Source organism: Rhodamnia argentea, chromosome 1, assembly GCF_020921035.1.
Source record: "Rhodamnia argentea isolate NSW1041297 chromosome 1, ASM2092103v1, whole genome shotgun sequence".
NCBI lineage: Eukaryota > Viridiplantae > Streptophyta > Magnoliopsida > Myrtales > Myrtaceae > Rhodamnia > Rhodamnia argentea.
This window is the reverse complement of record NC_063150.1, coordinates 7,452,746-7,577,143: the sequence shown is the minus strand read 5'-3', so window position 1 is coordinate 7,577,143 and position 124,398 is coordinate 7,452,746. Positions and strand designations below refer to the sequence as shown.

The 124,398-nt window shown below is 40.3% G+C and overlaps 11 protein-coding genes across 18 annotated transcripts; 7 read left to right on the top strand and 4 right to left on the bottom strand.

Moving 5' to 3' along the window:
• Positions 1 to 8,431: 8,431 nt before the first annotated feature.
• Positions 8,432 to 35,841, bottom strand: LOC115756727 (probable LRR receptor-like serine/threonine-protein kinase RKF3). The gene is made up of 3 exons (XM_030696608.2): positions 35,739 to 35,841; positions 14,909 to 14,929; positions 8,432 to 11,051 (listed from the first exon to the last, which is right to left on the bottom strand). Exon 3 carries the CDS (start codon positions 10,959 to 10,961, stop codon positions 9,054 to 9,056), a length of 1,908 nt encoding a protein of 635 aa, XP_030552468.1. The 5' UTR covers positions 10,962 to 11,051; positions 14,909 to 14,929; positions 35,739 to 35,841; the 3' UTR covers positions 8,432 to 9,053.
• LOC115756739 (receptor-like cytosolic serine/threonine-protein kinase RBK2) lies at positions 26,206 to 29,263 on the top strand. Its single transcript, XM_030696634.2, has 9 exons — positions 26,206 to 26,422; positions 26,593 to 26,667; positions 26,772 to 27,213; positions 27,313 to 27,564; positions 27,652 to 27,806; positions 27,991 to 28,070; positions 28,165 to 28,300; positions 28,434 to 28,583; positions 28,737 to 29,263. Exons 3-9 carry the CDS (start codon positions 26,859 to 26,861, stop codon positions 28,875 to 28,877), a joined length of 1,269 nt encoding a protein of 422 aa, XP_030552494.1. The 5' UTR covers positions 26,206 to 26,422; positions 26,593 to 26,667; positions 26,772 to 26,858; the 3' UTR covers positions 28,878 to 29,263.
• LOC115756713 (autophagy-related protein 18g-like) lies at positions 35,692 to 43,327 on the top strand. Its single transcript, XM_030696585.2, has 9 exons — positions 35,692 to 36,319; positions 38,031 to 38,471; positions 38,866 to 39,300; positions 39,774 to 40,019; positions 40,115 to 40,954; positions 41,040 to 41,197; positions 41,840 to 41,973; positions 42,161 to 42,733; positions 42,824 to 43,327. Exons 1-9 carry the CDS (start codon positions 36,146 to 36,148, stop codon positions 42,826 to 42,828), a joined length of 3,006 nt encoding a protein of 1,001 aa, XP_030552445.2. The 5' UTR covers positions 35,692 to 36,145; the 3' UTR covers positions 42,829 to 43,327.
• A 13,896-nt stretch (positions 43,328 to 57,223) lies between these two features.
• Positions 57,224 to 61,409, top strand: LOC115756725 (histidine-containing phosphotransfer protein 1-like). Its single transcript, XM_030696604.2, has 7 exons — positions 57,224 to 57,247; positions 57,285 to 57,464; positions 57,752 to 57,882; positions 57,993 to 58,061; positions 58,641 to 58,712; positions 60,659 to 60,731; positions 61,076 to 61,409. Exons 2-7 carry the CDS (start codon positions 57,366 to 57,368, stop codon positions 61,124 to 61,126), a joined length of 495 nt encoding a protein of 164 aa, XP_030552464.1. The 5' UTR covers positions 57,224 to 57,247; positions 57,285 to 57,365; the 3' UTR covers positions 61,127 to 61,409.
• Positions 61,410 to 63,851: 2,442 nt separating this feature from the next.
• LOC115756729 (leucine-rich repeat receptor-like serine/threonine-protein kinase SKM1) lies at positions 63,852 to 65,231 on the top strand. Its single transcript, XM_030696610.2, has one exon. It carries the CDS (start codon positions 63,852 to 63,854, stop codon positions 65,046 to 65,048), a length of 1,197 nt encoding a protein of 398 aa, XP_030552470.1. The 3' UTR covers positions 65,049 to 65,231.
• A 2,200-nt stretch (positions 65,232 to 67,431) lies between these two features.
• LOC115756721 (pentatricopeptide repeat-containing protein At2g30780-like) lies at positions 67,432 to 71,814 on the top strand. 3 transcript variants are annotated; one of them, XM_030696601.2, is made up of 4 exons: positions 67,438 to 67,532; positions 67,667 to 68,116; positions 68,348 to 69,582; positions 71,072 to 71,814. In XM_030696601.2, exons 2-3 carry the CDS (start codon positions 67,703 to 67,705, stop codon positions 69,470 to 69,472), a joined length of 1,539 nt encoding a protein of 512 aa, XP_030552461.1. In that variant the 5' UTR covers positions 67,438 to 67,532; positions 67,667 to 67,702; the 3' UTR covers positions 69,473 to 69,582; positions 71,072 to 71,814. The 3 variants fall into 3 exon arrangements, with proteins under 3 accessions (XP_030552460.1, XP_048139831.1, XP_030552461.1); XM_030696600.2 differs by having other exon boundaries at positions 67,432 to 68,116; XM_048283874.1 differs by having other exon boundaries at positions 67,432 to 68,116; positions 68,348 to 69,602.
• Positions 71,815 to 74,607: 2,793 nt separating this feature from the next.
• On the bottom strand, positions 74,608 to 77,316 carry LOC115756723 (gibberellin receptor GID1B-like). The gene is made up of 2 exons (XM_030696602.2): positions 76,812 to 77,316; positions 74,608 to 76,160 (listed from the first exon to the last, which is right to left on the bottom strand). Exons 1-2 carry the CDS (start codon positions 76,848 to 76,850, stop codon positions 75,165 to 75,167), a joined length of 1,035 nt encoding a protein of 344 aa, XP_030552462.1. The 5' UTR covers positions 76,851 to 77,316; the 3' UTR covers positions 74,608 to 75,164.
• A 17,183-nt stretch (positions 77,317 to 94,499) lies between these two features.
• Positions 94,500 to 95,930, top strand: LOC115756728 (protein VAPYRIN-LIKE-like). Its single transcript, XM_030696609.1, has one exon. The coding sequence runs from the start codon at positions 94,500 to 94,502 to the stop codon at positions 95,928 to 95,930; it is 1,431 nt and encodes a 476-aa protein (XP_030552469.1).
• A 2,509-nt stretch (positions 95,931 to 98,439) lies between these two features.
• LOC115756714 (serine/threonine-protein phosphatase BSL1) lies at positions 98,440 to 108,359 on the top strand. The gene is made up of 21 exons (XM_030696586.2): positions 98,440 to 98,967; positions 99,126 to 99,186; positions 99,298 to 99,376; positions 99,458 to 99,537; positions 99,625 to 99,719; positions 100,930 to 101,029; positions 101,241 to 101,310; positions 102,778 to 102,879; positions 103,013 to 103,094; positions 103,221 to 103,391; positions 104,264 to 104,441; positions 104,677 to 104,884; positions 104,953 to 105,120; positions 105,198 to 105,436; positions 106,005 to 106,089; positions 106,187 to 106,285; positions 106,354 to 106,553; positions 106,632 to 106,707; positions 107,420 to 107,555; positions 107,633 to 107,772; positions 107,874 to 108,359. The coding sequence occupies exons 1-21, from the start codon at positions 98,763 to 98,765 to the stop codon at positions 107,955 to 107,957; spliced, it is 2,658 nt and encodes an 885-aa protein (XP_030552446.1). The 5' UTR covers positions 98,440 to 98,762; the 3' UTR covers positions 107,958 to 108,359.
• Positions 108,360 to 109,235: 876 nt separating this feature from the next.
• On the bottom strand, positions 109,236 to 112,370 carry LOC115756731 (SOSS complex subunit B homolog). 5 transcript variants are annotated; one of them, XM_030696618.2, is made up of 2 exons: positions 110,031 to 110,449; positions 109,236 to 109,755 (listed from the first exon to the last, which is right to left on the bottom strand). In XM_030696618.2, exons 1-2 carry the CDS (start codon positions 110,432 to 110,434, stop codon positions 109,710 to 109,712), a joined length of 450 nt encoding a protein of 149 aa, XP_030552478.1. In that variant the 5' UTR covers positions 110,435 to 110,449; the 3' UTR covers positions 109,236 to 109,709. The 5 variants fall into 5 exon arrangements, with proteins under 5 accessions (XP_030552478.1, XP_048126912.1, XP_048126916.1 ...); XM_048270955.1 differs by adding an exon at positions 111,746 to 112,370 and having other exon boundaries at positions 109,726 to 110,397; XM_048270959.1 differs by adding an exon at positions 111,418 to 111,739 and having other exon boundaries at positions 109,726 to 110,397.
• Positions 112,371 to 119,899: 7,529 nt separating this feature from the next.
• LOC115756720 (stearoyl-[acyl-carrier-protein] 9-desaturase, chloroplastic-like) lies at positions 119,900 to 122,514 on the bottom strand. 2 transcript variants are annotated; one of them, XM_030696599.2, is made up of 3 exons: positions 122,379 to 122,514; positions 121,464 to 121,968; positions 119,900 to 120,460 (listed from the first exon to the last, which is right to left on the bottom strand). In XM_030696599.2, exons 1-3 carry the CDS (start codon positions 122,504 to 122,506, stop codon positions 119,900 to 119,902), a joined length of 1,194 nt encoding a protein of 397 aa, XP_030552459.1. In that variant the 5' UTR covers positions 122,507 to 122,514. The 2 variants fall into 2 exon arrangements, with proteins under 2 accessions (XP_030552459.1, XP_048136798.1); XM_048280841.1 differs by having other exon boundaries at positions 121,464 to 122,007; positions 122,403 to 122,514.
• Positions 122,515 to 124,398: the final 1,884 nt, after the last annotated feature.

Sequence of the window (124,398 nt, the reverse complement as noted above, 5' to 3'; positions counted from 1 at the left end):
TTATCTTAGTCACAAAAAATTTCAAATTGATACACATTCAACAAATTTTCTCCAAACTCGTATATCCATCAATTGTCACGCGTCATCCAACTTAGCAATTTGACCGTAAAATATAACAAAAGTGGTTGGACAATGAGTTCAAGAGAATTTTGGCCGAATCTACTTCAGGGAAGACATTATCTTCCTTTGTCATTTAAAACAAAAAACAACTACATATGCAAACAAAAAGCTTGATTAGGTAGCCTCCCTCGTGGGCAGTGATGCTTTTGATGTCTTGCTCAGATGATAAGACTAGACAGCAGGGATTTGGCTTCTTTTTGTTTTTTTTTACATCTTTCAATTTGCTGAAAAAATGGCATTTATTGGTAAGAGGTGGACATATTATACTTTGTACGAAGAACATATATATGTACTGCCGAGGCCCCAAGAATCTAAAAGCGCTTTCAGCCACCAAGAAGCAGTCGAACAGGGCCAAAAATAATAATAATAATATCACCAGGAAGAACAGGATGGATCATAAAGTGACAGCCCACATTTGCCAAAAAAAAAAGAATCTCCATCTACCATTCTCCAACTATTTGATTTGTCCACATTTGGGGCATCTCTCTTTCTCCCTTCACTCCGCACTTCAGAGTATCCAAACAAACAAAAAAAACCCCACACATAATTCTATGAAAAACTTTGAAAAGACCAATTTACCCTTCGTGCAAACTCATTTAAGGGGGTTTTTTTCAATTTATTTTTTTAAAATAAATATTTACGAAATTATTTTTTTTTAAAAAAGCATTTACAATTTTGGGCCTCACTCGGCAGTTGGGCTGCCGAGCGGGGCTGGGCCTCTCCTTTTTTTTGTTAATTTCATTTTTTTAAGTGTTTTAATTATTTATACTTAAAATATTTAGTTTATTACGTATTTTTTTAACATGTTTATATTTGTTTTATTTATAATTTTTTTCTTGCGAAGCTTATCTTTATAACATAATTAGTAATAATTAATATAAAAAATTATTAAGATCTATAATTCATAAATAATGTTGTAATTATGTAATTAATTGAAAATATTCATAAAATAAAATTGGTAAGATATATGAAATTAAGGAGGACAAGGATCTAGATGTCATTTCGTAAATATTTTTTTAAATTAAATTGGAAAAAAAATTCTTCTTTTGCCATTTTCCCTACATTTCATAAATGACAAATTTTATCGGCTTTTGTAGTTTTGCCAGAGTGATGCAGAATGTATTAGTAGTGCGTTTCTAGATCGATTAGACAGACAGAAATCCAATCGGAAGGCGAAACAGTGATGTGTTAAGAACCAGCAGATCGGGTTGACAACATCGGATCGAGGCTCAAATTTGGTTGGTCAAGCAAAACGGCGTCCTAATCAATATTCACCGCCGTTGGCGGTGCGTTGGCGGTGATGAACAATGGATTTTTGCGATTCGGGATCATTTAGATGGGTTTTCCTATTTTTGTTACTATTTTCGGGATTTATTAATGGCAATTTTTGAGATTTGGGATCGTCTAGATGGGTTTTCGATTGATTATGTTATAAAGATATTGAATTAATAAGGGGGTTCCTTAATTTCATATATCTTACCAATTTTAGTTTATGAATATTTTTAATTAATTACATAATTACAATATTATTTATTAATTATAGATCTTAATAATTTTTATATTAATTATTACTAATTACGTTATAAAGATAAGCTTCACAAGAAAAAAAGTATAAACAAAATAAATATAAACAAGTTAAAAAAATACAAAATAAACTAAATATTAAGTATAAATAATTAAAACACTTAAAAAAATGAAATAAAAAAAAAAAGTCCAACCCCGCTCGGCAACTGGCCTGCCGAGTAGCCGTGGCCGGGCCCCGAATAGCTGCCGAGCGAGGCCCAAAATTGTAAATACTTTTTTTTAAAAAAATAATTTCGTAAATATTTATTTTAAAAAAAATAAATTGGAAAAAAGCCCCATTTTAGCATCTTGCTTAGGGTTCGAATGGTTTGAAGGTATATATATATATATGGTATTTTCAAAAGAAGAGGTATGTAAGTTGTTGTTGAATGGAATATGAGAAACGTAATTGTGGATTTTCCCGGAAAAAAAAAATGAAACTCAAACACATCGGCCTTGTTGGATTTAGTATTTGGTAAGGGACTTTGAGAAAATGCAAATACCTTTAGGCTAAAGGCTTTTTTCAAAATGCAAGTAATGTTTGGTAAAGTGTATTTTAAAAACACATTTGGAAAGCAACTTTGACGTAAATGTTGTTTGGTAAAAAATGAACTTTGTAAAGTATTTTTAATTTTTGAAAGAAAAAAAAAAACGGCGACGGTCCAATGAGCAGGTGGTGGCAAGTGAAAGTGACAAAGTTAAAATAAAAAAAAAAATAGTTGCATTTCGCAAAAGTCCTTTAGCCCATAGAGATACTTTGGGCCCAATGCTCATTTCCAATGTTGAACCAAACAGGGCCATCTACTTATAAGCACATAGCGAGAATTCATTTCAAATATCTTAACATTCTGCCAAGATACTAAAACTCATGCACTAGATAAATATAAAGCTGCTAGCCCGATAGTCTAACAAGATTATCGGTTATTTCTGACCGCACGATCTCCCAATCAATGAGTGCTTTATACAAAACAAGCGGTGATGGTGTGTTGAATTTACGGTTGAGATTGTACCATTTCTGACGGTTTTTTCGTGGAAGCATTTCCCATATGCTGAGTAATAAGGGTCAGCACAGGCAAGTCCACCCAGCCTCAAGGAATTTTTTTGGCCTAGCTTGAGTAGACCAAGCCTAGATCCAAGCTCGATCTGACTATTGCTCAGTCCACGTCGTGCCAGGTAGCTTGGATTTTTTTCCAAAAGTAGAAATGGATTAGGTATCATGTTATCACCCTCAAATATATGTTATTTTACTAATATGTAACTTCATTAAAAAAAAAATCGAGCATAAATATTAGATTTTCTTTTATTTATTTTTTTCACATATTTCACATCCATAAAAAAAAATTCAATTTTAAGGTTCTTTTGGACTAATCCGACCCATCAGCCCGAAGGCCCTAATCAGACTCAACAAAAGGGGGAGCTCAAAATTCCGACAAGGGCCTTTCGAGCCCGAAAAATCGGGCTGGTATGGGATTTTTAGGCTCCTGGTCTTTTTTTTTTTTTATGTGCCTCTACTAAATAATGCGACAAATAATAAGGGTCCTATTGTTTGAAGGAAAATTAATTTTGAGAAATTATTTTTCAACTTTTCAGCATCAAAGTAACCGATTTACGGAAAACTTTTATCATGGACTGGAAATAACATACTTTAAATTAAAGGAAAAATAACTTCTCCTTCTTACAAGAAGGAATTTGCTTTCCCCGAACCACCAAACAGATCATTTTCCTTGCGACTGATTTTTATGAAAAAAAAATAATGTATCACATTGTTTCGGTTAAATAATCGCACCTTTTAAGTCATAGCATAAGTTAGTGGGTTCACATAAACATCCAATAAAATTTTGCGAGATTATTTAGCGAGCCCATTTTATATTGAAGTCTTAGTGTCGGTTTTAAGAATAATATTAGTTGGGCGGTTGTTATTAAGACAGTAAGCATAAAGACAAAGCAGCCTTCACTAATTAGTCATTTGCGGGTCCCTCGTCTGATTAGTCTTGTCATCCTTAGCCTAAGAAATGGAAAGATACGGTCAAGCAACATGTTAGAACGGAAAGAATTTGGTTGATAGAGTTTTTTTTTCTCCCCGGAATTTCTAGTTAGAGAGAGGGGGCTTCAAGTTCTTAGGAAGAGCCGTACGAGACTTGGATTTGGATTGCCATCTACATAATTTTTTTTTATCATATCATCCATTTGAGAATAGAATTAAATATGAATAAATCAAACGCACATCTATCTAGGAAAAATCAAATTGTGAGGTAATATGAGTTTAAATCCTCCAATTTTCTTTTGCTATATGTCCTTTTATATAAGTCCATTCGATTTGCTTGTGGCACATGGAATATTCTCCGAGCAATGTATTCTTGTGATTGATCTCTTACCGTCTAGAAGACTTTTGTCATTTTTTTTTTGTCAAAATAATATTTCATTTCATTCACTTTTTCGAGATATTAGAGCAACATTGCAGTTCAACTGCATATCAAAACAAATCAAAGCCAAACAAGCTCCCGATGACAAGAAAGATCATCAAAACAGGTTTTGGATCCCATGTTCAAAGAGCACCTCTATGACTTCTTCACACCATAATCGGCGACACCGAAAACTCCAACTGTTGCTACAGCTTTGCCTTTCGACTGTGTGCACCTAAATTTGGCATTCCCAACACAATCACCTAGCAGAGTAAAAAGATTGAACAATCATAGATTTGACACTTGTAAGAGCGAAATCTTCATAAAAATCCTCCGATCTCCTTCAAAACCGAACTCGTTCACCAACGAAACCCGACGAGAGCGAAACCACGAAAACATACACGCATAAAATCTCAAATTTAAACTAGATCAGGTAGAAATCTTTACAAAAATGAGAGAGAAACTTTCAGATCTAGACTAAATTGAAAGAGAAAAGTTTCCAAACTGGAGGAAAGCAAGAAAATGAAATAGAAAATCAAAATAGCTTAAGAAAAAGGGGAGGGGACGGAGAGATTTGGCTCAAACCCTCGCCTCCATAGAGATTGAAAGAGAAAGTGCATGAAGAAGAGAGATAAAGGAGAGAAGGAGAGGGGAAAAAAAACTAGGACTTTTGTCGTTGAAGAATACTTTTTTCTACTGTACTTATGTTCTGCTTGGAAGAAGCTTATGTTGCATTCGATAAAAAGGAATAACATGGGATTGGGACGTGAATTGGAATTAAATGGTTGAAGCATTTCAATCCCTTTCGTTCAAGGGCTTTTCTTCAAGAAGCTTCACTTTCAATTTAGTAATATACTTGCTTTAACAACCACCCCACGACACTGAGATAAAGTTTACAAGAGTAGCGACAACATTAGTTGATCTTCAGGACATTTTATCGGCCGATCGCGAATAGCGACTCATCTTAAGAAGGCATTTGTGCATTTAAGGCAATTTGCCTCAATCATATCATAAAGGCCCGATGTTTTACTCCAACTAAGAAACTTCTGTGTAATGAATCGTGGAACTGGTTCACGGGATTTGCTTAGACTGTGAGAGTGTGCTCTTCGCTCAAGCGGAACTATGGGATTTCTTCTTGGGTCTTAAGATGGCAATTTCTTTGGGCATCCATAAACTTATTATGGAGGTGGACTCGCAAGCCGCTATTTCACTGTTCCAAAAATCCATCCCCTCCCTCAATTTTGATGACATGCGCATTTCTCAAATGCAAAAACTTTTATTGTATTTCTAGCATATCAAATTTTTGCATAATTTTAGGAAAGAAAACTCATGTGCTAATTGATTAGCAAATTAGGTCATTTACTCATGTGATGTGAATGACACCTTAGTTTTAAATAGGCCACCGAAAGGTTTGATTCCTTTGTTATTAGGAGATCGGGTTAGATTAAATTTCATTAGGTGAGTTCTGGTGTAATGTTTGGGCTTTGCCCCTTTCATTATATATATAAGGCCTGATGTTTTATACACAAGATAAAGTGGGATAATTACAACAATAAAAAAATCTCGAACCTATTACACTAGTACCAATTGAGTCCTAAACTTTTCGATTTGGCCAATTTAGTCTTAAACATATTGATAATATGCCAATGCAGTCCATCTAATCAATTTTGTTCGGAAATAGCTGACATATATGTTGTGCGTCCTACGTAGCAAAGTCAACGGTGACGTGAACAATTTTCACAAATTTTAAATATTATTTCTGATTTTTTTCCATATTTTTATTTCTTTTATTTTTCAAATGAGGCCGACGAGGGCCGACAACCCTCATCGGCACTGGGTGAGGATGTGCAGCCCACGACTGCCACCGGGCAAGGGTCACGACGCCCTCGCCAGATGTGGACCAAGCAAGAGCATTGATCCAAGCGAGGGTTACGACAACTTTACTAGATCTAAGCGTGGCCATCCTGCCTAAACCTAGCGAAGGTGTGGCAGTCCTTACCCAGATGAGGGCTACGGACTAGTGGAGAGAAATAAGAGAAAAAGAAAAAATAAATAAAAGAGAAAAAAATTCAAATTATCAAATAATTGCAATAGTTGTACACGTAAGTGCCGGCTTCACATTGACCATTTTTGGTCAAAATTGATCGAAATGAGTGAACATTAGTAAATCGTCAAAAGTTTTAAACCTTAACTAGCCAAATTAAAAATTTAAGACTTTTCTTGGTAATTTTCCATACATTTCAAGTGTCTTAAGCAAAGACCAAAATACGAGAAGTTTTTTATTTAGCTACCATTAAAAAGAGGAAAAAGGATAGAATAACATCTTTGACTCGTTTAGATCAAGTAAAAGTTTTACCATCTTAGCTCCAGGTCGAGGACAAGGACAGGGAGTTAAATTAACACATCCGAATAATAATAAAGATAGAATAGAACAAAATTTACTGCAAATCCTCCTTTCATTTACTGCATCTTGGTACTGATTTCACAAGTTTCTCCAAATCAACTATTGCAATTTGGCCCCTCAAATGAGAAAAAGCATGAGTAACATATTGTTGGCATCGAAATAGGCGATCTTTGGGTTCCACGTTTAGTTGTACGTTGTTAATGTGTTGCCATTTAAGATAAGATCCACATCGCTGTCCAACAGCTCGAAACGTCTCTAGGTTAATCGACCGTGCACGCTTTTTATAACGAGTAGGAGTTTCAGGGCGCTAGAGTCACGAAAAAACATTACGAGTAAATTCGACCGAGCTATCTTGCCTAGTGTTTCGGAAAAATGACATGCTATTATAGCAAAGCAACAAGATAATCACAGCCCATCAAATACAGAGAAACTAGAAATTGTGAGTGTTTTAGTTGATTTTCTAGAATCATGCAGAGAATGCAGGGGAAAAAAGAACTCCCCAGTCTCTACGACTCCAGAGCATCTGGAACCATATCATATGCCTATGGTACATGAACGCATTCTTTCCTGGCCAAACATCATACACGCAAGGTTCAGAGTACAAGAAGCCCCTACGCACTAGTAAGACAATGCACTAGAAAAAAAAAGCAAACTTTCTTACTTAGCCCGCAGAGGAAGTGAATGAGACGACAAAAGTGGATGTCACTTCTCTATCTGGAGATATATAATGGGCTTTCGACATACAGAAGTTCATTGGGCAACATCCCTGTACCTCTGTTAAGTATAAACAATCAACACCTACATCCACCATCTACCAAGTTCAGTTTTTGAAAGACAAGTTACCCGAGTTAGCAAATGAAAAAGAACTCCAGATGGGTTCGCATAAGACCCCCGTTAGATCTTGGTTTAAGCATTCTAGACCACAATGGAAACTATGCACCAGGTGCAGAACACCAGCTTTCAGAGCAATTGACAGTACAGGCGGCCCTCAGCTTTGCTATCAAACTATGTCATTGTCACTGTCGAACTGATTCCTGAATACCTCATACAATACTCTGCTTTGTCCATAGGCCAGATATCAAACTTGATGCATTGGTACGAAGTAGCCATCAGTGTCCCACAGATTGCAAAAGAAAATTTCGACCCAGACACAATGACACTCCTGCCATCTGAAAGTTCTGATTCACTGGCAGCATCAGGGAAACTACTTTTACTTGGTTTCACAGGACCTAAGCATACACACTCAAAAAGAAACTTCACAGATCCTCAAAAGCACAAGGAGGATTAGTAGCAACACTTCAGAAGCGCATGAGAGCAGCAAAGTCCTGGGAGTTCTTAAGCGGTCAATCCACCTGCAAGGGCAAACAGACAGATCCAAAATGTGTAGCTATGCAGGAGTGAAAAGGGCACGAACATAGAATGCCATTGTCCATATACTGTAACCGGCGCAACCAAGCCTCCCGATAGCTATGACCGCAACATTGCGCTCAAAGATCTTTAAATGAAGTGTTCTGGATCAAAGCTTCTATCAGGGAAGGGCATACCTCTATTTGAAACAGCAGGATCAGCACGTAGCAAACAGGTAATTGTTTTGACTATCAATTTTAAATAAAAGTTTGATACTTGAGATAGCTGAAGCCACAGTTAACCCACGAGAGTATTGATCAAGAGCTAATTATATGTAGACATACTGAAAGAAAAAATTATGCTCCATCTCAAGGCAGCTTAGCACCTCGATAGAAACTTGAGCATAGTCAATTCTTGTATTGGATGGTCATACTAATAACATCGAATTTCACGGGATCATACTGTCGCATCCAGTAAAGAATCCCGAAGTAACAGCATCCTACAAGCCATAGGTTATATGGGCCGTAAATTGCACAAGCAAACACTTGCAATAACATGTGCCTTATCCAATGCCTGATGGCGTGAGTTAGGACCATTTGGCATATAAATCATGCATCAGAACTTGTCATTTAAACAAGGAAAAAGTAGTACAGGACAATTGTGTCAACAGCTGGTTCTCTAGATACTAAATCAAACGTCAGTACTTGCCATTGGAAAACGACTTCATAGAACCATGAATCCTAGTCACCTTGAATCTCAAATTTGGATTTCACTCTTAACCAAAAAAAACAATGAACATGAATGGGATGTACAAGATAGTAAAATTTCAAATGGACTGTGGAACAAAAAAAAAGAAAGAAGAAAGAATAACAATCAAATCTCTTTTTTCTTCACGAAAAAGAGAGAGTGGAACTACCTAGGACATTCATCTACTAATCTCTACAACTGGGAACCAATCCAATCCACAAAAAGGTCAGTAAGAGCTCATGAATTTAGTGGTACATCATCTCTATGCAAGGCTCAAACATCCTCCAGTATGTAAAGATATAGACTTTGGTACTCATTGACCGGACCTTTTCCTTCCTCCTTATGGTTAGATGACAATCAATTCTGAATGGAGATTTAGACCGTGTCACTCGTTGACTGGTGCTTGAATTTTTCCCTCTTCCTTGTGGTCCGGAGTGCAAGCAGTTTCAAACGCAGATATAGACTGGCACTTATTTACTGGTACTTGAACTTGTTCCTATATTGTCAGAAGCGCACTCACTTCCCATTGTATACGGCTGGAAGCCCCGGGGAGTAGATAACTGACCCGAGCCCATACTGCTGAATGATCTCTCAATGTCATCCATATCTGCCACTAAAGGAATTGGTCGTTCCGGAATAGAAGGAACTGATAACTCTGTTTCCAACATCTTCACAACCTGATCCATCGTTGGCCTAGCATATAGTTGAGGATGAGAACATAGCACTGCAACCAATACATACTGTTCCATAACCTCCGGTGATCCTAACTCCGGCATATTATCTTCGATAACATCTAAAGCTCTCCCTTCCCTCACTAAGGACCAAGCCCAATCGGTGATGAGAGAAGGCTGACCATCATTATTACCAGAGAGTGCTTTTTTCCCACTCAACAGCTCAAGAAGCACGACGCCGAAGCTATAAACATCACTTCTCTCCGTCAACTGCCCATACAATGCATACTCGGGTGCTACATAACCCATTGTGCCGGCAACCCGAGTGCTCATATGTGTCATACCCTCTGCTGTAAACTTTGCAAGACCAAAATCAGCCACCTTGGCCTCAAACCTCTCGTCCAAAAGTATATTACTTGCCTTAATATCCCTGTGTATGATTCCAGGTTGTGCCCCGTAATGCAAATAAGCTAACCCCCTGGCCGTTCCAAGTGCAACCCTTTGACGAAGAGGCCAACTGAGCTTCCTCTCAGTTGACCCAAACAAATGGTCATGCAAACTTCCATTTCTCATCAGATCACACACAATGATCCTCTGGTGACCCTCGAACTGCGTCGTGGCAATACAATACCCTCGAAGAGCGACCAGATTCACGTGCCTTACGCTGGCGATGACCTCGACTTCATGAGCGAAATTGGCGTCCCCTGCAGCAGAGCAATTCTTGAACCTCTTCAATGCGACCTCGGTGCCATCGTGCAACAACCCCTTGTAAACATTCCCATATCCACCTCTTCCTATGATATAATCTCTAGAGAAGTTCCTAGTAGCCTTCTTGATGTCCTCAAATGAGAACCTGACCACTGTGGTACTCTCCTCGAAATTGTGCAACCCGAGCCCTCTCTCCGCCTCATCGGTCCCTCTCCTCCTCCTCCTCTTCAACCTCCCATGCTTCCTCCTAAAAAACCAAAACCCAATGAAAACCACAACTACCCCCAACCCACAACCAATTAAAACCACCAGTATCACCACCACCTTCTTCCTATTATTGCTCCCCGAATCCGTAAAATCGAGCGAGAACAAGCACTTTGCAGTACCTAAATCCGTGGGCCCGAGGTAATTGGCGAACGCTGCCGCATAGATCGATGGGTAGGCGGTGCAATCCGAGACATTCCCGACCGAGGAGCCGTTCAAGTAGGAAGCAATGCTTGACAAGCTGGTCGTGCAGACGGCGCAGGGGGAGCTGTTCTCAAGCGACTGGTTGCAGCTGGCGGCGACGCTACTCAATGTGGAATTGGGGATGACGGCCTCGAATTGGGACCGGGTGGTGATGTTCATGCATCCCTGCGAAATCCAGGAAGTCTCGAAGCCGCAGGAGCGGCGGATGTCGAAGTTGGGGATGAACGAGCTGATGAGGGTCTGGTACGAGCCCCAGCACGACTCGGAGGAGTTGAGCGGGGGGAGGAAGGAGCCGGTGAGCTGGAGGTAGCGGGACTGGACGAGGCGGAGTCCCTGGAGGATGTAGCGGCACTCGGTGGAGACGTCGAGGGAGGAGCGGGAGGGCGGGGTGGTGAGGTCGCTGAGGACGGTGAAGTTGAGAGGGCAAGTGGCGCCGGTGGTGGCGTTCTGGGACCGCGACGGAGGGAGGCAGAGGGCGAGGACGGCGAGGGAGAGGGCGAGGGCGGCGGGGGCACGGCGGAGGAGCGACATCGGAGGTCTGGTTTCAGGGGTTGAGGTCGAGGCGACCCTGGAGGAGGAGTTGGAGTTCCATTTTTGCGCTGGATTCTGTCGAGAGGGACACTGAAGGTGAAGAGGTTTTGACTGTGGAAGGGGGCGATGAAGTCGATCGAAGAAGAGGGAAGACGATGACGATGACCATGACGATGACGGGGCAACTTCGGAGAAGGTGGTGCGGTGTTAGTTGTGGAAGTGCGGGTTGTTCGGCTATTAACAGTCGTCCGCCGGCGGCGGCTGCTTTTTTCTTTCTTTCCTCCTCGTCCGTTGTCCGTTCTATTTTCATTTTTTTTTCTTTCCTCGCGCTCCGTAATCCATTCAGGAAAAAAATGCTTTGTGCTGACGTGTGATTGGAAAAAACTAGGATTTAGAATTTTCTTTTTGTCTTTTTCTGGGTTTTGATCCAGTGAGGTTTAGACCTTTAGTAACTGTCTAGATGCTGCCAATGATGTTTTTCATTTTTCTTTTTCTTTTTCTGCACGAGAGTTCATTTTCAATATCAGGGTCACCTAATATATCTACGGTCAATGAGTTGGAAGATTTAAATACCTTCTTTTTTTTTTAATATAAATTTAGACATTTATGAAATTAGCTACCGGATTTGTTCGGCGCATAATAAACGCGAGCCAACCCATCAATAATTTAATCCTGTGGCGAAAGCAATCACGTCAAAAAGATAGTACATAGCTTAGTTGGCACGGTAATAATAATCCGGAGTAAGCACCGTTTAGTCCGATCCGATCCGATCCGAATGAGTAATAAACCCGGCTGAAATAACTCCATTTGGAAAAACACGAAATTAAATTGAACCACATAAAGCCAACGATTACATTATCTCTTTACCTACACAAAAAAAGTCAACTAACACATGGTCACATATAGATATTTGATGATGGCAAATCCGTGAGACGCCATTTGATTTTCGAGAAATAAGTGATCCGGAAAATAATTTTCCGAAAGTAATTGCTTGTACCGCTTGAAATAATTAATCAATGAAAAAAAATTTCATTATCGATAACAATTTGTGAATAAATACTTTGTGAATAATGACAATATTTTGTCTCATTCATTTTTATAATCTATGGAAGCAATAACTTTCAAGAAGATATTTTTTGAATCATTTCTTTTCTGCTAAACAAACGGAGTTTTAGGATGCGTTTTTCAATGAAAATTTCAAGATCCGAAAACTATTTTTCGAAAAATGATTCGTTGTATCGTATCGCTCGGAAAAAACCAATAAATGAGAAATATTTTTACTATCCACGAAAATATTTAGCCATAAAATATTATCGATAGTAAAGTCGTTTTCTTTTAGCTAATTTTTCTAAGTGATACGATTAATTATTTTTAGTTCAAATGGGACTTCGAATCGCTATATCCTCACTCAATTAAATTGATTTTTAAGAGTCTAATCTATTTATCTTGTAAAGAGAGTCTTACTAGATATACGATGGATGTTTTACATACATTTATGAAGATTAGCCAGTTGAAGTATTAAAATCCACGAGTTATAAAATAAAATACGGCATGGAATGGTCAACCAATCAAGGATGCTTTTGCCAGAAAGATCGCACGCATAACTAGAATTAATCGCACCTTGTCTCACATGGAAGAAGCCAATATTGACACGTACGATCCTCGACCACGACAATAGGAAACGGATCGTATGGAATCTCAATTGCCGAAAAATTATTAAAAAAAAATTAAATTTACTGTACAACGGTCAATTCAGCTATAAATTTTTTAATTGTATTAGTTTAATCCTAAACTCTTTGACGATTTACCAATTATGTCATAAACTTTTCAATCGTGTCAAATTAGTCATAAACTTTAGGTTTATAACTAAATTGTCAAAAATTCAAAGGATTTACGAAAAAGTTAGGCACTCTGGAAAGTCGTGTCCTTAGCATGTGTTTTAAAGCATTTTATTGTTCATCTTATTACACAGAATTACCAACTCAATTTTGAATTTATTGTACGGATATCGATTCAATCATAAGCTATGCGATTTTGCTAATGTTGTCCTCACCCTTTACGCAAAGTTCCTATGCAGTCCTTCCAGCAAATTGCTACTAAAAATCGTCAATGTGGGGTTCAATTATTGCCGACCCTTTTACGTGGCACACGGATATAGACAACTTTATTCGAAATGAAGTTCACATGAACCACCACGTTGATGATTTCCGCGGCAATTGGCCCGAATGACTACATTGGAATTTTCACGGAATGATTGAAGATTACTTTGGCAAAATTGCTAATTTTAGAAACGAATTACCATCCGTGCAATAAATTTCGAGATTAATTGCTAATTATATCTATTTTAGTATCAATGGGGTGCGTTGAGCTCTTTGAGCACCCCCACTAGCAATTCCCCTATTTCCCCCCACACTTGATAATTGGCGATGACACACGGGTCTATAATCTCGCGTGTAGCACAAAGAGAAAACGCAAGCGCGGTGATTTGAACCTACATCTTAATAAGCATAAATCGGCGATAAGCTCGAATTGGGACAAGTCATAATCTAAATTAAAGAAAGGGTGAGATTCATAATGATAGCTTAATCATACGCAGTTTTTTTTTTTTTTTCATGATTATGCTTTTCTCAATCAGTCCTAGACATTTTATTGATGGGGTACGGATATAGACATCCCCACGTTTATTTGTATTTATAGTAGTAGGTAGTGGACGTTACCTACATAACAAATCAATCGAAAATCTCTTCTTCCAATCACGCAGCAAGTAAAGCATCACCCGATACCCCGGGTAAAAAAAAAATACCAAAAAGGTGAATCATACCTTATCATGTACATTAGTAAGGTTTAGAGCGACAAAGTTGTAGCGTCGAATCTCTACCATTGAATCAAAAGAAATCAATATCCAATGTCAGACGACGAAGTATCGCCTGTCATCGAATTCAAATGCAAAATGTAACTATCAGCCTCGTCGGAGTTTGGCACTTCAGAGCCCTGACGCGGACATGTTGCAGACAAATAACCTTGACGGGGGCTCGAGTTGGGTCAATCTTATCATGCCCCCTAATGCGTCCTTCTCAATGTAATTTAGACACGTTTTTATTCACGTTAATACGATTTGTTTTAATTTGTTCGGAGACATCTGCATATATTTGTGTATGGGTCGCAGTCCTCAAACGGTTTGGCGAGATGTAAATCGTTGATATATTTATGTGGACACGATTTTGAAGGTTTATTAAATAAACCTTGGAAATTGTGCCCCAGGTGCACCTACGACGTAGAGATACGAGCCGGGCTTCGAGAAGAGTTCTCGAAATGCTTATTAATTAATAATAAAATAAGAATTTTCTATTCTTTGGCAAATTAATCATATACAACACGAGAGTTCATTCTAAAATAGATATGACCACGGGCCGATTTGGGTCCGGAACTGGCCCGTGGAAGAATCGGAACCGGCTCGTTGACCGGGACCGATGGTTCCGATTTTAAAAAATTAGGAATCGGTGATTCCGGGCCTGTTCCAAACCGGTCAACAAAAAAAAAAAAGGGAAAGAGTCGTTTGCTCTTTCCCTCCCTCCCCTCGGACCCCACCCCAAAGCTGGAGGTTCACGACCCGTGGCCATGCCTATCCCAAAGTTGTAGTTTTAACCCCCTAGAGTTGGTGTTGCCTATTGGAACTTATAGTAGGAATCTAATCTTTTGTATTTATGATGATAAACCATATGTTAGCTGGTAAATTACGCCCATAAAGTACTTTTATTGTTTCGTGCGTTAGTTGAGTATTTTAAGGGCGCAGATGATAATCATTCTATTCCCGGAAGTTATTTCTGATCAGAAACATAATCTATTCCATGAACAAGTTTCTGAGCGGTGAAACGCATTTGATAACGGCACAAAATTTGTTTGATTATAACATGAAATTTCTACGGTTGTTCATACCGGACCACGACGATCGGTGAGAGAGAGGGAGACTACATGCAAGAGAGAGGGAGTGAGTGATAAGAAGAATTTTTATTTCTGTTGCTATTCCAAAAATTAAAAAAAAGTAGAAAATTTTTGCTTCTCATTTCTGTTCCAAACTTATTTGTGGGCTAAATTTTTTTCCCAAAAATGGAAAAATGAAATTGTCTTACCAAACTAATTTACGTTCCAAACATGCTCTGAGAAATATAAAAAATGGATAAGTACATTAGAAGTCCTAAAACTTGTCATGTAAGTGCAAATAAATCCTAAAACTTTCAAAAAGTTCAATTAAATTCTAAAACTCGTCACGAAAGTGCATTCGAGTCTTAAACTTTCAAAAAGTGCAATGAAGTCCTAAAATAAGTCACGAAAGTGCGGTTAAGTCCTAAAATTTTCAAAAAGTGTAATCAATTAAAAGATTTGATTGAATTAATATGACAAGTTTTAGAAATTGATTGCACTTTTTGAATGTTTTAAGACTCGAATACACTTTCGTGACACGTTGTGGGACTTAATTGCACTTTTTGAAACTTTTAGGACCCGAATGCATTTTCGTGACAAGTTTTAGGACTTTCAATACATTTTTTCTTAGAAAAAAAAATAGAGAAACAAAATATTTATCATTCGCACCCTAAAGGTCTAGAGAGGATCAAACAATAATGTCATGACTTGTAAGCACAAATTAAAGGTGGTGGGGGGAGGGGAAGTGGACTCGACCCTCGTTAATTAGTGTAACTAGTTGGGGGGTCAAACGATTTATAGCTCAGACAATGGAGGTTGTCGGTCCAAATACCATCACCTGCGTTCGGCCCGTTTCAGAATAGGGTCACTTACATAGGTTAAATGTTTAAACTCAACCGGATCACGAAACTTGAAGTGTGTTCAATCCCCCTTTGGATCGATCTGCGAAGAAATCTAATGATCACGTAAATGCCGAACCATCCCAAAGCATGAGAAGACAATTTGACCTTGTCACTTGTGTGCCCGATAATTATGCTTTTCCCTAACCTATATCAAAACAAACGAGTCATATATAATATATCCACCTACAATTAATTATAATATATGTTGGTGTCATGGAAATATGGCAAGTATGTGATGGCTCTATTTAAGAACATTGCAATATGGTTCCCCTACACCTTAATTATATGCAAATCAATCACCAAAAGAAGCAAAACCATACCATTAAGCTAGAGATTATCTTTTATGATGAGCCATTACTATGCCAGGCTCTTAGTCCCACCGCATGACGGTAGTGTTTTCGTCCTACCACAATTAGTAAGAGTAGGGAGAATTATAAAAAAAAAAAATCCTAATGTTATTGCAATTGTGCTAATTTATTGTTTTTTTTATTCGTCCTAAACATTTCTCATCTGTGCCAATTCGGTCTATCCAATCAATTTTAGCCGAAAATCACCGACGTGGACGCAAGCTATTTTACATGGCACGATCGACGCTAATGTGGTCAAATTTAAATATTTTTATATTTTAAAAAAAATTTCTTTGTTTTTTCCCTGGACTAGGGCCGGGATGCCCTTGCTTGGTACCGGTGAGGGCGTGCAGCCCCTCGCCCAATCCAAGCGTGGGCGGCAATGACCCTAATCAAGGAAAAAATAGTAAAGAAAAGAAAAAAAATATTAAAAAATATTAAAATATGATTAAAAATATCAACGTCGGTGTCGATTGTGCCATGTAGTTTAGCTAGTGATCACGTCGGTGATTTCCGGTCAAAACTAGTCGAATGGACTGAATTAGCTCTAATGCAAAAGGTTTATAAATATGAACATCTCAAGTTCTATGCACAACACAACATATACATAGAAACTATCGATCCCATTGAATTTAGCACAACAAAGCACGATGCCGTATACTATCAGAGTATATAAATATTAAATAATACATTTATCTGTCAATCTAAGCTCTTAAAACGGCTAACAACAATTTCATAGAATTTTGCATAAAATCGAAATAAAAGATGCTTAATTCGAATATTTCCGGACCTTTCATTTGCGTCCTCGTTCCGTGCCGCAGTCTTAGGACAACAAAACCTAGCCCCCCTCCATCTACTCGCTGTTGGGTCAATCTTGTCATGCCCAAACTTTGCGGCCTTCTGGATGCAATTTAGACACGTGCTGTTCATGTTAATACGACCTCGTATTCGCTTGTTTAGACACTTGTGCATACAATTCGGGGTTGACTTTATTCACCAGAAATCATTTTTAAAGCACGAGAAGACGACGTGACCGTCTTTTACTTGCTGGCTCATGTGATTTGTTGTCCTTGTCTCTTTGCTCTTTTCCTGTGTATCCGCACCTCAACTATCATTAAGATATGGCTAAGTATGTGATTGGCTCTATTTAATTACACTTTGCAATGGGGTTCCCATCCAACGTCAATCGTATCAAAATCAATCATCAAAAGAAGCCGAATCACATAACATTAAACTAGAGACCTTTTTTTTGTTAGATTATTAATTTTGCGGAAAATTACCAAAAAATCTCAAACTTATTCAAATTATGCCAATTTGGCACTAATTTTTTTGGCCAATTGACTTTTGAACTTTTTGTGTCCGTGCTAATTCAGTCCGTTCGGCCAAAATTGACCTAAGATTCTCGACATGGACTCCAGTTGTTCTATGCGGCTCGGCCGGAACCGACGTGGATAATTTTAATAATATTTTGTTCAACTTTTTTTTTTCTTTTTTCTCTTTCTTTTTTTTTTTTATTCCCTTCCTTCTTTCTCCAACCTGTCGTGGGAAGAGAAAGAGAGAGATGAAAAAATAAATATATAAACTTGAAAAATATAAAAATATGAATAAACATTGTCCATATCGGGGCCGATCACGTCACGCCATGTAGGACGACCGGCGTACATATCGGTGATTCTCGGCCAATTTTGCTCGGATATACTGAATTGGGACGAGGTTTGGAATTCAATTGGCGAAAAGCATATTCAGGGCTGAATTGATATCATTACAATAAATTTATAACTTTTTTTTTATAATTATCCTATTAAGTTTTTGACGTGCAATTTTAGACTAGTCTCTTAATCGCACCATGTGACGGTCTGTCTTTCCATTCTACCAAAATTGGGTAAGAGTACGCATCACTTAAAGCTAGCGCATCTTAAAAAATTTGATGTGTGCACCTTCTCAAGAGGGGTAGTGGGTTCCCTACATCGTTGGTGCTGCCGTGACTATGGATAATTGGTCGGACACTTTCCGAAAGCTAAAGCAACTTGTGCTATGAGCGTAACTGCATCCTGTGTGATTACTGGGGCGTGACTTCCTTTTCAAGGAAAGGTTGCGTTCTGCGGGACTCAAATTATAGCTACGCTTCTCGAGGCACGATCTGTCGTTAACAAATAGCCAATCCCTCCTGTCTAATCCTAATTGCTCATCGACCTTAGATCTAGATTACTTCATGGATGACACTCGGGCCGGGCCATGGCGAGCCTCCGGCTTCGTACGTGGTTGAGCTGCCGGGGATACGTTGACAAGTTCGTCCATTCGGCGGTGGCCATTGACTCAAATCGAGAGCGCGTGAAACTTCTACAATAACGTCCGATGGTGGTTGCCGACGCTTATCCTTCTACTAATGGGAACCAACCTAGGGAAGAAGTGGGATTAGGTCCGGTGCCGTGGCTTGCACTGTGACCAATGGAGGCCCAAATTTTGGTGACGACCAATGACGAGGTAAGGAAGAAGAAGCTTCTTTCAAGCCCACCAAGTTGGACAAGAACGGGGAGATTCAACTCCTAGTCCAGCCGGTCCAAACATGTTCTTGGACTTGACTTCCAGTGCCTCGGAATCATGAATTTTTTTTTTTTTCAGACATGTCAAAACGGGTTATAATCATAACTTAGAATAGCACTTTACACGAAATTATAGAAAAGACACGGTGATTTATCGGGAAATTGGTCCAAAAAGTCATAAACCCGTTGTACGACGGCAAATTCAATCATAAGCTTTTTTAATTTGGCCAAATTTAATCCCGAATCTTTCAACGATTTTCCAATATAGTCTTTCCGGCCAAGTCAGCGCTTTACATAGCACGTCCGACATTGACATGAATGATATCGAGCCCTCGACAACAATGGTGCCGACAGGTTGTTGAAGTTGATCACAAGAAATGCCATTCCACGTTCATAAATTCGGATTGCTTGGAGAATACCTATTTCATCGCTAAAGCAACTTTTTTTTTAGGCGGTCTTTTTTAGTGTTACGCTTAACCGGTCAGCTGGACATTCGGGAATCAAAAACTCGTTAATTGAAAAAGGAATTTGAATTATTTGATTTTCTTTATTCGATCTTGAATTTTAATGAAGTCACTATGATGAGTCAAGCTATTAGAGCACGTCTCAATATTTGAGGTTATAATAGTTACTTTGTCCGTAGAAGAGACACAGTGATTATTGAATTACTAAGATTTATTTAGACTTCAATATTTCCCTAATCGATCTGTAGTTCGATTTTAAATATTCATATAACACGATTGAGTTCAAACGTAAAAATTACCAAAACAGTCACAAACCTCTTGCTTCTCTTGTGGCAAGTGAGGCTGCGTATGGTAACGTTTACATTCCCGGAACAACTTTTAGAACAGAAATATTTTTTTCTATTTCTGTTCCCAAAGAACAATTTGTAGGAACAAAAATGCGTTTAGTAATTGTAAAAAAATCTGTTCCCGAAATAAAAAAAGAACGGGAATACGTTTGGTAACTGCATAAAATTTCTGTTCTGGAACAAAAAAGAAGAAGAAAAGAAATGCGTTTAGTAACCGCAAAAAAAATGTTCCTAATTTTTTTCATTTAATTAAGGGGACTATATATATTAAAATTAAAATGTCTTTATCTTTTTAACTTACTAAATCAAATTAAATCGCATTTGTTCAATTTACTAAATCAAATTGGACCAATATATGTATAAGTAATTTATGCACGATTTATCAAATGGTGATATGGACGAGATCAACTATAAAAAAAAACTGAAAGAGAAAACGAATTGGAATTAGACAACGAGAACATCAAATATGTTTTCTATAGATATGAAAAATTACAATTATGAGTTACACGTAAATGTTTCCAAGTAGTTAAAAATATGATTACCTTTAACGGGGACCCTAGAAAAATATTAATTACACTTTGAGTGAAATTGGGGACTAAAATGAAAAATATTTGTGCATTTAGGTCATTTTAGTCCAATTGTGCAATTTTTCCAAACATGAGGACTAAAATGAGATGCAAGGTATCAAAATCTCATGCAATGACTCGAAAAGTAAAAATTTTGGCTAAAATGATTTAAAATGAATTTTTTTGGTCAATTTAGGATTATGTTCAATGAAGAGGCATGTGGTCCCAAACTGAATTTTTTTAAATTTAAGAGACCAAAATGAAAAGGGAATGAAAATAAGAATATGGACTATTTTTGCACATTTTTCTGACCACAAATACTATTTTTCCTTATTTTCATCTATTTTTATAATTAAAATAAATATGCAAAATGTCAAATATTACAAAAAATATTTTTTGTTCAAAATTGGTTGCTAAGGCTAGGCCAAAGCTTCCAAGGTTGATTTTGTAATTTTATGAATTTTTTCATATTTTTAAATAATTTTTTAAAATAAAATGATCAAAAATCAAGTGTCAACATCATGCAAGAACAAAAGAGAAAAAAGTGTGTTAAAAAATAAAATTATTCCCAATTGTTTCTAAAAAATGTTCCAAATGTGTTTGTAAAAAGTGTTCCAGGAACACAAAAACAAGTTTTTCTTGTTTCTTATTTCTACTCCAAAAATATTTATGTTTCTCAAAAATGTTCTCGGAACACTTTGGAAACACTTTTTTACCATACGCATTTCTGTTTTCAAAGTGTTCCCGAAACATTTTGAGAACATGAACATTTTTTCTAGAACGTTATCATACAGACTCTAAGTTTGCAAAGCCCAAATTTTGTTGAGAACCATTACAAGGTAAGAAAAAGAAAGGTTTCTTCAAGCCCACCAACTCGGACAAGAACTGGGAGATTCAACTCCTGGTACAGCCAGTCCAAAAGACATTCCTCGATTGACTTCCAGTGTCTTAAGTATTTGTTAATCATTTTTTTTAAGTGCTTTGAAAACAGGCATATGCAGTGTAAAAATCAACGAATAATCACGCTGGTAAGTTAGGATTTTCTATATGGTCCTTATAATTATCTGCTTAAATTAAATGAAGCTCTCACAAAAGTCATTTGGTTCTATAATGCCAACAAGCTTACCATATAATATTTGAGGTTATAATAGTCACTTTCTCTGTAGAGGAGACACGGTGATTATTGAATTATAAAGCTTTATTTCGACTTCAAAATTTCCCTAATCGATCTACAGTTCGATTTTGAATATTTATATGACACAACTGAGTTTGAATGAGAATTTTATTAAAACATTCATAAATCTATTGCAATTATGCCAATTCAGTCCTAACTTTTTTTTTTAAACCAATTCATCCTAAGCCTTTTGTAATTGAATTCAACCCATTGGTTGGCTAGCATTGACGTGAAAAATTTTTAATAATATTTTACACTCTTAAAATTTTTATTTATTTTTTAATAATTTTTTTCTTTCTTTTTTTTGTGGGGGGGGGGGGCTTTGGGCCGGTAGTCCGGCTCTCGATGAGGGTTGCAAGCACTAGCTAGTGGCCAGCGAAGGCTCGCAAGCCCTCGCCCAGGGGCCCGTGGTCGGCAAGAGGTTGCTGGACCGGAACCAAAAAATAAAAAATAATAAAAAAGGAAAAAATTTATTTTAAAAAAAAATTATTAAAAATTTGCCAACGTCGGGGCCAATCGCCAAATGGACTGAATTGACATCATTGCAAAAGGTTTAGGACTGAATTGGCAAAAAAAAAAATTATGATTGAATTGGCATAATTCCAATAGGGTTAAGATTTTTTTTTGGTAATTCTCTTGAGTTTGAACAATAATCTCAAGACCCAAATAAGGCTGAATGATAAAAGTTTGAGTCCCCGAAAATCTCTACTATATAAAAAATAATCCTAGAGATGAATTTCAGCCTCGAACGTTTGCTGAGAATATTTTGTACATGCCTTTGCAAGTTTCTAAAAGTGCATCTTCCTTGTTCATTTCTACTACTAGCTACGACCAGTACCATGATGTCAATAAGTACGAGGCGATTCCTCGAATCTCTCATATTTTCTAAAGTTTTGTTTATACTTTCCCGATTTCACAGCAATTTAAATTTATCTTTCCAAGCTACAGGAGATCTTGGAAAAAAAGAAAGAAGTAATTCCTTCTATATATTTTTAATTTATTTGTTTATTTTTGGCAATTCGCGTGCTTCTTTACAAGTATATAAATACATCACAACTTGAGAATCGAAAGCATATCACCATGAGCCCTTTAGTGGAATGGATATTGCCCTTTAAAAAGGAGTAAGAGAAGCTCTCTCAGCTAACTTGTGTGAGATTATGCAAGATAGTACCACATATAAGGACACCGCTTGTTCGAACCTCGTATATACGTCAACCAGGCAATCTCCGAGGATTGATCGAATAGAGCGATGTTTAGATCATATGCTACAAGAAGCGTGAAATTTCAGGTTCGATTTCCATTCGAGCCAGTCGCTTAGGTCGGACTACGAGGAAGTAATCCTAGCGACATGGATTACTTTGTTTCAATCACTGGGCATGCTTAGGTCGATGCGAGAGCCGGCCCCAGATAAACCCCGATCTTACTAGTACAAAAGTGTATATGGGCTTCTCTTTAGGCCTTCGTCTCATTCATTTGCCCTGAAATCCTGCTCTGCCTGATCTTCCTCCCCTTCATGAATATGCACTCTCTTTCATTTAATTTTATTTTTTTTTGTCGTTTTCACAATCGATTAATCTTCATTGGTGCAGATCTTGATGACTTTTGGAATAATACATACTTCACAATACCTGTATGCTCAGAAGCTATGCAAGTCTTTAAACCATTACTTCTGAACTTCGGGGACGTAAAATTCGAGAGTATTTCTTGGGATTGAAAGGAAAAAAAATATTTTCTCTCAACTTAAGGGGTGACGGTGAGGAAAGTAGATTTCACGTCAATCTCAATTGACTATCGCCGGGTAGACAGATATAGTAGACTCCCGCGACCTGGGGCAAGTCAACGGAGTTTCGGTTGGCCTGTGCTTCGCATAATGCTTATTAACCAGCTTGCTGGCTACGTATCTCCGGGGTTAGCAAGCACTGTGCGGATCTTGATGACTTTTGGAATAATACATACTTCGCCATACCTGTACGCCCAACCAATCCAGCCCTGGCGTCAGATTGAAACAAAGCCACCACCAACCAACAAATAGATCCAAAAGACAACGTTGACAACTTCCCATGTACTATCTGAACAACAAACGACATCCCGGAATGACCATCTCAGCAATAATTGCGCCATTATCTATTGTTCCAAAAGTCGGAAAATGACAATAGGTAGCCGTAACAAGCAAGCCATGTTTATGTGAGTATATATTATAAAGAGAGGATGTTTGATTGGTGCATATAATAAAGTATGATGATGGATGACGCTACGAGTTTGGTTGAGCATCGAGACCGTCCCTTGATTTGCAGTTGAAGAATGTCTCCAGCGCAATCATTTCAGACGAGTAAAAGCTGGGGGAGTTTCCTTGCAGATGGGTTTTGGATTTAGGGTCAATTACAGTCGAAATGATTGCCAGGATTTGTTATTAAATTTTTTTTTTAATTTTATAGCTCTCGTAATCAACATTCTTTACATTCTCAAGGCACAAGCAAGCAATTAATCCACATTTTTTATTTATCATAATTATTCTTGTAGGTGATCTCTTTTTTTTTTGTGTGTGTGTGTGTGTCTCCCATGAAAATTTAGATGAAACCGACACGAGAAGGGATAAGTACTAGGTTCTTTCATTAGTGGGTTTTCCTAAATCAGTGGTCTAGTTCTAGTTTTAATCCTTTTCACTTTATGGCATTCTTTGCCATTTGATCCTCTATCTCAATCAAGTCGCCCCAACGTAGGTCCAAATATGGAGCTCTATCGAGGAACTGTCACACAATCCGGGTTTAAATATGAAATCGTATGACTGGGGACCAAACTCAAACCAAAACATAGGTGCGTTTGTACTGAGTTTGAGTGAAAGGGTTTTTTGGAAACTGATTTTCCGAACTTTCAAATTGTTGGTTTAGCCGAAAATGACTCGGTCAATTGAAAACACATTTCGGTCAACGAAAAACTCATGCATAAAATCGGAAAAGTGAATCCTTAAATCTAAAGAGGCGGAAACACTTTTCGAAATTGCTCATCTTTCATAACTTTTATTTTTCTACTTTTAACTTTTCTTTTTTCTCCACCAGTCACTGGGCCATGAGAGGTCGAGCCTCGCCATAATTGGCGAGCTCGCTAGATCTCGGTGAGCTCGAGCCTCGCCGTGTCCGGCAAGCTAGAGCTCGCCAAATCCCGGTGAGGATTGATCCGGTGTGGCTTGTTGCCGGCCGTCACCAAGCGAGGTGACCGATGGAGAAGAGGAAAAATAAAAATAAGTAAATATGATAATAAAAATAAAAATTATTTGAAAACTCAATTTTTTTCTCAAATAAAGTCATGGGATTGAAATCATTTTTCGAAAGAGATCCAAACACCAGAAAATATTTTCTGTCATATATCACCAAATAAAAAAATTATTTCCCTAAAAAATGATTTATCGAAAATGATTTTCCATTTTCATGAAGTTTCCCCAAACAAACGCACCCTCATAAAAGAATTATGCCTAGTGAAGAAGAAAAAAAAAACTAGAAAAGTCGATGCAATGTTAGTTACTCCGGTACTAATTAAATCATTATAATTTTGTGACGAAAAAAATCATTATAATTTTGGTTAAAATAAAGATTTTTTTTATAGGAAGCATATCGAAAGCTATAGATTTCTGTTAAATTGTGTCTCGAATTTATATTCATGAATGGAATTCCCAAGTAGACTTTTAGTTGACTAAACATGTGAAGCAACAAAAAATCTTTGTTGGAGTTGAATTCTTAGTTTGAGTCAGCTAAAACGCTTTTTTGTTTTGCATACAAATGTTATTATGAGCGGTGGATTCTGAGTAAATAAGAGGAATGTTGGGATTTTGATTCTGTGATTTGTTTGAGTGAGTTCTTGTGAAAAATTGTGAGGTAACACTAATGAATTTGCTTTAGATGTAATTAAGACCTGGAAACACTTGATCATTATTTGATACATGCGTATCATTAAAATAATGCAGAAGCTAATGAAATTGTCATTTAAGTCTAACGTGAGATAGAGAAATTATCAAAAAAATAAACGGGAAATGATAAGGAATACCAAATACATGGTTGGATATGAAGTTAATAATAGGCGTGTCGCATCAACATGATTTTCTCAATTTACCTTTCAATTGTATTCGAGCGACGATCAAACTCTATTTGTTCGTGAAAAATAAATATTTTGAAAGATATTTTTCTAAAAATGATCGCTTGTATTATTTATAAAGATTAAAAAAAAATATTTTCATCGTCCACAAAAATATTTAAACACTAATTATTGTCGATAATAAAAATTATATTTTATTGATTAACTACTTCAAGAGATGCAATTGATTATTTAAAAAAAATATTTATTTTTCGCGATATAAACGAAATCTAAATGCTGATCTCAACGGATGTCGGCACGGCGATCATCACGAGGCGGGCAACCGACCCCGCAGCTCTTCAATGCGCCCTGAAACCTTCATTTACTCGAACCGAGAGGGACACCTCCTCTCTTACATGTTGAGACCCGCCTTGTCCGATCGCGATGTGTCGGCCCCGCACGTGCCATCATCCCCGCACGCAATCAAACCAAAGACCGAGTGCGAGTGTAACTGAAGTTAGAAGCCGTCTCTGACTGGTGAAGCTTCCACGGCATTGATGGTTGGACAACGAAATCCTCTGCTCCACCTCTTGCTCTTAATCATTGTCGAAGCACGAACTCGGAAACTTGTTGCTTCTCTCTTTCTTGATCAATTAAGAACATTAGATAATACCCACTTCGATCACCAAGAAAATCTTAGTCGGCAAGCCTATATCAACGTCTCACCTCACTCCTCCACAACCGTTCTCTCTCTCTCTCTCTCCTCCTCCTCCTCCTCTGTTTTCTGGTGGGAAAGGAGAAATAGAGAGGACAAAAGTCTGCATTTTTATCCTCCTCTGTTTCAGTTATCCACTGTTCATGGACCTCGCTTAGTCTTCCGCCGTACGTTCTCTCCCTTCTCTTCTTCTGGGGGTTCTTCATTTGGACTTTTCTTGGCCAGAAAGCATTCGTTTCGATTTGGAATGATTAGGATTCGTGTAAAAATTGCTGCCTTTGGGGCAACTCTGTGCTCGGCGGTCAGATGTTTGTTACCAGTATCTTTGTGGCTTGCCCATGACCTTTCTTGCCTCTTCTTTTTGGGGCGATGTACTGGTGGAGTTCAGCTTCGTAGGTTTAAGTTTCTGTTGAACGTGTAATGCAAATTTTACACTCTTGTTTTCTTTCGGGTGTTTAATTTACAGGCTGAATAATTGAAAGTCGTTTCATTTAGATTGGAACTGAGGTTGAAGTGGTCAATTAAGCTCGAATCGACTATATTAATGTGCTTTTCATATTAATTCTCATCTGATCATTAATTTGCAGGCATTCGTTTGGTTTTCATATCTGCCCACATCTGGCAATAATTTGCAGTGAGAAAAGGAAAACAGAAAACGTCAGGTAAACAAACATTCTCCTCTAGACTATGAAGTGAATATGGTACGTCTGTTCTGTGTTTGCTATGGCAATTAGCGACTCTCAAAGCTTTATGTTTTTCCCAATAGAAATTCGGCCAACTTGTCCAATACGGGATGTATATCGAGCTTTTTCCGGGTTACCCTTTGGGGTAATGTTCTACGTCAATCTGTGTAATGGAGAAAAATAAGATGGACAATTGCTCCCCTGTTGGAGTTCTGGAGGACTTTCTAAGGAGCAGCGAGTCGGACACTAATTCGACCACCTCGGACTCCGAGGCCCGGAAAGATGGGAAACCCGCTTCCGGATGGCGTGGGCTCATCCACTTGTTGAGGGCAAAGTCGAAGAAACAATCGCCCCCGATGCATCCGTTTGATGGTCTCAAGCCCCTATTTAGAAGAAGCAGCAGTATGAGGGAAATGATTGCCTTCCCACCGTGTTTCCTGGCGAGAGCCGATGAATTTAGCAGAACCCCTTGGAAATATTTCACCCTATCCGAGCTCCAAGCCGCAACTAACACTTTCAGCCCCGGTTAGTGAAAGCCGAGTACAACACTTCGACCTTCCGATTCTGTTCTATTCAAACTTGCTGTGGTATGACTTGGACATCTCTTAATCATTGTTTCTTCAGAGCGCCTAATTGGGAAGGGTGGTTATGCTGAGGTTTACAAGGGGCAGCTGAGGAACGGGCAACTCGTGGCGGTTAAACGACTCACGCGAGGGACGCCAGACGAGATAATAGGCGATTTCCTTGCTGAGCTTGGAATTATGGCCCATGTCAATCACCGGAACACTGCCAAGTTGGTCGGTTATGGGGTCGAAGGTGGAATGCATCTGGTCCTCGAGTTATCGCCTCATGGAAGCCTAGCCTCTGTGCTATATGGTTAGTTCACATATCTGAGCAAACAAATGTTTGATCAATTATTATTTCATTACAAGCCTATCGAGGTCTCGCCCTGAACATCTGCAGGTACAAAAGAAACACTGGAGTGGCAGATGCGATATAAGATAGCGTTAGGAACTGCCGACGGCTTATTGTACCTTCACGAAGGTTGTCAGAGGCGAATCATCCATAGAGACATAAAAGCTGCCAATATTTTGCTTACTGAAGACTTTGAGCCTCAGGTCAACCTAGTGCTATGTTGTTTCATGTTAGAAATAGAGATTGATAAATCCATTTCGATGCAGTACATCAAATGTTTTTTGGGCACAAAACCTGATGAAATCTTGCCAAGTTTGTACCCCAAAATCACACCAGAAGAGGAGGTTTGGTTGTTCGGCGTCCTTACACCAGTTGATTTTGGTGCAGATCTGCGACTTTGGACTTGCCAAATGGCTTCCGGAGAAATGGACCCACCACACCATTTCGAAATTCGAAGGCACTTTCGGGTTCGTTCTTCCTGCTTTGAACTCTGTTTGTTTTAAAGGCCATGGTTGAAATATTCTGTGCAACTTCAAGTTTCTCAAATGCTACTGTTCGCAGCTATCTTGCTCCGGAGTACTTGATGCACGGCATAGTGGACGAGAAGACCGATGTGTTTGCTTTCGGTGTGCTTCTGTTGGAACTAGTCACTGGCCGCCGAGCACTAGACTATGCACAGCAAAGCCTTGTCCTTTGGGTACGAATCTGATCTTTTTGTTCTTTACTTCACTTTAATGCGGGATATATGCACTCGCACATTTACGAAACTAAAGGACTTATACTGTGAATAGCTGAGGAATAAGAATTGAGAATTTGTGCAACTTTTTCAGGCAAAACCTTTGCTCAAGAAGAATAACATCAGAGAGCTCTTGGATCCTGCTCTGGGCAGCAACTACAACGCCAGGCAGATCAATCAGGTGCTCTTGGCTGCATCACTTTGCATAAAACAGTCTTCAATTCGACGGCCCAGCATACGCCAGGCAAGTTCTTGAAAAACGACGGCATACCAAATCACCGGAAGACACTGTGATATGTCAGAAAATGCTACTGATATCTGCGCTAGGACAACTACTGCTAGTCAATCTCTCGAATACATACCACATTTAGTCTACATTTGTGTAACATTCTTGCAGGTAGCGCAAATTCTGAATGGCGACCTTAGCTGTCTGAATTGCATGACAAAGATCCGGACCCCGTTCTTCCGCAAAGCTTTTGGGGAAGAATGCCACAACTTGATCAAAGATCGCGACAGCCCGAGGCATGCCTTGGCTTGAAGACGAGCTTCACGAATCATGTCTCGTCTTTCTGCGAACAAGCAAGGCGAATAAAGTTAATTTTACAGATGGGTTTTGTAAAGCTGCTGTCTCGCCTTATCTAGTAAGCAAAAGTTGTTTTTTTTATGTGAACAGCACATGAAGAAACAAAGTTTTTAGCAGTGAGGAGGGAAGAAGATGATGTCCCTCTAAAGCTAATGTACATAGAATCGTAGAGCATAGGAAAAAGAAGAATCCTAGAAAACAGGAATAGGCTTTGTTGTAGTTGGGGATCTATTCTACGCAAGGAGAGAATAGGAGGGGCAACGTAAAGTAGCTTTGCCTCGTCAAAGCACCATCTTTTGCAGTATTTTGGCCGCCTTTGTTCGTTCTTTTTGTTCTTTTCATCATTTGTCACATGTCTTTATACGAGCGAAGCTGTTGTTTTCCAAATTTAAGTTTTATATCGGTGAAAACGACGCCTTGGTCCCTAAACTTTTATTGATTGTTCATCCTCGAATCCTGGCAAAGTAGATTTGATGCGGTGAAAATCGGATTTCTTGCACGAGATTTCTTGCCATCCTCTTGTCTTATGGGCCCGACGTTGAGCTCGTATAACCGTCCATATAATGCACGAGAATTGCGCATCCTGCCTGAATTTCCGATTCGCCGAAGCCGAGCGGAAATCGTCGTAGCATGGTTTGATGTATCTTTACGGAATTCGCAAGGTGACCGATTGCAACTAGGATGTTCTCTAGCTTTTCTTCCCACATATCAAGTCCTTGAAGCGACTGTGTACGAGAGAAACAGTCGTTGTAACTTGCAAGTGATTTTTCTTTCGAAGTGTTTGCTTGATGTACTTGCAATTCACAATACCATTTTCCATTCTACATTAAGCTGCTTTTGGACTTAATAGACATTAGTCTTTCTTTCGAAACACTAATCAACCTTGTGGTCTAATGACCAAGTCGCTTCTCCAGGATCCGATCCTGGGTGGCGCCCGATGAACGGAGTATATGGCACCGCTAAGGCCCGCATAATCTTCGGGGTGATGCCTCACTTATTTAAAAACTTCTAAATGGCAAGCTCTTCGTCAGGACTCAGTAATGACTTTAATTATCGTTTTCGGCTCGAGTCCTTTGAAATATTACGTTAATCTTTTGAAATCGAAGTAAAGTCAAATTCTCTAAATCCGTCCTTTTTAAGTCTGGGAAATTGGAAAAGATAGAATATTGAGGGGGGATCGATTATGTTAACTTTCAAGAGAGAATAGATAAGAGTTCCATCTCATTTGGAAATCAGATTAAAAAAAAAAATGAGTTCAATCTCGATTTGATTAAAACGTGGGCGACCGAGCCAATTTTCCACGCAACTTATTTGACCCGGAACGAAATTCTTTTCCCGACAAGGCAACAACTACAAAGCCGAGTGCTTTTGACCTAAATATGCATCCACGTTTTGCAAGCCAACATGAAAAATTCCATATATAATATGTCAAGGGAGGCCCAAAGAAAAAGAAAAGAAATAATAAGAATGTCTACTCTAGACATGGCTATTTTGAACCGTGGGCCCGGAACCGGCCCGTTGACCGGGCCCATGGTTCCATAATTGTGGGAACCGGCCCGGAGCCGGTTCCGACCCATTATTTTATAATAAAAAAATGGGCCTTTGGGGCAGAGAGCCGTTGGGCTCTCCGCCCCACGGGCCCCCTCCCCCCCCAAAACGGTCAATTGGCTGTTGATTAAAAAAAAAATGAATCGTTTTTAATTTTTACCTATAAATACCTATCTTTTCCCTTTCATTTTTCTCACAAATCCTCTCAACAATTCTCTCAAATCCTCTCAATTCGCTTAAATTCTCTCAATTCTCTCAATCCCGCCTCAATTCTCTCGGTCGGATTTCCGATCAATTCTTTCAAAAATGGCAAGTGGAAGCAGAAATGCCGAAAATGGCAAGATGACTATGGGAGATTCCGAGTATCCCATTTCCGAATATGATCCTCATGAGTATGCATGTTGGGAAAACAACGACGATAATATCAACTATGTCCCGATTCCGAACGTCGAGCACATCCCAACACAAGAAAGTCTTCATCCTCCTACTAGTGTCGAAGAAACTTCAACGGCAAATGAGCAGAAACGAAAGGGCCGAGATAGTACATCCGACTTATGGCTACACTTCGACAAGGTACGTGATGAATGCGAATGTAAGTATAATGTAAAATGTAAATATTATTATTATTATTTTTTTTTTGTGATCCAGGGAACCCTCGCATGGCCGGCGGCCGGGGGGTAAACCCTGGGGGTAACACGTGCTAGCCACCACACACGTGTCACCGGTTAAGTCACCTCCGCAACGCCCCAGGATTCAAACACTCGACCTTTTGCGAGAGGAAGAGTGCGCGAACCAGCGGCGCCACCCAGGTGGGTGGTTAAAATGTAAATATTGTTCGCAAACATATAAATTTACAAAAAGAGACAGCTACCGAACATTCCGTCGGCATCTGACGAAAAAACATCCAACCCAAGCGGGGACGGACAATACGTAACAACAAATTTCGGGGTACGCCACTCCTAATCCTCATCCTTTTATTCCGTTGCACCGATGCACTTTATAAAAAAACATTAGCTGAATATGTTGCCCTTGATCATGCTCCGTTTAATATTGATGAAAATTTTAATTTGAAATATTTGATAAATACTGCGTTGGTTTCGCAAGCACTAACTATTCCAAAAAGTACTCTTAAACGCAAAGTTTTTCATCTTTATAAAAAAAGAAAAAAATCTTTAGCAAAATTTTGTGCAGAATTCAATGGACGTGTGCATATAGGTAGCGATATTTGGAGTGATCCTTGGTAAATTCATTCTTATATGAGTGTCACGTGTCATTGGATAGGTGACGATTGGACCATTCAAAAAAGACTTATTGCATTTCGAGTTTTTGATGAAAGACATTCGGCTCATAATATTTATAGAATAATTAGGCAAGTTTTAGAAGAATATAATTTGATAAATAAAGTATTTTCAATTGGTTTTGATAATGCCGCCGCAAATACCGCTTCTATTTCCGAATTAGAAAATATTTACAAACCCACTTTTGGCGGACAATTTTTTCACATTAGATGTGCTTGCCATATTTTAAATTTATGTGTAAAAGATGGTTTACAAACTCTTGACACTTCTTTCGCCCCAATAAAAGGTGCAATTAAATTTTTATGGAGTCGTCCCCATTTTATGAAAAAATTTTGTAAACAACATGGGCGAAGGGCAAGAAGATTTCCAAAAGATATTCCGACTCGTTGGAATTCTATCTACGAGTTGCTTCGGCAAACTTTTGATTACAAAGATTTATTATGTATGTTTATTTCACAAAATATTCCCGAAATTACTTTACTTCCGCAACATTGGGACGTTTGCAAAAAAAATTTAGATTTTTTGAAAATTTTTATTGATGCTACTAAGACTTTATCCGGTATTTATTATCCTACTACGTATTTATTTTTAATAGAGTGTGTTAATATTGATAGTGTTTTTAGTGAATATGAAAATGATACTGAATTTGCTCGAACTATTTTAGTAATGCGAGAAAAATGGTTGCATTATTATTTGCAAATTCCTCTTGTCTATTTAGTTGGTATTGTTTTTTATCCACGTATTAAATTAGACGGTTTACTAGATTATTTGAATGTGTATTATCATGATTGTTTACATTTGGAAGATTCAATAGATATTTCAAATATACAATGAGATGTTAAAGAATATATAGTAGTATTATATGAAGAATTTTGTAGTAGATATGGTTTAAGTGATTCCGGATATTTACAATCTACTGCATCACGTAGCGAAGATGGTAGTTCACTTAGTAGAGGGTATAATATGCTCAAGAGTAGGCCAAAATAAAAATAAAAATGGGCAACAGGTAGTATTTCTGAATTAGAAAAATATTTAACCACTCAATTTGAGTTTCGTGATACGGAATATAGTACAGATTTCGAAATCCTAAAGTGGTGGAAGAGTTACCAAATCGATTACCCAATTCTCGTCCTCATCGCTCGCGAGATATTAGCAACCCCTTCTTCAACGATTCTGATTGAACAAACATTTAACGCTTGAAGATTAGTTTTGGACTCTCGCCGTTCAAGATTAAGCCCGGAGTTTGTGGAAGCTCAAGCTTGTGTCGACGATTGGACGATGACGAAATTTCGACACCAAGAGCTGGATCGAGAACACGAATTTTTTAGCGAGGATTGTGGAGATACCACCGCCATGGGTACCACAACGGGTAGCGACGATTGACGATGAGGTAAGTTGGAGTTATCAAAGGTAAAAAGAACTACATGGCCTTTGATTCTTCTATCCCCAAGAAGATATATAGGCGTTTAATGATAATTCATTAAGTTCGAGCCCATTCGTCCTCTCTCTCTTTTTTCCCCACATTTTATTACAATGTACAATTTGATTATATTTTATAATTTATAATTTATTATGTTTATTTTATTATTTATTATTTTAAAAATTAAAATTAAAAAAGGAACCGGAAGGAATCGGCACGGAACTACCGGTTCTAGTTCCAATTCCACGGAACCGGCCACCTTTAGTCTACTCCAATACAAGAAGTTTTGACCTACTTCAGCTTAAATAAAATAATACAACGTCAATGTCGGTCGCGCAAAAATTGGAAAAAATTAAGGTAGCCACTACAAGGATTGTTTACCTAAATTTTCATATTTTTTTCGAAATTTTTCCTTTAAAAACGAGAAAAAGAAATTGGAATTTTTTTTTAAGAACTTTGCAAAGATAATCACATCAACGTCGGTCATGCCGGGTAAGGCAATCGGCGTACACGTCGGTGATTTCTGACCAAAAATGATCGTTATTTCCTCACTGCGGTGCAAATGGTCTCGAGGGGGAAATATTGATTCCAGGGTATAATGCCTCTGTGTAAAAACATGATCTCGATGCGCTTCAAAGCATTCTTCGACCGTGAATTGAAATCCATAAATTTCAAAAGAAATATAATATGATGAAGAAGGAGGAGGAAGTATGCTAAAATTACTAATGACTTTGGCATAACATATTTGATAAATGTGCTCATCAAGATTATTTTATTGGGAACACGTTTGCAATGACTTATCTATGGTCCTAGGGTATTTTATACACATGCAATGGTCTTTATGGAATTTTCCTGTAAAAAAGATGGAGGTTGGAATAGCTATTAATTCTGCTCAATTAACAACATACGTTATGCTTAACTAATTTGTTTAGTCAACTTTCACCGTTGAACTGAGTACACCTTCTTGATCCAATTAGAGACCCGTCATTCATGTTGAGACTAGAAAATTGATAACACATTTGTGGACGGTAGTCATTCGACCTTGATAGATCACATCGAACGATAATCGAAGTGAAGATCTCACTTAATAAAGATAGGAAACTTTAGTCATGTTTATGTGAGATGTATATATGTGCGTGACAAGATTAAACCATCCGAGGGAGAAATTGAAGTGAGCTTTTGATGAACGCGCCCTACTTTTTTCTTTTTTTGGGTCGAAATATTGCTCAATATTCATAGAAATTCAAGAGTTCTTAAACAAAATGTTCGATGAAGGGGTATCCAAACATAAAAAGGTCCCAAAGAGGTTGGAAAGGACTAGTCACACGAAAAAAGGAAAGGCAATTCGAAACGATGGGTTTTTGCGACTCAATCCACCACATTGTTTGCTAATCTATAATAGTGGGCTAGAGAGATGGCCTTAAAAGGGCCCATGCGGATACAGACCTTGTCAATTAGCGACTCCAACTCTCATTGCACATGTGTCTTCCCGAGCAGTTCATTCACGATTTCAACACAATCAATTAATTTCTAACTCCACCACACTCTCTCCTCGACTCGAACGGCTTCAGGACTTCGATTATCACTAAGAGATCCGTTTAAATCGGCGGCGACAACGGTGCTTTCATAGCAAATTCATCCGGTAGAACACCTCTCTTATTTCAGAGGACTCCCAAGATCACACCTTCTGTTGCGCCGTTCAAAAAAAAAAAAAAAAAAAAGCTCCGTCAGTGTTAATTTTCAAGGTAAGAGACTTTGATAAGATCCGATTTCTAGTCAATTGTGTTGTTTCTGTGTAAAGTTTCAAACTTTGGCCGTCTAATTTCCTGAAATTTCTGAGCGACATTCTTGCTGAATCGATTAGGGTTTTCGAATCTGGGTGTAGCCTCTTGAAAAACGAAATCGTTCCTCGCTATACAGATAAAACCCAAGTGGGTCGCTTAATTCATCACAGATAGGTGTGCCACTTTACTGCAAAGCTTGATCTTGTAGAGCCACACCTCAAATCGCGTTAACTTTTGACGTGAAATTTGGATTTTTACTCCTACTATATTTTTTTTTGGGGTCAATTTTTTTTACTCCTACTATAAATATATATTTGCACATTTTTCACTCCGACTCTAAGCCCATTTCGAAGAAAATAAAAAATGCAATGGATGGCCCAAAAATTTAAATTCAAAGGGGTCCAGATGTAAATTGTCACGTCCCTAAGGGCAGAATTGGAATTTGACCAAAAAAACATTTCTAAATTTATTGTTTTGCGAGTTGTGTTTATAAGGTGTAGTAATCCAGTAGCCTCGGGTCCACAGCTGATCCGCTGCTCCCTCACCAAAGATAAAACACACACTCCCACCATTATTATTATTATTATTATTACTTTTTTTTTTAAAGAAAATCGTTTATTGGATTAAATATATTTTTTAAAAATGGAGACCGAGACGAGGAGCCGAACATAAAAAAAAGATAAAATTTAGAAATAATTGCAAAGCAAAGCAGCAACATTTGCTGAGCAGAGGGAGAGGGAGGCCTTGAAAGAGAGGGGAGAGCGACGGATAGCGAGATAGAGAGAATGGAGTTGGGAGAGTAGGGAGGGAGAGAGGTAGCTTTGGGCCTTGCTTCGAGGCTTGTGGGAGTCAAACTCGAGCACGGGCTTCTGCTGAAACCTTTCTGTTTGGGAGGAGAAGAGGAAGAGGAAGAGAGAGTGTGTTTTTTAGCTGGTGAGAGCGAGAGAACCCGGAAAAAAGCTTTTTGTGGGGGCGATCGTGCAATCGGATGATATTCCCGATTGGCGGTGATCGGAGATGTTCCTCGAAGGCGGAGGCGGTCGCGGTGCCGGCGGCGCCGGCGAGGGGAGGCGGTGGGGGGAGGAATCGCTTCGGTGAGGTCGGTGGGGGCGGGGGCGGTGGTGGTTGAGAGACGCTTTCGGTGGGAGGGTGGGAGAGGGAGGAGGAGGATAAATGAAGAAAAGCAAGGGGCGGAACAATGGGCTGCTGCCGAATTCTCTCAGGATTATCTCTTCCTGTCTCAAGACCGTGTCCTCCAACGCTAGCACCGTCGCAACCTCCGTTCGCTCCGCCGGAGCGTCGGTCGCTGCTTCGATCTCTGCTTCGTCCGAGGATCACAAAGATCAGGTTTTTCTTCCTTTCGCGCGCCCACTGTTTCTGACTTTGTAAAGTTCGCGTTTGCGGATTATTTTTTGTCTAGTCGGTGATCTTTCGTTTTGGGAAGTTCTCTAAGATGTGAAATTTTGGATTTTTTTTTTTTTTTTTTTGGGGTTATGGCGCGCTATAAGTTTTCCTATCTTGTTGGAGGTGTGTTTCTGTAGTTCATGACTGGAGGTTGTTTTGATGATAATTCCCGTGGCCGTGTCTGCTTTGCTGTTGTCTAGATAGCCAAGTTGCTCTAGGGATTTCTGACGCGATCCCGTAGTTCATGGACGTTGCTCTAATGAAGTAGCTTCTAGTTTCGCTGTGTGGGGGCAAATAGCGAACTTGATTCGACTTCCATCAGCATCATCGTGGTAACTGTGCTTCGAGTTGTGCTAATTGTTTTCAGAGTTCTGCAGATTTTGTTTCATGACCATGTTTCTCGTTTGCATAGCAGGATTAGTGCCGTAAAAAAGAGGTTGAATGGGGTGCAAAGTTCTTTTGTTCTTTTTTAAGAATCCTAATTTGCAGTTCTGGGTATTTGGAACATTGGAAGTCTCGCTTAATTTTCCAAATTGGTCATTGTGATGCGAGTTTTAATTCTTTCTTAAAACATGAATTTCTTTGAATTCATAATTTATATAGACATGTTTTTTACAAACCAAAGCAGGTCATTGATGCTAAGTACCTTTTCAAGTTTGACATCTTTTTTCGTTTGATTTGGAGAATTTTATGGAAATAGATATTGTTATTTCAATAATCACTAGACTTTTCTGTGAGGGCTTCAGTGTTCGTAGGACTGTTGTGCGTCATTGCCATTTATCAACTCATAATATATGATACTTAGAACATCATGTTAAAGATCAAAACTTGGGTAAAGGATCTTAATTGGCTTCTAGGCTTGATCCAATGAGTAGTCAAAACATCTTATTTGAAAAGGAGAATATGATTTATCTGTAGTATTTCGTAACATGGAGGATACACAGTGGACGGTTGAGAATTTTTTCAACTATTTTTTGCGAGATTGGATTAATTTGGTCAGGGCAAATCTCAATAGTACCATTTCGAAAGCCTTTGCATCATGCTTTGTCAAGTGTTGTTTACCTCTTCGGGTTGAAAAAAAGAAAAAACCCTACTTCTTGCCTGTCTTATTGCTTTTGTTGCTCTTTCATCAAAGGTACTTGCTATCAGTTGCTTTTTTGTTAATCATCATCGATGAAGTTATCGGAGTTGTCGGCTGAAGTTTTTGAAGTATATGCTGCTCCCTTTGTTTGGTCGCGTTATTGTTTGTCTTTTTATCTCTCATCACCTGCATCCGCCAATAAATACATTGCATTAGCACCCTGATTTTTGCTACTTCTCAATGAACCCTTCTTTCTATCCATTCATTTTGCTTTTGTTGCTCTTTTATTTGTCAATCATGACCAATGAAGTTATCCAAGTTGCCAACTGAACTTTGAAGTATGTGCTTCCTATTGCTGTTTACATTTTGTTGGGTTGTAGTGAATATTGTCTTTATATGTCCCATCAACTGCATCCACCATTATACATATGTTGCCTTTGTACCCTAATGTGCTTCATTACAGTGGCTCTTCCCTTCTTTAGCTTTGAAGCCTACCATGGAACTTCTTGTCGGTTTTTGGAAATTGTAATTGTTGCTTGCATAGGCATATATCTAAGTTCCTGTTGTCTGTAGGTTACCTGGGCTGGATTTGACAGACTTGATCTTGGTCCATCCATCTTCAAGCATGTTCTCTTACTTGGCTATCAGAATGGTTTTCAAGTTCTCGACGTGGAAGATGCTTCTAACTTCAGTGAGCTAGTCTCAAAGCGTGACGGTCCAGTTACATTCCTCCAAATGCAGCCGTTTCCAATAGACTGTAATGGTCCTCAAGGATTCAGAGCATCACACCCTCTGCTACTGGTTGTATCTGGGGAAAATGCCAAAAGCTCAAACCCTGTACTCAGTCAAGATGGTTACATGGAATCTGATTCTGGACAATTTGTTCACTCTTCGACAGCTGTTCAGTTTTATTCGCTGAAGACTCACTGTTATGTACATGTTTTGCGGTTTAGATCGGCAGTCTGTATGGTTAGATGCAGTTCTCAGGTTGTAGCTGTGGGTCTTGCTGCTCAAGTAAGCACTAACTTATTCTTTAGCAGATGCATGACTTTATGAGCAGGCAGTTAAATGGTACTAAGATGGAGTTTCTTAACATGGAAAACGTGCATGTGGAACATGGAAAGTCACCATTTCAGCTTGAGATTGATTTCATACTGAGTAGCTGATTGATTATGCTTTCTCTTACATTTTTCGTTTTACCTGGCTAGAAAATTTTCAGTTTATCTAATTTAAATAGTAGGAACTCTTATATATTTTATTCCCTCTAGTGTTTTGACTGAAAGTTTTTTTTTTTTTTTTGGTAAAGAGTGTTTTGACTGAAAGTTCATTTTTGGCTTGGTGCATGATTTGGTTTATTGAGGCAACACATTACTGAGGGACTAGACTGACACCAACAATGTAATGGCAGATATACTGCTTTGATGCGGTCACGCTTGAGATCAAGTTCAGCGTTCTCACATATCCTGTTCCTCAGCTGGCAGGACAAGGGCCGATTGGGGTTAACTTTGGTTATGGCCCAATGGCTGTTGGGCCAAGGTGGTTAGCATACGCTTCCAATAGTCCGCTAATGTCAAACGCTGGCCGTTTAAGCCCTCAAAATCTCACTTCTCCTGGTGTTAGTCCATCTACTTCTCCAGGCAGCACCAGCTTGATGGCGCGCTATGCAATGGAATCTAGTAGACATTTGGCTGCTGGTATCATGAATTTGGGTGACATGGGATACAAAACTTTGTCAAAATACTGTCAAGAGCTGCTTCCAGATGGATCCAACTCTCCTGTATCTTCAAATTCAGGTTGGAAGGTTGGTAGGGCTACGGCATCAGAATCAGATAATGCTGGGATGGTTAGTATTGTATTAAACCTGAAAAATGCTTGTCAAAAACATTGCTGGAGAAATCCTGTGATTGCATTGGCATTTGGTGAAAGTTGCGGGATTTTTCAATCATTTAGTTCTATTTCTGTGGTTCAGTGAGTATGTGGTTTATTTGTTACCTAATTTAGATCTTTCTAAGTGATTGACCTCGTATCGGCAATATTGTCGCCAGCAACAGACTTCTTTTCTTTACATGTTCATGATGGATCAGTGAAAGTCTTATCTTTAATGTATATTACTTGTAGGTGTTGAATGTTATGAATTCAAGATGATGTCCTAGTGAAATGGGTAGAAGTCTGAAGGAATTGTATGTTTTGAGGTGATTAATAGCTAGTTCGTCCTATAACTAAACAGTTACAAATCACTTGTTTCTAGATATTTGGTGATCATTACACTTGTAGAATGTGAAATTTCTTGATGTCAAAAACTATTGGTGATTTCAGGTTGTTATCAAGGATTTTGTTTCTCGAGTTGTCATATCGCAATTCAAAGCCCACACAAGTCCAATCTCTGCATTATGTTTTGATCCTAGCGGAACTCTTCTGGTCACTGCCTCAGTCTATGGCAACACAATTAATGTATTTCGTATCATGCCATCTTCCACACGAGGTGGATCAGATAGTCAAACTTATAGTTGGAGTTCTGCCCATGTGCATCTTTACAGGCTGCATCGTGGAATAACCTCAGCAGTGAGTATTATTTTTTTCCTCAGGTGTCACTTTTGTGTATTAACTTGATGTTCATCCATTTCTCTTATGGCTGCTCCTGTGTGCACTTTTGGCAGATTATCCAAGACATATGCTTTAGTCCTTATAGTCAATGGGTCGGTATTGTTTCATCGAAGGGAACTTGCCATGTTTTTGTTCTATCCCCTTTTGGTGGGGACCCAGGATTCCATAATCACAGCTCTCAGAGTGAAGAAGCTTCTGTTTTTTCAGTTCATTCTATACCTTGGTGGAGTAATCCATCATCTTTGAGTAACCAACAATGTTTCCCACCGCCTCCACCTGTTACTCTTTCGGTGGTAAGCAGGATAAAATATAATGATTCTGGATGGCTTACTACTGTTAGCAATGCTGCTGCTTCTGCTACGGGGAAGGTCTTTGTGCCATCTGGAGCTGTTGCTGCTGTTTTTCACAATTCAATGTCTCACAGTCTTCAGCATGCCAATTCCAGGATCAATCCACTTGAACATTTGTTAGTCTACACTCCATCAGGACATGTAATCCAGCACAAACTTCTCCCTTCACTTGGGGTGGAAACTGGGGACGCTGGTTCTAAAGCTCGGCCCGGTTCCTTTTTGCAAATACAGGAGGATGAGCTTAGGGTAAAAGTTGAACCTGTTCAATGGTGGGATGTATGTAGGAGGTTAGATTGGCCAGAAAGAGATGAATGCAGCATCTCTATTACTCCTGAAAAACAAGATGCTATAAGGTTGAGTGTTACTGTAGTAGATAAGGAAAGTAATTGTGGAGTGGATTTTCCGGACATGAATAGAATCGTTGTTGGTAAGAAGCCTTTGAAGGGTGGCATAGCAAAGTCCCATGAGAGGTCTCATTGGTACCTATCTAATGCAGAAGTGCAAGTAAGCTCTAGAAGGTTGCCAGTCTGGCACAGATCAGAGGTAAATTAATTCAAAATGCAGATCTGTTGGTTATCTATGAATTTTCAGCTTGCTATTTATTTGTTCTTTTTCTTCTCTTGGTTAGATATGTCTCCATACAATGGGTTCCCCATCAATGAGTAGTCGGGTGGCTGGAGAGCTTGAAATTGAGAAGTTGCCAATTCATGAAATCGAAATAAAGAGAAAGGAGTTATTGCCTGTTTTTGATCACTTTCATTGCATCAAATCCAGCTGGAATGATAGGTGATAACACTTCTTTTAATCCTATGATTTTTTATTCTTCAAGTTCCCGTTAGGTTAAGATTTTTCTCAAATTGTACTACTTCAGATGTAAATACAAGTCTTCTCATATATATTTAAAGCTTGTATATAATCAATCTCTAATCTGTTCTGATGTGGTGAGTAGCTTACTCAGTTGCTACCACTATCTATGTCACTTAAAATGGTGTTCTTCTGCTTTCTGTTTTTCCATGTTCCCATACAATTTGGTTAGTTTCAACGAAATGTGTTCATGGCTTCATGCAAATGACTCTATATTTGGTCTCTGAACTATGGGATAAACTTTACTCTGTCGACTTGAGCCTTGCCAATGTTTCTAGTTGAGTTTGATTGATCTCTTTTTGAAAGTCATTTTGATTACCTCTCCATATGCTTTCTTGTACAATCCACCGGTTCTATGATTTGGCTAGAAATACAGCCACTGATTTTAAATGCCCTGTGGTGGATCATTTCATTGTCTATAGATGCAACATAGTGGTTTTTTTATTTATTAAGATTCTCTCTCTCTCTGTCTCTCTCTCTCATGTGCGTGTCCGCACATCTGCAAAGGAACTTTCATTTATTGGAGGTGTTATTTCTGCTCATTTGTGGTACTGTTTTCTGCAGAGCTTCAACTATGGGAAGATATTCTAGTTTTGCATCTTCCGATCTGCACCAAGTGAAACTCAAGCCTGCTGAAGAGACCGTTATATGCCACTCAAAACCAGCATCTCTTAGTTCTACTGAAAGCTCAGACGGCGGTAAGAGTTTGAAAGTGTTGTAGATCTTGATTCTTTTCGCAGTTTAAAAATGATGTCATGGTACTGCTCTTGTCTATATGCGTATCTTGTGGATCCAGCAGTCTCTGATGTGCTTTTCAGTCCATTACAACCTCTGGAGGACTTCTGTACTGATTGAGCTTACCTGGTATCTTTCAATAATTCTCAGGTTCATCAAGGAGGATTGAAAATATACTTGATTTAGATCAAGTGAATACTGAGAAGCATTATTTATCGACTTGCCAGTATATGGATGAGTTTTACCAAGAAAGAAGGGAAAACTGCTTTGTTGAGCCTTCCATGCTTAAAGAGTCCTCTGCTGTCCTTCTTGCAGCTGAAAACATAAAGGGATCAAGGGAACACACGAATGAGTATGGTGCACACCATGAATCCTTTTTAGAGAATAATCTTCCTTCCATGGAGAAAACATCAGATGGTCCTCCATCTTCGAGTTCAAACCCTGTAATTGTAAGCGAGGTTTCTGCACCAAGCACTGCTAGTTTGGGTTCAGCTAATGACGTCCTTAAGGGGGCAGTTATACCTGCAACCACCAATGATCACGTAGAGTTTGGGCAGTTATTTAAAGAGGGATATTGTGAGGCTTTAGAGCTTGATGGATGCCACGGGTTAACTGAAGTTGTATCTGATGGTGTTGACAGCAGCAGCCACCATGAAAATGACAAACTAGCAGATGGAGAAGAGGATGAGATGCTTGGTGGTGTATTTGCCTTTTCTGAAGATGGTAAGTTCATTGCTTTGTGGAAGTCTCCATGTGACTCAACTCTTTCAATGTGCTTTAGCTCAATCAGCAATCGATTCTTTGTTTCTGCAGGTTGACTTCGCTTTCCTATGATTTCACACGATTTCATTGAGTCAGGGAGTAGGTGGATTATCTTGTTAATGACTTGCTTTAGATCAAGCAGCATCTATTCTGCTCCTACCGCTCATGGTAAGAGTCCACCTTGGTGGCTTAAGCATTCTGCCGCAATGTGTCTCTTCCTCTCCGACCCCACAGATAAAAAGTGAAGGAAAAATGGACCAGATAATTGGTTCGAAATGATAGTGAAAATCTTTGTTTTGTACATTTTGTGCAGATGAAATTCTTAAATTTATGAAGGGTGGTTGCTTTGGGGCAGGGGATTAGTTAAAAAGCTCTTGCTAGGAGTAGTTAGGTCTGCTTTCCCTGCCTGTAGCTTTGTGTACAAAGGGTCGTTGTACAGATAATTTGGTTTGAACAAGTGTTCTTTTGCAAGCTGTATAATTATGTATTGTCTTCTTGCAACGATGGAAAGGAATGACATCTAAGTGGAAAAAGCAAATTAGATATTGCGATCAATTATGGTTTTCTCATTTCTTTTGATTTGATGCTGAGAATAGCAATTGGTAACACCTGAATTTTCCGATACCCTTTGTTAAAAGTGAAATGTATCTAGTGGTGGCACAAACTTAGCACAGACTGTTTCGTCCAGCCTTCAAATTTTTGGCATGCTTGTTAAGCTCTATACTAAGTACAGGTTCTGATACCTTTGCCATTTGAAATCTGATAACTGAGTGTTTATCCCGCCACATGACACAGTCCTGCTCCTCTATTCTCCTCTTCCTCCCCTGGATTTCCATAAAACAGTCCTAGGAGAAGTCCATGAGTCTTGTGGTAAGCCATGGATTGATTTATATCTAATGTAAGTATGGCCATACTAATTCCAAGCGGCATTACTCCTGTCCGGCAGATCCTTGCCGTCCCGGTGGTCCACGCATTCTCAATAGAGAGATAGAGGAACTTTTTTCCCTAAGATCAGCGAGTGTTTGGCCAGAGAGAAGCATAAAGCAATTGTTGAGAGCTGAGACACAGTGATTCAAAAGTAAAGGGCTTCAAAAATGTTTAGTTTCAAAAGAGGATTGTGATTTCATTAACAGCCATTACAAGGATATATAAACCTAGGATATATAAAGACTATTCTACCCTTATTCTTAACACTCCCCCTCAAGTTGGGATGTAAATATCAAATAATCCCAACTTGTTACATAAAAAGCTCACTCTACTCCCCCTCGGAGATTTAGTAAAAACGTCAGCAAGCTGATTCTCTCTCCTTGCATGCTGAAGAATAATCTCCCCTTTCCGAACTTTCTCTCGTACGAAGTGACAATCAACCTCAATGTGTTTAGTTCGCTCATGGAAGACAGGATTATTTGCAATGTGAATAGCTGATTGATTATCGCAATATAATACCGATGGATCCGATGTTGGCAAACCAATTTCTGATAATAACATCCTCAACCAGAGCAATTCACACGTCACATGTGCCATAGCCCTATATTCCGCTTCAGCACTTGATCGAGAAACCACATGTTGCTTCTTACTTTTCCAGGCGACTAAATTACCTCCAAGGAACACACAATAACCCGATGTAGATCTCCCGTCGGTAGGACATCCACCCCGGTCTGCGTCGGAGAAACCTATAGTGTTCGGATGTCCGTAATTCTTGAAAAGTAGCCCTTTACCCGGCGCTCCCTTCAAGTACTTAATAATTCTAAGTACAGCATCCCAGTGAGTAGTACGGGGAGAATTCATGAACCGACTGACTACACTAACAGCAAAAGATATGTCAGGCCTTGTGACTAGAGGGGGCCATTTGGGCCCGGAACCGGCCCGTTGACCGTGCCCACGGTTCCAACCCGGAACCGGCGGTTCCGGGCCGGTTCGAACCGTGAAAAAAAAAAAAAAGGGGGCCGGGGGCGAGAGCCGTTGGGCTCTCTACCCCGGGCCCGCCACTACCCCCTCTCCCCCCCCTTCCTTCTTCTTTGGGCCGTTGCACAAAATGCAACGGCCAATTCGGCCGTTGCTTTATAATAATAATAAATAAAAAGAATTAAAAATAATTCTTGCCTATAAATACATATGCTTCCCCTTTCATTTTTGTCACAAATTCTCTGAACAATCTCTCGAATTCTCTCTGAAATCCTCTCAAATCGCTCAAATTCTCCCAATTCTCTCAATCCCGACTCAATTCTCTCAATCGGATTTCCGATCAATTCTCTCAAAAATGGCAAGTGGAAGCAAAAATGCTGATAAGGGCAAGATGACTATGGGAGATTCCGAGTATCCTATTCCCGAATATGATCCTCGTGAGTATGCAAGTTGGGAAGACGACGACGATAATATCAACTATGTCCCGATTCCGAACGTCGAGCACATCCCAACACAAGAAAGTCTTCATCCTCCCACCGGTGTCGAAGAAACGTCAACGGCAAATGAGCCGGAATGGAAGGGCCGAGATAATACATCGGACTTATGGCTACACTTCGACAAGGTACGTGATGAAGTCGAAGGTAAGTATAATGTAAAATGTAAATATTGTTCGCAAACATATAAATTTACGAAAGGAGACGGCTACGAAACATTCCGTCCGGATTTGACGAAAAAACATCCAACGCAAGCGGGGATCGACAATACGCAACAACAAATTTCCGGGTACGCCACTTCTAATCCTCATCCTTTATTTCGTTTCACCGAAGCACTTTATAAACAAACATTAGGTGAATATGTTGCCCTTGATCATGCTCCGTTTAATACTTGGTGAAAATTTTAATATGAAATATTTGATAAATACTTGCGTTGGTTCCGAAGCGCCAACTATTCCAAAAAATACTCTTAAACGCGAAGTTTTTCATCTTTATAAAAAAAGAAAAAAATCTTTAGCAAAATTTTTTGCGGAATTCAATGGACGTGTGCATATAGGTAGCGATATTTGGAGTGATCCTTGGCAAATTCATTCTTATATGGGTGTCACGTGTCATTGGATAGATGACAATTGGATGATTCAAAAAAGACTTATTGCATTCCGAGTTTTTGATGAAAGCCATTCGGCTCATAATATTTATAGAATAATTAGGCAAGTTTTAGAAGAATATAATTTAATAAATAAAGTATTTTCAATTGGTTTTGATAATGCCGCCACAAATACCGCTTCTATTCCCGAATTAGAAAATATTTACAAACCCACTTTTGGCGGACAATTTTTTCGCATTAGATGTGCTTGTCATGTTTTAAATTTATGTGTACAAGATGGTTTACGAACTCTCGACACTTCTCTCGCCCCAATAAAAAGTGCAATTAAATTTTTATGGAGTCGTCCCCAATGTATGAAATCATGGGGAAAATTTTGTAAACAAAATGGGAGAAAGGCAAGAAGATTTCCAAAAGATATTCCGACTCGTTGGAATTCTACGTACGAGTTGCTTCGGCAAACTTTTGAATATAAATATTTATTATGTATGTTTATTTCACAAAATATTCCCAAAATTACTTTACTTCCTCAACATTGGGACGTTTGCAAGAAAATTTTAGATATTTTGAAAATTTTTAATGATGCTACTAAGACTTTATCTGGTATTTATTATCCTACAACGCATTTATTTTTAATAGAGTGTGTTAATATTGGTAGTGTTTTTAGTGAATATGAAAATGATACCGAATTAGGTCGAACTATTTTAGTAATGCGAGAAAAATGGTTGCATTATTATTTGCAAATTCCTCTTGTCTATTTAGTTGGTATTATTTTTTATCCACGTATTAAATTAGAAGGTTTACAAGATTATTTGAATGTGTATTATCATGATTGTTTACATTTGGAAGATTCAATAGATATTTCAAATATATTAGGACATGTTAAAAATCTATAGTAGCATTATATGGAGAATTTTGTAGTAGATATGGTTTAAGTGATTCTGGATCTTTACAATCTACTGCCTCACGTAGCGAAGGTGGTAGTTCACTTAGTAGAGGGTATAATATGCTTAAGAGTAGGAAAAAAAAAAAAAAAAGGGGCAACAGGTAGTATTTCTGAATTAGAAAAATATTTAACCACTCAATTTGAGTTTCGTTATGCAGAACATAATACAGATTTCGAAATCTTGAAGTGGTGGAAGAGTCACCAAATCGAGTATCCAGTTCTCGCCCTCATCGCTCGTCAAATATTAGCAACCCCTTCTTCAACGGTTGCGGTTGAACAAGCATTTAGTGCTTGAGGATTAATTTTGGACGCTCGTCGTTCAAGATTAAGCCCGAACTCTGTGGAAGCTCAAGCTTGTGTCGGTGATTGGACGAGAGCGAAATATCGACACCAAGAGTTAGATCGTGAACACGAATTTTTTAGCGATGATGTTGGAGATACCACCGCCACGGGTACCACAACGGGTAGCGACGATTGACGATGAGGTAAGTTGGGGTTCTCAAAGGTAAAAGAACTACATGGGCTTTGATTCTTCTATCCCCAAGAAGATATGTAGGCGCTTAATGACAATTCATTAAGTTCAAGCCCATTCCTTCTTCTTCTTTTTTTTGCCCATATTTTATTACAATGTACAATTTAATTGTATTTTATAATTTATAATTTATTATATTTATTTTATTATTAATTATTTTAAAAATTATTATTAAAAAGGAATCGGAATGAACCGGCAGTTCCGAACCGGAATCGGCCCGGGAACCGCCCCAGAACCGCCGATTCCGGTTCGGAATCGGAACCGGAATTATACACGGCCGGTTCCGGTTCCACCTTTTCGTGGAACCGGAACCGGCGGTTCCACCGAACCCGCCGTGTCTACTTTTGATAGTAAGATAGTTCAACTTTCCCACTAGTCTTCTATATTTCCCTGGGTCATCTAACAATTCTCCATTTTCTGCATCAAGCTTCACATTGGGTTCCATAGGAGTATCTACCGGCTTTACTCCAAGAAATCCAACCTCATCAAGAATATCAAGTACATACTTTTGCTGCGATAAATTGATACATGCATGTGAATATGCAACTTCAATACCAAGAAAGTATCGTAGACGTCACAAATCCTTGGTGTTAAATTACGTGTGCAAAAACCGCTTAAGCTGTTGGATACCATTTGAATCACTGCCAATAATGATAATATCGTCGACATATACCACCAGGAGAATACAACCAGCTGAGGAGATAGAACTAAAAACAGAATAATCTACTTGACACCGTTTTAATCCGAACCCGATAACAGCATCACTAAATCTGTCAAACCAAGCCCGAGGAGATTGTTTGAGTCCATACAAAGCTTTATGCAAGCGGCATACCAAATTCTCCCCCTGAGCAACAAACCCGGGTGGTTGCTCCATGTACACTTCTTCGGACAAATCACCATGAAGGAAGGCATTCTTCACATCTAGTTGATGAAGAAGCCAACCAAAACGTGCTGCAAGGGAAATAAAGACACGAATAGGTGTAATTTTGGCAACAGGTGAAAAGGTGTCGTCATAATCAACACCGTACGTCTAAGTATATCCCTTTGCAACCAAACGAGCCTTCAATCGATTAAGAGTGCCATCGGGATGAACCTTAACAGTGAACACCCAACGACAACCAACAGTTTGTTTCTCCGCAGGTAATGAAGTGAGTTCCCAAGTACGATTCTCGGTGAGTGCCTTCATTTCATCTTCCATTGCTTGCCGCCATCCAGGATGAGCAAGAGCTTCAGCAACACCGCTGGGCACGTAAACAGAGGACAAGGACGAGACAAAGGTGGAGAAACTAGGAGATAAACGGTCATATGACAAAAAATTGGAAATAGGATGATGAGTACGAAGACAATCGGACAGACTCTAATAACGATCCACGGGACGACCGACACAAGAATGCGTACCTTTTCGAGTAGCTATGGGCACATCGGGATCGGAGGATGGTACAACAACTAATGAGGGAACAGATGAATCATGTGTTGGTGAAGTCTCCACCACCGTAGTAGGAGCTACACCACGCCCGATGATATGTACGATCAGCAAACCGAAATCCCGGAGATGGTTCCCAAGGAATTGAGAGTGGGGGAATTGTCGGTAAGACACATTCGCCACTCTCGGGAGTCACCGTAGGTTCGATTTGAGTATTATAATATGACTGATCCTCAAAGAATGTTACATCTGCCGACACGAGTACACGACGACGTTTAGGACTATAACATTTGTAGCCCTTCCGAGTTCGAGAGTATCCTACAAAGATACATTTCTCCGCACGAGAATCCAACTTATCAAGACCTGGGGTAAGGTTATGCACAAAACAAACACAGCCAAAGACACGTAGAGGTAACGCAAAGAGAGAACGATTTGGATGTAATATAGAGAACGGTGTCTCTCCCCGTAAAACAGAAGTGGGAAGCCGATTAATTAAAAAAACAGTCTGTAAGAACAGCATGGCCCCAAAAGATTTTAGGTAGATGCATGTGAAACAAGAGGCAACGGGCAACATCAAGAAGATGACGATTTTTACGCTCGGCAACACCATTTTGCTGAGGAGTGTATGAACAAGAAGTCCGATGGATAATACCGTGAGAATTGAGAAAAGACTGAAAACCCGATGTGACAGAAAGATACTCTTTTGCATTATCTGAGCGCAACACTTTAACGTAGGTATGGTATTGATTTAGTACTTCAAAATAGAACACGCGAAAGCAATGAAAAATCTCTGTACGATCTTTTATTAAGAATAGCCAAGTCATTCGGGAAAAATCATCCACGAATGTAACAAAATATCCGAAACCGTAAATATCGGAGACACGACATGGACCCCAAACATCGGAGTGAACCAACTCAAATGGACTTGACTCACGATTCCGAATACGAGAAGGAAAAGAAATCCTATGATGTTTACCAAATTGACAAGCCTCGCACTGAAAAGAACTCACAGGCTCGGACTCGGGAAATAAACGTCGAAGAGTGTTTGGTGGCGGATGACCAGCACGACAATGCATCCTAAACACATCGGATAATGTGCGTTTCACAACGCAAAGAGCTAGAACCTTGTTGTCCAAGTAATACGGACCATTGGATTCATGTCCCCCACCAATCATCTGTCCATTCCTCGGATCCTAAAAGATACAATGAGAGGAGAAAAATGTTACCGAACAATTTAGTTCTTTAGTCAATGAACTAACAGAGATTAAATTATATGAAGATTTGAGATGAAGGACGGATGACAAAGAAATAGATGGACTCAAATGAGCAACTCGATTACCGGTAACCCGAGATTGTGAACCATCGCCTAGTGTAACGAAATTTGACAACCCAGGAGATTTAGAACAAAGTGAAGACAACAATTTAGAATTACCGGTCATATGGTGAGTAGCTCCAGAGTCTATGACCCAAGAGTCGGATGACGCTGAAAGTAAACAAGATGAACTACCTTTTGATGTCTGTGCCGGAGTTGCAGTAGGTGCTGAAGGACCTGTCACCTGTTTGGAACAAACCCATGCATCATACTCAGCGACTGTCAATGTAACCGAACCACTCGTGTTCCGCATACCGGCAGAATCCGGTGGAGTCCGTTCCGCCTCCGCATAAGCGATAAAGTTAGGGCGGAGTTCTGGATGAAGTGTGTAACAATAGGCCTCTATATGTCCAGTTCTTTGACAATGATTACGATGGCGAGAGCCACGACCACCACCAGAGATAGAAGTACTACGAACACTAATACCTCCATCACGACCATCACGACCACCACGACCTCCATTCCGAGCAAAACCACGGCTACGACCCCTATAACCACGACCACGAGCTCCACGTGCGGTAGTGCCATGAGAAATCATAGCACTTGTCTCCATAGCTGGGGTGGAGATCCGTTCAGCGAGAGTGGAACGAAGAGCTCGAGAGAAAACTTCATCAACCGTAGGGAGGGAACTGCGGGAAGTAATTTGTTGGCGAAGTGAGGAATACTCGTGTCCTAATGCCTTGAGATATAATATAACTCGAAGATCCTCCCGTCGTTTGATGAGAACAGTCGGGTCGTTTGAAGCTGGAAGATACGTATCCAATTGCCTACAAAGTGTAGTAAAACGAGCGTAATGCTCAAATAAGGGTTGATTCCCACGATGAAGATCAAATAAGGCCTCATACGTGTCACACACTCGTGTCATATCATTCTCTCCCGAATACGATAAGGCACACTTTTCCCCGACTTCCTTTGCAGATTTGCACCGAATGAAATGAGGACTAATTTTCAGATCCATACTATTCCATAATAGAGTACGGATCATTGCATCTCCAGCAAGCCAATCGGGTATCTTACTCTGATCCGAAGGGACCGTAGCTTTAAGATACTCACTTTGTTTAGTGGCAGTAAGGTAAACTTCAACAACAGTAGACCAAGATGGATAGTTAGTTCCATCTAACTTTACCGAAGTCAATTGCAAGTGGGGTAAATTATTTGAGGATCCAGAGGCAGCCATCAATGAATCAAGAACACAAGGGAATCCAAAGAACAGTTACTTGACGTCAATTACTTAACTTGGATACTAAAGTCATCCACAAAGTAGACCAATCAGCTGCTTATAACTTGCAACTACCACATCACAGGATATGCCACAAACTCAGACAACCATTGATCAAGAATCGGCAGAAAATTCTTCAAGCTTCAGGTTCTCACAAAATTTCAGAATCCATTATCACTCAGAATTCAATAGAAAATAACAAACCTCGGGAGAACCATTGTACAAATGATGCGCTGGACAACCGAACCAGAGACCCAAACCATTGCGACACACGGAATGAGTTTGCAGCTTCTGGTTGACGTCAATTTCAAAGCTTACTGGTATGTAACAAGCGAGACAAGGACCGACTACACGACTTCAATTTCTGGGCTTATCGGCATGGATGACATCGGGCAAGACGGGCAGAGCCTGGAAGACAGGGGCTGGACGTCGTCGGTTCCCGGTTCATCGGCTTGGGCGAGGTCGCACGACGATGGCTTTGGGCTTACCAACCTGCGCAACGTCGGGCGACGCCCGACGACGCCGCTTCTTGAGTCGTTTGGTCCAAGGCGATGCTGATTTGGGTTCGCCGAGGTAGGACGACGAGTGTTTCCAGGCAGCGCTGGCTTAGATGATGTTAGACGACGTCAGATTTGAGGATTCCGATGTTGGGTTTGGAGGTTAGTTATCGGCGATGGATGATCTATCGTAGTCGACAGTGATGAGCGAGAGTTTTAGGTTTTAACCTAGCTCTGATACCATGTTTAGTTTCAAAAGAGGATTGTGATTTCATTAACAGCCATTACAAGGATATATAAACCTAGGATATATAAAGACTATTCTACCCTTATTCTTAACAAAAAACTAGTGTACAAAATCATTTTCCTAGTGCTTTCTTTCTCTGGACTTCACCACATGAAAAAAGAATCAATAGCGGGAAAAATCAATGTCTTCTATCTTGTATGTCTCAAAATAATCCATTCAAGCAAAACTTCATTGAAATAATAATAATAAAAAAATATAACTCGTGCGGGGCACGTGCAACACACGAGTAGATTGATCTTGCGGCTCTTCTCAACCAATACCGCCACTTCCTTCACTTCACAAACCCGCTTAGCGGGACCAATCGTCAAGCAATTTCGCTACCTTTCTTTCTTCTTTGATTGCTGAAATTTTTGTTATCTTGATCAAAATGTGTCATTGATAGGTGTTTGATAATCACCCGGGCACTCGATGGGACTAATCGGGTGTTCAAAAAATCTGAAACCTCCCATCGATATCGAGAGATAATAGAAAAAAGAAGAACAAAGTCCTTGAAGAAATAAATTACCTATCTAGGCTAGACGTGAAATAATACTTAAGCCAAAGTATACCTTCATAATTAGTACACCTCACAAAGAAGGCAACAAAGTTATTATTTTATTTTGCCAACCCTTATTGATGTAAGTGTGGTAACTAATCAAATGTGGTGACTGGGTATCATCACTTACAAGAGTTCTTGCCATAAAAAAAAAAAATTGGAGAATTGACTCTATAAATATGCAATTCAACCCCATTTTCCATCAACCACTCCACATCCATTATGAAGTTGAACTCATCTCCATCTCACATAGCTATAAAGTACACTCAAGGAACACTCATGAAGCTGAAGGTATTATTTTTCATGTTTCAGGGTGCATTCGTTTCACGAAAAAAGAGTGATTTGAAAAATATTTTTCAAAAAATAATCTCTTATTATTGTTTGTAACAATAAATGAATGATTTTTTTTCATCTTCTATGAAAATAGTTAGGCATCGATCGTTATAGATGACAAAAAATATTTTCGTGGCTATTTTTTCTAAACGATTTAAGCAATTAATTTTTGAAAAATATTTTTTAAATCGCTTATTTTTCGCGAGCTGAACACCCCCTCAATTGCTTATTTGACATATGCTTATTTTTTATTGGACAAATAATTGGAAAGCAAAAAGCTTTACACATGTTTGGATGAGTGCTAATCGATAATGATATGCTGGGGCCATGGTGCAGCAAAAGGTGATCATAAGGATGCCAATGAACAGCGACGAATGCAGATCAAAAGCCTTACGAATTGTCGCTCGTGCACAGGGTTAGCAATTTCACTCTGGTCCCTCCAAAAAAAAAATCAATTTGTTTTGTCGCGTTTTACCCTTTTTAGATTGAAATGTTTTTTCGTTATTTTCTTATTGGACAGGGACTATAATCTCTATGTCGATAGGAGGGTTGAACGGCGACAAGCTGGTCGTGACGAGAGAATGAGTAGATCCGGCCACACTGGTTTAGTCGCTCGGGAAGAAATTCCCTCAAGTCACCAAAATGGCGTTTTTTGGGGAAAAAGCCGGGCTTTTCTTTTTGTGTGGGAAAACGGCTGTTTTCCTTGTCAATTTTGCATTTTTTTTCCTTCGGTGTTACTTCTCGATATTAAATGAACCCTCCTTTCCCTCTTTCCTCCTTTTTCAATCTTTTTAGTCGACTGAATTGCATAATTACAACATTATTTATATGAATATTTTTCCAATTTTATATTATGAATATTTTCAATTAATTTCATATATTGTTAAATATGTTTTGAATTATATGTACTCGGTTCGGTTTATCACCCGACCCGACATATTTTTGTGCGGCCCAAAAGGTGGAGGAAAAATTGAGATTTAGTTCGTGACGTGGAGAGTTGGGCTGATAGGCCCAATTCGGAGCAAGCGAACAAATTTCCTTTGCGGTGCGAACAGATTTGCATGGGGGTTCGGGGGCAACGCCCCCGAGAAATTTTTTTTTGGCTCTATTTTTTATACTGCGGCTAGGGTTTCTTTTCGTTTGGTATTGAGGATTTTCATTATGTAAATATTTTCAATTAATTACATAATTACAACATTATTTATGAATTATAGATCTTAATAATTTTTTATATTAATTATTACTAATTATGTTATAAAAATAAGCTTTGCAAAAAAAATTATAAATAAAATAAATATAAACATGTTAAAAAATACGAAAATATTATAAATATAAATAATTAAAACACTTAAAAAAATGAAATTTAAAAAAAAAAAAGAGATAAACACTTGCTCGGCAGCCCAACCGCCGAGCAAGTGGGTCGCCGAACGAGTCTCGCTCGCCAACCCAATTGCCGAGCGAGGCCCAAATCCGTAAATATTTATTTTTAAAAAATATTTTTGTAAATATTTTTTTTAAAAAAAATTAAATTGGAAAAAAAACCCGCCATCATGTTAATAAGTTTTTAAATCTTTAATGTGAATCCGGCCATGGCAAGGCTTGTCGCGAGCTTCGCCTGTTCGCTAGTGGTCGCCTTTGGCCGATTGCTGGCCAAAGGAAGAAGAAGAGAGAAGGAAAAAAAAAAAAGAGAAAAAATTTCAAAAATTAAAAAAAAAAATCAGAAAAATATAAAAATATTATGTCACCGGCCGGTGTTCACATCGATGTCGGCCGGCCAAAATTGACCGGATAGACTAGATTGACATAATTGTAAAAGGTTTAAGACCGATTCGGTAAAAAGAAAGGTTTATGACTTAATTAGCACAATTGCAATAGATTTAGGATTTTTTTGGTAATTTTTCCAATAATAATAATAATAATTCAGTGTCAGTAGCTTTTCCTACCGACATAATAAACTTAATCCTACAAAGAGATTATAGTATATTATGTTGTGCTTGTTGTTTTGATTTGGGATAAGGGCTTTGGTGAAACATTTTTGGGGGGATCTTTGGGCAAAGTATGCAATCAGAGAATAGGTAATACGATAGTCTAGACTCATGAAAAAATAATATCGTAGTTTACCTTATATGGTAACTAATAGGGGTGTCAAAAAAGCCTGCGTCGGCCCGATCTGGCCCGACTCGACTTGAAAATTCGCCTAATTTTCAGGCCTTTTCAAGGCCGGGCTTGGTATTCGAGGCTGGACGGCTCCAGCTTTTTTTAATACTCATGTTTTCTTTTTAATTTAAGTTATTTTTATTTTGTCTTTTTTATATTCTTTCATTTTATGGGTTTGTGAAGTGATTTTGGTTTCAAAAAATTTAAAAAAAAAAAGAAAAGAAAAAAGAATCCGACCCGACCCGGCCCGGCTGGAAGAGTTGAGGCACATGTAATTCGGGCTCGGGCCGGGCCGAGCTTGGTACTGTTAAGTTTTGGGCCGGGTCTTGGCCTGGCCCGTTGACACCCCCAAGAACTGTTGCAACTATAGTATCTCCATTTCTGGTGGGACTATTATGGTCATTAATTAAACAATAACATCTCTTTTTCAATGACTTACAAGGGTCACGTGCGCGTCCATGTATCGATGTGCACATCTTACCTCTTTCTACATCTTCGAGAAAAATCGTATTTCGGATTGTAATAAACACTTCTCAACACTCGTTAAAGAGAACTATCTCACGCAAAATTCCTTTTATTAGACAAAATGGACTAAGTGATCTAATGCTTAGGTTGCATGAGTTCGAGTATTGCTTGAGCTTTTGGGTCGGACTTGTCAGCATCAATTCCAACTAGTCATGCCAAAAGTTGGTTTTTAAATCTTTAATGTGCTGGATCAAAAAAAAAATTTCTTTAATGTGGGAGAAGTATTTCGCATGCATTTAAGGAGAAAGTAGGGAATTTTGTGATATCGATCTAATTATTATATGAAATAAAAAAAGCTCCTTTTGATATGTCCTCTGAGGAGCATAAAAGGTTTTTGCTTTCCCTCCGACTGTACTTTCCCTCCGACTGTACAAGAAGCAGAATAAGCTTAATGTAGACTAATAACTATCGATTTCTAGTTTGTGGAATCGGTCTTTCGTAGCCGGTTCTCGATTTCGGGATGGGAACGGCCCATCCTGGAACAGATCATCCCTATGCGTTAGGCTCTTCATCGCACGGATTTGTGAGAGGAGTAGATAGATGAGTAGTATCCCTTTCGATCCTTGAAATGTACAACTCTTCAACTAAATAAGAGGCCGTTTAGTGGCAAAAAGAAATTTACAATTGTTCCACTACAATATCAATTCCAAATCAAGCGCGTGTGAAAAATTTTACATTAAATGCATATAAAAAGTCCTAGATATTTTCTATTTTGATCCCCAGAAAAAAAAAAGGTGGATTGCTCGATGTGACAAGCCATGAAAATTCACCTCCGCAACAATATTGTCGTTAGACCTTAAACACAACACTCTTGGCTAAGTCCTCTTGGACAACAAGTAAACAAATATTGGAATCCCGACCTCTTTTCTGTAGATTGAACAGATATTCTCTTCGACGCTCGGTCTACATCAGAAAGACGACATCGGGGATCTAAATTGGATCGGATGGCTTTTCAGCTCATGAACTGTCGAGGGGCTGCCGAGCACTCCGGGCTCGTTAGATGCACGGCTCCAATCGGTAGCCATTTAGAGCTAGCCACCTCGGCCCATTCATCAAGTCACGAGTCTAGAGAAACAGGAGGAGTATCAATAAGATTTCCTCCCTAGGTTTCCACCCCATAAGGTTCAAATCTCTTCTTTTTCTCATGACCTCAGAATCCATCAAAGGCTTTCTTTCTTAAGTCCGACCGGCACCTTCCTTATAAGGTGGGCCCCGATTAGATCTTTAAGGCCCAGTCCATTTGAGGCAATTTGGAGGATTATGCCCATCACTTCCCCTTCGGCCCATGACCTTTTGCACACGTAGAGGCCCCATTAATAAAAAAAAAATTGCAATTAAACGTAATTACTGGCAGTTAATTACCTGCAATTACTGCCTAAACATAAGCGTCAAATTCAATAAAATATTCAAATATCATTAATTGAAAGAATGCTAAATAATCGCCTCAAGCGTTGTTTTTTGAAGAAAGGCCAGAAAATTGCTTTCTCTTCGGGCCTTAAAATTAACAAAATAATGTCGATCCCAAAAAAGAAAGAAAGGTCAAAGAAAAAACTCGGCTGTACAAAAACACGCAGGCTTTGTTTTTTCTTTGCTTTTCTCGAAATCTCGCAACGTTCCAACATCTTTGGTTTCTTCGACCAAAAAAAAAAAAAAAAACATCTTCGGTTTCAGACCAGCCTTCCGAAGCAAAATCTTTGTAGAAGGAAAGCCAGTGTCTCGCGCTTCGTTTCGGTTTGTGCTGACCATGCCAAGATTTCACGGACAGAGCAACCACACGCCTATGGACGTCGTGAATCAGCTTCGGAAGCAGTACGCCGATTACTTGGCTTCTCTTTTTCACGAGGTGGGTGGTTCCTTCCTTTTATTTTTCCACCACTTTTAGGAAGAATCATGCTAATCTGTTTGTGATTCGTGATGGGTCGATGTTAATGTGAGTAGTTGGCGATTTGTGATGAAAAAGGTCCCTTTTTTTTGGGTGTGGGTGGGGAGGAGGGAGGGGGGTTCGTTGCTGGGAAACGTTTGACTGTATCATCTCGAAAGATGATTCTTTTTTTTTTAAAAATAGTTTTTTTTTGTGGTGTTTGGCGAGGTTTCGTTGATGGGGTTTTGTTTTTCTGGCAAATTTTCTAGGGAGTTTTGGATGACCAGTTCACGCAGCTACAGAAGCTGCAGGATGAGAGCAACCCAGATTTCACAGTTGAAGTGGCGAGTCTCTTCTTTGTGGATTCGGACAAACTAATAGACAATATGGCTGCGGCTCTGTGAGTAGTGCAGTTCACTCATCGTTTTCTGTTTGCGATTTGGAATTTCAATGTGAGCAAAGAAAGATGTGAATTTTGTTTAATTGGGTTTTTGTCAATGTCTTGGGCAGAGAAAGATCACCTGTTGATTTTAAACAAGTAGATGCTGATGTTCACCAGCTTAAGGGTAGTAGTTCCAGGTATGTCCTTTTTCAATTAATTGCATCTTTCTTGTCCACACTTGTTGAATGCTTTCTGTGAGGTTTTTGTGTATTTTGACAAGAACGTACGAATTGTTTGGGGTATATACTGTTTAGTCACAAATTCAAGGAATGCACCCTGCATTGGAAAAATACGTTATCAGGGTTTTCGTATGGTGATGCCTGTACTGTCAAATCGGTGATGTCAGTCCATGTCTTTCGGAGCATTGGTGAAAATAGTTCCCCCTCCAACTTCCATTAAAATTTCCCACAGAGTCAGGTGACGTGAAATCGTGTGAGGCTGCCATGTATAGAGTTCCCATGAAAATTCTATTAAATTTGGGTTTGAGGATCATTTTCGCTGATATACAAAGTAAAAGGAATTTCGCTAGTTCAAAAGTGCAAGATGTTGTTGCGTAGAACACTTGAAGCACACTGGTTGTCTAGACAGTTTGCTTGTTAAAGAAGTCCACCCTGGTGAAAAGAACTCATTTCGTTTTTGATGATGTACTTCATGGCTTGTCTTATTGTCTTTTCCTCAATAAGCAAAGTAAGTATTCTTTTGCTAAATTTTTACAGCATAGGTGCGACGAGGGTGAAAAATTTGTGCATTACCTTCAGAAGTTTCTGTGAGGCACAGAGTTATGAAGGGTGAGTCCCGATTCTTGTTTTAACGGAACTTTTTCATTCTTTGAGACCTTTTTACAGATGAACCGTTTTGGAGTGTCTATCTTGAACATGTTTAGGCTGCTTTGTGCTTCACACTAATTCCTACTTATGATAGAAATCACTCGTAAATGTTAGCCTCTGGCGGTGGGTGAATCTGGGACAAACATATTTGGGGTGGAAACTATGTGGTATAGTTGAGCATGCATAGGGCTAGATATATGTAACTGTATGTTTCCATGAATATGTGGCAGACAAAAATATGACAAGGTTATATGTTCTAACATTTGACGACATCAATCATCCTGTCCAAAAAATGGACTAATTTAGAATTTGACTTTTGACATTTTTTATTGTGCTATAGGTAATTGTATCTTATCAGGACGAAAGATAGGACTGCAGTTAGTATTTATAACAACTTTCTTTGAAGTGTTTCTATAAGAACCAATTCCTTTGGAACCAATTATATGAAGTGCTTATACATGCCTCTTAATAAACTTAAGCCTTTTACGGGCCTACCCAAGGAGAAACTTTCAGGCAGCACACAAGCTCCCTGTTCACCTAAACTAATGGCCTCATGCTAAGTTTTATGGGAAATGCTTAGCACATTATGATTGGCTTGGGTGACAGGGACATCATGCCCAAGGTGCACCTAAGTGTCTCCCATGAAGAGCACCTAAGGATCTCTGAGCTTAGTTAATAATGGTACCATTTCTTAAGAAAGATTACTTTGGCTTTTGATTTCTACCAAATGAACACTGCTATATGTAATTGGGTGATGTCAATTTGAGTTTCCCGTTCTACCAAACTGAGAGTGTTTTATGAGTTTGCTATTCGATGCATGATGTTAAGTCTTGTGCTGTTCCTTATAGACTATCACTCCTACTCTCACACTTAGATATTCTTGTAAGAAATATTTGAAAATATGAGTCAAATGCCTTTTTCCTTGGCCAGTAGGGCCCTGAGGACTTATCGACTTTTGAAGATTCTCTTTTCCTGCAGTTTCTGTGCAGGTGTAAAATAGAGACATTTTGGATCGAATATTTTAAATTTAAATAGTGCACATACTCACTATTTGCTTAGCTAAGAGTCAGTATCTGCATGCCTTTGTAAACATAGGCATGCTGTCGATAATGAAGTAAGTTACCTATCTATCCTGATCTGGCATTTCACTTTCAAAGTGATCATATCTAGTCAGGAATTGGAATTATTGTCTCACAAAATTATCATTTAGAGCAGCATCGTACATCCGCATCGTCATTCCACATGTCGAAACTATTCATGTCAGTGGGGACCTTCTCTGTGATCATGTAGAATTGCTGGAATACCTGTGAGTGTCATCTATGAAAGCGGTCGGAATTACAAGGCAAATGCCTTAGCTTTGTGCCTTTTCCTCTGATTTTTGCAGTTATAGTGCTTGTTTGGCAATGTAGAAACTTCTGCTTTGCTTATTTCTTTTCTTTTTATATTGACTTGTTTCCTTTTTGTTTGCTCAATTTGCCACCATGGAAGTTGCTTTTTGCTCCTCCTGCAGAAAGCTAGTTTATACAGAATCAGTATGCCCTACCAGTCATATAAAAAAATCGGTTTTTCATTCCTAAATGTTTATGCTATCACTTAATAACTTGGTAGCCAATCCAAGAACATCTGTAGGGGCAATGATAGCAAGAGTCAGTGTTCACGTAGAATAATATATGATACATTTTCTCTCTCTTCTCTCTCTCACCAAGTATTGCCATGCCTCTTCATCTTGTCTGAAATGACATTATAGCCAGTCTCGGTGGAAATAACTCAACAATCCAAACTATATCTTGACATTTTGTTGGCAAAAAGGACAGTAGGAATACAACTCGGCCACCACCGACTTCCGCCTGTGTCATTACGAGTGTGACATGCTGTTAGATTTCTGTTTAACATTATTTTTTTGGCAGGTGCTTGATATGTCTTCAGCAGGTGAAAAATGAATGTGCTTTATTGAAGGACAAGCTTCAAAATCTGTTCAGTGTATGTGCCAAAACCTCCTTTTGCGGAATGTGATTGTGCATGAATGTTCTGGCCTATGTGTTTCTTTGCAATCCAAATTCCATATTGTCTTTATTCATGCTTTGGTCGGAATCCTTGTCTATGCTGACCCTGCTTTTTTTTTTTTTTATGGTCGTGATGTGGACCCTTTTTTGAAGAGAGGTTAAAAGATTGCTCTTTTGCTGTTTTATTGCATTTAAAGTGGAACTCTTTAGTATTTAGCAGCTGCCTCGACATTATTTGGTCTAATATCATATTTTAGCCTTCTATTTATTAAAGAAAAATTCCTAAGACCTTTTCTCTGATTCTCCATTTTCTCACTGTAGATGGAGCAGCAGATTGTCGGAGCTGGTGGTTCGGTTCCCCTGATGGATTAACGCTATTGCCGGGTTTCCTTTTGAATGGAAAAAGCAGAGATTGGAGAGTACAATTGTGGCTGATGATGGGTATTTTTCTTTGTTAGTTCATAAGTGGGCTCTTTCTTTGGGTGTGCTTATTGATGTTGCTGGAGGCATAGGTATTGGAGGCATTGTTAATAAGTATCTATAACATTTCCGCTAGTGTCATGCTGTTTCCACTTGGGTTCTTACGTGCTCTCTTTGACGTGAAAAGCGCGTGCGTTATTCTTATGCACGAGAGATTATCTACTGATCGGTTCTGTACGTCGCAGTGCACATTTTGTTATATATGATGGACAGTTGCTGATTGTTACCGGACATATGAAGTTGTTTCGTGTTCAAACTCTTATCGAGCTAAAGTTTTCTGATTTGCTTATGCCGCATTGATAAGATTCTAAGCACGCCGTTCCGAGCACCTTCGACTTGAGAGCTGATTCAGAAGTCATTACTTTGTGTGGGTTTCTTGCGCATCATCGTCGAGTAACGTTGAACCCCTCTTCTTAGTTTTTTGCAATCGAATCTTGTGGTCCAAGAAACTATCGGACCAAGAGAATGAATGTGATTGTTCAGTTTTTGATCATGTCAAGAGCAACCTGTATTTCTTTTTGAAGTCTCCTTTAAGCAGCTTTTTCCCATGCGGGCCTGCCTTAGTTGTGAGAGAAGCTGATGCCTCGAATGCCCTCTTGTCCAAAGCTCTGCACTTTTTCTCCTCTTCTTTTCATGCGTCTACGACAAATTGGTGGAAACGGCGTGCCAGTGTAGACTTTTTACTTTTTGTTTTTGTTTTTAGTTGTTGCATAATCTAAATATTGCAGCTAATGCATTTTGACTTTTAAAAAAAAAGAAAGAAATGAATTTCCTGAATTATTTGCAAGAGTTGAATGCGGGGTATGTTGATGCACATATGATTTGGGACATTGTCAAAAAAAAGTCCTAAATCTTCCGTATTTTTATCAATTCAATTTTAAATTTTTCGCATTTTTTTGCCAATTCAATCCTAAACCTTTTAAATTTGCTTATTTATAAATCTTTTCACTTCCTATTGACCGGAAATCGCTTACGCAAACACTTATCGTCTTATGAGGCATTGTCGGCGTTGATGTGGATAATTTTCAATAATTTTTATAAAAAGAAAATTGTTCTCATTTTTTGTTCCTTTTTGGCTTTAGAGGTGGGCGATCCCCGGCAGCCTTTGAACCCAAAAAGAAAGAAAAAGAAAGAAAGAATATTTAAAAAATTAAAGAGATTATTAAAGATTGCTCACGTCAACGGCGAAGATACCACGTAGAACAATCGGCGTTCACGTTAGTGATTTCCGGCTAATAACAAAACATTAGTTTGGCTTATTGTGGAGTGTAAACAAATTGAGACGATTACATGTGAATATAAAGTGAGAATTAGATATGGTCTTAACAAATTGGACAATTTTGCATTATGCAGAAGACAATCGAGAGTATAGCAGCAGGATGTGATCAAGTTGCTTACCAACTCACGATACTTAGTTATATAAATTCACTTAAGCTTATACATTATAGTTAAATAACTTATGACGAAATCAAAAACCATGTATTTTGCTAAAATGAAATGGGAAAAGAAAAGCAAATCTTATTACGAAAAAAGTAAAATTTGTTACGTCACAAGATAGATGCGTTTTGGAAATCAAACCATATCAACCGGTTCAATTCTTGATACTATCAAAGATTTTCGGGATCAATACCAAGTGATATGAAAATTGAAAATAGTCGGAAGGCGTGACTTAACATTTAAATTTCCTAAGGCGAAACCATTGCGCACTAACTTGATTTGCATTATGAACGTTTATGGCATGATGCAATCAATTCCTTCAAATCAAGAACCGTCTCTCTCGGTCTCAAGGGTGTGCAATTTTTTTACATGCTACTAGAATACGAGATGAAGAAGTTATCGAGAGAAACCCGGACCCCACACGGCTCGAGTTGATGCCAGCAAACACCTTCTCATCCGTTTACAGTAAGAATATTCGTTGATCGTTACGGTTTGCTGATGACACGAATATGACCGTATGGCGCAATTCGACGATCCCGATTATTTCCTCATAGCCACACCACAAATAGAGCGAGGACCGAGGAAGGGGATCTTCCTTCCGAGCCGCCGCTTCCGAGCCCCGTGGACGGCCGCACAAAATGCAGCCTCGGACAAAACGTTTCGGCTCCTCCGATCCCAACCCCACAAACAAAAAACAAGACAACAAACCTAACCCATGCCGGCGGAAGTCGGTGGTTTTGATGGCATTAATCTTTTGTGGCTGCAACTGTTACTCATCAATGCTTTTTCTCTCTCTAAAGTGCAGCAGCGCGCTCAGTGAAAACGCTTCCTCTCTAAAGCCCAAATCTCATTTATATTATATGTATGTACACGAGCAAGCGCCTCGGATGCATCTTTTCATTGGAAACTCGGATCGCATCCGCCGTTAGATCACGTGAATCTCGCATCGGACGGTGCAACTAAGATCCTTTGCCTCGTGCACGTAGCGTTGGTTGACAAGGTTTGGTCGTCCGCCAAAATAAAAGCAAACTCTTAAGACTCACTTTCCCACGAGAAATCCCTTCGTCAACCTCTGGCCGGGGGCCACCGTCACGGAAAAGCACTCTCCCCCCACACTCTCTACAAATTCACCCGCCTTCCCCTTCCCCGTTCCACCGTCGATCTCGATTCACGGCCTCGCATGGCGAACCCCATTGTCTTCCTCGTCCTCGCGCACGCCACCTCCCTCGCCGTCGCCATGCTCGACCCCGTCGACTTCCTCTCCCTCCAGGCCATCGGCAAGTCCCTCCGCGACACCCCCGGCTCCAGCTTCTTCGCCTCCTGGGACTTCACCTCCGACCCCTGCGGCTTCCCCGGCGTCCTCTGCGACTCCTCCTCCCCCAACCGCGTCGTCTCCCTCTCCCTCGGCGACCCCCGCGCCTCCGCCCCCGGCCTCACCGGCCGCCTCGACCCGGCCCTCGGCAACCTCTCCTCCCTCGCCGAGCTCGCCGTCGTCCCCGGCCGCGTCTTCGGGCGGATCCCTCCGTCCCTCTACCGTCTCAGGAACCTCCGCTTCCTCGCCGTCGGCCGAAACTTCCTCTACGGTGAGATCCCCGCTGACCTCGGGCTGCTCCGGAACCTCCGTACCCTCGACCTGGGCTACAACCGGCTCACTGGCCCAGTCCCGAGGGCGGTCGGGTCGCTGCCGTCGCTCTCCAACCTCGTCCTCTGCCACAACCAGCTCTCCGGCCCGGTCCCTCCGTTCCTGTCCCGGACCTTGACCCGGATCGACCTGAAGCACAACGAGCTCTCCGGTCCGATCCCGCCCGCCTATCTCCCTCCTTCCCTGCAGTACCTCTCACTCTCCTGGAACCGGCTCGGTGGCCCCGTGGACCGGCTCCTGAACCGGCTCGGTCGGCTCAACTACCTGGACCTCAGCATGAATCGGTTCACCGGCCCGATCCCCGGACGGGTCTTTGGCTACCCGATCACGTCCCTACAGCTCCAGAGGAACGCGTTCTCGGGCCCGGTTCGACCGGCCAGGCAGGTCGTGATCCCGACCGTCGACCTGAGCTACAACAGGCTGTCGGGGGAGATACCGCCGGAGCTGTCGACGGTGCGGAGCCTCTACCTGAACAGCAACCGGTTCGCGGGTCAGGTTCCAGGGAGCTTCGTGGACCGGCTGCTCGGGTCGAGCATGCGGGTCTTGTATCTGCAGCACAATTTCCTCACGGGGATCGAGATCAACCCGACGGCGGAGATCCCGGTGACCACCTCACTGTGTCTGCAGTATAACTGCATGGTCCCTCCCGTCCGGAGTCCCTGCCCGTGGAGGGCCGGGACGCAGAAGACCCGGCCCACGTGGCAGTGCCGCGAGTGGAGGAGGATGAGGGGGTAAATACGGGGAAAAAAAAAAGGAGGAAAGAAAAAAAGATGACAGAAATTACAATAATAAACATAATAACAACCACAATCGTTTAAAGGCCAATTTCATTGAGGGCTTGGGAATTTATTTGTCGAGCTATTTATATTTTGAATGTATAATATCGATGTCCATATTATTATTATTATTCTTTTGTGACGCTAAGAAGCTTCGATGTACACAACGAATTTGGAGCAAGATGAATGAGGAGCCCACGAAGATATAGAATCCCCTCCTATATTTTTTAGGTAACAATTAGATAACTTGTCTTTGTGGAAATTAAAAAAAAAAAAAAAGATCGCTATATAATGCGAATACCCATCAATATGAAATTACCCAATTAAATGCGGTACACACATCCTTCCCGTCGATAATAAGGGCGATTTCGTCATCCAAAACGGTTTTATCCTTTTGATCTAGTCGATGTATAATAAGTCTGTTTCTTAACACTTCCTCGATGGAATTGAGATGGGGTTCTGGAGAGATGTCCTCGACGAGAAAGGGGTTCCGATCGGGAACCAGCGGCGAGGCCTCTCGCAAGGACAGTGGATTTGGAACCTACGATAACGCCCTCTTGTGCAGCGTTCAAAAAAGGCGCAATGGCCTCCAAGAATTCATCAAACACAAGCTTTTCCAGTATCGACATTATCTACGACAACTCCCGTGATCCAATCGAGCATAACTAGTGCGTCAAGAAAATATCTTAATCTACTAAATTAGAGAACTAAAATAACATCATTCTACTAATTTTATGTGATGTGCAAAGTCGTGCATGGACTTATAATTTGTTTAATTGATTCGTGAACTATCGCTAAATATTAATGCAGTCCATCCGTTGCTTAAACAACAAATCAAGTGATGTACGATGATTGTGGATTGTTATATGCTTAGTTAAATTTTAAAAATGATGAGTCAACATGTCTATCTTTTTATCTATCGACTTTTGAAAATGTAAAAAAAAAAAAAAAAAAGAGCAATAACATGTTCATAGGTTTTTACAACTCGGATTAGTATGATGAATATCTTATCTAGATTATCTGCACGTGATTTTTTCTTTTTTGCTATCCACCATTCGACATGATTTAAGCAATGGATGGACTACATTAATATTCCGTATAATGAATTAAAAGCCAGGTCAACGGATTTCGTTAACTTCAATTAACAAAAGAACGATGTCGAACATACTCATATAATCTAGAGACTAGATTGGATATTTACTAATAGTTTATGGATCACATTGAAAAAATTAAGAATTCACGAATTACATTACACATCGGATCAAAGTTTATAGATCATTTGTGCCTTTTTTCCAAAACTAAAAGGGTATGACGAGTATCCTCTATGGGCAACATTGCTCATCCAAATAATTTGTTAAGCCAAGAGAAAGTGCATTTGAGGTATGAACCGGGGCATTTTCAACTTAATATTCATTATATTATTGCTTTTTTTCTCTCCAGAAAAGTTCGGTATAATGTGGATCTATAGCATTTTTAACTTGATGGTTTGATTTGCATCTTAAACCGTCTTTATGTCAGTAAACTCACGGGCATGGTAGTTAATCTGTTGTCGAGTCACAGCTGTGTGGTGTTCTTTACATGAGCTAAAATAAGTTCTTTACTAAATTACATACGAGAATAACCATCCACGGGCGTATTAGTAAAATCTACAGTCGTTCGTGCCTCAGCTATCTAGTGCTCTTTATATGAGCTAATAAGCTATTTGCTAAATCATAAATGAGAATAACATGTGGGTCGATGCCGGTCGATTGAGCCGGTTTGAAATGAATTTTTCCTTTCAATTAATTTACCATTTGCAACTCTTCCCGTAGCACACTTTGACAATTTTTCGACGCGAAACATTTTGGAGGAAAAATTTCGAATAAGGATCTCAAGCGCCCTTCATTGTTTGAAAAATGGCATGACGAGAGACATTTTCATCATTTCCTTTTTTTTTCTTTTTTTCTTTTCTCCCTTTTTTTCCCTTCCTTCTCCCGGTGGCTGGTCTCAGGCAATGGCGAGGGGAAAAAACGATTTAAAAAAATATGAAAAAAATCAGAAAAAGAAACGCCGAAAATACCATTGCCATACCCTTCTTTGAAAATGATGATGACATTTCGAGCCCTTATTTGAAACAAACTCTATTTTAGGTCCTTATTTGAAATTTTTCCTATTTTTGATTCTATCTTAATGTAAATTTCGATATGTCGAATCATATATGGTTTTCTCATAATTTTGAGATAGAAATACTTTTATGATTTTCAAATCTTGGAGGGAATTGTTATAGGTAAGGGTGACAAACAACTAGACAAAATCAGTTATTAGGCCCAAAGCCCTAACCAAAAAACTCCGGATTTAGACCAGCCCACCACGACAGAAACCTCGAACCTCACGACCACCATCCGACGGCCGCGAGCTGCTGCTGCTGCTGCTTCTTCTTCAGTTCTTCGCCGGCATCACCAGCGTCGTCCTGTGCAGAGTCAGGGGCCGCCACCATCCCTCGCGGGACGAACGGTTGGACCCGAAGGAGCGTGGTCTTCTCAACCACGATTTTCTCCGATTCGAGTCCAATCCTCTCTCGCAAAAACCCTAGTGAAGAATGCCGCCTTTTTCGGTCAACCCTCGTCCCTCTCAATGAAGAGAGCCTGGAAGATCTCCGTCTCGGCCCATACCGAGCTTTTATGCCTCCAGCGATCCTCTCGCAACCCCAGAATCCTGAGGCCTCACCTCCTCGGCCACGCGAGGTCGCCGGCGCACGGGTTCTCCCGCGAAATCTGCGATATGGCCGCCCCGAGCTCGGCCGGGGTGAGGGAAATCATGGAAATGTTCATCGACAAGTTCGCGCGGGTGGAGAACAGGGCCGTGCTCGGCGAAGGTGTCCTCGCCAGGGTTTTGGAGTTGAGAGACGAGTTGGTGCAGCTCAACGGGCGGGACGAGATCGTTAGGGTTTTGGATGAGAAAGCCGACCCCTTGCTTCTCTCCGTCGATGCGTTGGCTTTTCTTGAGCTCTTGAAGCAGCTCGACTCTTGGCCTCATCGAGCTCTGGAGGTGCTGATGCATTCCACTTGCTCGTTTCCCTTTCCATTTACGTCCCACTATCAGTTTATTGCTATAGGGGTTTTAGGCCTTATTTGCTCGAATTCGATTTAGTCCATCCTGCATTGGTCTCGTTAAGATGTGGGGTCAATGAAAAGGCATAGAAGCATTTGTAACTTTACTAATCGAACTTCTGCATAATGCGTTCTCCTTTTCTTTTCTTTTCTTTTTTGATGAAAATAGGTCCTTTTTTGGAAAAGGAAACTGCAGGAGCGCGGTATTCCGATGACATCGGAGGAGTATGTCAAAGGCATTAGGGTGGCTGGTAGAATGAAGGATGTTGATCTAGCTTTTGAACTATTTATGGAAGCTACTAGTAAGAGATTGAAGACAACCTCTACTTATAATGCGTTGATGGGTGCTTATATGTACAATGGTTTGGCGGGGAAGTGCCAGAAGCTTTTCCTGGAGTTGAAAGGAGATGCAGACTGTAGTCCTTCAATAGTAACATATAATATTCTTATCTCTGTTTTCGGGCGCTTAATGCTAATAGATCACATGGAGGCGACTTTTCGGGAGGTAGAGCTTTTAAATCTGGCCCCCAATGTTGGCACATATAACAATCTAATTGCTGGGTATTTGACTGCTTGGATGTGGGACAATATGGAAAGAACTTTTCAGACTATGAAGGCAAGCCCTGTTAAGCCTAGTACGAGTACATACTTGCTGATGCTTCGCGGTTATGCACACTCGGGTAATTTGGAAAAGATGGAAGAGACATATGAGTTGGTAAAAGACCATGTCAATGAGAACGATGTCGCTTTGATAAGAGCCATGATATGTGCATATTGTAGGAGCTCTACCATGGACAGAGTTAGGAAAATTGAGATGCTACTGGGGCTTATTCCAGAAAATGGGTATAGACCTTGGTTAAATGTGTTGCTGATCAAGGTTTATGCACAGGAGGATTGGTTAGACAAGATGGAAAGCTCAATCAATGAGGCCTTTGAGCAGAGAACCTCTGTCAATGCAGCAGGTGTGATGCGGGCTATAGTGGGCAGTTATTTCCGATGTAATGCGTTAGATAAGCTTGCGAGCTTCGTGAAGCGTGCAGAATGCGCTGGGTGGAGAATCTGCCGATCTCTTTTTCATTGCAAAATGGTTATGTATGGATCCCAGCAGCGGTTGGTGGAAATGGAGAGTGTACTTGATGAGATGGAGAGTTTCAATTTCAACCGAACAAAGAAAACATTTGTCATCATGTATTATGCCTATTTATCCAGTGGTAAGAAAAATAAGGCAGAGCAAATAAAGGGACTGATGTGCAAGCATGGTTATGGGGTTCCTCATGATGCTGTCTCTTCATAGTAAAACCCCTCTGTCCATCTTCTCGTGCTGGGTGGTTACATGTGAATGTTTAAGTGATTATTATCAATAATTGCTTTCACAAGTCCATTCGGCTGATCATTCTGAATGAGGTATGCTTCTCATTTTCCAGGTGCTTCATGGACTGAGTTTCAACTAATCGATGCAGCCATTGATTTAGTTGACATATATATTTAGTGACTCTGTCTGATTAAAAAGTAGGTTTCGCAAGTTTTAGTGTATCCTAACTTTCTCATAGAATTTTCTTTGTAAGTATGTAATAATGTACCAAAGTTGAAGGAAGTGCAACTCATAAATAAAAACCAATTTACAGGAAAAAATATTGAAAAGATGAAGAATGGACTTGCACAGAAGGAGTTGTCACTGATAACGTGGATATCTGCTCGTCTTTTATAATAGGACCTCTCTTCATGTTCAAAAGCCCTTCTATTTCTCTTCTTTCAAATGACCAAATGAAATCGAAGATGGAATTGAAGGCAACAAAATCTTTTTTGTTTGCGAGCTGATAAACCTGACAAATGATTCACCTTATTCGAGATCAAACCCCACTACCCAATTGGAGCTACAGACCCTTTCGGTTTGCAGAAATTTCAGATTCTGCCTGCTCTATTGTCATGGAATAAAAGCAATCAAGAAAACACGTGTAGGAGCTTTTTGACAACAATAACATTGACAAAAATGAGGAAGTTTATTTTCAAAAGGAATAACTTATCGATTGAAAAAAAGATTTTTATTTTTCATTGTTTTTATTTCAGATGAAAACTTGGGAGTTTGGAAAACAAAGAGAAAAGCCTCTCTTACAGTTCTGGTGGAATTTAATTATGCATTTTACATTGTTTGTTCTTAGAAGAAACTTCTTTTCACTCCTAAGCATTCTTTCAAGAAAACTGAAAATTATTGTCGTTATCATCCTCCATAAATAAACAATGACAACTTTTCTGAAACAAAATGGTCCAAATAGTGCTAGAGTTGTGCTATAGTTTCCCAGACTCTGAAAGTGTGAAAAGAGGATTTTTTGAAGTCTCAATATTCCTTTCGCTATGAAACACTGGCTATCTGCACTGAATACCTTATTTGAATATAGGATATAATCGGACATCTCTTCAGAACGCATTGCGAAAGTCAATGACCTGGCATTTTCTGGTCTTCCAAGGATGGGAGAGCACTGGTAGTTAGTGCCAATTTTATATAGTTGCAGCTGTAAGCTCATTTCACACAAAATAGTGCTATGAAAGCCACTCACTGAATCTGATATGCTTACTATTGTACCATGTGTCGAGGTGCATGCGTGCATCGTATCCACTGAATCTGATATGCTCATTTCACTAGATTTGTTTCTTTCCACTGCCGTAAGTTTAAGAGCTTGGTGAATTTATTCCCTATGGTTTTTATCATTGTTCCTTATAGTGGGTGGCCTTCTGTTCTAGCTCATTGTAAAAGGAGAATTCCGTATTATGTTGCAATTACTTGCATTTTCTCTAAATGATATGTCGTATGTTCTTGAATCACATGAGTGGTATTAAGTGCCTGGTTTTCTTTTTCATGCATTCAGTTGATTTGTTAGCTGCTTTGATTCTGCAGGAATTGCTGTTGTTCATACATGTCCGCGGCTTTGGAAGTGCTATTTACTTGTAGAAGACGAACACAATTAGGAATGCGAATTTACCGTTTGCATAATTCCACCCGACCCGGTACTTCAAGCAATATTCTTTCTCACCAATATTCTTTCTCACCAATCTCATGATTCATTCTGTCTGTAGTGTGTTGAGTTTCGGATTTTCGACTCTGGCTGCTCCTTTTGGAGCTCTGAGCTCCGGCAGCACTTGGGAATGGGATGCATGTCGATAAGCTCTGCGACTTAGGGCATGGTATATTGGATCGGTGCACTTCATTTACCTTGAGCACTTCGGTGAATGTTTCATCTGCTACGGAGTCGACCAGATCAAATCAGTAGCTCACAGCGAATTCAGCTTAATTCTTTTCTGCGGATATTGGATTTTACCCAAGGGTTGGGCCAATCCCGGGAATAAGAGTTCCAATTTCAACAGTCATTGTACCATTTGTGTTTTAAGATCTCTTGTACAATATGGGATATGAATCTCTTCTGAAATGACCTTGGGGATGAAATGGTGGGGCACTCTTATCGGTGTTGTCACTGAAAGAAGTGTTACAGAGGATTTCTTGCTACCTATAAGTTGCCCAGGTTTTGTGCTTGCAAATGTGTACTGCTAGTACATCTGTCTGCATATGTAGAGCTTGTGTATGACATATCCAGAATATGCTTTGATTTGCAAAGTGTAAAATCACGCGAAATCCTCGTCCAATGCATGGCATGGTGTTTTTTACACTTCCCTGAGCATGTGGCTCTGGTATGTTTTGATTTGCATGGATGAAAGGGACCTGGAATAAGCAACCGTTAATGTTTCTTCGGTTGTCGAATGAAATTACAGCCTGTACCCTGATCTTGTCAGTTTAATTTGCACAGATAATAATAAAATATCTGATAATGTTTGCATTAATGTGAAAAACATTAGAAAAGAACTCTTAAAGAGAAGATTAACTGGGAAACTCGAAAGTGATTGCACCTTGGACCCTTTCGGTCGGGGTTTGGGGAGATGACAAGGAATTATACATACAAAACGTGTTGGTGTTTGTTCCTTTCTATTCGTTTCTCACGTCGATATTGTAAAACATTTAAGAAAACATGAAAAAAAAAAGGTCACCCGATTCCGCTCTCTTCGTATGAAAGGTACTTTTCGCGAAACTCCAAGGACGCGATTGGTAATGTTTCTGATTCTTTGTTTTTTTTGTTCTTTTGTTTTCAGAAACAGAAAAAGAACAGAAACCCGTTTGGAAATGTAAATTGATTTTTTGTTCTCGAGAACAAAAGGAGAAACAATATAATTTTAGAAAGACATGCTCGGTATAACTTAATGCTCGTCTTTACGATAACGAGTCCATCGCGCATGTCACCAGCTGCCGGTCGCCGCCGCCGATTGCTAGTCCCCGTAACTCACCGGTGCCCACCACTTCCACCGATGTTTTTTATAATTAAAATGAAAAGAAATTGAGAGTATAAATTTTTAGGTTCGTATCAAATACAATTTTGTTCTCTTTCTATTCCGAAAATAGAAATTCTATACGATTACCAAACACGTTCTTCTACTCTTACATTATTCTCGAGAATAGAAACGTTATCAAACGCATCCTAAATCTCGACGCCCCATCGCTTCTTTCTTTCATAATGAATTTTGATAGATGAGGGTGTAACTTAACTCGTTTGCAAATTTCCTCTAAATCGCCGGAGGAAAAAGAGGGGAAAAAGCCAAAGAAGGCGACTTTAACGTAATGAGGAATCTAGATGCGTCATCGCTTTAGGTTAACTTGTTAACACCCGCCTCTACTTGGAATAGACTAATGATAAGCGTGACTTTGTGATTGTGAGTGCGGTACTACCCAAAATTTATAAAAAGTCTTTTGTCCTTAAGCACCCCCACATTAGACAATGACCCATTTAAGATTCAAAGCACATCATTTTGTCGTATCCCAGCATAATAAGTCCAAGACCACCACTTACCCCTTAAGATTAAAGGCTTTTAGAACCACTAAAGTGCACAAAAATCGACGAAACAACCAACCTCTAACGATTTGAATAAAGCGCGTCTGTTACGCGAAAAATGAGCTATTTAAACGATATTTTTCTAGCAATGATCGCTCGTATCTAGTACGAAAATAAATGAACGGTAGAACGATAAATTAATGTGAACTCATAATCACATTGGGACAAAGAAAAAGGGGGCCAAATGAAATTCCTCTTTTTTAGTTTTGTTTTTGGCTCTTTCCTTAGCCTCCATTCAAAGTGGTCCCCTGCATATACAATACAAGACAAAGTCGCCAACCACTCGTTGAAGGGTTCTCCCATCACCCAAACAAAAAGCAGAGCCCAAGTTTTTTTTTTCTCTTCTCTGCTGCAATCCCTCGGCAATTACCCCAAAACTCCAAACAACAACCCCCAACCCAACCCATGAATCAGACGCAATCAGCAAAGTGACAAGGATTCATCAAATCAATCACTCCCACCCCTCCTCCCCCCGAAGATTGTGATATCCCATGATTAGGACTCGTGTCCAATCATTCTGCTCCGTGGTCTCTTTTACCCTCATTTTTTTGGTGAATTGGGGTTGGTATTTTTCAATTTTTTTTTTTTTTTTATTTTGCCCTTTGCAGAAGGCATCGCTTAGGATGGTCTGCCACGCCACGATGAAGCAAAGAGAGAGCCTTTGGTGCCCAATCTCTTTTGAGTGATGACTTTGGGGGAAGCCAGGCACCTTGTTTGTATTCGGTTTGCTTCCCATTTTGGGGCGTGGCCTTCTTGGGAGTGAATGGTGGGATTTTTCTGCATTTCTTTTTCTTCTTGTTGGACATTAGTTGGGGGGTGGGGGAGTCAAGAATGGGATTCTAGACGTGTCCTTGTCAAAGAGGATTTGATTATATTTGCTCAAGGTTCGAACTTTGCACCAGTCTTCGTGGAGATTAGTGTTAAGTGTTTTGGCACACAGACATCTTCGATCCGTGCCGCCCACATAGGACCACTTTCATTTGAATGGAGATATTGGCTTCATCAAAAAGGCAGAGGCAGAAAGTTTTGATATTCCCAATTTGATAAGCAGAACCTGAGGGAAATCACAGGAGAAAACTTGGTGGAAAAACACATCCTTTTTTTTTCTGGGCTTCATCATCATTGTGGGCATCTGTCTTTTAACAAGAACAGTGACATGAAATGTCTGAGAAATTCTTAGCTTCTTCTCAGACCCAATAAAAAAGGACCCACCAAAACTGTGTGCTATCTTTGACCAAAAAAAAAAAAAAAAATCCTGTGTGCTATCATAAAGAACTTGCCCTCTTCCTATGCTTCCCACCACCCAACACAAGTGCTGGAACCTTTGATTTTGAGCAAAAACCCACACCAATTTCCTTAAAATGTGTTGCAAGAGCCCCCTCTGTTCTGTCCCCTTTCCATGAAACATAAGAGGTTTTTGGTGATCTTGAGCCCAAGAACTACTAAGACTGTTGTCCAAGTATAGAAAATCACAGTGACAGACATTAGAGAGGCAGACAAAGAAAAAAAACAAGTATTTTCATTTCTAGGTCACAAGTATAACATACAACTCCACAGCATGGTGGAATCGAAGTAATCTGAAGGAAATTTTTTTTTTTTTTTTGGGTTTTCTGAATCAGTGATTACAATAGCAACATACTCCTCTCACTCGGGAACAGAATCGGAACCAACCAAATGTTGTGCCTCCGGCTATACTGACCAGCCAATCGCAGCCCGGACCGGACCGGACCGGGAGACGATTCGCACATTCAATGTCCGAAGATGATTCCCAAGCAGTGAGTCCTGCAAGTTTTTCCAAAACGATCCATTTGAGCCATCCCAGAATTGTACACATCAGTGTCAGCTTCTTCCACAGATCGGAAACAGAGGAGAGACCGAATCTCCTCCGCCGCAACAGAATCCTCAAACCGACCACGTGAAAATGGTAGAAAAAGAAGGGTAAGTAATATCGCACAGCCCCTATAGCTATAGCTACACACCATTGTCGCTGCAAAAGAATTACCAGAAGTCTGAAATGTCAAGCTGCTGTGATGTACGGCGAAGAAGAGGCCGGTATTAACAGTAAGAATGGACAAACTCGTATATCTCCTCCATGAGCCGATAGAAATGGTCGTTGTTCGGCAAGAAGTAGAAGCCGATCGTCGCCTCCTTCAGGTACAGCAACTTCACCTCGTGGCCGTAATTGCTGAGCCCTTCTGCGTAGGCCAACTGCCAGTCCTGGAGGAGATCCAACCCCGCCACGACCACGAGGCTCTTCGGAAACTGGAGCCCCTCGAGGCTCCGGCCCCGCGGGCCGAAGGGGTTGCACGCCGGGTGGTCTCTGTCTTCCCCTTCCGGGAGGAAAGCTCGCCAGTACCAATCGCGTTCGGGAACCCTGACGAAGTACTTCCCGTCCAGTCTCTTCTCCGATTCCGTCCTCTCTTGGCCGCCGAACAGAGGATGGAGGAGGATGTTCCCCAAAACCTCGACTCCCGCATCGGCCGCCTGCACGGCTACGTGGTGCACGATATTGCCACCCGAGCTGTCTCCAGCCAGGTAGACATAGACCTTCGAGTCCTTCCCGCTCTGGAGCCACGGTCTCGACTTGACCCAGTTGAGGGCGGCCCACCCGTCATCGTAGGCACATGGGTACCGGTATTCGGGCGATCGCCGGTAATTTACAGAAACGACCGCGGCCTTGCAGATGTTCACAAACCGCCGGCACAGCGTATCGTAAATGGCGGTGCTCGCGGTGGAATGAGTGAAGCTTCCTCCATGGAAGAAAATGATAACCGGGACGACCTCGGTGGTGCTCAGGGGCTTCTCGAGGTCGATCATCCCCCAACGGGCCTCGTTTTCTGGGGCGGCCAAATACACCCGGTTGAGGAGCCCGGTGGACCGATCCACATGATCAAAGGAGAAGACCCCGTTGACCGGTATGGTGTTCGCGGGGACCTTCCGTTCGAGGAAATCGTCCAATTCGCGGTTGAAGGTCCCGTCAGGGCGGCGGAGGAGATTGTACGCTAACTTGAAGTTGGAGATCAGGACATAAGTGTTGAGGGGGACGACACTCTGCGGATATCAGGAGAGATCACACAATTCAGATTTACGCAAATTGATCGAACACGACCCTCCAAAGATTACAAATTTCTGCATAAGCCAATCACATAACACCAAACACAGACAGAGATGTTTCACAGCTAATCTCCATTTGTCAGCTATAACCCTGAAATAGAAAACAGAGCTGAAAGAGGGAATGGGAAGAGAGAGAAGCACAGAAATGACAAAAAAGAAGAGGCCAGGCTCCATTACAACGACATCTCACGACTTACCCTCCAATCGAAATCGAATCCTAAGCCTTAAATCCAAACCAACATTCCCTCCGCGCCCCCGCCCCCGCCCCCAAAACCGGAAAAAAGAAGAAGAAGCAAACTTCTTGCTTCCGCACCAAAAACTCATATTTCAGAAACACCCACAAAAGTTACTCCAAATATTAACATCTAATTGATGAAATAGCAGCAGAGGCCCGAGAAGGATTCTAATCAAACTGCTGAATCAGCATACAGGAGCAAAAATAAAAGCTTCACTTCCGTTGCTGAGAAAGAAAATAAATTTCATTAGATAGAATGAAGAACACACATGAAGAACACGAGTACCGAAGGGGATCGAATTGAACAATTGAAGGCCCAAAATAAGAGAGAAGAATTGAAGAGAAGGAGCAACCTTAGATTCGTTGACGTTGACTTCATCACTACCGGCCATGGCAGCTTCCGGCGATTCCCCCGCCACCCCCCAAGGGAAAAGAAAGGGGAAAGGAAAGAGAGAGAGCGCGCGAGAGACGAATTCGAAATATCAGAGCAGAACAACAAGAGTCTTCATAGCACGACCCTTTCTCAGCAATGAACAAAGCCCAGAACACAGACACTGCCCCTCCCTCCCTCCCTCTCTTATCTCTTCTCTCTCTCTCTCTCTCTCCGAGACTATCGTGCTCTTGATTGAGTGCGTATACGAACTCGTTCGGCGAGCACCTTTTTTTTTTCTCCTTCTCTCCAGGGGTTTTTCGAGAGGGGTTTGAGGCTCTGAACAAAGCGCTGTGGGCTGGTGGGTGGGTAAGATTTGTAATGGAAAGTGGAAGAGGAAGGAGGAAGGAAGGGGATTGCTCAAGGGGAGATCGAGAGAGATTAAAAACAGGGAGAGGAAAGTACAGAGAACAGAGAGAGAGAGAGAGAGAGGACGAACGGAGACGAAAGAGACGACAGAGGGGGCGGCCGAATTAAAACTGTTTTGTGTGGGCCCTACTTCGACCTCCCCCCGCAAAAATTTCCTTCCCAATTCTTTCTTTCTTTTTCTAAATAGCTATTTCGCTCATTTAAACTTCTTTTTTTTTTTTTACAGCATGTGAATTTTTCTTTTCCTTTTTTACCCTTCGTGATACGCAGTGTTGCATAACGTGAAGATTGGTTTAGTAGGGTCAACGATGGATTGCTCATTCAAATCACTCCAATTTTATTAGTACATATTTCTAAATAATGTCGTACATGTGTGTATACACACATTACGTATAGTCCTTACATTAATAACGGATTGAGTTTGGTCCATATACGGCGTGTAAGGTGAAACTATAAGACATGCAACACTGTCGATTGGACTATATGATATTTTCATAACGGTAACTTAACTTCCCCGTGTAATAAATATTGGGACTTGAGGGCAAAGAAGGTATGGCAAACTCATCTGTTCGAGAATTAACGAGCCGGGTTGAATCGATTTGTTATTCATTCTCATTTTTTGACAACGCACCCTTTTTTTTTTATCGCTATTCTTTTTTCAATCGTGGCTTTTCCTTTTAATATTATCCCTTTTTATTTCTATTTTTTTATTCCTTTTTTTACTTTTATGATGTGAGTTGGTACCAAAGTCGGGCAACATTTGTATGCTTAGAGCATAAGACAAGAACTCCACCAAAAATGTTTGATGTAAAAAGAAAGAAAGACAACATTGTCTTTGGAATTCTTGGGTCCTCTCTCTTGCTCATTCTTCTCGACAATGTTTGTCGCTTTGCGGATAAAATACTCCACCCCACGCCAATTCCTACATTTCCTTTGCCCGTGAATGACATGAATGAAAGTCAAGAACAAGATCGCGAGGAGCTTAGTGCATTGTACCTATGCCTATAGTTTCTCACATTGATTATGCCAATGTTCTAGTTTGATTTGGCAGGCGTCATGGCCTATTCGAGACCGGTCGACATCAAACCTCGATGTGTTTTTTTCTTTTTCCCCCAATTAACGGGCATGGTCATGAATACATAGTAAACTTCATGATGATTATGCCGGTGCTCTAGATGACTTTATATGTCATCTAGACGCATAATCGAATGGCTTTTCAGATGTATTATAAGTTTCGCATCGATTATGCCAATATCCTAGTTACATCGGCCTACACTATGGCCCATTTGAGATCGGTAAGAGAAATATTCCACCACATCGATCCCGATTTCTTTGTCCTCCTCCTGTACACATACCTAACACAAATCGGTTACCTTTACTATTACATAGTAGGCTTCAAATGTAACATCGTGCCAATGTTGTAGTCACGTCGGCTCATACAACGACCGATTTGAGATAATAAGGAAAATCTCCATCACATCAATCCCGATTTGCTTATCCTCCTACACCCTATCCAAGATCAATCAACTAGCGTTCCTCGTACCGGGTACATTTTCACATTGATCATCCCCGATGCTCCAGTCACGTCGGCACATAGACGCGACCTACTTGACACGGGGTTCGCAAGGAAATTTCGCATCGCATCACATCGATGAAGATGTCGTTCGTACTCTTACGTGCCAATCAGAATGGTCGGCTCGTTTTCGATCTTACGGTGAATTTCCTTACGCTTGTATTCTGTTACGGTGGGTCCCAAGGGGGCCTGTATCAAAGCGCGAGGCAATTAAATGGGAGGCTTGATATATATATTTTTTTATGCCCCTCAGTCAAACGAAGACCAGGAAAATCAGGAAATTCATTAAAAAAAAAAGTGAAGAAAAATACAAATAATTATTGTCCCCAAAAAAAAAGAGAAAGGAAAAAAAAAACAAACGAAAAAGGTTCGGAGGTGAGAAGAATTCCAATACGACCTTCCTGCGTGCGGCCGACGCCAAGGCACGTGGCGACAAACGGTTCCCCGTTCCTCGGCCTCCCGAATTCCCGGAAATGCCCTCGGCGGCCGCCTGGAATCACGACCGACCCGGGGCTCCGTGCGAGACACGTGGTTTGTCCTCTAGCGGCGGGCGCGTGACGACGGCGCGTTTTTCTTCTTTTTCTTGTCACGAAAAACTGCCCCCCGAGAGGCCTCTGCCTCTGCGAACGCCGTTCTTTTCGGTTGTTTTTCTCTTTTAACTTTTTTTTTGCCCTTTTCCGGCTCGCTTTACTTATGATTTTTGTCGTATCGGAGAGTGTGTGTGAGCGTCGCTGCGATTTCGACCGTCGCGGAGGGGCAGCGGGACACGTGGCGGCGCGAGGCTGCGCCGCGGCGATGATAAGAGAAAGTCTCGCCGGCGGGGCCCAGCAGCCTGGTGTGGGCCCATGGACGCCACGTGGAGGCCCCAGATTCGCATTTATTGGTGAACTTGTGGGTTTTTTTTTTTTTTGCCGATAGATTTTTTTCCGCTCGTGGGACCGGCGATTGTGGCTCCGCCGTTGGATTTTCCTTTTTCCTATTTTCCCCTCTCTCTTTTTTTTTAAATGTTTCCTTAAATTTAAAGCTGCGGACTTTTAAGATTTTTGGAAGGTAGTCTCACGTCATCATTGTGTTGTATTTATGACATTTTTTTAATTTTTTTTTTAGGCTTTGTTTGGGAGTACTTGGCTAGGAAAATGGAGATGAAAAATACCCTAAAATTTAAGGAAAATTACAAAAAAAAATTATAAACCTATTACAATTATGTCAATTCAGTTCTATATTTTTTTTTTCGATTCAGTCCTAAACCTTTTGTAATTGTGTCATTTTAGTCCATCGAGCGAATTGTGGTCGGCCGACGTTGACGTGGATGCCGGCCACTAGGCGACTCAATATTTTTAATATATTTTAAATATTTTAAATATTTTTTTTAATTTTCTTTTTTTTTCTCTTCCCCCCTTCCTACGTCACCCTTGGTCGCTGGAGCCAAAGACGCGGCCAAAGAGGCCAAGCCTTAGCCATCCATGGAAGGGGTAGACCTCGTTGTAGTTGGGTGAGACAACGATGGTGAGGTCGAGCCCCGCCGGGGCCGGGCGAGGCTCGACCTTGCAAGCCCATATCTGGGCCCGATTGATGTGATGGAGATTCGAACATTTACCAATCGCGTCACGGCGTATAAAGGGAGAAGCAACTCGTCTATCGAGCGAGTTGCAATCACGTCAAAGACATTTCGACACGTACTATGCAATTTTCACCCCGCATTATAAGAATCTAGGGCAATTCGGGAACCGGTGGCTCCAGATCCGATCGGTTCCAAGGTTTTAAAACCTGGAGTCATAGTTTACGTTTTCGGTTCTAGGACGAAGAGACTGATCCTCTCGAGAATCAATTACCCTAATAAGTCGACACCCTTAATTTGCTTAAATCAACCTCCCATCGGTTAAGTTTAGAGAGATATTCGGACAGAATTCAAGTGCCCGAAACTTCAATTGCACTTGGGGAGGCAGTCCACATCGACCCCGCTTATCATGTGGGATTGGATGGTTTCCGTCTCTCTTTTGCTCTTTGGGGCCACCTCATCAATAATGTTTTTCTCGTGCTTTTCGTTCTGGTCTCGTGTCGGAAATGCCATACCAAAGAGGTTGTCGAATTGAGGAAACAAAAGAGAAAAAAAGGAGCAAGGAGGAAAAAGACAAAAAAGAAGGGGGTGGAAATTTGATTGGTGAGGAGGTTTTTTTTTTTTTTTTTTTTCCTGGAATGGTGACGACGAGGTGGCTTGTACTTTTGGGCTAATCAGCGCCGTTGATTTGTACCGTGATGGGATTGGATCAGCACCCCATCTGGGGAATTCCTAAGATTCTCTCAGCACCATTGATTGATGGTGATGATGATCATGATGATTATGATCAAAGGCTTTTTATCAAAAGTGGTTGGCACTTGGCAGGCCCTTCTCTCGCTTTCCATCCCCAGTAGTTCTCCTGTTTCGTTTTTGGACAAAAATGTTCTACACGTTTGCCCTCAAAACTTTCGAATTTTCAATATAGTCCTGAACGTTCATTTTTGGTTTAGCAATTGACCCGTTATCGATTTTCACCTAAGCATGTGCGGCGGTGTACATAACTTTTAAGAGGGGAAAAAGATATTTTTTCATTTCGAGTTTTAATGAGGATCTCTCTTTTACTTTTACTTGCGGCAAAATAAAGAAAGAAAAAAAGATGGAAAAATGAAAGGGAAAATGCCTAACTAAAATACAAATGATCGAAAATATAAGCTCAAGAAGTGTTAAACAATAAAGACTCGTTTAAGCATTTTTAATACATTCATTTTAATAGAACTAAATGGGTTTAGTTTAAGAAAAAAGTAAACCCGAATTAAATAGAACGTGAAAAGATCTCGATAACAATAAGGTTAAGGGATATTAATTGAGTACTCATTGTGTATATTTAAAAATCGTCAAAGGAGACAATGCCATCAGTTCATTATATATATATATATATATATAATTAATTGAACGATATGTAATCTAATATTTTTTAATATCCTTTATTGATTAGTCTTTTTATTACATCAACATATAATTTAAAAATTCATAATCCGTATTCAACTTTTGTAACTAGACATTTCTGTTATTGATATTTTTTTTCCCACTTTAATTAATTATGTATAATTTCCTTAAAATATCTTACATTTCTGCTAATATATTCATCAAATATAAAAATTTAGTTAATTTATTCCCCCCATTTTCTTTTATTTTTCACTTTTTGAACAACCCAGTTTTCTTGAAAACATTATTATTTAAGGAAAAATTTCAAATAAAGGTATGAAGTGCACCTTATTTAAAAAAAAAAAAAAAAAGCTGAAGGATCCTCATTATTTCAAATAAGGGCCTGCCCTAGGGATATTTTCGTCTTTTATATTTTACATTTTTTTCCCTTTTTCCTATTTTTCCCTTCATTTTTGCTCGTGGTAGGCCACGGGCAAGTCTTGGGTGGCCTCGCCCGAGTAGAGGCAAGCGAGAACTCGACCGATCCGGCAAGGGCTGCCCTCATCGGCTGGGTGGCGATCGCTGACTTATAGCCACCGGCAAGGAGGAAGAGGAAAAAAAAAAAAAAAAAAAAAGAAGAAAAGGAAAAAAAATGTAAAAAGTCGAAAATGCCCTTGATCGTGCCCATCTTTAAAATAATGAGGGCACTTCAAGCCCTCATTTAAAAAAATTTCTAATATTTAATAGATGTGAATGGTAGAACTTTGAATCTAAATCAAGGGCAAGAGAGATACCTCCTTCAACAACTGAGATGACAATTCTCTTTCATTCTTTAAAAGTCACGCGCATGGCAATTGATAGCGCCAGTGTTTCCCGAGTCAATTTGAATTATGATATCGCCACCACAGGATCTCATTTTGACTATAAAGAACAAACGAGAAAGTGGCCCGAGGAGAGATCGAGAGGGAGACTTATGCATATGTCAAAGAATTAAGAGAGAGAGAGAGAGAGAGAGAGGAAAAGTTGCATTGTTGGGCGATTATTGACCATATTCCCCCCAACAACTTCCACTTATGGAACCATGATTGTTTATCTAAGTTCAATGAACGAGCACAACTGAATTTCACCTTTTCTAGATGGCTTATGAAATTTATTGTGCTATGTAACGTTCTTTTTTTTTTTTTTGGTTGCGTATATAACTAAGGTGAGCTGCCCGGAAGACACAAAAAATTGTGTTTTGGGAAAAATAAATAAATAAATATCGGCAAATGCTTAAAGAGCCGCGGAATATTATCGAAATGTCCCTCGTTCTACTAAAGAAAAGTATTTTAAAAAAAATTCTCCATTGAGGACAATTTCCGTTCTTCTTTCTTTCTATTTTTCGGAAAGGCTAGGGTTATTTTTGCAATTAAGAACTGCGACATGCATGCAATTAGAAATTAGAAGTCACCGGCCCGACAGTCCGACAAGATCACGTTAGTTATTTATAATCAGACGATCTCTTAATCAATGAGTACTTTATGCAAAACACATGGTGATAATGTGCAAGTCTACGGCTGAGATTGTACCATTCCCGACAGTACTATCACGGAAGCATTTTCCTTAGAAATTAGTAATTAACTCCTAAGAGATGAGCTGTTAGTCTGATGCAATGATCAAGATGTCTTGGCTCAAGTAGCACAGCATTAGGGATAATCCTCTTTTGTTTTAGCACGGAAACCTTTATTTTGAGAGGCCTTTTTAAGTCAAAAGTCGTGGGAGTCGATGGCAATTGCGTGCTCTCGAATATGCTTTAGAGATTTCATTCATGATATTAAAAGATAAACCATCTAGCGATAAGATTTGGCTTCGATAGATATGCTTGTCTGATCAAACTAAAATGCCAACAAAGCTTTCCTTCAATGTAGAATATTGCAATAGTGTGGTGAGCTCCAAAGTTTTGAATCGCTATGACAACATCGTAGCCATTGGTTAACCCTGTACGCGAGTCTTGGTTCATTGTTTTACACATACGCCATGCAACATGGACCTGAATTCCTGAGTATATTACGATGGGATCAAGATTGGTTCTAAGATGTAATAGTAAAAATTAATTATAAACAGAACAAGGATATTGATTAAGCTCTTTGTACTTTTTTCTTTTTCTTTCGAAAGATTATAAGAGAATTGCACCACTACCGGAAAATCATGTCGCAAAATTGAAGTGAGAAAACCATTAGCTCCAACCCGTTTAACATCCTCTCCTGTCTTTTATTATCTTTCATCATCACAACCAATCGGTCACATATCCATATCAAATAATATCCGATTACCAAGAAGCAAAACAACCTGTCGGAGCCATTCGAGATCATCACAAGAGTTCATGTAACAAAGAACAGGCAAACCCTAGGCTCTTGGCTGATCTCCAAGGTATGGAAAACCCTGGTGCACTGAGGTTCGTCAAAATTTCTCACCGATGACGATGATGACGATGCTGGTTTGACTCGTTACCAAAGGGAAAAGATCCTGCCATTTCGACGCAAGGTGCCAAGGCAAATCAAACGGATAAACACTCGATTTGTTTTCTTCCTCCAGTCACTGTCATGGAGATGGAGAAGAGACAAACGAGAAAAGAAACGAGAGAAAAAGGCCAAGACGATAATGCGTTTGCCCATTTGGACGCATCCCTTGTCCTGTCTGCAAGTGGCTAGGCATGTGCCACGCATCGCCATACCATGCACGAGGAAAGAAACCCTAAAAACCCTCTCTCCCTTTCTCTCTCGTTGTCCTTACGTTCACTTCAATAGCCATCTATGACATTATTTTAACAGTTTTGCATCTTTCTAGGGTTTCTCTCTCTCTCTCTCTATCTATCGTTCTCGGTCATTCTTTTGGAGTAAAATCTCGAATGAAACCACAGAGAATAACGTGCGGACCACAACGTGTTTCTTTTGGCGCCATCGGCGTTAGGTCAACAACTTGGAAGAGACTTTGGATTGTTCTGCCGGTTCGGGTCAAATCTCCGCCAGAGTTTTCTTTTTTACATCCTCTTGTTTTGACTTGAAACCTCGTTGTTTAGCCCTAATCGAGGCTCTCCCTTCCCTTCTGCGTCGCGTCATGGCCCTCCTTTGGAGCGTTGCGCGTGGAATGCGTGTCGTTCTGGACTTTTGCTTGGAGGGGTGGGCAAAATTGATTGTGAATAGGACGGAGGATGGAAACATGGCAACGACTATTGGTTTTGGTTTTTTTCTATAAAAAGTGGTTCAGCGTTTGAGGAATGATTCTATTCCATACCATGATGATGTTACATGGGGCAATGTTAAATAACTTTTAAAAGGGGGAAAAAGAAAGAGAAAAACGATAAATATGCAGTTGAATTTAATTAGGGTTTATGACCCGTCACGTTTAATAAGTACAAAACTCACTATCTTTCTGGAAGAAATGAACGAGTATCTTCTATCCTTTGTTTTTTGTTTTTGAGAATTATTTTTCGTTGGCAATGATACTCGGCATTATATTCTTGAGAGAATTAAAGGACTGAAGAACAGCACTCGGACATAATTCATCGATACAAGATTAAGGAAAGTTACCGAGTATCTTCCATTAGCTAGCCAAAAAAAGAACACACACTCGCACACCCACATTCCCATGTATTGTCTTCCCTTCCGGTCCGATACATGAGTACTAATTCGGTGCATCTATCAATGTCTAACATATCAATAAATGATCAACGGAATCTTCTCATTTTTTTAAAATTTTTTTTATTAGATTAGATCCGACCCTTTTGAAATACCATTTTCTATATGTTGTTACTATGTGGCTACTGTACATGTTATAGTAGATATGAACGCCAAAAAATTTCCAATTGTACAAATTTGAAAAGAAATAGAGAATATTCTAGAATTAATGGTATATTATGTGATCACTTTGCTCATATCCCGTAGACCACTTTCCAGTTACGTGTCAAGGTAGAAAATTAATTAAAAGTACTTTATAAGGGGTGATGTACACTAGAATTGTCATAAGTTGCATACGACGCTCACTTTAGTGTCAAAACTTTCAAAACGATTATTTAATTGCTTTTTTTTAAAATGCTCACTTAAGTGCCAACTCCGATCTGAGCCGACGTGGCTCGCCGAAAATCCTACGTTGACTCATTTTTTATTATTGTTTGAGCCAACGTGGTTCACCAAAACTATACGTGGACTTCCATGTAGGCTTAACCTTAAAAATTAACTAAAAATTTTAAAAAAATAAATTGAAATTAAGGAAAATAAGCTGAAAATTTTTTAAAAAAAGGGAGTGGGGGGTTTGTTCAAGCGGCCAGGGCTGTACAACCCTCGACACAGCCCCCCACCTTTGCCGACAAAGGTCCGACCTTGGCCATATCGGCGAGGATGCGGCCTTGCCTAGTTGCCGGCCACTAGCTAGGGATTGGCGACCCTTGCCGCCCAAGCCCCACCCTCGCCGACCTTGGCCGATGAAGGCGGGGGTAGTAGTGAGGGCTATAAACGAAACCCCACACCTTTTTTTTTTTATAAAGATTTCAGCTAATTGTTATTTAATTTTTTATCTTAAAAGTCTACGTGGCCAGAATTTTATAAAAAATATGCTATGTTAGATCATAAATTAAATATAAAATCCAAGTATTTTATTTGGCACTTAAGTGATAATTTTTGTTTGATTTTGGCACGTGAGTGATCGTTTTAAAAGTTTTGACACTAAAATGAGTGTTGTACATAACTTATGACACTTATAGTGTACTTCACCCACTTTACAAGTTTATCATTTACAGTTTTGTGGAAGGGTCAGGCTTGAAATAAGTAGACCAGGCTCGTCCAATGGTCCAGAAAAGTTGGCAAGCCCACCCATTTTTGTGGGGCAACACTTGTCGGCAAGGTTGCTTGTTTGTTGATCATTTCTATCGCCACCTTGGAGGGCTTAGTACTCATGGGTGACCCATAGCGAAGTAGAATTGTGAGGAAATGGTGAAATCTTCTCCTTAAGTTTATGAGTTATGACCGCTTCCACAAGTCATTCGTGGGGCAAGGCTTGTCGGCAGGGCTGCTCGCATATCGATCATTTCTATTGTCTTCTACTTAGGTTTATGACCGCTTCCACAAGTCAAAGGCTTAAACTTAATCAGTTCATAAGGCTTGTGTGATATTTCACAACTCTTTATGTAGCTAGGCCTGCACGCTCGTTTGCCTGGATTATAAAAAAAGAAGAAGAATAAAGATAAATGTACAACTTAGCTAATATTTAGGTTTGACCAAAAATAAAAAGCTAATATTTAGGATATGGTCAAACATAGAAAGAAATCATCAAAATGTTGAGAGCTGCCGAATTTATAGTAGTTATGAGGATTATGATAGCTTAGGACAACCATTAGCTGATGATTTATTTTTTTTTTTTGTGTTGATTAAATTGTACTACGAACTTCCATTTTTGTTTCATATATTATGATTGTTTCCTCGAATGACGTCAGCCATGACGGCATAACAAAGAGCTGGAGAGCGATGTATCTGCTGTTCCGACAATCTTTATCCAGGCGTGTGCTTATTATCCCCAAGTATTGATAATCCAATTAATTATCGAAGGAAAATGTTAGTCTAATACATTATCGGGACAAATGTCCTATCTGATCGGTTTTCCTTAGAGATTCTTAGGACCATGTACAAACGATCTGTTGATGAGCGAATGGAACGTACCCTCGACCCCGTTGGGTCATGAGATTCCGAGTGCCTAAAACACGAATGCCACAGAGAAAGGAAGTTCCTGTGCTTAAGGGTTAGAAGCTGGTCCCATTCAGACAGGAAACCGAACTGGATTGGCCTTACTTGCCCGGTTTCAGGCCGGTTCCCGTGGGATTGAGTAGGCTTTCAAGTAAAGAATTGGCGAACTGGTTCTGAACGATTTGCTTTCCCATTTTATTCTATGAATCGTCGGTTCTATCCGAGAATCGATTCTTTGTTTGCAAGCAATTGAGCTTCAATAGGCAAAATCTAAAGATTTGTGTAATACACTCGAGAGTCTTGAATTAATTAGGCTTCCATACGTGGTCCCGCTGAAGAAAATTTTATTTGGGCCGCCTTAGTAATTATCGTCGGCCTGATTAGGCCTCAATTCTCATTGGACTTACATCAAGTCCACATCTCTATTAACATATGGCCTTCTACTTCTAAAAGTACAATGTAAGCTGATCGCGTCTCCAGCCGAAAAGACATGGTCATGTTGGGCTCATTGGCATTCGGGAGTTCCTTACCATCCTCCCATTTCTTCTCAATCATACACGATGTTAAAAACTTTGCGTAATAGGGGATGAGTAGTTTCAGGGTCGATCCATATTTCACTTGGAATCTGGAACATACCCATCGAAAACGGTTATTTAATTTTTGAAACCCGAAACCTACCATGTCACAAGTTCTAGAGCATTCACAGGTTTCACCTATATTTAGTAAATCATCACCTCTAATGATCACCATTTATTGTTACAATCGACCGACACTTGAAAATATATGAAACATTAACAAAATAAAGTTCCCAATCATAGATATCGCGAGAAAAGAAGCTCGGACTAACGGTTCCAAATTACTCAATAATAATCGGACGCCATGGGATATCGCAAGATCTCGCGAAGACATAGAATAAGAAAAACACAGAGACTTATTCCATGTTTCAAGTACTTGTCAATACTAGTTCCTTAATTTGGAACTTGAAACATGTACCGCATGCTTTAGAACCCGAAATCGAATTGATTTCACCGATCGAGATTTTACTCTGAAATCATGCTCACTTCTTTTACATGATTGATCTTATGATATCACTTCAAGCCAAGATGATTAGATCCTTTGTGGGCAGGCAAGAGACAACCCGGCGAACCGCCTTTCTGAGCTTCCATCTTAGGGAAAAATCGGATGCAATCGAAGCCGTAATGTCAGTGCAAAGCTTTGTGGTTCCACGAGTATTTGCCATAGTCGTTGGGGGCTCTTCACTTGGCGGACGGTCCGGATCTCCTAGATCTATCAAAACAAGTCATTAACCCATTTCTTAAGTCACATATGATGTGCTTAATTGTTATAAGAATTGGTTATATTAAAGAAAGGGATTTTAACATGGTATGGGTGTCAAATGCATCATAAATAGGTTTAAAACTTACTTATATTCAATTGACCTCTATGACTTTTTCTTCGTTCTCTCTCGATCCGGCACTCACTCACTCCACATTCTCACCTCAATTTGACTATGAATTTTCTTAGATTGGATTAAATATGAAGTGATTTAATAACATTAGGGTAGGGCCGAATCTTATATATGATATGCCACTAGATTTGCATTGTAATAAATGGGTAAAATAAGCCTATTTGGGTCGATCATTCCTAACCCGACCCGATCCACTTATTTGGCGGATCTAGAACCCCCTCATTTGCAATTTCCTCGGACTTATCGGGTACAACGATGAAGGCTCTAATTTACCTCGCAAGGAGTTCACATACCGGCACAATATTCGTGCCGTTTCTTCCCCGCGGCCGTTGAAAATGAAAGTAAGCGAAGTCCTATGAAAAATTATGATCGATACAGGCTCATTACCTAAAAGAAATTCTGGTTTAGCAGCCGGCAAGTCAAGGTCAAATCGAGCGGACGCGTAGGATTGTGATCTCCCTCGCCACCACCGTCACCGACGAGGATGATGAGGTGGTGAAGGAGGCGAGGTCAAGATTCAAGGCTCGGATCGAGCCCAAGACCCGGATTTTGACCCGCCCTTTCTATCAACAAGAAAATTATGTCGTGCCTTGGAACCGATCACGTTCTAGCTAGGAACCTAAAAGTTTTCTTCGTACAGTTCTTATTAGACAAGCAAGCTTTAAGAAGCTAATTGCAAAATAGCCGCCGCCGGAGCGAAATTATCTCGAATTCTCGTTGCGACGGAAATTATATCGGCAATTGGAAAGTTGATTAACCAAGTTGATTTCATTTGGTATTGGTCCAAATAACATTTCATTCATTTCTACATAAATTTTAAGAGAGAAACAAAGTAGTTTAACGGCAATACAAGACAATTTCAAAATAAAATAAGCTCCGGGGTAATTATATAAATCATTATAACAAAGTTAGGAGTCACATACTCAAAGAGTAGATATGTAAATTTTCAAACCAAAATCGGTGACCGATCTCCAAATCCTTCTTCAGTAGTGAGCACATGCCGAAGTCTCTAACTATTGTTATGGCTTTGTCTTTCGACGTCCCCAACACCATCGCCGTTCGTAGTGACAAGGTTGAACGAACACAGAGACCTATGAGAACAAAACCTTCGCGGAACTCCTTTGAAACTGGATTTGTACACAAACGAAACTCGAGTGAAGCGAAACCCCAAAATCATACACACAAAAATCTCCAAATCTAGATTAGATCGGAGGAGAAACCTCCCCAAAAATGAAAGAGAGAAGCTTGCAGATTTATACTAGATCAAAATAGAAAAGCTTCTCAAAACCCGAAAGCAAGAAAAAAAAAAGAGAGAACCAAATTAGAAAAAAAAAAAAAAGGAGGGGAGGGAGAGATCTAGCCCATACTCTCCTCCTCAGTATGGTTGAAGAAAACGGTTGTGTGATGATGAGAGGGGGACGAGAGATCCCTAACAACAAACACTAAAGCCCAAATATTTTGAAAGACAAAATCCTTAAGTTGCTTTCATTGAGTCCCACACACTAGACATGATTTCTATTGAGATTTCGTCCCTTAATTGCTCCATTTGACCGATAAGAGCCTGCATGGTAACGATTTTGATTCTCCGATTCTGTTCTCTCAAACAAAAAAAGATGTGAATCATGTTTGGTAACGTAAGTGATCCTAATTCTGATTTTATTTGCGGGAACACTTTTGGAGCAAAAACAAGAACAAAAAAAAAAGTTGGTTCTAAAAAAAGAATCATTTTGAGAATCATAATATGGAATGAAGTCTCACATTTCTCACGTTTCCCTTTCGGGTCTCTCATTACTTTTCACTCGACCTACAACATAACGAGGTCTCATTTTCGAAAAATAACATATAAGATAATAAAAAAAATAAAATAAAAATAAAAAATTCTAATTCTAAAAAATAAAAAAACTTTTAGAAAATCCCTAAAAATAGAAGAAGCTTAGATTAGGCTAGTTTGGCCTCATTTTCATAAATTTGGGCTTAGATTCCCTAGATTTCATAGATTTTATTCTTTTTTAGGAAAATCATAAACATCTTTGAAATTAAACCCGAACTATATTTCTCTAAGCCCTTAGGGCTTCATTAAAGTTTTATGATGCAATTTATCAATGTCACGATTCTTTGATTGCGCACTTAATTTCATTGATTGTGATTTGCCTAGGTTTAAGTACTTTAAACTTAGTCTAGCTTTAGAAAATTTGGAAAAGATAAAAACAACCTGTATGAACACTTAGTATTAGCTTACCTCATAGGTTTAAAAATAATTTAAAAATTTGCATGAAACATGTTTAGAAAACACTCAAATTCGGTGCCGATATTCCTGCCATTGATCACACTAAGATCGAATTGATATTCCTTCGTTGCGATTTGGTATAAGCCTGCGAGGGCCCGAGCTATTCTGAAATCACAAGCTAACCCAATATGATATATAAGAGAATCACTATGAATTAATCTTCAATTATTTCAAAATGTAAGATAAAATTTTACAAAGTAACTACATAATTATTCAACTTAAATGACAAAAATTGGGAAGAGAAATTATTTTTGGGAACAAAAATTTGTGCAATTATTAAACGCGTTTATGTTCCATTAACAAAAATTTTATGCAGTTACCAAACATGTTCTGATTCTCTAACATTGATCGAAATAATATAATTATAAAAAATAATTCTAATCAGAATAACTTTTTTGAATTAAAATCGTTGTCATGCGGGCCTTAAGTATTAGAAAAGAATAAGAATGAGAGCGACATCAAAGTTGAAACTGATGCTCTAAATTTAAAACTCCCTCTATCTTTTGCTCATAGGCTCAATTTCACTCCATTCGCGCATAGATTTGTTTAACCGATTGCTTTCTGCAACTTTCGGGTAACGATATGCAGTCATTCTATCTGATTCCTCCAACTAATGTATTAGAAAAATGAGATAAACCACCTGGTCATTACAACCGCAATATGGTCGTCGTCTATCTTTTTAATAAGGTGAAGAATCAGTCAACCTCATGACAATTCACAGGAACAGTAATGTACTGACGCTCTCCACCAGAGAGTCATGAGACCGGTTCAACAACAACCGATTTATGCAACTTAGAGTAATTCCCAACTGCAACGGCACTTCGGCGCGTTTCCGGGAGTCATCGGAGAAGCAAATTAGATCCCAAAAGGGTGAAATATAAGGAAGGGAAGGACGAGTTGCGATTGCATAATTGTGAAAGGACATATCGTCCAGTCTCATGCTGCTTTCACGGAAGGAGATGCTACGGACACCAGAAGAATGAGCCGGAGTTAAACATCATGAGCTGATTAATGTTTAGGGGACATGATGGTTTGCTGTCATGAAGGGGAAAGGAGATTGTCTAATTACTTAGTTCTAGCTGTGAATCATATCGACAAAGCAAACCACCATGCGGAGTATGTTACCGACTCGGTTTGAACGGTATATAACTGCAAGGTGGCCAGCTGAATCTTAACATAACTCACTGCTCACAAACTAGCTTGCAACATGTTCTCGTTGGCAATACTTCACACTCAGAATCTCTTTGTTTCTCTTGATTGTTCTTAGCTGACGCGGCGAGAAAGTGTGGTTATGTCCGCTAGCGGACCCTATTTGACTTTCTAGGAGTGATGCAAGGCATGACGTCAAATGTTGCGAAAATTGGTACCCCTTATCGAATTCTGGTTAGTGTGAACTAGAGTAAGGCAATCTAAGATCCCTGGCTGGGAATCGATCAGCTACCATGAACAGGCCAGTAATTTCATGATATCAAGTTCATATTTTCCTGTCTCCTTCTATGAGAATTGACGACCCAGGCACATTTCGTGTTTTTCTCGAAGATGTCAAGAGTTTGCATGGAACGAGCTTCCCGGTAATTACCCGATGGGGCGGTGGTCGTGATTAGTCCGACAGTGTTTACCTACAGCTTACTCTTTTACAGATTCATGGAAAAAGAAGTGACTGCAACCGGGATAAAACGGTGTCACATGGAGTTTGAGTTTTCGAACCTCGATCAGTACCGGCTGAGAAAACCTCAAAACAGTATTGGCTAGACAAAAAACCAAGCGATCCAACGCCAACACCAGCGGGCAGGCGCTCGAATTAGGAGTCGACAAGAAAACGGTCTCCATTTGGTATCGAGTTGATCATTCTGCACTTGTGAGAGTGACGTTGTTGTGTCTCGTTACTGAATGACGTAGAGAGCAACAAGAATATGCCGGAGCTGGTGGGGGGTTTTCTTTTCTTTCTGAGCCAGAGAGATGGCTAGTGGTTGAATAACAACCGGATAGTTCTGCATAAAGTGATTAAGAAGGATCGCCCTTTGCAAATGGAAAAGACACAGAAGGTGGCCCATGAAAATGACTACTTTCTGCGCAAATGGACTGAAGAAATCATCTTCAATTGGAGTAGAAGGCGGGCTAATATTATCTTAGTACGAGTGGCATATAACCCCACATATATGTTATTCTATCTCGGTTATACACTTAATCCGACCAAGGTGGGAGCTTCATATCGATTAAGTTAATTAGGACTTGTAAACTAATTGCGGAGATAAACTCATCTCGTGTTTGGTTTGATTCGCTTAAACATCACAACTTGGTGATCATTAACAGATAATGGGTTAGAAGAAGATGCTTCCATATTTTTCTTTGCTCTGTCATTTCCTTAAATCTCTTGAATCATCGACTCAGCTGATTGGGGAGCTTTAGGATTGTGTAGAACCATCTACCGACGACGCCCTAGCAAACGTTGCTCTTGGACCTGTTCGGTTTACGTAGGAATCGCGACCATATGAGATATCTTATCTAAGATCTGAAGGTGGTAGGTTCCTAACAAATCCAGTCAACTGCTTAATGCAAACCCAATCAACTGTGTACCACGCTCATCCAGAACCTGCAGATGGCCAAGGTCAACTCTGTAGAGCATGAAACTCGGTCAATGCTGGGCGTTTTTATGCGTGCCCTTAAATGCGATGGACATGATGCTTCATCAAAACTCGACATATGACAGGCTCGGCAAAATGTGAACCGAAATTCCAAATCTTCCGATCACGGCATTTATGCGTGCAGCATCGGTATCTACTATATTAAATCATGTAACTGCCTAAGTAGCTTGTTGATGAAATAGCCCAGAGAAAATCCCAGAAATTCATAAGAACGAATGATTAGTCAATCTAAAAAAAGAGAAAGTACCTCCCTGTCGTCCCTCTTTCAAAGAGAGCAAGCAAGCACTTTCAATGGTCAAAGGAGCCGATCAAAGACTTTGCCCCTTTCATTGTCAAAGTCATCATCTCTCCCATTCAGACTACCCAAAAACCTAAGCCCAGCCAATGAACAGGAAATTTCAAGTCAAACCCATAATTCAATAATCTGATTTACAATGAATTAACAATCCAATCAAGCATTTCACCATTGCATAAGAGAAACCTCTCATCCTCATTCCTCACCCCATTCTTCCATCCTTTCACTTTCTGCATTTCCCTTCGCAAAGAAGAACACCAGATCACCCCCAAATTCCTCAGGAAACACAGAGGGTTGCTGTTTCTCGATCTTCTTTGGCCCCAAGTATCGTCCCACCATGGACAGGCTCGCGAAGCCGGACGTGACCGAGGTCGAATTGACATTCAAGAAGGGCCAGAAGTGCACCAAGACGTTCCGGGTAAGCAACCTCATGCACACCATGTCTGTGGCAATCTCCCTGTCCACCACCAACCCTTCCCTCTTCAGCTTCAACCAGCCTTACTCCATAATCCCACCTCTGTCTTCCGCATCCTACACACTTGTCTCCGCCCAGTCTGACCGCCCGGCCCTGTCGTCGCCCCCTGATTTTATCACCGTCCTATCTTCCATTCTTCCCACCGGGAAAGCCCACCAGGACGACCTCCGCCGCCTGTTCTCGCGGCCTGGCCCCCATGTCTTCAAGGATGCCACCATACCGATTGCCTTCGTTGGCCTCCAGGTGATCGAATTCCTCATCAAACAGAACACCCAGATCAGAGAGACCGATTTGTTGCTGAAGAAGGCGATTCCTGGGTGTGACAAGTCCCAGCTCACCAAGCTTTTGAAGTACGCAATCACGTGCGGCGATGCGGCAATCGTGGCGAGCCTGATCGATGGCGGGGCTGACGTTAACAATGTAAATCCCGACAGAACATCCTTGATAAGCCTGGCAATTGAAGCCGGAAATCTTGAGATTCTGAAAATCCTGATAGCTTCAGGTTCTTCAGTCAGCAAAAACAACGAACACACTGAGCACATCCTCCACAAGGCAGCGGTGATGAACCGGGTCGACCTCATGGAAGTCCTGTTCAAGGCGTTCAAGGACGTCATTGACCTGAACGAGCCCGACCCTGACGGGAGGACCCCACTCCACATCGCAGCAGCCAACGGCTTCGTTGACGCGATCAGGTTCTGCGTCGCGGCCGGCGCAGACGCCGACGAGACAGATTCCGCTGGTTCGACGCCTCTCCACCTCGCCGCTGCCGGGGGCCACGACGAGGCCGTTGAGTACCTGGTCAACCACTCGACGTTTGCGAGGCACGCGGTAGACGGGGATGGGAAGACGGCATCCGCGCTCGCGGCGGAGAACGGGCGCTCGCGGCTGCTAGACTCGCTGTGGCAGCGGGACGTCCTGCTCAGGGTGGCGAGGGTCGACGACGTCCACGGGATGAAGAGCTGCCTCGCGGAAGGAGCCGACGTGGACGCGAGGGACCAGAACGGGTGGACGGCGCTGCACAGGGCGGCGTTCAAGGGGCGGGTCGAGAGCGTGAAGGTGTTGCTAAGCCACGGAGCGACCGTGAACGCCGTGGACGACGCCGGGTACACTCCGTTGCAGTGCGCGGTGGAGGCGGGGCACGCGCACCTCTCTCTGCTGCTGATCGCGCACGGAGCGAGAGCGAGCCCGAAGGGCCTGAAGGGCGTGGCTCCTCGAGGCTCCGACACGGCGAAGCAACCTCTCGACCATCCATGTTTCTTGTATCCTCTGTGTCCCGAGAAGGGACGAGCTTGAACGGAGGATTTCGCACCGCCTGTTCGACGAAATGCCTCAGCGAAGAATGGAAGACAAAAACAGAGGCCACCACCTGTTTGACAAGATACGTGTGTATACTGGAATCTGTGTATAGCAATTAGATGGCGTTGGATGTTCGAATAGAGATAGATAGAGAGACATAGAGGATGTATTATACTGTTCATTTCCCTCTCCCGCCCAGTTCAGACCTCCAATTTTGGTTGCATCGGGGTCGCTTGTGTCGTGTAGGCCGGAAACTCTGAGCCTAGGAAAGAAAAACATAATTGAATCTGCAGCTTCTTTTGTGGTTAGATGTTGGACGTCTTGGCTCTTGATTCCCGATTTCTTACTGCTTTTCTCTTCTGCAAGTAGATCAAAGAAGCAAGAAATTCTTTTCTTCGCCTGTCCGATTGGTTTGCTTCCACTGTGGACGGTTCTGTTGCATTCAGTAAGACTTGCTCATGTGTGTTTCTTAACCAAAGAACTCTGTTTCTATTCCCTGAACTCCGTGCCCACATGTTTCCAAGCAGCGTTCTTGTGCTGCTGTCTCGAGCGCACGCCTTCGCTGTTCGCTCGCCCGCAGGGGAGGAGCAAAGCGCGGATATGGTGAGCCAGAATTTGGCGCTGCATAATCGGCAATACTAGATGATTATTGGGCATTCCTGATGGTGATCCATATGCTGCTTCGGCTAGACTTGGCTTGAGATGGATGGATGCATTTCTCAAGTGTTACTCAGCTGCCTTGGCCAAGTATGACCGCCGGATGCTGCACAGGTCGTATGGCGAGCTTGTGCGCTGAGAATCAACCGATACACACAAGTCATGGGGCCAACACATTCGGCTTGATAATTCTAGGAGAATGGCAATGCTTGCACGAATGGGCTGCGAATAAGCTAAGTACCAATTCCAGACTGAACCCGGGATGAGATGGGTTCTCGACAATGATGAGAGTGTTGTGCGGCGAGTTCCCGTCGGACGACAACTTCGAGCGGCACAAAGTGTCGATGATCCGAGCATCGGTACACAGGATGCTTGACTATTTTATTTAATACGAAATCAGGAAACGAAAAAGAATAAAAAAGAATGAAAAAAGGCTCTTTGCGCTAGTCATTTGTTTGGTAATTTAAGGTAAGCGATTTCCTTCTTATCAGAACGATAAGTCGTTTTCTTCTCGATCTAAGCATGTTGTTTTTTATTTTTTCAATTTCGTTTTCCCGTGCGTTGATTGGTTTTCCATTGTCGGAACATCGTAAAGTCGAAAAACAATTTCTCGAAAACAAATTTTCCTTCGAACAAACAGATCCTTTATTTCATTTTCCAATCCCCTGAACTTCGCGTCGTGGCTCATGACATTCTTTGTTTTCTAGGAGCAGCACGTTTTCGAAAATTCCGACCGTTTGAAGGTAAGTTGACATTGTGGGTCCCCCTCCCTTTATCATTTTAATGAAGTTTAATAACATGTATGTCTTCACTGGTTTCTCTATAATATAATATGCTTTAATTGCCTTGACAATGTCATGTTTTATCTTTTGCTCGTTGTGGCTGTGCCCCTTAACATCACAGCATCTCTCGTATGCTTTGGAGGAAAACTCTACTTCCCGCTTTCCTTTGGTGCCGTAACTTTTTTCGCGACAATGTCGCCACGAGCGATCCCAATGTCCGAAATCACAAAATTTGGGGTCAATCCTTCATAGTGACTGGTGAGATTCAACGTCATCCATTTGATTGAGATCGCCCTGGGCTCGTCATTGATGAGATCACAATGACATGTGCAAAGTAATTCAACTATCTGTGTGCAATCACGAGTCTTGTTCATGGGGTTTGGTTACTTTAGGAATGGTAGCGGGGATGGTCCGAAACGGCACCAAACTATTCTCGCTAAGCTCGAGTATCATGCCAAACTTGTCTCAAACCTTTTGGAATTGCCCACGAAAATCTCGTGACCCAATTTTTTTCTTTTCTTTTCTTTTTTTGAAAATAAGGTCCGAGATTGTAGATTATCTAGAACTAGTCATGACATTTTTTCTTCAATTTAGATCCAATCGATGGGATTCTCAAAGACGCGAGTCGATTACTAGGATGATGTCATTTGTTCGGATTCAAATTGCAAATTTCCTTACGTCTTCGAGATCGATGGTCGGAACCGAACGGCTATAACTAAGATGCGCTCACGGACGCTCGATTTGCAGGTTAGCAATTCTTGGAAAGGCACGGGGCCCGGCCCAATTATTTTCCTCAAGTCTTATTCTTTACGAGCTTTTGCATCAAAAGAGAACTTGTTGTCAAAATTGGAGGGTCTTGGACGGAATCAAAGTGGGGGGTTAATTGAATATAGAAGCAACTATCATTTTTCCTTTTTAACCATTCGGGGAAATATCTACGAATGGCGTCCGTCTACGTTGACTATTGACTTTTTCTGTCTCTCTGTCAATATTACGAATTTCTTTTTTTTTTTTAATGTTTTTTTTCTCTCGTTCTCTTTTTCCCATTCGTCGTCTCTGGCCGCGACTCTCTTCAGACTCTTCTCCCTCTCTTTCACCTACTCAACGCTTGACTCTTTGCAGCGCCAACGGGCCCAGACGCAGCTCGGTCCCCCTCGCGAATTCCCAGAACCCATCGCCGCCGCCATTGATTCCTCCCTCCGAAGTCGAGAAACTTCAGTTGCCGGAATCGGCGAACCGGCTCACGGGGGCCCCTCGGAGCCTCTTCGGGGCCCCGCCGCGCGTCCTCGATCTTGCTTCCGTTTTTGAGGGTTTGGGTTTGGGTTTTGATTTGGATCGACTGAATTTTGAGCTCGGGTTCCGCGGGGAAGCTTCAGCGGTCTGTGGTTCCATGGGTTCGAAGCCATGGCTGTACCCGGCTCCGACCTATCGGAACTTGGAGACCTACTGGGACACCGACGAGGACGCCCCCGGCCCCCGCGTGGGCCACACCCTCACCGCCGTCGCCGCCACCAAGTCCCACGGCCCCCGCCTGATCCTCTTCGGCGGCGCCACTGCCATCGAGGGCGGCGCCGCCTCCTCCGCCCCCGGCATCAGTGAGTACTGTCGTGTCGCTTCAGTGCGTTTCCGTGATTTTGTTTACTGTTGCGACTCTGCTCGATTTCTCGATCAGTGCGTATTGGATGATTCGGCTGTTTGGCGTTTTCAATTTTATCTCTTTCTCTCTCTGAAATGCTGGTTGCCATTGTGCTAGGATTAGCTGGAGTCACGAATTCAGTACATTCTTACGATGTTCTTACCAGGAAATGGACAAGGCAACTGCTTTCCTTCATTTCCTTTCCCTCTTTTTTCTGTTTTTAGCAGAAGTATGGATATTGATTGATTAACTGTTGTTTGTTAACCTCTGATGTAATTGATGAATTCAGAATGAAACCTGCGGGTGATCCGCCATCTCCTAGGGCAGCACACGCGGCGGCTGCGGTGGGCACTATGGTTGTCTTTCAGGTAATTGTGGTGGGGAAATATGTGGCCGTGAATGGTGCCTTTGTTTGGTTAATTTTACACGTGAATTGTCTCCATCAATAGGGTGGCATAGGCCCTGCTGGGCATTCCACGGACGATCTTTACGTCCTAGACTTGACAAATGACAAGTTCAAGTGGCACAGGTGAACTTCTGCTGCCAAATTATGATAAGTGGTCTCTGCACAGAGAAGGATTTCTGATAAATATTAGTGTACGGTCTCAATATGCAGGGTGTTGGTGCAAGGACAGGGTCCAGGGCCTCGATATGGTCATGCAATGGACTTGGTTGCTCAGAGATATCTTGTTACTGTCAGCGGTAATGATGGTAAGGGTTTTTCACTTGTTTTCGGATATACTTTGAGATTTGCTAATAGAAGTGGTCAACTTTTTATACTTACAGGTAACTGCTGCAAAGTTAGCCGTAGATGCTTTAAAAAATTTCTCTTTGCTCATACCTTCTCTTTAATTAGATGATAGGGCTTAAGACATGCTTTGTGCTGGATCTATTTGCTTTTCTAGTTCTCTTTGGAAAGGATTTTCTAACTTCAAAGAAGATGTGGATATGTACACTGTGAGCAAAATGCAGAAGCTAGTTGTGCCTTAGAGTCCATTTTTCTGGAGGTAGTGGGTCATTATAAAATTCGCCTTTAATTAAATGAAAAGGGCTTAATACATGCTTTGTGCTGGATCTATTTGCTTTTCTAGTTGTCTTTGGAAAGAATTTTCTAACTTCAAAGAAGATGTGGATATATACACTGTGAACAAAATGCAGAAGCTAGTTGTGCTTGGATCTCTTAGAGTCCATTTTTCTGGAGGTAGTGGATCATTATAAAATTCGCCTTTAGTGTTCGGCCTGAACCATTATGGTGTTATTTTCCCTTTTATCGTCAGCAACTTGTTTATTTCATTGAATGGTATTAAAATGTTATTTTGATGATGCATCAAAATGTTTTTTTTTTTTCTTTCTAGAGTACAGTCATGATGATATTATTCAAGTACCCCACATGGGTTGTCTTCGAAATTTATTTGGAATTCATATCCTTGTAGTCTCATCTACATAATGGCTTAAGCACTAGGAGTGAACTTTCTAGCACGGTATTAGAGTCTGGTTCCGCATTCTTCTGCCCGAACTAGTAGGTCATTTCCCATGTGATTCTTGTTTATTTTTTTCATGTGCTTTAAACGGTCCTTCCTGATTGCACGTGAGTATTCCAAATTCTTTGTTTAGAAATTTTTTTTTGGTTTTTATATGCATGGAGTCTCTGTCACTCTAATAGCTTTGGATTGGGCTTTCTTAAAGGTATTATTTGGCAAAGTACTCTTCTCAATCATGGGCGAGGGGTGTTTGTTCATTTATTACGACGCCTTTTATTGCTCCTACGATACAATGCAGTCATTTTTGTTTTCTTCTTTTGATTTCTAGAATTTTTGGTTGGTCAAGCCATTATTCTTGGTTTTAGGTCTTATCTTATTTGCACTGAAGGCATTATCGGAAGGCTAACGATAATTTTACTATTGGAAATATTCTTTTCTAGGAAAAAGAGTTCTTTCGGATGCTTGGGTACTGGATACTGCCCAGAAACCTTACGTTTGGCGCAGGCTCAACCCAGAAGGTGATAGACCTTCTGCAAGAATGTAAGTATATGTTACGCAGTTGGGAAAGTCAGTTACCTCTAATTGCATATTGTTAATGATGGCAATTAATAACTGCAAATGATTTTCTGTGCATTACCACTTGGCCTATTATTGCAGGTGAACTCTTTACATTGAAAAAGCAGATGCTATCTATTTGTTCTCCCAACATATGAAAAACCAAATTAGACATAACTCTACAAAACTGTTGCAGGTATGCAACAGCTAGTGCACGATCAGATGGCATGTTTTTGCTTTGTGGTGGAAGAGACTCCTCAGGGGCAGTAAGATCTATTTTCACTAAAGAACTACTTTCAATAGTATTACTGGCATGTAATTTGCATGGTTTTCTCTTCCACTTGGCTTTGGTTCTTGAGCTTTTTCCTTCCTAATTTTGTTTCTACTTGATTAGTGTGTGGATGAATATTTTGAATCATTTGTCAATTTAGTTTTTACCTGATCACAGGAGTGACCTTTGCATCTAGGCAGCCCTTTATAAGGCACTTGGAAATGCCTCATGCTTCTCCTTTAAAATTTTAGGATATTGTCTTGGTATTTACAAATTGATACATCCAATACACCCTCTTGTGGTAGATTGTTGGACCACAGACACTGGGCCTCTTCAGGGCAGTAAGATCTATTTTCACCGAAGTACTATTTCAATAATGCCACTATCATGTAATTTGGATGGTTTGTTCTCCCACTTGGTTTTTTATTGAGCTTTTTCCTTCCTAAGTTTGTTTCCACTTGATTAGTATGTGGAGGAAGATGTTGAATCATGTGTGCGTTTAGTTATTATCTGATCGAAGGAATGATCCGTGTTTAGGCAGCTCTTTATGAGGCACTTATATGCCTTATGCTTCCCTTTTATTTTTAAGATATTACATTGGCATTTACAAATTGATACAATCCAATGTACCCTCTCTGATGGTTTGTTGGACCACATATATTGGGCCTCTTCAGGGCAGTAAGATCTATACTTTTTGTACCACTGGCATGTGATTTAGATGGTTTGCTCTTCCACTTGGCTTTGGTTCTTGAGCTTTGTCCTTCATAGGTTTGTTTCCACTTGATTAGTAAGTGGTGAAGGTGTTGAATCATGTGCAAGTTTAGTTTTTTATCTGATCAAAAGAATGAACTTCGCATTTACGCTGCACTTTATAAGGCACACAGAAATGCCTCATGCTTCCCCTTCAAAATTTTAAGATATTGTGTCGGCATTGAAAAATTGATACATCCGATATAACCCCGTGATGGTATGTTTGGACCACACACATTGGGCGTTAATTTGCTGCTCTTCCTCTTTCAGGCTCGAGGGCATTACAATTTAACTTTCATAATCTCTGGGACTGGTGTAACTTGTGATTTCTTAACACAAATGCTCTCTTGATGATGGATATGTTTGTGTTAACTTGAATAAGCATGAAAGGACAAAGATAGCAACCCCCATAGTACTACAGTCAGAGTGTAGGAATACTATGGTATCCAGTTGGATGTTGAGTGTGGAGACTTTTGAAGTGAATAACTCTTATTAAGAACTTCACTCTCACCTGCACGTGGTGGGTCTGTGGCCCAGAAAGAAAGAAAAAAGAAAAATAACGTAGAAATCAAGTTACCAAGATCTTCCGTGTCTGATAATATATGTTTTTGGTGTTCTCACACAATATCTCTTAAACAATTAATCTACCTGGCATTCATTTGGTGTTCTCATACAATATATCTCAAACAATTAATCTACCTGGCATTCACAGCCACTGGCCGATGCTTATGGCCTGCTTATGCATAGGAATGGTCAATGGGAGTGGACTCTTGCTCCTGGGGTGTCTCCTTCGCCAAGGTACCAACACGCTGCGGTAAGTATATGCTTTTTCTTGGTCCCACTTTGCTTAGTGAACTTGAAGAGCAGTCTTGCAGTCTTTGACATGACTGGGTTAAAAATATGCATATTCCAGCTCATTACCCATGAACCATGTTGTGTGGTTGTAGGTCTTTGTTGGTGCTCGGTTGCATGTCACAGGAGGTGTCCTTAAAGGAGGACGTGCAGTGGAAGGGGAAGCAGCTATAGCAGGTAATCTTTTTAGTCTACAATGTATATGCAAACTACTTTTGGCATAATCCTAATTATCTTATTTTCCAATATCATTTTTTTTTCTGTGCAAAGATCTGTTTTAACAACCTTCGTGTGTTTTGATAGTTTTGGACACTGCTGCTGGAGTTTGGCTGGATAGAAATGGACTTGTAACCTCGTCTCGTCCTAGCAAGGATCACTCTCAGTATGATCCCGCATTGGAGCTTATGCGCCGTTGCCGCCATGCAGCTGCGGCTATCGGTGTTCGTATATATGTCTACGGCGGTCTTAGAGGAGGTAAAGAAATTATTTGGAAAGGATCAAGCAAAGGATCATATCTTGTACCTAGAAGTTTCAATGACATAGTAATCGCATCATTAACGGTTTTTTAGTACTATGACATGAACAATAAGAAAAACAATATAAAACAGGTCCAAATTTAGCATGATTTGCATCGTAACTTTGAACTTGTGGTTTGTCCTTTTGAAAATTTGAAGATGTAAAGGAAAATCCTGAAGACATTTATTTTTGGGACTTTAGTTATCTAATGGAATAGACAAAGTAAGGTGTATGTCTAGAAATTTTTAATACGGTAGTGACACTTGAGGGTTTCATTGAGAAACAAGTATGAGTCTAGCCCAATTAAAAAAGTGCTACAAGTTTAAACCTGTTTAGCTAGGAAAAAATTAAAGACCGCATTAACCTTTTTATCTCAAGGAAATCACGGTAAAATTTGAACAAATTTGCTTATTTCCGAGATTAATAAATTAATAAACACATTATTTCCGAGATTAATGAATTTGAACACAAATTTTGTAACAAATATGTATTAATTGAAATTGAATAAACGTTTTATGATTTAAAAAAAAAAATGAATTTGCAATTGAAATTGCATGTGGACTTTAGATAAGAAAGTAAAACATCAAAACTATTTATTATAATCCTTTAACTGAAAAATAGAGATAATTTACAAATAATATTCCTTCATGCAGCATGCGACACTGATTTATGACATGGTCAGATACTTTGGTAAAGTTTCATCTCTGTCCATCTGATTGATAAGTTGTTTGTATAGGTTTGGAGGCTTCTCCAGCAGTTATATGAGATATGTTCTTCCTATTTGCACATCTATTTATTTCCCTTAATCGAATCTGTATTTTTTGGTGCAGATATGCTGCTTGATGATCTTTTGGTCGCTGAAAATTCGCTGTTCCAGTCGGATGGCGATTCTCCAATGTTAACATCGGAGAGAGGCTCACCTATCAGTAATTCAAAATTAAATGCATCTAGGGTTGCTCCTGCAACATCTCCAACTTCAGATAGTGCACTAGATATTTCATCTGGGGGGTATTATACTGCTTTTCCCCGTTTCTCCTGACCTTCTTTTTCTCAAGTACAGTCCGGCATGTGTTGTGCCTGCAGTACAATTGTTTCTTTTCGCCCCCAATCTTGTGTCCCCTCTCTGCTTCCCTCCTTTCCCAGCCACTAGGCTTCGTGCCTATGGGCACTCGTTGTGACGTGCACACACCCAAGCATTAAATTAGCATGTTATATGCACGTTCTTACTAAGTCTGTTTAACAGTTCCAGCATGGACAAAAACTCAATGGAAAAACTCAGGGAGGCTTCTGCTGCTGAAGCTGAGGCGGCTAATGCTGTCTGGCAAGCTGTTCAATCGGCATCTTCTGTCCCTGCAGAAGAAACATCAGTATCAGATGAAAACTCTCAAGCAACTGAAACTGCTTCAGATGGTAGTGACACCGAGGGAGATGTTCATCTTCATCCTAGAGCTGTAAGTCTGTGAACTGCTGTCATGGTCTCATAGTTTCTGTTCTTCGTGCTTACATTGTTGTTTTACAGGTGGTAGTAGCTAAAGAGGCTGTAGGTAACCTTGGTGGAATGGTAAGACAGCTATCACTGGATCAATTTGAAAATGAGAGCAGACGGATGGTTCCGATGAATAATGAGCTGTCATATCCTACAAAAAAGTTCACCAGACAGAAATCTCCTCAAGGCTTGCATAAGAAGGTGAGTGTCACAGAAATCAATACCATCATCCTCTTCAAAACTTTTGCCAAGCTTAATTACCTCTTTTCTCTTTTCAGATTATATCTACTTTGCTTCGGCCTCGAAATTGGAAAGCTCCTGCTAATAGGAGGTTTTTCCTGGATTCTTACGAAGTTGGGGAGCTCTGTTATGCTGCAGAACAGATTTTCATGCATGAGCCAACAGTTCTCCAGTTAAAAGCTCCAGTTAAAGTATTTGGTGACCTACATGGTCAATTTGGTGATCTCATGCGTTTGTTTGATGAATATGGGTTTCCTTCCACTGCAGGAGATATAACGTATGCTCGATATGGTTTTGATCTTCTTCTTTTTTAAGTTATATGCTTGTAGTAAATGTCCTAATGCATGCTCCTCTTCGCTGATAAACAATATGACAACAGAAGAGTAATCCAAGTGTCATACGTTTAAAAACAGTACCGAAGTGATAACTGCAACGGGCATTGAGTTGATGGTGGCTAGTTCATAGTCCTGATATACTTTTTGCGGAGTTTGACAACATTAAGGAGATTATTTATAAGTTACTGTATAGAAATTCGATCACGAGTTTAAATAGTGGATTATCGTCATGATTTTGGTTTATTTAAAGTGAAGGTTTGGGAATGTCAAATCTGTTATTCCCTATTATTGTGAGGGGCAGTTTATGGTGGTTACTTTTCTTCATGTTGCTTAAAGGGCCCCATTTCTGTTAATCTCTGATTAGTAAAATTTAGTGAATTGATTTGTCCCTGGGTTTGGGAGGGGGGAGGGGGTAGTGGGGAGTTTTCCCAGAATGGATTTTTTTTTTTTTAATATTATGTGAATGAAACTTAAATGTCTATCTGATAGCCTCATTATATGTTGACACAGCTATATTGACTATTTGTTTTTGGGAGATTACGTCGATCGAGGACAGCACAGTTTGGAGACTATAACTTTGCTTCTTGCTCTAAAGGCATGTTTCTGCTGTTGAAAGAGATGATTATTTATACAAATGCAGTGCAATGTTTATGTTGTTTTACTAACTTGGGCTGTGGTTGCTTATTTTCTAGATTGAATACCCAGAAAATGTTCACTTGATACGAGGAAACCATGAGGCAGCTGACATAAATGCACTCTTTGGTTTTCGTCTTGAATGCATTGAGCGAATGGTGAGTACAAGTGTTAAGTTATTTGTTCTCTTTTCCAAGGCATATTATCTCAATTTGCTTATGTATAGGGAGAAAATGACGGAATATGGGCATGGACACGGTTTAATCAACTTTTCAACGCTCTTCCGCTTGCTGCTCTCATAGAGAAAAAGATAATCTGTATGCATGGCGGCATAGGAAGGTCAATACATTCTGTAGAACAAATTGAGAAGCTTGAAAGGCCTATAACTATGGATGCCGGATCCATAATATTGATGGACCTTTTGTGGTATGATAAATGTCATCATTTGTTTTCCATTCCAAAGTGGTTTAGTGTGCATGTCTTTATTGAAAGTTTCTTGAACAGGTCTGATCCAACAGAAAATGATAGCGTAGAAGGTTTGAGGCCAAATGCTAGAGGGCCAGGCCTTGTCACATTTGGGGTATGCCACATACTATTTTTCTAATTGAGACATCCTTTTCTTTGTACTCTTTGCCTTTTGGTATATCTGCCCTCCTTTATCTCTGTTCTTTGTGCTACTCAATTGTCTGTACCAAGTTCTAAGCTAAGTAGTGTCACGTGTATACCTTGAAGCATAGCTAGTGGATAACCGATAGACATTCAGGTAATCAGAATTTCCAGCAAACATTAGTTAAGTTGTTTTTTGGTTAAATTTTTGAATACAGAAAACCTATATGCAAAAATCCCTTTAGTGGGAGCACACTGTAAAGGGCTGCCGAGTAAGCTGCTTGTGACTAATCAAACTTGATCTTAATCCCTTTGAGTGTGAGCATTATGGGACTGCTATGTCCAGCTCGCCCATCAAAGTAAGAATGAGTGTTGGTATTGAAAATGCTGAGCCTGGCAAAATATCTGCTTGACATTTATAGTTGTAGTGCATTATTTCCATTCTCCTTGCCCTGTCTCATTATTTCATGTTTGTCCAAGAACCTCCCAGCCTCCAATCCTCCCAGTAGAACCAGTTTGAACCTGCTCCCCAATCTCATTATTTGTGCTATTGCCACTTCATTTTCCGAGATATTTTAATTTGGACTGGACCTTAGAAAATTAGAGAGTAGGTTGCAGCTGAGGTCCTGACAAGTCACTGCAGTAATCTTTTTCCGAAGAACAGTATTGACTCTTGTTTACTTCAGCCTGACAGGGTCACAGACTTCTGCAAGAAAAACAAATTACAACTTATTATAAGGGCCCATGAATGTGTTATGGATGGGTTTGAGCGGTTTGCTCAGGGACAGTTGATTACCCTCTTCTCTGCAACTAACTACTGTGGTAAGCAAATGGAGTCCTGAGCTTCTGACAGACCTTACTCATGCATTTGCAATTCTAATTCTCTCTATGCTTTTAAGGAACTGCAAACAATGCTGGAGCTATATTAGTTGTCGGAAGGGGTTTGGTCGTCGTGCCCAAGTTGATACATCCCCTGCCACCTCCCCTTCAATCACCGGAGACATCTCCGGAGCGTGCCATTGAGGACACCTGGATGCAGGCAAGCCCTGTTTGCCATTTCCTTATTTTTTGTTTTTCTTCCTATGAAAGTCTCGAATCGTTTGTAATCCATAAATTCTTGTAATTTCTGGTATAATTCAGGAGCTCAACATTCAAAGACCACCGACACCTACCAGGGGTCGCCCACAGCCCGACCTCGACCGAAGCTCCCTTGCATATATCTGATTTTGACCAAATAGTGTGGAGACACTGAAACTTCGTTTCTGGATTAGTGGGCTTAATTTATAGCTTGTCATGGTCAGGAGGACCATTCGCCACCCGATGGCACGCGGCATAGTTGTCTACTGTGGAATATGATAATTGGGCTTGTTTGTTGCACAGGTGTATACATAGCTTGAGAGTGGTACCAAATTTTACCAGTCCTTGGTGAGTGTGTCTCTCTTTTTTTCCCCACCCTTATTTTTCCCTTCCGCATAGAGATTATTACATGTACATGTACATTAGGTCTTTGTAAGTGATGAGGAAGTAAAGCTGAATACAGGGTTAGTCTTGCCAGTGGTATTTGCTATTGTAATGTAAATGTTTCTCTGATTTTGATTATTTAATCTTGAAATCACATCTTTTGTCGAAAATTTAGTTCGGGCCATTGGAAATTTCAAGTGGCACAGATTGGTCAGATTCTTACAAGGGGCAACAACTCGCACAAAGCTCTTGATGCTTGTTCGTTTTTGTATCATTACTGTCCTATAAGTTCGCGCTACAGGATTAAATCAGCTGGTAATTGTTTTCCTTTTTCTTCTCCCCCTCTTGCTCCTCAATTGTTGGTTATTCTGGAAAATTAAAAGCGAGATTTTTCTAAAGGACAGATAATTGTTAATCTTAATAGGTTCTCAACAGATCTGAGTTTGTCGTTTTGTGAGGATCATCCTATGGTTTCACTCGGGCTTTGTTTGGAAAATGGAGGGGAAGATAACTTGGTGGGAAGTTGGAATAAATCTAAATCTTTTGTGAGATGGGAGTGTGGGAAAATTCAACTTTGGTGTACTTCCCAATTTTCTTCACCCCTAGCTCCCAAACATAGCCTTCGAAATGATCCAAGTGATCATTAAGAAAATAGTTAAAGTAAAATTTTTTGTTATAGGACAAAACAATCAAAAGTATAGTCGAACTATTGGATATATTAGTGGGATCGGCCCCGTACTACCCAAAAAAAAAAAAAAAATACAAATGAGAAAAACGGCTTCAAATAATGCACCAATACATAGTAATGCACTTGAAACAGTCGTAAGTCGGTTGCGCCCATAATTAGTAATTTGATTCCATAGGCGTAATTTCGTTTGTAGCCATAACTCAATTGCACTTATGTTCAGTAATCTGCATTGCTAGATGGTAATAGGAAAGCGTTAACAGTTAGAAATTAATTAACTAATGGAGTAGTAAAAAATATATAGAATTATCGTAAGGGACAGTACCCATGCTTAGTATTGTGCTCAACAATAGTTTAGAGAAAATTATGGGAGCAAAACTCATCATATTCTTTTGGCCAACAAGCAGAACTCATGATTTTATCACACGGATGACAATCTGAATCCAAATTTCAAAGTCCGCCACAAAGACATGACCAAATTATTGGAAGTGAGTGGTCGTCAAATCTGTTCCTAGGATACCACCGTCCCAGACAGTTTTGCCATGAGATGGAGCATGCAAGCTCATGCCAATGTAACAGGGGTAATCCTCGGAATGCTACAACTCAATGAATCTTTGAAATGCATTTCGAACTTGCAAGGGGCTACAATCAACATCGGCGATTTTTTTTTTTTGGCAATAGAGAGACGGATAATCTCGGGCCAGTATTACCTGTAACTGCATCCATCACCTACTGTGCAACATATTGGCCTCAAAAAAAGGTGTAGGAACAAGGTGATGCCTGGACTGAAGTCACGACAAGGCAGATTACCAGATCTGTGAACAAAATGATTATCTTTGTTTTTTAAAAGGCTCCAGAATCCCTAAGAGTAAGATCCTTCAAATGCCAGGCTACACAAGAACTGAGAGAAGGCTTCTTACACAACTGCAGGAACTAAAATCTCAACACATGTATTGAGTGCTTTTCCGAAGCAAAACCAATCCTAGAAACAAGTTTCTTTTGCCTTTGGTCAAGGAAAGGGGCTCTACACCTCACATATGCTTGTCTATATATTGCAACCAACAATAACAGCAAATAAACCTCACATTCACCATCAAAGCATCGGAGGGAAAATACGAGAGTAAGGAGATATAACAGCTTCCTGCACATACTTTTTAGAATTGTTGGCGTCGGGAACCCAGCGCATCTCGCTTATGTTGGGAGTCTCGACATAAGTCATGGTAAATTCGCCCACCTTCTCGATGCTCCCTCTCTTCCCTGCTCTCAACAGAAGATGGTTCCTGTTGTAAGAGAAAATTCCATTGGTCAAACGGATAATATCCCCAGGCTTGAACAGGTCGCACTCCTCACCCCAAAACTGGAAATGCACAGCCGCGCTCTCATCGGCCACAAGCGCCAAGCATGTCTTGCTCTGGCCTTCCGTGGCTACCTTCCCCTTGTCCAAAAGAATGAATTGTGTGGTTATGTTGTTTAGTGCAGCAGGAACTATATCTTTGATAGAGAGCATACTGGTGTAACCTGAAAAGAGAAGATACCGAATTTCAAAAGTACTCATCTATACCAAATTAGAGCCTGTCACTGAGCTATGTGACCAAGAAGTCAAAAGGAAAAGTACATATGGAGGCAACCCCGAACTATATTCACTTTGGTAATGAACTCATGCATTAGCAGAAACTAGCTAGTTTTATGCAATATAGATGAGTTTTGGATCTAGTAGAATACAACAACAAACAATTTCTTGCTGCATAGGCTTCTTTCAATCTCAACTCAACCTCATATGATCAGCTACCTTTGAATTTTTTTTTTAAATTTTTATTATTTTTACTCTCTCTCTCTCTCTTTACATCTTTCCTCCTTTGTCAGTCTCTTTCCTCCGGAACATGAGTTCTGCTTCTCTAAATTTCCTTTTAACCTTTTCATTCGGACTTCCAAAGATACACATTTTAAACAAACATTTTACCACTTCAGAGAATGAATTCTTCCACATGCATGTCTTTCATTCTTATATCTCATTCCTTTTACACAAACAATTCCTCAATCCTAAACCCATGCACCATTACTCCTGCAATCTCCATTCAATCACACATCACATGAACAGCCACTATACTCTGCTTTAAACACACAGACAGAATATGCTAAAACTCTAATTATCACGACTCCCTCGGTGATTCCACTGGACACAAGAACATAACACCGTTGATGCAAGAACTTGTCCCCTGCTGCACACACTTTAATTCAAAGAACAACACACAAACATTTTTAAATCCACTCAAGACCTCTGTCAGTTTCCTCCATCACCACAAAACAAGAAACTCACGTTTCAATGTCTCACTCAGTTATACTATACAACTCATGGCAGATTTTACTTGCTTCGTATAGTGAACCATATTCAGCAGAAAAGTTAACAAAGTAAACCAGAATTGAAGACGGAATGTGTCCATCAAATCAGGCTAAAACAAGGTAAACATGATTTATGAAAATCTTGGCCATTGGTCTAGATCACAGAAATCAGAGATGGAATGGATGAGACAGACGTTTATATTATGATTTGAGCGAGCAAGCAACAAGCATCCAGACATGCTGGTGCAGGAACAATTATCAAATCTGCACACTGCTTCACTCAGGAATATTAACAAACAAATAATAGGCATTTCAGCCAAAAGATCAAATCAGCACACTGACTTCGCTCAGGAATATCAACAAATATATGGCAGACGTTTGAGTCAAGAGATCAAACGCAATGTGGAAGCAGCGATTCAGAACAAGACAATCACAACATCATCATAACAAGCTCGAATCATCAATGGATCCTCAATCATGGCCAATTTTCACGACAAGCGACAGAAACCGAGTTCGAAGGATTTACCTAAATAGCGAGGAATCCTGATCAAAATCGGTTGTTCAATTATAAGAGAAGTTCCTGGGCTCGGTTGGCTGTGAAGACTAGTGCCGGTAATGAAGCTTGAACAGAGATTGAAGTACAGAGCTTTGTCGGTTTGAGGCGTCAAGAGAGCAGAACTGGTGACGGCGGAGTGATTAAAGCGACAGCAACAGGAGGATTCAAGGTCACGGAGGGGAATAAAGATGAAGCAGTCCACGAAATCGATTCACGCGAGAGAATCCCGAGTTCTCTATGCACGAACTTTACCTGCTCTGTTCTGCCACGGTTAGGCCAACGGTGGCCATCGACCGGAAAATATGGACGTCCTTAGCGATCGCAAGCGACGAGTCGTGGACGCTAGCGTCGACTCGTGATCCAGAAGCTACAGAATCCTCTTGATCAGAGACGATGAAGTTTTCCGGGTCCAGTTCTTGCTCTAGTGTTCTCGGTTCTGAGGCGTTCTCCCTTTCAATTGCAGGAGAAGAAACGGTCAAGCTTTAGCGATGGAGAATCTTCCTCCCATCCGTCAAGCCGAAGACGGGGAGAAGAGAACCAGCAGAGCCGGAGCCAAGATCCTGTTCAACTTCATCGCGCCGAGCCTAAATCCCCTCGCCGGAGCTGGAAGGAGCCTGTGGATCGAAGTTTGGGCTTCATACTAATGGATTGGACCAGGGCGAGATGGGCTGGTCTGGGTCTCGAACGGGCTCACGCATGGACCGAAGCTTCCAGGGCTAGATTGATGGGCCAATGGGCTTCTCTCTATTTTGGCCCAATTAAACCCTTCCATTATTTTCTCTATTTCTTCTTTTGTTTTTGTCATCGGTTATTAAGACAAAGATTTTCAGATATTTCGATAGATTTTCAGATTTCTACACATTTTTAAATGTTTGGATTAGCTTTTAGTGACCAATTTGATATTCACTTTTTAAGTCGTTTGGGACTTACCCTCGACAAGAGGACGGAAACGTCTAAGGAGTTTGCGAAGCATGACCATGCTTCTCATTAGGAGTGTGCAACCGGACTGGATTTACTCGAAATCCGGATCGGACCACTCAAAATACAAGTTCGGAAATTAGTTCCCATTCAAACCGATCCTGAAGTCGGTTCTAAATTTTGGGAACTGGATGGAACCGAGCCGATTCTCGATTCCAAGTACCTAGGAACTAAATCAATTTTGGAACCGATTTTTAGCTACTATTAAAAAGAAAACTCTAATCTCGCTTATCTCATCTTCTCTATTTTTTGGTGGATTGTAATTTCTATTGCTCATGTTAGGGATTGTTGCTTTTGGCGGATAGTGAATTTTATTATTCATCTTTTATTTTAAATCGTTTCATAGCTATTCATAGTATTTTTGAAAAAACGGAATAAAAATAAAGAAAAACAAATTCTCGGGTATGTCGTGACCCTTGAAGGAGGATTTAGAGCCATAGGCGATTGTTGATTTCTATTGATCCGTGGTGATCCATAGATCGGCTTGAACTCTCCCAAGTCTTCATCTCGTACAATGATGAGATTTACATATGGTTTCGACCTTTTAGTGCGCGGTCGGATGACATGTGTATAGTGTACATGTTTCGGAGTCACCACCAATCTTTGGGGAAGGTACATTGGAAATCTCGTCGGGCGGTGGGAAGAGTCGCTTGACTCATACGGAACCAGAGAAACGGGAACGGGGACTTAGTTACTTCCAATATCGTTTATTGGCGCTCTTTCGATACTTAAGTTGAATGAATTTTCTAATTTGATTTACAATTTGGGGTGAGAAAAGTCCTAAGATCTAGGAATTCATGTAGATGAGAATATCTACCAATTAATCAGTCATATTGTACATGATGAAGTATCACACATGTTTTGTCTACTGTTGACACCTAAATTTTTGTTTTCCTTAAATCAGTCATATTTTATAAAAACGAGAATTAACTTTAGTTCTCACCAAAAATAATTTTTATGCATAACATATTTAATGTTTCTCAATTTTATGTTTACGCATTTGCATTAGCATTTATCTGCATCGGCGGTGCGAGATTGACTTTATTGGACGAGCGATGAACCCGAGTTCACACAAAATTCGGCTGAGCCCATTGTTATAGCCAAAATTTTTATAATGCCAATTAGCAAAATAAAAATTGGAGGATAATTCAGCATTTTATTATCAAATCTTGAGATTTCTTTGAGGATATCCTTTTATCTCAAAATAGGAAATGAAATATTTGCTGCAAGCTCTAAACCTAGCATTATATAAGACTCATGTTCACGTCGAAAAGAGAGGGGGGCTCACTAAAAAATTAGAGAGAGAACGTGAGAACAACGGGAGAGAAGTCCTTGGCGATCCTTCCCTAGCTTGGGCTGCGGCTTCCCTCCGTAGAGCATATTCACTTTCCTGATTGACATTGATTGGCATTGATTGGCATATATCCACGTTCTTGATTGACATTGATTGGCATATTCACTTTCCTCATTTGATTTGAATTGTTTGATTGTCATTTTTTTAGAATATATCCGTCGTATGATGAAATCTCAAAAATTCTAAAAAAGATTGCATTCATTCATCTTCTATATTCAAAAATTGCATATCTCCAAAATAGTAGCATGTAGATAATTGCATATCTAATCCTTTTTGTAAATAATTAGATTAGATTGCATCTTAGGATATAAATTGCATGTTTAAATAGAATCTTATGTTTAAAATAATATATCTTCAATATATTAGGGTTTAGGTATTAGGGTTTAGGTCAATGTAAACTCTAAAATATACAAGATAAAAATTGTTTTGACATAGTTCTATTTTAGGAAATTAATTCATCCGAAAATATAAAAAAAATCATTCATCCTTGTCATGTCATCCATGCCATGTCATCTTTGCCATGTCATTATTTCTTGCCATGTCATATTATGTTGCATTTTAGCTTATATTGCGTATTAGAATTGCATGTCTAGGTTTTAATTAATATGTCATGTAGTTAATTTAATTAAACCGTAGTCTTACTTATATGTTAATTTAATTTGCATGCCATCTTGTTTAGTCTTGCATTTGCATCACGACATTGCATCATATATAGTATAGTCTTTCATGCATTCATATAAAAAATCGAAAAAAAAAAAAAATTTGTGTGGCGCATGCTCTCTTGATTATATTAACTCTGGATGTTCATTAATTGATCGTGCACATGCATGATAACCTTTGTTAGTGACTTAAGTTAAAATCAATTAATATTGCCTTCTCAAATGATTTTTTATGAAATAAAATGGTACCGAAAGGGCGTTAGAGTAATCTGGCGTAATCAAGTCCCCGAACTCTTAATCTCCGGTTCGTAGGAATAAAATGGTTCTCCCTCTATTTTATTTAGGTTTCTAATCGATCTACCATAAACGATTAGTGGCGGCTCCAAAATTAAAATACATTGCATGTTAATTAATTGAACCTCAAGTTGCGATTTGGTATGGACTTGAGAGAGTCCGAGTTAGGTTAGTCAAATAATTAACTTGATAATCCATTAGCCTGTAAATTTTCTGAATTTTTAGGTCGTGACATCTACGAGATTTGAATGGATCTTATATAGATATAATCTCTATTGTCATTTAAGGTAGAAGGACACCATAAGTGACAATATTTCTATAAAGCACTAACTTTGGTGCTAAATTTTTTTATCACTTAAGCACTAATTTTTTTTAGAAACGATTATTTGAGTGCCAATTTTGATTGGCTTTGCCGAAAATCTAAGGTGGCATCTACGTGGATTGTTGAAGGATCCCAATCAGCAATAGAAAAGAATAAAATAAAAATAAAAAAAATTAAAAATAAGCTAAAAATTAAAAAGAAAAAAGAAGGTTGCAACGGCCAAGGCTTGCATAACCCTCGCTGCAACCGCCCCACCATCGTCTGAAATGGTCGGTGAAGGGTGAGGGCCGGTCGGTGGAGGTCGCCGAGGCTCGGCCAGGGTCGCCGGCCGCTAGCAAGGGCCAACAAATCTGGGCGACTCCAAGAGCCGACCATGTGCAGGCAATAAGAGGATAGCCACATCCACCCATAGTCATAAAAAAATCTCCTGCAAGAATTTGTGATTCATTTATTGCTCGGAACATTTTATCAAATGTGTGCATGATTCGTTTGTTGCTTGGATCTTTTGCCTTGCGATTGATTGGTTTCGTTCATGATGAGAATTTGCTTGCCATTGACTGGTTTTGGCTCTTGGAGTCGCTCAGATCTGCTAGCCCTTGCTAACGGTCTACAAGGGTTGTCAGCCACTGGCCGAGGCTTGGCAACACCTTCCGACCAACCCCCACCCATCGCTGACCATTGCCAATGACGGTAAGACGGTGGCAGCAAGAGCTGTACAAGCCATAGCCGCTCACCTTCTTTTTTCTTTCTTCTTCTTTTTTTTAGTTTTTAACTTTTTTATGTTTAGGGTTGAATTTTTTTTTTTAAAATTCCAAGTGGTCTTATTTTTTTTAAAAAATTGCCATGTGCACTGATTTTTTAAAGAAAATCCATGTGGACTTATTTTAAATGGCGCGGCACTAAATTATTTCAAATAAAAATGTCACGTATATTTTTGGGCCGAAATCTCTCATCATTAACACTTAAGTGATCGTTTTTTCTCTAATTTTGCACTTTAAGTGAGCCAACGAAAAATTTTGGCATCAAAGTGGGCGCCGTATACAAATATTATACTTGAGGCACCCTTCATCCATTTTTTTATTATGCTATTAGAGCTGAGAATTTGTAATATGAATTTCTGTGGTTCTCAATGCGATTAGCACGTAAGAAGGAGTGGACCTAATAAAAATCAAACAGACATTGTCTAAACAGTTTCATCCCTTAATTAGAGAAAGGAACTTCTGCGAACATCAAATGACGGATGAAGGAGCGAATCCTTGTAGCCAAAGCTTTTCACCTTTTATTAGGCCGACAAGGCATGGAATCCACCCGCGAACTCGCAATCCGACCATTCCTCAAAGGCCACCAATGACAATTGGCCACCAGGCGTGGCCCTCAAGTTAGCCCAGCTCTCCTTCACTTGGGCACACGTTATTGCTCTAACCCAACAAGGCATATGGAGAGTTGAAGGCAGAAATTGAAGACTAAAAAGATGCCGATTAAGGAATGTTGAAAAACATCATTGGTATTTTATGATTTCCAAACTATCTTTAGTACTAATGATTACCATATAGAATGTAGGGAGTGAAACTGTTCTAGCCATTCGCAAAGGCGAGATGCTAATGTCTAGCCACTTGTTGAACAATGAGAGTGATGCCTCGTGGCAACTTGGAAGTACCAATGATGATAGTGTTCTTGGAAGCCTTTTAATGCCGATTAAGATGGAAAAGCTCATTAATCTCAGCATCACGTGTCAAACAGTTTTATCTTCACTGAAGCTAGTTGGCTAAGTCACTCACAATTTGCACCGGCGACAATGTGCACTAGAATATGTAAGTGATGCACATGGTCCGATGATAATGAGATACACATTGGGAAAAGACCATTGATGGTACAGAAAATAATCGTTGAAGCTCAGGATTCCCTAGTGGACAAAACATGTTAGCTATGAGAAAAGCAGCGTACAATTTTCTTAAGATAGGACAGTTAAGGCAGGAGCCATTTTGGGAAACCTACACTAACCTATGAAGTGACTACAGGAGCAATCCCGATGCTGGGAGAAAACACTCCAACGACTCTCCAACAGCTAGCTGAACGTCTCTGAAGGTCTCCGACGGACACATTGAAGACTTCTATAGATAAAGGACCATTGATTCTGAGAAGAGAAGTTAGTTACGTGAAATATTTCATTATCTTAAAGGTCAAAATTGTCAGTGATCCTGTCATGAATCTCTCTCTATATTTGGTCTAGCACTGTATTATCTAAGTGTCAAGTGTACAAGAGTAAGTGCGGTGTCTTTATATCCCGATAGTGTGGTCTATCAAGTGAAAGGAACTACCCAGCCAATTACGAATTGTATTGCTACTTATTAGTGGAATCCGCCCACTATTAAAGTTGTTAGTCTAAGAGTGGACGTAGGCTTTGTTCTAAAGTTGAATCACTGTAATTCGTTGTGTGATTTGTTTATCTTACTTTGATTTACTTGCCAGTATCACACACATTGATCTGTTTGCTATACCATCTTGAGTGCTGATTGTTTAGTATTCCATGAAATTTGTAAACCATCGACACTCAACCTATTGAACCCTCATGCTAAGTTGTATTATTAGTCCCAAAAGGGAGTCGGAATGGTTTATAGAGAGGTTCAACGTGCGATTGTAGAGAACAATCAAGGAGCCTAAAATCGTAGAAATGCAGTTGAGTCTAGTGACAATTGAAGAGTTGCAACTGCTTAGAATAAGATGAACATTCAATTATAGGACATGATCATGGAGCCGAAAATCATGGATATGCGATTGCAAATTCTAATTTGAATATTAAACGCTTAAGTGGGGTTACCTTTTGTAACAGGCTATTTAAGCCCCGTTGAGTCGTTCTAGAGGAACCCTCGATCATCAGCACAAACAATGTTTCATTCAATTTATCAAACTAACTTTCCAGTTCCTGCATTTACTTTCTTTTAGAGTAATCAGTTCCAGCTCTTGTTCTTCGTTATGCGTGATACTTCCCGTTCGAATTGCCACGGAACCCGATTCAATTTTCGGTGAAAGGGGGTTTGTCGTGTGGAGCCGTTCCAGCGAAACAAGTGGGAAAGAGTAGTGGAAGTTCATTGGCATATGTCACCTGTCTTGAGTCGATCGGTATTTGACTTTTCCGTTGCTGCAAAATGTAGCATCAGCACAGGTTGTATAAGAGATCATCTGTCTTAAGTTCCGTTAGGAGAGCATATACACCCTTTCTGCGATATGCTTGGCTATGGTAGGGAGCATCAAATGTCATCATAAGATTATAAGATTTTAGAAATCTGATTTTGTCAAAAGTTTTGATGGGAATGAAATGGGTCTTTTAGTTGGGTTAGATTGCTAATGAGATCTATCCGAGGACCGGAGATTGTCCAACAGGCTGCGGAGTTGCCATAGAACATACTTTATCGAACTGATGGATGTCAACATTTTCAGGGAAGCTTGTATGCATGAGCAACAGCTAAGCGACGATTATGACGTTAGGATTCGGCGAGCAACCCCAATGAAATAGAACGTAAAAGCGAGAAAGAGAAATGAAGACACAAAGTTTATTCCGGTTCACCCTTCAAGTAAGACTACATCTAGCAGATGATTCAACTATAATTAGCACATCGCATTTATATATTACATCGCTCAATTACAAGCGAAAGATATAATATAAAGCGAGACCATGTGCTTTCTTGTCGATAGAGAGTAAGAACCACACCCCAATAGATTATTCCTTTTCTTAGTAGTGATCTTGGTCCATTATTCTCTTTTCAAAGATTAAGAACTCAAAGATTAAGTATCGGTATAAGGACACCTCAAGTGCCAATATTTGAGTACGGCACTCATTTTGATGTCAATATTTTATTTTTTAGATTACTTAAGTGTCAAATCGGAGAAAAAACTATCACTTTAGTACCAACGTCGAAAAATTCCGACGACCTCACCAAAGTTGGCACTTAAATAATAATTTCTCAAAAAATTGACACTTAAGTAATCCAAAAAAAGATCACTTTAATGCCAAATCAGAAAAAAAAAAAAAAAAAGATCATTTTAGTGTCAACGACAAGAAATTTCAGCAAGTTCACCCGAGTTGGCACTTAAATAATTGTTTTTAAAAAAAAATTAGCGCTTAAGTGATAAAAAAAAATATTGACACCAACGTGAGCACCGTACACAAATATTGACACTTGAGGTGTTCTTTTGCCGTTAAGTATCCATAAACCTCGTAAGTTCATTAAGTACATATTTCTCAGGCATTTCTCCTAGTACAGTTCACAGAAGATATTTGGACTTAATGTGGGGGAGATCTTTTACATAAGCAACTGCAATAATACGTGCACCATTTTAACTAACACAAACCAGTCCAGTAGTAATATTTGTTTAACACGCGGATATACAGAGTCAATAGGTTGATTAGATCGTGTCACTGCAATATTCCTACATGACTCTGAGATTTTCTTATTGTTATCTAAATATCTTGAGAGCACAAGCTTGAGAAAGACTGATTCCGACCTCAAATTTCTGCCCTAAAGCTTCACTTTTCTATCAGAAATCCAGCTGAAGGGAATAGTGAGTGCTTCCTCGGCCCTTTCCCGAGCTCTCTCCTGCAGCCTTCTAATTTTCGGAGTCAAACCACAGACGTAATCCTGGGCTCTCCTTCGCTCCGCCGAAAGTCCGGTCAGATCCTCCACCTTCCACCTTCCCACCAGAAACTCGAGAACATCTGCATAGTCCTTTGCTGTGTAAATGCCGAGCCTCTGCACAACGGCCGAGTAATGGGAGAAGATGTTGTCGTCACAACCGTCATACATCAGATGTGACGGCACAGTGATCCTCTTTCTCATCATGTCGGCAAGTGCGAAGACAGCAGCATCTGGATCGATCTCAAAGAGCTTCTCCATGATTTTTGTATAGGCTGCTTCGTGGCGTTTCTCATCTGATGCAATTGTCCCACAGATTTGAGCCAATTTCACGTCCCCGTGTGCCTTGGCAAGCCTGCCGGTATTTCCGTGAGCAATAGATGTCATTCTTTCTTGAACTGAAGTGTATATGAAGAGGAGATAGGGACTGTTTTCCGTTCGAGGATCCTAGGAAAAGGACAAAAAATATATAAAAAGGTAATTAGCTCCAAGAAGTATAGAGCTGCCTCATATTTTAGTGGTATCTTTCTCAACTGATTCTTGTGGGATGACTCTTGAAGATAAAAGCCATGTGCACAAATCACTGTTCAATTGCAGAGGCATGACATAAATTGGAAGATGATAATCAACAATTTATGAGGTGCGATGGACATATATGTCAAGCAAAATGATTCCAGTGCATTCGGTGAAGACCTGCCAAAAGGATGGATTTGGGTTCGGTCGAAAATGATATGACAAATATTGACCAATTTAATTCGTTTTAACTAATTTCCATACAATACAAATCTGGCGATTTTGTTATAAATTTTATTTTTTTTTCCTCTCTTTTTTAATGAAATCGTTGGATTTCCTCCTTCTGCCGATGACGACCAACGATCGGCAACCAGCTAACCACCCGCGACTTGCAAGCAACTAGCGTCGATCAACGCCCGGTGACCAGCAATGATCGACGACCAACCAGCAACCGGTGGCCGGTGACCGACCGACCACTTGCGATGATCGGCAATTGGCGGCAACCGATTGCCGGCTAGCCATTAGGTGACCACCTGTGACGACAGGTGACCCTCAACCGATTTCATAGAAGAAAAAGGGAAAATAAAAAAGAAAATAATAAATTATAATAAATCAGAAAATAAAAATATAAAAAAAATTATTTTGACTCACTTAAGATAATTAGATAACCCATTTATGATCCATTTAAAACGCACTTAAGACCCATTAAGTTGTTAAATAACCCGTTTATGACCAACTTAAACTTGTTTTTTAAAATTAAATGCAATCCATGTAGGATCCACACCATTAAATATGAGTTAAAATGTGAGTTTTGAATTCATTTTTCCACATCTAGTTCAGTGTCTCTTCCGGCTCCTAAGGATTTGCATGCATATGAGTATGAGTTTGTACTGACGGACTTTAATGTTGGTTCGTCGTAGTAGTGCTAGGACCTCACCATCCCTGCCCCGATCAGATGTTGAATAGTTTTCTCAATTCGCTTCATGTCCACTCGTCCGGACAGGTACAAATACTTGTTGAGGAGGTCACCGTGTCTGTTCTCTTCTGCGGTCCACGCCCTTGTCCAAATGGCCCAAGGTGTTAGGCTCGAAGCTGTCTTGTCTCTAGTTCCGTCCAATGTATTGAGCACTGACTGATAAGTAGGAAGGGCTTCTTCTGTTATCATGCTTCCAACCAAAGCAACAAAGTAGTCATCAGGGACTTCCCTAGCCCTCTCCCTAAGTTCCCTAACTTGTTCTTCAAACCCATCTGATGCGGCATCCGGCAGAAAGTCCTGTGGCTGCCAGCAATTCTCGACCGGTTGCAAGTGAACCAAGACATTCTTCTCGGCCCAACCCTCCAGGGACTTGAATATTTCGATCTTTTCGGGCGGCATGGAGTGTGTTACCTGAACATGTGCCTTCTGGCGAGGAATGGAAGGCTTCTTGACGTTCTCAACTTTCCTGCACCGGACGTAAAATTTCTTATGGTTTGTTACAAGCCTGAAAAAAAGTTGGATGCTGGATCTAGTTAAATGTCGAATCGTGAATCTGTTTATACAGAAGTTCCTTGACCATTGGTAAGAACCAAATAATTAAGAATCGGCATTGATAGAATGATAGCCATAACTCGTGTCCTAGCTTGTCTCCTGCCTGCAGGTTTTTTCATTTCTGAACCAAACAAGGAACCGGTAAATACTTCTGCTACCGAAAAAGGTTGTGGCAAGAGATGCTGAATTTTCTCGTGCTCCTGCTATTGTAAAGCGATCCTCCAGGATAGATATAATTTACGCATTCAACAGGAAAGCTAAATCAAACACTTTCGTTAGTTCCAAAAGGAGTGAAATCGAAGAAGGGGAGTGTCGAAAACTCACTGGGTGGCGCCGAGGCAGGAGGACATGGACTTGGGAGATCCATGGCTGCGATCGGCGATTGGAGGCAACTTAAAGGAAAGTGGCTTCATGGTATTGGAAATGAGAAATGGACTGAGTTGGAGGGCCATTTACCTCTTATTGATGGTATGTGTGGTTTTTTGCTTGGCTTGGTTTTTCTCTTCGTGAACGAGACTGCAAAAGACGTTCTTGAGCGAACTTTCCGGGGTCCTCTAGATATAGGGGATTGTAATGAACGTGCAGTTAGAGATTTGTTTTTGGGCGTAATCTCCAAGAGCTTGAATTATAAAAATCATGGAAAATTTATCAAAAAAAGGTCTTAAATCTATTTATACTTTTGCCAATTCAGTTTTAAATTTTTTAATTTTGTCAATTCAATTCTAAAGATTTTACATTTGTATCATTCAGTCCTAAACCTTTTTTTGTGCCAATTCAGTCATAAACCTTTTATATTTATATCAATTCAGTCCATCCGGCTAACTTTGACCCGCCGACATTGACGTGAAATCGATTGGCGCCGACATGGCAATTTTTGATAATATTTTAATTTTTTTCCAAATTATTTATTTACTTTTTCTTTTTTCCTTTTCTTTCTTGTTCCTTTTACTGTTCATCTCCATCCTCCTCCCTTCGGACCGGAAGCGAGGGCCGGCGAGACCTCACCGGCCACCGACACCACCGTCGCCGGGCGAGGCGGGCGGTGCCATCGCGGGTGAGCTCGGCCTCGCCCAGATCCGAGAACCCACAAGTAGGGGTTGCTCTGCATCCGAGTCTCCCAAGATTTGAAGCCGAGAGGGCGTCCAAGACTGTTCCATCTCTCTCTCTCTCTCTCTCTCTCTCTCTCTCTCTCTCTCTCTCTCTCTCTCTCCAGAGTCGGAGAAGATACTTTCTTGATACACGTACACTCCCTCCCGACTCTTCTTCTCCTTGTGTTTCACACCTTATTCATTTCCTTCTTTGGTTCTTGCTTTTTCTTCTTTCTTCTCTGTCACACGTAACACGGATCCCTTCAATATTTGACCCGCACTTCGTCCATGTTGGAGTTGGCGAATACTTCGGGGACCCTTGTTTCTCACACCGGGTACGCCCACGTGAGCTTAGGGAAACCGAAGTGTTACCCAACGACATATGACCCCTACGCGCGGGATGCGGGGGTTCGGGGCAGCGCCCCGACACGGGTGTCCCGCTGCCCGGTCGGCGGGGCGGGGTTCGAGGGCGGCGCCTCCCGGCGAGGGGTTCCGCTGCCCGGGCCGGATTTGCTGCCCCGCTCGCTCGCCGGTGAGCGGGCGGGGGTTCGGGGACAGGCGCCCCGAAACCTCTACGGGTTTGGGCTTTTATTTAAGCTGGCCCGTATAGTGGAATTAAGAGATTTAGGTTTTTTAGCCCGTTTTTGGGCATATATATTTTGCTCGGTTTTATTATTGTAATATGCGAATTGGCTGTAAACCGAAAAATATAGTGAAAATCTCTTTGCGGGACGTAGCCCTAATCTTGGGGTGAACCTGGGTAATCTTGTGCGTCTTTCAATTTTTCTCGATTCTCCGTGTGATCATCTGATTCGGTTCCGATAAATCCTTTCAATTGGTATCAGAGCCTTGTGTTCGAGAGATTAGGGTTTATCGGAGATGTCGGGAGGGTCACGGATTGAGATCGAAAAATTCGATGGGACGCGGTTCGATCTGTGGAAGATGAAGATGGAGGATCTACTTTGCGATCGAGATCTTTGGTCGGCAATCGAAACGGAAAGGCCATTTGCTGCGAAGCCTGGTGTCGTGATAAGGGAATCGGGCAAGGAAGCGGGGAAGGATGACGAGACGTCTTCCAAAAGGGCGGATCCAAAGGAGATTGAAGACTGGGATCGGATTGATCGGAAAGCAAAGGGCTTGATTCGGCTTTGTCTCACAGATTCGATTCCGACGAACGTGATGAGCGAACCTACAGCCAAGGATTTGTGGCAGAAACTGGAGTCGCCGTATCAAAGTGAGTCGTTGGTTAATAAGCT

Coding starts and splice junctions, on each gene's coding strand:
- LOC115756727 (XM_030696608.2), bottom strand. CDS start 10,961: ATGTCGCTCCTCCGCCGTGCCCCCGCCGCCCTCGCCCTCTCCCTCGCC.
- LOC115756739 (XM_030696634.2), top strand. CDS start 26,859: ATGGAGAAAAATAAGATGGACAATTGCTCCCCTGTTGGAGTTCTGGAG. Junction 27,807..27,990: donor CTGAAGACTTTGAGCCTCAG/GTCAACCTAGTG, acceptor ATTTTGGTGCAG/ATCTGCGACTTTGGACTTGC. Junction 28,584..28,736: donor GACGGCCCAGCATACGCCAG/GCAAGTTCTTGA, acceptor ACATTCTTGCAG/GTAGCGCAAATTCTGAATGG.
- LOC115756713 (XM_030696585.2), top strand. CDS start 36,146: ATGAAGAAAAGCAAGGGGCGGAACAATGGGCTGCTGCCGAATTCTCTC. Junction 40,020..40,114: donor ATCGTGGAATAACCTCAGCA/GTGAGTATTATT, acceptor CACTTTTGGCAG/ATTATCCAAGACATATGCTT. Junction 41,198..41,839: donor AAATCCAGCTGGAATGATAG/GTGATAACACTT, acceptor TGTTTTCTGCAG/AGCTTCAACTATGGGAAGAT.
- LOC115756725 (XM_030696604.2), top strand. CDS start 57,366: ATGCCAAGATTTCACGGACAGAGCAACCACACGCCTATGGACGTCGTG. Junction 57,465..57,751: donor TGGCTTCTCTTTTTCACGAG/GTGGGTGGTTCC, acceptor CAAATTTTCTAG/GGAGTTTTGGATGACCAGTT. Junction 60,732..61,075: donor AGCTTCAAAATCTGTTCAGT/GTATGTGCCAAA, acceptor TTCTCACTGTAG/ATGGAGCAGCAGATTGTCGG.
- LOC115756729 (XM_030696610.2), top strand. CDS start 63,852: ATGGCGAACCCCATTGTCTTCCTCGTCCTCGCGCACGCCACCTCCCTC.
- LOC115756721 (XM_030696600.2), top strand. CDS start 67,703: ATGAAGAGAGCCTGGAAGATCTCCGTCTCGGCCCATACCGAGCTTTTA. Junction 68,117..68,347: donor GGCCTCATCGAGCTCTGGAG/GTGCTGATGCAT, acceptor TGATGAAAATAG/GTCCTTTTTTGGAAAAGGAA.
- LOC115756723 (XM_030696602.2), bottom strand. CDS start 76,850: ATGGCCGGTAGTGATGAAGTCAACGTCAACGAATCTAAG. Junction 76,161..76,811: donor TCAACGTCAACGAATCTAAG/GTTGCTCCTTCT, acceptor TGATATCCGCAG/AGTGTCGTCCCCCTCAACAC.
- LOC115756728 (XM_030696609.1), top strand. CDS start 94,500: ATGGACAGGCTCGCGAAGCCGGACGTGACCGAGGTCGAATTGACATTC.
- LOC115756714 (XM_030696586.2), top strand. CDS start 98,763: ATGGGTTCGAAGCCATGGCTGTACCCGGCTCCGACCTATCGGAACTTG. Junction 103,392..104,263: donor CTACGGCGGTCTTAGAGGAG/GTAAAGAAATTA, acceptor TTTTTGGTGCAG/ATATGCTGCTTGATGATCTT. Junction 107,556..107,632: donor CTCTGCAACTAACTACTGTG/GTAAGCAAATGG, acceptor TATGCTTTTAAG/GAACTGCAAACAATGCTGGA.
- LOC115756731 (XM_030696617.2), bottom strand. CDS start 110,434: ATGAGTACTTTTGAAATTCGGTATCTTCTCTTTTCAGGTTACACCAGT.
- LOC115756720 (XM_048280841.1), bottom strand. CDS start 122,506: ATGGCCCTCCAACTCAGTCCATTTCTCATTTCCAATACCATGAAGCCA. Junction 122,008..122,402: donor CATGGATCTCCCAAGTCCAT/GTCCTCCTGCCT, acceptor ACTTTTTTTCAG/GCTTGTAACAAACCATAAGA. Junction 120,461..121,463: donor ATCTGATCGGGGCAGGGATG/GTGAGGTCCTAG, acceptor TCCTTTTCCTAG/GATCCTCGAACGGAAAACAG.